We start from the raw sequence: 144,179 nt of genomic DNA, 5'->3' as shown, positions 1-144,179 counted from the left end.
TCTTTGTGAACTTGTTTTATGTATCTGGGTGCTCCTGTTGGGTACATATATATTTAGAATAGTTAGCTCTTCTTGTTGCATTGATCCTTTTACCATTATGTAATGCCCTTCTTTGTCTCTTTTGATCTTTGTTGGCTTAAAGTCCGTTTTATCAGAAAGTAGAATTGCAACCCCTGCTTTTTTCTTTGCTCTGCATTTGCTTTGTAAATCTTCTTCTATCCCTTTATATTGAGTCTGTGTGTGTCTTTGCATGTGAGATGGGTCTCCAGAATACAGCACACCAATGGGTCTTTACGTTTTATCCAATTTGCCATTTTGTGTCTTTTGATTGGGTCGTTTACTCTATTTTTATTAAAGGTTAATGTTATGTGTGAATTTGATCCTGCCATTTTGATACTAGCTGGTTGTTTTGCCTGTTAGTTGATGCAGTTTTTTCATAGTATCGACAGTTTTTACCATTTGGCATATTTTTGTATTGGCTGGTACTTGTTGTCCCTTTTAATGTTTAGTGCTTCCTTCAGGAGCTCTTGCAAGGCAGGCATGGTGGTGACGAAATCTCTCAGCAATTGCTTTTCAGTAAAGTATTTTCTTTCTCCTTCACTTATGAAGCTTAGTTTGCCTGGATATGAAATTCTGGGTTGAAAGTTCTTTTCTTTAAGGGTGTTCAATATTTTCCCACACTCTTCTGGCTTGTAGAGTTTCTGCTGGGAGATCTTCTGTGAGTCTGATGGGCTTCCCTTTATGGGTACCCAACCTTTCTCTCTGGCTGTCCCTAGCATTTTGTTTTTCATTTCAATCCTGGTGAATCTGATGATTATTTGCCTTGGGGTTGCTATTCCTGAGGAATATCTTTGTGGTGCTCTCTGTATTTCCTAAACTTGAATATTGGCCAGACTTGCTAGGTTGGGGACGTTCTCCTGGATAATATCCTGAAGAGTGTTTCCCAAATTGGATTCATTCTCCCCATTACATTCAGGTATACCAGTCAAACCTAGATTAGGTCTTTTCATGTAATCCCATATTTTTTGGCAGCTTTGTTTATTTCTTTTTACTTTTTTCTCTATTTTTGCCTTCTCATTTTATTTCATTGAGTTGATCTTCAATCTCTGATATTCGTTCTTCTGCTTAATTGGTTCAGCTATTGAAACTTGTGTATGCTTCATGAAGTTCTCATGCTGTGTTTTTCAGCTCCATCAAGTCATTTATGTTCTTCTCTAAGCTTGTTATTCTTGTTAGCATTTCATCTATTCAGGGTTCTTAGCTTCTTTGCATTGGGTTTGAACATGTTCCATTAGCTCAGAGAGGTTTTTTATTACCCACCTTCTGAAGCCTGCTTTGTCAATTTGTCAAACTCATTCTCCATCCAGTTTTCTTTCCTTGCTGGTGAGGAGTTGTGATTCCTTGGAGGAGGAGAGGCATTCTGGTTTTTGCTGATCATACTGTTTTTGTGCTGGTATGGATTTGTCTACCTTTTGTCTTTGAAGTTGGTGACTTTTGTATGGGGTCTCTGAGTAGACATCCTTTCTGTTGATGTTGAAGGTATTTCTTTCTGTTTTTTAGTTTTCCTTCTAACAGTCAGGTCCATCTGCTTCAGGACTGCTGGAGGTCCACTCCAGACCCTGCTTGCCTGGAAATCACTTGTGGGGGCTGCAGAACAGCAAGGATTGCTGCCTGGTTTTTCCTCTGGTAGCTTCATCCCAGAAGGGTCCCCACCAGATGTCAGCCAGAGCTTTCCTGTATGAGGTCTGTTTTGGGATATATGAGGGTCAGTGAGCCACTTGAGGAGGGAGTCTGTCCCTTATCAGAGCTCAGGCGCTGAATGCTGTGCTGGGAGCTCTGCTGCTCCCTTCAGAGCTGCTGGGAAGGGACATTTAAATCTGCTGCAGTGGAACTCACAAGCACCCCTTTTCTCAGATGCTCTGCCCTGGGAAACTTGGGCTTTATTTATAAGTCACTGACATAATGCTGCCTTTTTTCAGAGATACCCTGACCAGCAAGGAGGCAGTCTGGTTACAGTCTACCTATAGAGGCACTGCTGAGCTGCTGCAGACACAATTCAGCTGTTGTGTAAACTTCCTTGAGCTTGTGTTTACACAAGTAAGGTTAGAACTGTGTCAGCAATAGTGGATGTCCTTCCCCCCACTGAGCTAGACTGTCCCAGATCGAGCTCAAACTGTTGTGCTTACTGCTGCTAAACTCTCAAGCCAGAGGGTTTTAGTTTGCTGGTCTTTGTGGGGATGGGACATGCTGAGCCAGATCACTTGGCTCTCTACCTTCAGCTCCCCTTATTTCAGGAGAGTGGGAAGCTCTGTCTCACAGGCATTCCAGGTGTCATGCAAATGGCCACCCAGATTTGTGCTGAAAATCCACAGTGCCAGCTGAAATGGCTCTGCAGTTCTGTGCTGGAAACCCATGGCGCTTGTGGGCCTAGCAGAAATCTTCTGGTCTGTGAGCTGCAAAGACCATGGGAGAAGTGAAGGATCTAAACTAGAGTGTTGGAGTGGCTAGAAAAGTTCCTGATAGCCTCCGTTGGGTAGGATGAGGGTCCTCTGGCCAGTTACACTTCCCAGGTGAGGCAGCACCCCACCCTGCCTCTGTTTGCCCTCCTTGGACTACATCCACTGTTCAACCAGTCCCATTGAGATAAACCTGGTACTCAGTTGGAAATGTGAAGGTCACTCACCTTCTGTGTTTCTCTCACTGGGAACTGCACTCTGGAGCTGTTCTTATTAGGCCTTCTTGGCAGACCCCTGAATAAGCAAGTTTTGTTGGAAGATTATGTGAATAGAAACTCTAAACATAGTGTAAGATAGACCTGTAGTGGGTAAGGGTAGGACATTAAGAGGCTGTAGATGTTCTGTGGGCAGTATGAGGAGGAACAGTTACTGAAAATGAAGGCAAGAGTTGGACTGTACAGTGTGCATTGGCAGGGGTCCTCATTTCCCGTTTTCAAATTTCTTTTCCCTTAACACCAGCTTACTTCCTTTTTAACTTCATAGGTGATTGCAAGAACTCCAAGGAAAATACTTGGTCTGGGTAGGGCTTGGGTTCTCCTTTACACGTCCTAAAAGTCATGAATTTCATGGCAGAGAAGGGATCACCTTCTCTGGTTATCACAGGGCTATCAAAGCATAAGTACAATAACATAGGACCTAATCTTCCATCAGGAAAGAAATGGTAAATATGTGAACTAAAACGTGGACATGTAGGTCTTATTTCTCATTTTAACATGAGTAAAAATTTTCAAAAGCAACACAAAACAGGCTTTGTAGGAATAATCAGAAAGTCTAACATCTATAAATTATCTGTGGTGTAGTCAGTGATGATAGTGGTGAAGTGTGTTTTCTCTATAATAAAGACATTCTAGCAGGAAACCTGGGATGCCAAAGAGGAGATGAAGTAATTTGAATCTGAAACTGTAGATACCAGTGACTCCTCAAAGAGTTTGCTGGCCCCAACTAGCCAAGCCAATAAATGCACATGTTTTTGTTTTGTGTGTTTGCAGCAATGGGATTCTATTTTTTGCAGTTTTTTTTAATAGATCTTGTGAATTAACTACTTTTAGTGGTGACAGGTATCATCCACGGGGTTAAGTCTCTAGCTAGGCATGAACACTTTTCACAGTCTGCCTCCAGCTGACCACACATTCCTCATCTGCATTCACTTCTCTCTGGATCTAAAATTTAAGCCACACAAGATACTCATGGTTCCTTTAATATAGGTTTTGGGTATCTTCTATTAATTACTCCAGCTCTAATCTCTACTCTTCTCTGACCTATTTCGTGCCACCAACAGATTGACCTTTATAAAATATAGTGAGGAGTTCCTTTGACCTTAGCTTCCTATTGGCTTTAGCCAGTGGGAAGGACCAGCAAGAGATAAGAGGGAGAAAGAACAGTAAGTTTAGGTCATATATTTTCCCAGATCTCTTTTCATTAGTTAGCTGTTGCTATGTAACAAACTACTCCAAAACTCAGCTTAAAATACAGTTATTTGTTATTGCTCATATAATTGCACATAAATGTGATTCAGCTTATCTGGGCTGAGTAACTGAGTGACTTTGTTTCTGACTGAAAATTTATGAATCATTAACAGAGGAGGTTCAGGTCCATGTTTGTCTCCTTTTCTTGGACCAGCAAACCAGACTTGTCGGGGCATGTTTTTCTCATTCTAATATCAGAAATACAAGAGATGATGTTCAATCATGAAAGTGTTTTTTATAAATTTCTTTTTGTTTTTCTTTATTTTTAATTTTTGTGGATATATAGTAGGTGCATATATTTATGGGGTACATGAGACATTTTGATACAGGCATGCAATGTGAAATAAGCACATCATGGAAAATAGATTGTCCAAGCATTTATTCTTTGTATTGCAAAAAATCCAATTACACTCTTAGTTATTTTAAAATGTACCATTATTACTGACCACAGTCACATTGTTGTGCTTTCAAATAGCAGGTCTTATTCATTCTTTCCAAATATTCTCTTTGTATCTGTTAACCACCCCAACCTCCCTTCTAGCCCCATGTTACCCTTCCCAACCACAAATAACCATCTTTCTAAACCCCATGTTCATGAATTTAATTGTTTTAATTTTTGTATATCACAAACAAATGAGAACACATGATGCTTTTCTTTCTGTACTTGGCTTATTTCACTTAACATGATAATCTCCAGTTCCATTCATGTTATTGCAAATGGCAAGATCTTTTTTATGGATGAATAGTACTCTGTTGTGTATATGCATCACATTTTCTTTATCCATTAATCTGCTGATGGACATTTCAATTGCTTCCAAACCTTAGTGATTGTGAATGGTGCTGCAACAAACATGGGAGTGCAGACATTTATTTCATATTTTGATTTCAATTTTGCAGCAGTGAGATTATTGGGTTGTATAGTAGCTCTATTCTTACTTTTTTGAGAAACCTCTGAACTGTTGTTGATAATAGTTGTATCTAATTTGCATTCCCAGCAAAAGCATAGGAGAGTTCCCTTTTCTCTACATTCTCACCAGCATTTTTTACAGTTTTCTTTTGAATATAAGCCATTTGACCTGGGGTAAGACATCTCATTGTAGTTTTGATTTACATTTCTCTGATGATCAATGATGTTGAGCACCTTTTTATATGCTTGTTTGCCATTTATGCTTCTTCTTTTGAGAAACACCTATTCAAATCTTTTGCCCACTTTTTAATAAGATTATTAGACTTTTTTCCTATAGAGTTGTTTGAGCTCCTCATATATACTGGTTAGTAATCCCATGTCAGATGAATAGTTGGTGAATATTTTCTCGAATTCTGTGAATTGTTTCTTCACTTTGTTGAGTGTTTCTTTTTGCTGTGCAGAGGACTTTCAACTTGACATGATCTACTTTCTCCATTTTTGCTTTGGTTGCCAGTGCTTGTGGGGTATTTTTGCTCAGACCACTGTCTAGGAGATGTTGCCCAATGCTTTCTTGCAGTAGTTTCATAGTTTGAGGACTTAGAGTTAAGTCTTCAATACATTTCCACTTGACTTATTACATGGAGAGAGATACAGGTCTAGTTTCATTCTTCTACATGTGGATATTTAGTTTTTCTAGCACTATTTATTAAAGAGACTGCCTATTTCCCAGCATATGTTCTTGGCACCTGGGATGAAAATGAGTTCACTGTAACTGTGTGGATTTTTCAGTTCTCTGTTCTATTTTATGGGTAAATGCATCTATTTTATGCCAGTACCATGCTGTTTTGTTTACTGTAATTCTGTAGTATAATTTGAAATCAGGTAATGTGATTTCTCCAACTTTCTTCTTTTTACTTAGGATAGCTCTGGCCCTTCTGGGTCTTTTGTGGGTCCACATTAATTGTAGGATTCTTTTTTCTATTTCTGTGAAGAATGTCATTGGTATTTTTATAGGGATTGCATTAAACCTCTTGATTGCTTTTGGTAGTATGGACATTTTAGCAATATTTATTCTTTCAATCTATGAACATGAAATACACTTTCCCTTTTTGGGGTCCTCTTTAATTTCTTTCATCAGTATTTGGTAGTTTCCAATTCTTTGGTGAAATTAGGTTCAATTTATTTATTTTTTGTTGCTATTATAAATAAAATTACTTTTTTATTCAGATTGCTGAATGTTAGCATACAGAAATGTTACTGATTGTTGTATTTTAAGTTTGTAACCTGCAACTTCACTAAATTTGTTTATCCTTTCTAATAGTTTTTTTCACTAAGTCTTTAGGTTTTCCCAAATGTAAAATTATACCAACTACAAACAAGAATAATTTGATTTCTTCCACTCCAGTTTGGATGCCCTTTATTTCTTTCTCTGGTCTGATTGCTCTTACTAGGAATTCCAGAGGTATGTTACATAAAAGTGGTGAAAGTGAGTAACCTTGTCATATTCAAAATCTTAGAAGAAATGCTTTCACTTTTTCCCCATTTGGTAAAATACTGGCTGTTAGTCAGTTGTATTTGGTTTTTGTTATGCTGAGGTATGTTCATTCTATACCAAGTTTTTAAATACTTTTTATTATGAAAATATGTTGAACTTTATTAAAAGATTTTATAGCATCACTTGAAAAGATCATATGATTTTTATTCTTCATTTTCTTAATATGATGCATCACATTGATTGATTAGTGAATATTTAACTATCCTTGCATCCCAGAAATAGATGTCACTTGGTCATGATGACTGATCTTTCTAATGTATTGTAGAATTAGGTTCACTTGTATTTCTTTGGAGACTTTTTGCATCAGTATTTATCAGAGATATTGACCTGGAGTTTTCTTTTTTTTTTTTTAATGTACCTTTGTGTGGTTTGGGAATCAGGATAATACTGTCCTCGTAGAATGCATTTGGGAGTATTCTTCTCTATTTTTCAGAAAAGTATAAGATTAAAATTGGTTGTTTAAATATGTAGTAGAATTCAGCCGTGAAGTCAACAGATTCCTCTTTTTACTGAGAAACATTTTATTATGGCTTCAATATCACTATTTGCTATTGATATGTTCAGGTTTTGAAATTCTCATTAGTTCAATCTGGGTAGGTTGTATATGTCTAGGAATTTGTCCAAATCATCTAGATTTTCCAAAGTATTGGCATACAGTTACTTATAGTAGTCAGTAATGATTCTTTGCATTTCTGCAGTATCAGATTAATAACTTTTTTTTTAACTCTGATTCTCTCTTCTTAGTCTGACTAAAGGTTCATCAATTTTATATAAGATTGTAGAAAAACAACTTTTTGTTTTATTGATTTTGTGTTGTTTTCTTCATTTTGTTTTTTATTTCTGCTCTGATCTCTCTGATTTTCATTATTTTTTTTTCTTATACTAATTTTGGGTTTTGTTTGCTCTTGCATTTCTAGTTCTTTAAGATGCATCATTACATTGTTTGAAGTGTTTCTTCCTTTTTGATGTAGGCAATTATAACTATAATCTTCCCTCTTAGTTCTACTTTTGCTGTATCCTATAGGTTTTGGTATGTTGTGTTCCATTATTATTTGTCTCAATAAATTTTAAATTTTCTTCTTAATTTCTTCATTGCCTCACACTGGGAATTCAGGAGTATATTGTTTAATATTCATTTATTTATATAGTTTAAAAAATTCTCCTTGTTATTGATTTCTAGTTTTATTCCATTGTGGTCAGAGAAGATGCTTGATATTATTGCAATATTTTTGAAGGTTTCAAGACTTCTTTTTGTGATCTAACATACATTCCATTTTTAAGAATGAATCTTGTGCTAAGAAAAATAATGTGCATACTACAACCATTCAATGAGATAGTCTGTAAATAGCTGTTAAATCCATTTGGTCCATAATGTAGATTATGTCTGATTTTTTTGTTGATTTTTGTCTGGATGATCTGTCCAATGCTGAAAGTGGAATATTGAGGTTTTCAGCTATTATTGTATTGAGGTTTCTCTCTCTTAATCTCTAATAATGTTTGTTTTACATATATGAGTGCTCCAGTGTTGGGGACATATGCATTTTAAGTTGTTATAATCTTTTCCTGAATTGACCCCTTTATCATGTTATAGTGTCCTTCTTTGTCTCTTCTTAGAGTTATTGTTGTGAAATCTATTTTGTCTCATATAAATATAGCTACTTCTGATTTTTTTGTTTCCATTGGTATGGAATATATTTTTCCATACTTTTATTTTCAGTCTATGTGCGTCTTTATAGATGAACTGTGTTTCTTATAGACAATAAGCATATAAATGGGTCTTGTTTTTTCATTCATTCAGCCATCTTATGTCTTTTGTTTGGAGAGTTTAGTCTATTTACATTTATCGTTTTTATTGATAAGTAAGGACTTACCTGTGCCATTGTTTTAATTTTTTTCTGGGTGTTTTGTGTTCCGCTACTCCTTCTTTCTTTTATTCCTATCTTCCTTTAGTGAAAGTGAATTTCTTTAGTAATATAATTTAATACTTTGCTTCTTATTTTTTTGTGTATCCATTATCTGCTTTTTTGTTTTGAGTTACCATGAGGCTACTCAGGAGTTTTCAAACTTCTTTATCACGTCTGTTTATACTCTATTGATCAAAATAAGTCACATGTCTGAGCCCAAAGTGAAGGGGCAGGAAAACATTGTGTAGCTTTAGTGCAAGTATTCGAAAAATTAAAAGTAAAGAATTTAAATACATGGTGAGATGAAGCATTGGAGCTGAGAACGCACTTGCTTCACTCTCTCTGAAATTGCTCCTGGACTCTTGCTTCTCTAGTTCTTTTAATTGTGACAATGGGGTGTTGATTTAGATTTTTCCTGCTTACTCCTGTGGGCATTTAGTGCTATAAATTTCCCTCTACACACTGGATTAGCTGCATCCCAGAGACTCTGGTATGTTGTGTCTTTGTTCTCATTGGTTCCAAAGAACTTATTTATTTCTGCCTTAATTTTATTATTTACCCAGAAGTCATTCAGAAGCAGGTTGTTCAGTTTCGATGTAATTGTGCGGTTTTGAGTGAGTTTCTTAATCTTGAGTTCTAATTTAATTGCACTGTGGTCTGAGAGACTGTTTGCTATGACTTCCATTCTTTTGCATTTGCTGAGGAGTCTTTTGCTTCCAATTATGTGGTTAATTTTAGAATAAGGATAGTGCAATGCTGAGAAGAATGTATATTCTATTGATTTGGGTTGAAGAGTTCCGTAGATGTCTATTAGGTTTACTTGGTTGAGAGATGAGTTCAAGTTCCAAATATCCTTGTTAATTTTCTGTCTCATGGATCTGTCTAATATTGACAGTGGGGTGTTAAAGTATCCCATTATTATTGAGTGTGAGTCTAAGACTCTTTGTAGGTTTCTAAGAACTTGCTTTATGAATCTGGGTGCTCCTGTATTGAGTTCATATTTATTTAGGATAGTTAGGTCTTCTTGTTGCATTGAACCCTTTAGCAGAATGGTTTTTTTTTTTTTTGCCTTCCATTTGCTTGGTAAATATTCCTCCATCCCTTAATTTTGAGCCTCTGTGTGTCTTTGCTTGTGAGACAGGTCTTCTGAATACAGCACACCAATTGTTTTTGACTCTTTATCCAATTTCCCAGAGAATTTTTTAATATGTTTGTTGGCCACATATATGTCTTCTTCTGAGAATTATCTGTTCATATTATTCACCCTCTTTTTGACAGCATTGTTTACTTCTTGTGAATTTTTAAATTTCCTTGTAGATTCTGGATATCAGACCTTTGTCAGATGGGCAGAATGCAAAAATTTTCTCTCATTCTGTAGGATGCTTGTTCACTCTGATTCTATTTTCTTTTGCTGTACAGAAGCTCTTTAGTTTAATTAAATCCCATTTCTCAATTGTAGGTTGTGTTGCGTTTTCATCTTTGTCAATGCCTGTGTCTTGAATGGTATTGTCTAGGTTTTCTTCTAGGGTTTTTATGGTTTGGGGTTTTACATTAAAGTCTTTAAACCATTTGAGTTAATTTTTTGTAAGGTGTAAGGAAGGAATCTAGTTTATTTTTCTGAGTATGTCTATAATCTCACTACAGTCAAAATGGTGATTATTAAAAAGTCAGGAAACAGGGCTTGGTGCACTGGATCCCAGTACTTTCAGTGGCCAACCTGGGTGAATTGTTTAAGGTCAGGTGTTTGAGACCAGCATGGTGAAACCCCGTCTTTACTAAAAATGCAAAACATTAGCCAGGAGTGGTGGTGCATGACTGTAATCCCAGCCACTTGAAAGACTGAGGCAGGAGAATTGCTTGAACCCAGGAGGTGGAGGGTACAGTGAGCTAAGATTGCACCACTGCACTTGAGCCTGGGAAACAGAGTGAGACTCCCTTTTTAATAAAAATGAATGCCAGGAAACAATAGGTGTTGGTGAGGCTGTAGATAAATAGGAAAGGTTTTACACTATTGGTGGGAATATAAATTAGTCCAACCATTGTGGAAGACAGTGTGGTAATTCCTCAAGGATCTATAACCAGAACTACAATTTGACCTAGCAATCTCATTACTGGGTATGTACTCAAAGTAATATAAATCACTCTGATATAAAGACACATGCACACGTGTGTTTATTGTAGCACTATTTACAATAGCAAAGACATGGAACAAACCAATGCCCATCAATTATCAAATAGATAAAGAAAATGATTTACATATACACCATGGAATACTATGCAGCCATAAAAAATAATGAGATTATAGCTTTTGCAGAGACATGGATGAAGCTGGAAACCATCATCCTCAGCAAATCAATACAGAAACAGAAAACCAAACAATGCATGTTCTCACTCATAAGTGGGAGTTGAACAATAAGAACAAATGGGCACAGGGAGGGAAACAACATACACGGAGGCCAGTTGCAGGCTGGAGGGCAAGGGGAGGGAGAGCATTAAGACAAATACTTACTGCATGTGGGGCTTAAAACCTAGATGGTGGGTTTACAGGAGCAGCAAACCACCACAGCACATGTATACCTCTGTAACAATCTTGTACATTCTGCACATGCATCCTGGAACTTAAAGTAAAATAATAAAGAAATAAATACATATTTTAAAATCAATCAATCAATCGATAAAATGATGGGAAAAGGCATCCCACAGGAATTATAAAGTGAGCTGCTGTAGCTATACCAATATTAGTAAAAATAGACTAAGTCACAAATAGTTACAAGAAAGAAGAACACTGTATATTAATAAAAGATCAATTTACCAACAGATATAATAATTATAAACAAATATTCACCAAACATAAGAATTCTGAAACATACAAATCAAACTTTGACAAAATTGAGGGGGAAAATAACAAGTTATACAATAGCTGAAGGCTTGAATGTCACACTTTCAATAATGGACATAATATCCAGGCAGAAGATCAATAAGGAAATAAACAATTTGAACAATATTATAAACTCACCATAGCTAACAGATATATACGGAACACTTTACCCCAAAATAGTAGAATACACATTTTTCTGAAGTGAACATAGAACATTCTCCCAGTTTAGAACATACATTAGGCCACAATACAAGGATTAGGATTTAAGAAAAACTACAATACATCAAATATTCTTACTAATTACTGTAGAATTGATGTAGAAATCAATAACATAATATGAAGGCTAGAAAATTCAAAATTATGTGAATCATAATGACTCACATAATGAATCAAAGAATAACATACATAGAAAATTAGAATGTATTTTGGGACAAATGAAAACAAAAACACAATATATCAAAACTTATGGGATTCAGAAAAAACAGTGTTAAGAGCTTTAAATCATACATTATAAAAGAAGAAAGTTATCAACCAACAGTCTTACTGTAGACATTAAGAAAGTAGAAATAGAAGAATAAACCAAATCTCAACCTAGCAGAGAGAATGAAATAATAAAGATCAGAGTAGAGTTAAATCAAAGAGAATAGAAAAACAACAGAGAAAATTTGTGAAACACAGCTGGTTGTTCAAAAAGTTCAACAAAATGAATAAGGCTTTAGGTATATTGACTAACAACAAAAAAAGAGAAAATACAAAAAAGTAAAATCAGAAATTAAAATGGTGATATTGCAACCAATTTTACAGGAATGAAATGGACTATAAGAGATTAGTATGAACAATTATAAATTGACAAGTTTGAAAACCTAGGTAAAAATCCCAACTGTCTAAAAGCACACAACCTACCAAGAATAAATTATGAAGAAATAGATAATCTGAATAGGCCTATAGCTCTTCAGAGATTGAATCTATAATCAAACACCTCACAACAAAAGAAATTCCTGGACCATATAGCTTTACTGATAAATTTTACCATATGTTTAAACAATTTACACAAATTTTTATGAAACCCTTCCAAAAGGTAGAAGAGGGAATATCCCCTAACTCATTATATGAGGCCAGCATTAACTTGATACCAAAGCCAGACAAAGTAACCATAAAACTGAAAACTACTGAAAAATAATTTTTGTGAACATAGATGTAAAATTATGTAACAAAATACTAGCAAAACATAGCAACATATTAAGAAGATTATATGCTATAAAGTAGTAGGATTTATTTTTATACGGCAAGAGCAGTTCAACACACAATGGTCAATCTTTTTAACCAAAATGATCTACAAATTCAATTAAATCCCTATAAAAATTCCAATGGCATTTTCTGCAGAAATGGAAAAATCTGTGCTAAAATTTGTCTGCAATCTGGAGAGATCCAAATAGACACAACAATCTTGATAAAGAAGAACAAATCTGGAAATCTCACACTTTCTGATTTGAAAAAAAAATTACAAAACTACAGTACTCAAAACAGTGTGGTACTGGGATAAAGACAGACAAATAGGCTATATTAGAAAGCTTAGGAATAAACTCTCATGTATATAATCAAATAATTTTAGAAAAAGGTGGAAAGAACACTCAGTGGGGAAAGAACAGCTCTTCAACAAATGGCTTTAGGAAAACTGGATATGTACACACAAAAGGGTGAATTTGGCTCCTGATCTTATATAATATTAATATGTAAGAATTAATCCTAAATTGATTAAAGGCCAAAACATGAAACACAAAACAATAAAACTCTTAGAAGAAAACTTAATAAAGAAGCTTTATGACATTAGATCTGGCAATGATTTCTTGCCATGACATGGAAACTACAGGCAACAAAAACAAAGATGGTCAGATGAGACTGCATCAAAACTAAAAACTTCTCTGCACTGAAAGACACATTTAACAAAGTGAAAAGGCAAGGTATAGAATGATAAAACATTTTTAAATCATGTCTGATAAGGGGTTAGCATACAGAATATATCAAGAATTTCTATAATTCAACAGCAACACAAAACTTGATTTAAAAATGGGCATAAGACTTTAACGCCTGATACACAAATGGCCAAAAAGCATACAAAAATATGCTCAACATTACTAATCATAAGATCATGCAAATCAAAACCATAGTAAGATATTACTTTACATCCCTTAGAATTGCTACTATCAACAAAAGAGAAATAGCAAGTGTTGGTGTGGATGCAAACAAATTGGAACCCTTTTGCACTGTTGGTAAGATTATATAATAGTGCAATTGCTATGAAAAGCAGCATGGAAATTTCTCAAAAACGATTCATAAAAAATTACCCTAATATTAAATAATCCCCTTTTTTTAGTATATATCCATTTAAGTGCATATTGTATATATATGAAAGAGGTTATTTTCACAGCCATATTTATTCACAATACTTAAAAGGTAGAAGCTGCCCAAATGTCCATTGATAGAATGGATAAAGAAAATTTGTTATCACCATATAATTCAGCCTTTTAATGAAAGAAAATCCTGTTACATGCTATGATATAGATGAATTTTGAGGAATTATGCTAAGAAAAAATAAGCCAATTACAAAAATTAATGTCTAAATCCATGTACATGAGGTATCTAAAGTAATTAAATTCAAAGAAACAGAAAGTTGATGGTGGTTACCAAGGACTGGGGGAAGGGAGAAATAGAGTTGTTGTTCAACAGATATAGAGTGTTAGTTCTAGAAAATGAAAATATTCTGAAGATGTGTTACTCAGCAATGTGAATATACTTAACAGTCCTGAATTTTACATTTAAAATTATAAATTTTATGTTTTTACCCATAATTAAATTTGTATAAATATAAATTGTTTTTATTATATACCACATTAACAGAATAAAGGAAAACATCATATGATAATCACAATTGATGCAAAAATATATATTTGGCAAAAGTAACCACACTGTTATTATGAAAACACCCAACTAATTAGTATTGGAAGGAAACTATCTGAAAATAATAACAGCTCTGCATAAAAATACCACAACTAACAACATGCTCAGTGCTGAAAGATTGAAAATCTTTGTTCTAAAATCAGGATTAAGCATGCATGCTTTCACTACTTCTATTCAACATAGTACTAAAAAGCCTAGCTCGAGCAATTGGTCAAATAAATTTTTAAAAAGCATAAAATGTGTAATGAAAGAAGTAAATATCATTGCTCACAGATAGCATCATTTTATACATAAAAACCCTAAGTATTCCACAAACCCCCAAAACTGTTTGAACTAATAAATTGAACCATAGTGGCAAAATCAACACACACAAAAAAGTTTTGCCTCTCTACATTGGCAATAAAACATCCAAAAAGCAAATTAAGAACAATTCTTTTTATAGTAGCATTGAAAATAAACATTACTTAGTAATATATCTAATCAAGGAGGCAAAAGGCTTGCATACTGAAAAAAAGCATTGGTGCAAGAAGTAAAAATTACACAAATAAATGTGTAGATATTTGGCATTCAGTGATTGAAAGACTTAACATTGTTGTCTGTAATACTAGCAAAGTAATCTACTAATTCAATTTGATCCCCATTAAAATTATGTATTTTGTAGAATAAAAAAAATCAAATAGATGAAACGAAGATCTTAATGTAAGAGCTAAAACTATTAGAAGAAAACATGAAGTAAAGAGTCACAGCATTGGACTTGGCATTGATTTCTTGGATCTGACACCAAAAGTCCAGGCAACGAAATAAAAATATGCATACAGTTTATTTTTAAAAAATTTAAAAATTTGTGCATCTAAAGACACTATCAACAAAGTGAAAAGGCCACCCATAGAATGGGAGAAAAATATTTGTATTACATATGTCTGTTAAAACATTAATTTCCACAATATATTAAGAACTTCTACAATTCTGTAGCAACAACAAAAACCCAATTAAAAATGAGGGAGGGCCTTGACTAAACACTTCTCCAAAGAAGATATACAAAGTCTATAAGAACATTGAAAGATGGTGTCAACATCAGTAATCATTAGGGAAATGTCAGTCAAAACCACAATGAGAAGTCCCTTTAAAACCATTAGGATGGGGACGATGAAAAATAATTGGAAAATAACAACAGTTGGAAAGGTTGTGGAGAATTTGGCACCTTTGGGCATTGCTGGTGAAGATGTAAATGGTACAGCCATTTTTAAAAAACTGTACTGTGTTTCCTCAGAAAATTAAAAATGGAATTATTGTACCAAGTCTGTTTCTGAGTATGTACCCAAAATAATTGAAAACGTTGACTCAAACAAATATATATTTATCAATGTTCATAGCAGCATTATTCTCAATGGCCAAAAGATGGAAATATCCCAAATGTCCACTGACAGATGAAGAAATAAACAAATTATGGTATATACATGGAATGGAATATTATTCAGCCTTATAAAGGAGTGAAATTCTGATACATGCTACCATATAGATGAACTTTGGAAATATTGCGCTAAGCCAAACACAAGAGGATAAATATTGTGTGGTTGCACTTACAAGCGGTACCTAAATAGACAAATTCATAGAAGCAGAAAACAGAATTATGATTACCAGTGGCTGACGTAAGGAGGGTATGGAGAATTATTGTTTAATGCATAAAATTTCAGTTTGGAATGATGAAAAAGTTCTGGACCTGTACAGTGGTAGTGATTGCACAACAATATTAATGTACATCATACCATTGAATTGTACACTTTAATATAGTTAAAACAGTAAGATGCATGTTATAAATATTTTATCACAATAAAAAATTTGTTTTTTACTTTTATTATTATTTGTGTTGGCTCACTCCTGTAATCCTAGCACTGTGGAAGTCCAAGGTGGGTGGATTACCTGAGGTCAGGAGTTCAAGAGCAGCCTGAACAATATGGTGAAATTCCCTTTCTGCTAAAAATACAAAAATTAGCTAGGCATGGTGGCAGGTGCCTTGTAGTAGCAGCTACTTGGGTCGCTGAGACAGGAGAATGGCTTGAACCTGGGAGGCAGAGGCTGCAATGAGCCAACATCACGCCACTGCACTCCAGCCTGGGCACCAGAGTGAGACTCAATCTCAATAAATACATACATACATACCGTGACTAGAAATGAATAAAAGTAATAGCAATTTTAGAATAAAATTTATCTTTACCTTAAAATATAAATGCATATATAAATATAAATGTAGTGTTCTCTTGTTATCCATGAAGAACCAGTTCCAGGACTTCTGCACAATGCCAAAAACCAAGGATACTTAAGTGCCCTATATAAAATGGCATAGTATTTTATATAAACTACACACATATTTCCATATATTTTGAATCATCTCCATATACTTGCAGTATCTATTATAATGTAAATACTATGTAAAATAGTTAACTGTATTTTTATTTGTCTTAATTTTTATTGTTATATCATTATTTTTTATTGCTTTTTTCCTCCAATATGTTCAACCCATGGTTGATTGAAACCAAGGATGCAGAAACCACAGATACAGAAGGTCAAATGTATAGTTAAATTTGACTATGTGTGATTTAGATGGTAAGCTCCCAGTACCTAACTAGTACTTGCCATTAACTGATGCTCAAAAAATATTTGTTTATGGATGAATGAAAAATACATGAAATAGTGACAGAAAAAACAGATTAACATGTGCTGAGACGTAAATGCGATGTAAAGAAGCAGAGACAGCCTTACTAAGCAAACGCTGTAGTTATTATCTTCACATCCTGTTGCCTAACACAAAGGATGTTACATGGAACGTACTTAATATTTAACTATTTGAGTAATTAACTAGTAAGAAGAGTGGACATAAACAACTTTTTCTATCCTAGTTAATGTTGAACATAATGTGGTTTATCATAAATATGAAGTCTATTGCTTTGTTTTATATTTAAGTGTCACTTAACAATAGTGATACATTCTGAGAAATGCATCCTTTGGAAATGTCATCTTTGTGAGAACACTGTAGACTGTACTTACACAAACCTAGATGGTATAGCATACTACACATCTAGGTTATATGGTATAACCTATTGTTCTTAGACTATAAATCTGTACAATAGGTGACTGACAATACTGAATATTGTGGGCAATTGTAACACCCCAGTAACTATTTGTGTATCTAAACATATTTAAACTTAGAAAGATGAAGTAAGAATATTATAATCTTATGGTACCACTATTGCCTATGTGGTAGGTCATTGATCAAAACTTTGTTATATCGCACATGACTGCATTTTCATAGCCAGAAAAACAGAAAAAAGCATAACTCTTCAAATGATATACGTTAAGTTTATTATATTACTAGAAATTATTTTTTAAATATTTATATTTCTCTAGCAGTTTTAATGATCCTCACTTTGCCTCTAGTCTCCCAAACATGCATTTCTGTCCCCATCTTTTTCACACACCCATTTTAGAGGAATCTGCTTAGTCATTCTCAGAGGTCTCTCTAACTGAAAATGTAAAATACAGCCAGTGACACAGGTTGTGATGAGGTTAACCAGCAGACAAGAAAACTGAAAAGGGCTTAAGCCTCAGTCTCATCCTATTCTGACTATATTGCTTTCCCACACCTCTCTTTAGGTATGAACTACCTCATCATACGGCTAAGTAAAATTGAAATTATCTTTTCAGAGCTATTACATACAAACTACTGATTTGGGGTAAACTATCTCATTAGATGATTTGTTAGCAAATGATCACCATGTTCAACTCAGAGGCTGAACTGAGCACTGGCAGAGGTAGTGGTGAGAAATTCCCTGTCCCCATCAGGTCAGGTTGAGGCCTCAAACCCTGTAATATGGTAGGTAATATGAGAAAAACTGAAGTATTTTGTAATCACTAAGAAATAAGGCATTAGAATTATAGTTGGTAAAGAAAAAACTAGACTGTTATTTAATTTCTATCCTAAATCCAGCATTGACTGGATTTTTTATTATGATTTTTCCATGCTTCTGGCTAGGCCCCATAAGAATAATAACCAGGCTGGATGGATTGGTAAGGAAGAAATTAATTTCTCTCCTGGGAAATACCTTTGAGAAAGCCAATTCTCTCTTTCTGTTTGTGTTTCTGTATAATAGTGGTAGGTAAATTATGATGATTTTCCTAGGCTGATTCCCCAGATACAATTTTGGCTCAGGCTCAAGCTTTAACGAAATCATGCTAAGATAGTTTTGAAATATAAACACATGTGACAGCTTAAAACCAAGAAAAATGACTAATTTTCATTGAGGGAATAATATGTTTTTAAGGTATACAAAAGTCAAGTATGCTCCTCCTTTGTAAAACTAGCATTTTCATCCGAGCTGTGCCTATTGCAAAAAAAAAAAAAAAAATCAAATTTTGTTTCTTAGACAGCACTGAATCAACTGGTAGAATTTAAACTACTAGTTACTGGTTAAACTATCAGTTTCATCATTTTTGTGTCATCCATTGACTTCAGTAATCTACTGGCAATGACATGATCAAATAAGTTAACTCTTTTAATTTTTGCTTTCTGTGTTAGAAAGACTACTTACCTAAGAAAGAATAAAGAAGTTGATTTATAACAACCTCTCTGCTGGTTTTAACAGACACGTGAATGGGGATGTTCTTGCTATTCTTAAGTCCTTTTTAATTGAGAGTCAAATATATAGTAATATTGAGATTTCCTTGCTGTGACACCAATTCTCTAACAGCAACGGTATGCCCTATAATTCAACTGAATTCTGACACTACCCCAGAGTTAATACAGACTCCACAGGGGCAAGTCCTTCACAAGACCACATTGGATGACATTGGATGGTTTGGATATCCCAATGGGGAAGAAAAGGTGTGGATTTATTAGAGGAAAGTGGTGGTTTGAAAAAATGGAATGAACATACAAAGATCTACTGAAGTTTGTAGTTTAGATGGCATTTTTAAGGCAGATTACATTGCTGGTGCCTTTGATATACCTAGAATGATAGGGACACCGTGTGTCCCCATATTTATTTTTCATTTCTTCCATAATAAAGTAATATCTAATAGCATATGGCCACCTGAATAATGACTATAATTTCTAGCCTCCTTTGCAGCTTGGCGGGGCCACATAGCTAATTTTTAGCCAGTGGCTTACAAGCAGAAATAACATTCACAATTTCTGGTCATCCACTTAAAGGGAAGAGGCATCCCTCTTCTTCCTCATTTGTCAATCATACTAGCTACAGTGTAAATGTGATAAGATATGATTAAAAGAAAACCTTACACAAATTACATTTATCAGAGTTTGAGCAAAGAGCAATCTGTGAATTGGGCAGCACCCATAAACAGAAGAGATTTAGGGAGCTTTACTTCAGTAGTGTGAGTAGTAGGCTTTTATAGGTTGAATGTGAAAGCAAAGTAAATAAATCACTTTGATTGGCTATAGATAGGAATTTGCTTTATTTGGGCTGAAAGTCCCTAAAGGGTTTTGGCAGTTTCTGATTGGTTAAGTTTAAGTTTCATTTTGTTGTTACATTAGGCTTCACTTTGCTTATGTAGGAGCCCAAGGCACTAGAGCCATTTCTACATAAGGACCTCCCATTTATTTATTTATTTATTTATTTATTTTAATTTTTAAAAATATTTGTAGGTGGCCAGGTGCAATGGCTCACACCTGTAATCCCAGCACTTTGGGAGGCCAAGGCAGGGAGATCATGAGATCAAGAGATCGAGATCATCCTGGCCAACAGAGTGAAACCTCGTCTCTACTAACAATACAAAAATTAGCTGGCCATGGTGCTGCACACCTGTAGTCACAGCTACTCGAGAGGCTAAGGGAGGAGAATCGCTTGAACCTGGGAGGCAGAGGTTGCAGTGAGCCGAGATCGTGCCACTGCACTCCAGCCTGGTGACAGAGCAAGACTCTGTCTCAAAAAATATATATCAAATGGCAAACAGTCATATGAAAAGGTCCTCAACATTATTAAACCTTCAGAGAAATGCAAATCAAAACTATGATGAGGTATTATCTCACCCCAGTTAAAATGACTTGTTTTTCTAAAAGACTGGCAATAGCAAATGCTAGCAAGGATGTGGAGAAAAGGGAGCCCGCTACACTGTTTGTGGGAATATTTGTAGGTACATAGTAGGTGTATATTTTTATGTGATACATGTGATGTTTTGATACAGACATGGTATGTGAAACAGGCACATCATGGAGAATGGGGTTTCCACCTCCCTGAGCATTTATCCTTTGAGTTACAAACAATCCAATCATACTACTCAAGTTAATTTAAAATGTACAATTAAGTTATTGTTGACTACAATCAACCTGTTGTGCTATGAAATAGTAGGTCTTATTCATTCTTTCTATTTTTTGTACCCATTAATCATCCCACCTCCCCAAAACTACCCCCATTACACTCCCCTGCCTCTAGTAACCATCCTTCTACTCTCAATGTCTATGCGCTCAATTGTTTTGATTTTTAGATCCCACAAGTGAGAGCATATGATGTTTGACTTTCTGTACCTGGCTTATTTCACTTACTATAATGATCTCTAGTTGCATCCATGTTGTTGCAAATGACAGAATCACATTCTTTTTTATGCTGAATATTACTCTATTGTGTTTATGTAACACATTTTCATTATTCATGTACCTGTTGATGGACACTTAGGTTGTTTCCAAATCTTAGGTATTGTAAACAGTGCTGCAACAAACGTAGGAGTGCAGGTATCTATTTGACAAATTGATTTCCTTTCTTTTGGGTATAAACCTAGCAGTGGGATTGCTGGATTTTATGGTAGCTCAATTTTTACTTTTTTGAGGAACCTCCGAACTCTTCTCCATAGTGGTTGTACTAACTTGTATTCCCACCAACAGTGTACAAGGGTTCCACATCCATTTCTGTACATCCTTGCTAGCATTTGTTATTGTCAGCCTTTTAGAAAAAAAGTCATTTTAACTAGGGTGAGATAATATCTCAACATAGTTTTGATTTGCATTTCTCTGAACATTCAATAATGTTGAGGAACTTTTCATATGACTGTTTGCAAATTGTACGTCTTCTTTTGAGAAATGTCTATTCAAAATTTTTGCCCATTTTTGAATCATATTATTAGATATTTTCCTATAAAGTTGTTTGAGCTTCTTATATATTATGGTTATTAATCTCTTCTCAGATGGGTAGTTTGCAAATATTTTCTTTCATTCTTTGAGTTGTCTGATCACTTTGATGATTGTATGCCTTGCTGTACAGAAGTTTTCTAACTTGATGCCATTAATTTTTTAAACAATACCTTGAAACATTGAGATTAGAGGAACACCCAAGAAATGTTGGTGTTACAATATAGAAGTCTAGGTCCAAAACATATTGCAACGAAAAGCCACCATGCTGGCTAATACTTTTCCATGAAAGAGAAATACATTTGTATGTAGTTTAAGCTACATTTCTGTTAACCACAGTTGAACCCATAGCCTGACTAATCTATTCTTATCAGAAGAAATTGAAAGGCAGAAAATGTGGAATTCTTGAGGAAACTTTACAGAAGTCTACCCACCTAGCTATGAGCAGTATTCACAGGGTTCACATAACTATGACATAAGCTTCATAAACATTTAGAATGCATATTTACATAGATGCATTCTAATACTACTCTATGAATATGGTTTAGTGGACCATTTTGTCTACAATGTAGAAGTGTAGTCTGTTAGCATTGGTATTTTTATATTCAGTGGAGCTAATTGTACTGGATTCCTTCTCATGGGAGCCATAATTTGGACCAATGAGCCCCTGAAATGAATTCAACATTAGTCTTCATTACATTTCTGAGACAGAAGAAACACCTACCTAAAGAAAACAGACTCAGGTTAATTAATATTATTATCTGAGTTGAAACTTGTTCAGATTAATCAAAGGGAAATTCTTCTACTTTTTGGAATTTAGTGTTCGATGTCATTACTGAAAACATCTATAATCAGTTTTTATTCCTTAGCACCTTTTGATCATACATTAATCAGTTCATTTAAATGATATTGTGACTTACTACAGTATTCATAGATTAAATTATATAATGGAAATACACTTTAATATAATCTGGAGTAGGGGATTGGATGCAGACATACAAGAAAAAAAAACTGGGCCATGCGTTGATATTGGTTGAAGTTAAATAATGGGCATTCATTATATTGATTGCTTGGCTTTTGAGTATGTTTTAGGTTTTTCATAGTAAAAAAGTTTACCAAGTCACTTTTTCCATGGTATCATCTCCTTATATGCATTTTAGTAAAAAAGTAAAGCTTGTTTAATGGCAGAGGGCAGTAATGTGATTTTAGGACATTTTTAAACTGTTATTATGTGATTTACGTTATGCAAAGATGGTATGGGTAATTTATAGTGTGACTACTTCCTCAATGCTTCCATGCCAGTGCCATAACTTGAACCATCATTTCTTCAAACTCTTTTTGTTTTTTTTTGTCCTCTTATTGGAGTAGCATTTTAAAAGATAATGAATGTTACCAGTCTTCTTATGAGTTGTCGATACTCAGCATTGTTTAGAAAGTATGAAAAATCTCACTACTATAGGCCAGAATCAAACTTGAAGAGCTCCTGCAATAAAAATAGATGCTGGGTTCAGAAGGGCAGGCCTAATGACAGCCTTCCCTGTGGAGCAATTGTTCTATTATTCTTTGAAGAAATACAAGAAGGAAATGGAAGGCTTTGGATAGGGCTATGCCTATAGCTGAATCAAAAGGTATGCATTACAGTAAGAAGTAGAATGAAGATAATTATTCAACAAACAATAGAAACAAATATGGTATTGGCATATTTCTATTACTTGAATTATTTGCCTGAATTAGTGGTTAAGGCTGAAGAAGTTCTGAAGAAGAGGAAACGGCCTATGAAATTTAGTAAAATTGCAGTTCACTCTCCCCCTCCCCATACCACATCCTTTAATAACTGATAAATAAGCAAGTGAAAATAGCCACATTTGCTTGAGAGTTTATCTCTTACTCCCTCCTCTCCTACCTCCATCACTCCATCAAAATATGTTGCTAAAGATGGTGAAGTTGTTTTTGGATGGTCTTCAGGAGGGAACAAAAAATGTCTCTATGAGATTTGAGGGCATCTAAAGCATGGGGCATGTCGTATTTATATCCCATTATTTTATTCCGGTTTACCAAAGCATCAACAATGTTTCCTTTGGAAACCCTTGACCACTTTCTAGGAAAATATTTTTGCAACAGCCAAAATATGTAATTCCTAAAAATTTGGTTATGATAGAAGATATCTGGGGTCCTGAATGTACTGGGGATATGGGTGACATGAGGAGGGAGTTACTGAAATAGAAGAAAGAGAGCCAGGCTGAAAGAAGAGTCAGAGACGATTTTTCTGACTTCACACTTTTTTTGTTGTTGTTGTTGAAGTAGATTCTTTTTGAGAAGAGTAGAGAGGGATAGTAGAGGATGAATTCCTCCCCAACAATCTAGAGAAAAAATCAAACTGCCACATCTTAACAACCCTTAAGACTAAGAAAACATTCTCTCTGTCCCATCATTACAAATATAGAGCTTTAAGTAGTTCCAATAAACTTGGTACACAGTGAGGATTGGGAATAATTTTTAGCAGAATATAAATAATAAAATATCTATAGATGAAGTGGGTGGCAAGAGTGGGGTAAAGCTGGGGGTGTGGCTTATCTTTCCTTTTGAGAATAGAGTGAACCTAAGAGAGAAAAAGGGAGAATAGACTCTTAGAGGACTCCTATTCATGCATGTGAGGTCACACAAAAATGCTCAAGTCTATCAGTGTGTTGAAAGAAGTGACTAAGTACACATTAACTTCTGAAGGCAGAAAATTTCTATGTAATTACAAGGACAATCTTTATTACTAAAATGAATGTTATAAGTTATAGCCATAAATAAATTCCAAGTGCAACATTTTCACAGTATCTTGGGAGCAAAACCACAAGGTGACATAAAATGCAAGTTGCGCAAGAGTTCCACAGATGCACCCTCTCAGACCAAGGCGGCTTGGTCTGTTGTTCCTAGGGCAGATGGCTTCTCTTTGTGGAATTACCAGTTAATAGAATTGGCTGATTAACTGAGTGACAATGAAAAGATATAAACCATTTGCATAATAATAACAACAATAATAGTGACAATATTATCACACAGAAATCACTACAACTTCAAAATTTTTCTTATTGGAATAATTATGTATGGATTTGGGAATCAAAATTCAACAACTTTATATATAGGAAATGTGGCATTATTTATCTTGAAGTATACATAAGTATGGTTAAGGGTGTTTACTTCTTGCACCACAATTTCATGGAACCTAGAGAGTGATAAATGAGAAGTCTGGAGAAAAGATTCTCCATAAAATGAGAAGCTCAGAGAGGAGGCTGCTGTCTGGATAGTAGCTGCAACAGTACTCCTAAATTAGGAAGCTACTAATTTAGACTTCCACTGAGAATCGGGCCCAAAGTAGGAAAGGAGAGAGGCAAAATGAAAAGAAGACTAGCAGACATCTGAGGAACTGATAGCCATGTTCATGGATACATTTCTTAATTTCTTAAAAGTTAACATTTTCATTATGGTAAGCAAAGTAGTTGTTTGCTTACTATGTGCAATATGAAAGGCAGTGTTGTGGGACCCACTTTCTTCAAAATATCTTTCCCTCCGTCTGTCTGCTTCAATATGTATTAGCCTTCCATTGAAAGTCACCACTTTGGTTTAATGCCTAGTCTTAAGGCCTGGAATTCAGATATTCCTGGGTAAATTAATATTAACCTAACATTAGCTATTAGCACCATGGTGTGAATGAATTGATCAGGTTGCTGTCTGGGAGAGCAAGGGAATAACGCAGAAGACAAAATTTATCCATGGGGTGGTGGTGAATAAAGTAAATCAGAGCACTGAATGCAAACTTAGATGGGCCGACCTGGGGCAAAAGTGTGCCCTTATCTAAGCAGCATAAGAACACTTAATACTTGTCCTTTTTTGGAATGGTGTAAATGGGCTGCCTAAGAAATGGGCCCTACCCTCAACCATTCTTTTAAGAAGGTCAATCGTCTCCTGAAAATATTTCCCTTCCTCTTTAAAAAAAAAAATGTAGTCAAAGTGAAAGCAATATGTTAATAAAATCAAATCATCCTCCAAAATGACCTTAAGAAGCGTAATTCATGCTAATCTAGAAAATAGTAAGCACACATAGTACAGATAAGACTCTCACATTACAAGTACCCACGGTTATTTCAAAATTCCACAAAATTATTACTTGCAATCCCATTACCACATTAAATTCTAGTCAAACAAAAGACACTTTAAAGCAAAGAGACAAGACACAGTTATAATAACCCTTTTTAAAATACAATTTAACACCTATTGAAAACATATTTAACACATCAAAACATATACCTTACAATGAATAGTTAGGAGACACATAGATACACTATTGCTAGCAGCACAAAGTCAGTTTTCTAATAGGGCATTATCTTAATAACAACGTATGTGTAAAATCAATACTTGTCCAAGGAAAACTTTAGAAAACTTTCCATCAGTCTTACATGTTAGAATTCATGTTTATGTCACCAGTGTTCCCCCTAATGTATTAGTATCATAACTGTATGCCTAAAACAACCCCTTTTCTCTAAATATGATAAAGTCTTTGATAGGGTTCCACATTCCTTCTGTGAGACATAGAAGGTATCTTTATTATATAGCACACAAATTTTAAGTAGAACTTTCTTAAAGTTAGAGCTTTTTGCTAAAACATGTTTCAAAATATTCTAATACTTACAACCTAAGGTTTAATTATGAGTAATATCCTGGGTCTGTTTCCCACACAGTAGTACCAAACAGGAAGCAGGCAAGTCATTGGCCATTGGTTGCCCAAGTCTGACCAAATTAATCTTCTATACATTTTTCATATGGTGAAATAATTGCCTTTCCCAGCTGCTAAGGGATAGGATTTGGAGGCTTTAGAATGGTATGGCTCTGGCAAAGCTAGACCAAAGCAATCAACGTGGATTTTAAGGTCCATGTGACTGACTATAATATGTGTGCAATGATGAGTCACAGAGACTTACTCTGCCTTGTGTAGATGACTTGGCAGTCTAAGCTAAGTGTCCTTACCTTAGAGTAGGAGATACAATGTGATGAGAATTTTAAAAGAATTACTCAGCTTCGTTTCATCTTTTCACTCTGGCCTAAGTTTAGTGATTTGTTAGTGCACTACTTCTTCCATAGGCTCAGAAAGTGCAGGAACCTGTCAACATTAACTGAATGTCACTCTAGAAGCATGATAAAAACTTCCTCTACTAGGCAGGTCCATACATCTACAGAAGTGTTCTTTAGAAAAATTATAAAGGAGCTAGAACAGTGACTGTCACCTTTCTGTTTTCTGCTTTCTCCAAGGCCTAGAGGCCATTTGAGTCACCTTGAATGGACTTTGACAAACTACCTTCCCCAGGTAGATCTTTTACAGTCACAGAGGGTTATGATATGTAAATATGTGTATTGTTCTTAGTTTAAATATAACAGAGGCCTGAGTTTGGATTTTCATTCTATGAACAGGTGTAACAAATGATGTTTCATGTTGACACAGAAATGAAGAAAATAGTTATTTTGGTCTTCAAACGTTGAAGTGTAATCACACTTGAGAGATAAAAATATTATGTTTATAACATTTTCTTTAAACAGGGTAATATATCATCTGTCCTACTAAAATATGACCAAACATATGAAAATGGCATGTATACTGTGATTGTTAATATAAAAAACACCTACATTTCCTCTGCATATAAGTACTCAGTATCTGTTGAAACAAAACTAAATGCTTATGGTAGCTCCAAGCTAATATTTTTTTGTGTGTCTAAGGTTTATAGGTAGAACTACTGACTACAGTTAAGAGCATATGTGTTTAGGATGTCACAGAAATTTAATATTTTAAGATTTACAAACTTGATGAAAAATTACTGCATGCACATGTCAACATCAATAATGGTGGCTCATAATGTTCCAGATAGGTCCTGCTTTGAAGATGTGGATTCCCCATAGCAGTAAGATAGAGAACTGAAAAGCTGTGTTTTTTTTTCATGTGTGAGTTCTTCCCTGTGGCTTGGGTATTGCGGATATGTTCTGATGTATTTGCATGTCAGGTCACATTCGGTTTGTTTTTTCTTTCTTTTTTTTAGCATAATTCAGTTGTCACAATAGAATTTGTATGGTTACTCACAAAGGATTTTGCATGGAGTTGGATACTGTCATGCAAATCTTGTCTTGAAAGCCGTCTTCGGAACTCATTAGTGGAAAAGTAGTATATGACTGGGTCAAGACAGGAATTCAGACTAGCAAGACACAATGCCACAGAATGAAATATTACAATCACCCTTCTGGCTAGGCAGCTTTTAATTTCATTGGACTTCACCAGGAAATCTAAAGGAAAACTAAAATGATAAGGTGCAAAGCAAATTAAGAATACCCCTGCACAGGTTAGAATCATCTTCAAGGCTTTCTGCTTCTCTCCAAGATCTTGGGCCATGGGATATTTATCTTGCAGTGATAAAACAGTCTTCCAGGTACAATATAGGACAATCAGGAGCGGAGTTATAAACCCAGTCAGCTCACCAATGGTCATGATAGCAATGGACTGGGCTAGGTTGACATTTCTGGTAGGAAGATCCACAAAGCATTTGGTCCTATTGCCAGGGGTGTCATCACTGGTTCTGAGGAGGGGGAAGAGTATACAGGCAAGGCAGATGATCAGCCAGCCAGCAATGCTGATGTACAGGTCATATTTCTGTTTGCAGTCATGGAAGCGAAACGGATACATGAGAAACCAAAATCGTCGCACACTGATGCAGACCAAGAAGTAGATGCTTGCATACATGTTGACATACTTCAGGTAGAAACAGAACATGCAGAGACCAGGCCCAAATGGCCAGTCATGATTCAAGTAGTAAAAGATCCTCAGTGGCAAGGAAAGAACTTGTAGTAGGTCAGCAATGGCTAAGTTTATCATAAATATCACAGCTCGTTTAGTTTCTTTCATATAACCATAGAATACCCACAAGGCCAATATATTCCCTATAAGACCTGGCACAAGAATGACAGTGTATGTCACTGCATAAATAAAGTACCGAAAATCTGTATTATCTCCATCTGTCCCGGTACACGTGTAATTAGCAGGCATGATTCTCCCTAGAGAAACTATCTTTGCCTAATGGTGGTTCAAAATCTAAATTCACAATCAACTGCTGCTCCTTCTAAATGATTGATTGCCAGAGGGTTGAAGATACAAAGTATAAAATAACCTTCCTTCTTTTACCACATCTGTCTGAGTCTCTACATATGATTTGGGGAGTTTTCAAAGAACTATCTGCATATTTGCTTTGGATTTGTCTATAGTAACTATATGGAACTCTAGTGTACAAGCACAGACGACAAGCTGCTACAATTTCCCATCTTGTATATTATAAGGTTCCCTCGGACATCATGAGAGCTGATTCTCTCCCATTTGGATCAAGAATGTTTCATATAGCAGTACCTCAAATTCCTATATGTTGATAGCCTTCTTTTACTGGTGTCTGGCAGGCCGTTTCTCTTTTTTGGCTCACATAGAAGAAATGTTTGCTTTAGTGCACAATGAGTCTGCCACTCCTCAGGGATGACAGATCAGCTTTCTGGGACTTTTTCAGCTATATGTCAAAAGCTAAAAAGTAGGAAACAAAGGCAGACCTGCAAGCAAAAGAAAATAAGTCAATTATTTCCTGGCTCAGCTTTGAAAAAGAAAAGAAACCTATATGCAGAAAAATATTCTAGTTTGAATGAAAAATTCTTATGTAAGGGAAGGGTATATGCTGCAATTTCTACAAGGCACTTTATAATCACAGAAAAACATAGCTTGAAAGAACATGAGAAGTAATCTAGCCCCTTGTTACTCAAAATCCATGAATGAACCACACTTGGGAGCTTGTTACAAATTCAAAATCTCAGGCATCACCCTGGACCTGATGCATCAAGATCTATGTTTTAAAAATGAACTCAGATGATTCTTCTGCATATTTTTTTTTATTTTTTTATTTTTATTTATTTATTTTTATTTTTTAGGGAAAAAGAGAAAAAGAAGGGGAAAAAAAGAAAAAGAGGGAAAAAGGAATATTACTTCATTCCTAAAATGGGTTTCAATAATGGCCGATCAATATTTTGAGTGTTTAAAGTGGTTAATGCATATTTTATGTGTTTAAAATGGAGACCTCTGTTGTGTTTATTTGTTCTGGTTCTGAGTTCAAGTCCTGGATATCTTATCAATTTGTTGTCTCGTTGAATCTAAATCTCATTATGTGTCTTATGTATCTGGGTGTTAAGATCTCTTATTGTTGTATTAATCCTTTTACCCTTGCATCCTTGTAGCTTTGAAATCTATTTTATTAAGTGTGAGAATTGCAACTCCTGCTTTTTATTTATTTATTTTTGCTCTCCATTTGGTTGGTGAGCTTTTTTTCCATCCCCTTGTTTTGAGTCTTTGTATATCTTTAGATATATCGTTAGATTTTGTGGATAATGAATATTTTGTGTGTTTAAAATGGAGAGCCCTATTGAGTTTATTTGTTCTGGATCTTAGTTCCAGTCCCGGATATCGTTATCAATTTTCTGTCTCGTTGAATCTAAATCTCATTATGGGTCTTATGTATCTGGGTGTTAAGATCTCTTATTATTACATTAATCCTTTTATCCTTGTATCCTTGTAGCTTTGAAATCTATTTTGTCAAATGTGAAAATTGCAACTCCTGCTTATTTATTTATTTTTGCTCTCCATTTGGTTGGTACGTTTTTTTTTTTCCAACCCTTTATTTTGAGTCTATGTATATCTTTGGATATACCGTTAGATTTTGTCTGTATCTTTTGATTGGGAGGTTTGGTCGATTTAAATTTAGGGTTGCTGCCGTTTGATATTAACTGGCTATTTTGTCCTTTCATTGATAAAAATTCTTCTTTATGTTAATGCTCTTTACTTTTTGGTGTATTTTTAGAAAGGGTCATACTGGTTGTTCCTTTCTGTGTATAGTGCTTCTTTTAGAAGTTCTTGTAAAGCAGGCCTGGTGGTAATAAAATCTCTGAGTACTTGCTTGTTCCTAAAAAATTTTATTTTTCCTTCAAATGTAAAGCTTAAATTGGCAGGATATGAAATTCTGGGCTGAAAGTTCTGTTGATTAAGTATATTGAATATTGGCCCCCACTCTCTTCTAGCTTCTAGGGTTTCTGTTGAGAGATCTGCTGTAAGCCTAATAGGCTTACCTTTATGGGTAACTTGATCTTTCTCTCTGGCTGCCCTTAATATTTTCTCCTTCGTTTCGATCTTGGTGAATCTGACGATTATGTGCCTTGGGGTTGGTCTTCTTGAGGAATATCTTTGTGGTGTTCTCTGTATTGCCTGGGGTTGAATAGTGTCCTGCTTTGCTAAATTAGGAAAATTTTCCTGGATAATGTCCTGGAGAGTATTTTCCAGCTTGAATTCATTCTCTCCGTCACATTCAGGTACACCAATCAAGCATATATTAGGTCTTTTCACATAGTCCCATATTGCTTGGAGACTTTGCTCATTCCTTTTTATCCTTTTTTCTCTATTCTTGTCTTGTTGTGTTGTTTCATTAAGTTGATCTTCGACCTCTGATACCCTTTCTTCTGCTTGATCCATTCGGCTGTTTAAGCTTGTACATGTTTCACTAAGTTCTCGTGTTGTATTTTTCAACTCCATAAGTTCATTTGTATTCCTCTCTATATTGTCTATTCTTTTCAACATTTCATCTAATCTTTTTTCCAAGTTCTTAGTTTCTTTACATTGGGTTAGAACAAGTTCCTTTAACTCCCAGAAGTTTCTTATCATCCACCTTTTAAAGCCTACTTCAGATAATGGAACACAGTCCTTTTCCATCAGGGCTTGTTCTGTTACTGATGAGTCCTTTTCCATCAGGGCTTGTTCCGTTACTGATGAGTCCTTTTCCATCAGGGCTTGTTCTGCTGCTGATGAGTCCTTTTCCATCAGGGCTTGTTCTGTTGCTGATGGGTTCTGATTTTGAGTATACTTGGCCTTCTTAGGCTGTTTTTTTCCCTTCATTGTAGATGAACCGCCTTTCTAATTAGTTTTCTGAGTCGACGTCCGACTTATTGATTCCCAGTGTTGGGATCCGAGCAACCCACTGTGGCAGCCTAAATAGCAGTGGTAAGACTGATGGTGCTCTTCTGCCCGGGAATCTCTGGTCTGGCTTCCCTCTTGAGTCCGCAACAAGCGGCTCTGACTTCCCGGAGCTCCAAACTCCGGTCAGTAGGGGAAGCAGTCCCGTTGGCTCTGCATGAAGAGCTGCTGCGCCGAGACGCCGGCAAAACCACTGCGGCGGCCACAAGAGTCGTGCTGGCGACCCGTGGGGCTCCTCCACTGGGAATCGGCTGATCGGTGAGTGACGAAAATTCGTCTAAAAGTGTGGCGTCGTCTCGTTCTCTGGGCTTTCACTGGGAGCTACAATCCTGAGCTGTTAGTGGTCGGCCATCTTGGATCGATCGATTCTTCTGCATATTAACATTTGAGAGGCTCTGATTTGGACTACTGCTTTACTAACTTTACTGACTGTCAGAATCATCTGGGGAAGGTTAAAGAATAAAATAAAAGCTTCTGGGTGTTTCCTCCAGAGATTTTGATTCATTACTTGTGGGGTACAGTATGCAATTTGTATCTTTTCAAAGCTCTCCATTTGGTTTTGATATAGCAAGCCCGGCATTTGTCCTTGAACCAATATTTGAGGGCCACTGATTTGATCCAAATCATTTCTATGTATCTAAAAATAAGCAACAACCAGATTATCTTTAAATAATCCCATTTACACGAGTCATTTGGTCACCTCTTAATTATCTGAGAAAAGAGACTGTAGCAACAGAGCAGGGAATCAAAATCCATAGAAAGTTGACTCAGCTGGGTCTATGACCTTTGTTCTGAGGTAAATAAATTTTAGCTTAAGGACCTGGATAGTTGCCTCAAGGCTGCTGCAATCTAGGAGGACTTAACTAACTTTAAAGATGTGTGTGGGAAGAACAAAAATGAAATGGGAATTATGAAACATCCTGCTTTGAATGATCAAATCCATGTGGTTTGAAGTGTGCTTCATGGAGCCCCTGAACACATTATTATTATTATTTTACCTCAATTTCATGATAAATAAAACAGCATGTTTTATTCAAAGTTACGATGTTTACTTTACTTAATAGCCTTGATGAGTGATATGCATTATGCCTTTGGATTGAAGAAATTAATACTTGAGATTTCTCAGATAAGGAAGATGTAGAAAGATGGTGTTGTAAAACACAGTGAAGCACAACTGTAAACAATATCACTTTCTTTGAGATTGTCCTTTCACAAGAAAGAATCCATATTTTAACAGGGAATAAAACAGATTCCAATTTTAAGTGAGATACTTATTAGAAGGACATGCCAGACTCCTTAGGCAGATTTTTTTTTTTTTGCTTCAGTACACTATACTTCCTCAATTGTATTTACATTCTTGTACAAGGAAAAAGGAAGAGAGAAAGGGAATTGATTGCCTGAATTCAGCATGCTAATGTTTTAGCCATATATAAGTGAAAAACTATTTCATATGGAGTTATTATGGGAAATTATTATTTTTTATTTATTAATATGTATATGTTCATTCAATTCTGAAGCTTTACTGAGTTTTACTTATGTTTCAAGAGTATTTTCCAGCAACATTAGGTCTCTGGTTGCTTGTCCAGGTGAAGTCTGATTCAAATGAATATTAGAAATAGCTTTTTGTGTCATTTTGCTGAGACATACTATACACAAGCTGCTTTTATCTATGAAGATATTAGTTGATAGCACCTTAAAACTCCCCCACGAAAATATGCATCTGAGTTCTAATTAAATAAAGTGAATGATCAAAAATACTAGATTATCAGATTACTTAATTCCTTTTTTTGGTGTTGTTCTTAAGAGACAGAGTCTTGCTCTGTCTCCTAGGCTGGAGTGCAGTAACATGATCCTAACTCACTACAGCCTTTAACTGTTGGGCTTAAGCAATCCTCTCACCTCAGCCTCCCAAGTAGCTGAGATGACAGGCACACACTACTGTGTGAGCTAATTAAAAAAAAAATTGTAGAGATGGGAGTCTTGCTTTGTTGCCCAAAATGCTCTCCAACTCCTGGCTTTAAAAGATCCTTCTGCCTCAGCATACCAAAGTTTTGGTATTGTGCCCAGCTTAAATTGCCTATTTCTAATGGTGGTCTTTGAGACATACTAGAAACCATACCATCACAGGTAATAAGCTACCACTTGCTAAAATTTCAACTTTATATTAGTATTTCAGTTAGGTGCACACGTTAGTAAGCCCAGAAAAAGCAGAGCTCATGTTGCAATGACTGCAAATGATGTCAAACTGAAAAGCTGTGTACATGTATATCAGAGGCAATTGTACCATTATGACACATGTGTAATCACCTGTTCTGGATAGAAGAGAACAGAACAATTTCTTTCTGATTCTGATCAGCACTCCAAATCTCAGGGCTTTGTTTTTATTTTTGAAAAATTTTAAAGTAATAAAATGCTTTGAAAAATATTGACCTGGTTAATTCTCCTAGGAAATTCACCAGTTTTGCCCTACTGAGTATTCTATCACTTTAAAAAAATAATTTTAAAAAGAGGTGCTCGTGGATGTCACTTCCAATGAGCCTCCAAATTTATCTTAGCTTCAACATCTTCTATGAGTTCCCTCATATATCAATTTCACAAAGAGAGGAAACACATATGTGCAGACAGACAATGCAGTTATTGTGAACATTGCCTTTCTGCCAGGAAGTTATTTTACTTAGCTAAGTCTAAACTTCTCTACTGAGATCTGAAAGCCATTTCCTCTTCATCAGACTGTGTTCTGTCTCTGCTCTGAGAAGTATTCTTTTAATTACTTGGAGACTGCAAAAAGTTGTCACTCAGCCTCACATCACCAGTCACGTTGCCTTTTCTCAGATATCTTAATTTGCGATCATTTTATATTCTGGAGAATAAGGCAGACCAATTGTTATTGAAGACCCCACAGGCTATTCAACCTGTACTGAAATTAACAAGACTTTTAGCTACTATTTGCTTCCCTGCCCCTACCATCCATTTGAAGAAAAAAAGACTATTTTTACACTGCTTTTACCTTTTAGGATCTATTTGTATTCTTCTCCTTTTACTTAGTCTGGGTTTCTCAAAATTTGGTACCTTGGCTAACTGGAGTGCTTATTAAAAATGCATGTTTCTAGATGGACACCTGAATCTTATTTGTCAGAGTGGAGTCAAAAGATCGACATTTTAATAAGCTTCGCAGATAACCAAATCGGAGAGCCTTAAAATATGAAAATCTTAAGTGAGTGATAAATTAAAGGGCAATACCAAAACCAATTCAGTCCTTTTGTTAAGCTGCATAACCAAACTGAAGTTTCTGTAGGAATTCACTGTGTTTTCCTATCTTCATTGCCTGTGTTTTTGACTTTATGTCTGCTTATATTGTTCTGTCCAATCTTTACCTGTTGAAATCCTGCCTGTCCTCCAAGGCCTTATCTTAAAATGCTGCTTTCTTCATGAGGCTTTTTTATTTCTTGCCTAGTTGTGATCATACCTACCTGTGAATTCCCAAAGCAGTTTATTTGTTTCAGAAATATGTTTCTTTCTTATTCATTCCACAAAATTATGAGCAACTTGCCAGCAAAGACAGTGTTTTTTTTTTTAATTTTTTATTGCATTTTAGGTTTTGGGTTACATGAGCAGAGCATGCAAGACAGTTGCGTAGGTACACACATGGCAGTGTGTTTTGCTTCCTTTCTCCCCTTCACCCACATTTGGCATTTCTCCCCAGGCTATCCCTCCCCACTTCCCCCTGCCGCTGGCCCTCCCCTTTTCCCCCCAATAGACCCCAGTGTTTAGTACTCCCCTCCCTGTGTCCATGTGTTCTCATTTTTCATCACCCGCCTATGAGTGAGAATATGCGGTGTTTCATTTTCTGTTCTTGTGTCAGTTTGCTGAGGATGATGTTCTCCAGATTCATCCATGTCCCTACAAACGACACAAACTCATCATTTCTGATTGCTGCATAATATTCCATGGTGTATATGTGCCACATTTTTCCAATCCAGTCTATTATCAATGGGCATTTGGGTTGATTCCAGGTCTTTGCTATTGTAAACAGTGCTGCAATGAACATTCGTGTTTTAATGACCATTATAATCTTCCATCTCCAAAGTACACAGTTACTTTGCATGTAGAAGAAACTCAATTAGATGCAATTAAGTTTAGGTCTAAGTTTAGATTAAAATCAGACCCTAATGTAATGAGAGTATCCCTTTAGGCCAGGCACGGGGGTTCACGCCTGTAATCCCAGCACTTTGAGAGGCCAAGGTGGGCAAGTCACGAGGTCAGGAGATCGAGCCCATCCTGGCCAACATGGAGAAATCCCATCTCTACTAAAAATACAAAAATTAGCTAGGTGTGGTGGCAAGTGCCTGTAATCCCAGCTACTCCGGAGGCTGAGGCAGGAGAATCACTTAAACCCAGGAGGCAGAGGTTGCAGTGGGCTGAGATCACACCACTGCACTCCAGCCTGGTGACAGAGCAAGACTCTGTCTCAAAAGAAAAAAAAAGATCCTTTTAAGTCTATAAATACTATTAACTTTTGCAATTTGTATACAGCTCCATTTTGTTGGCTACTGTTTAACTTGTAATTCATAGTAGTTCTCAAGCCTTGTTTATCTATACATGGTTAAAAGACTAGTGAAAATATTAAATGACTTTGGATGGATACTATACAACACTGAGCAGACAGTTTAGGATTACATGTAGTCAAAGTTCTAGGTGTGTGTACTCCAACTCTTAAAAGACAAGTCACAATTTTACAAAGTTCCATTTCACACATTAAATTTCAAATATTTCCACTTAGTAGAAGTGATGAGAAGATCACAAGTTAGTATCTTACAGTGAGAAAGCTTTATGTTTCCTGTTCTCAATGCTGACAGGGCTGTGGGGATTTTCCTCAGCTTTTCTGAATGTTCACCTTGTGCTTGGGAGAAAACATGAACATTTGGACAAGGAACAAGATTTTTAGAGGAAAGTTATGGGCTTCCAAGCTTACATAAAATAAACTGAAGTCCAAGATAATTGGATCCTTCTGGCCCTTTTCACTTTTTTGCAGTCCTCCTCTGGCAGTGTCCTCCTTGAGAGTGTGCCCTATCCACTACTCCACACGATTAATAGCCTGTGAAAGGGGAGGAGTAAACCAATCTTATGGGGTCTGGTAGAGAGAAAGACCAAGTGTGGAATGGAAAATAAAACCAGTTTTCAAAGCCTCACTCCAGGTTATGCCAGAATTTTTGGTATAGGTGGCTGCCCTATATGGCGTGATTTTAAGGGCCCAAAAATCCTTGTTTTAAGAAGAAGGAAGGAAAATATTCTTTCCCACTTGGCTTGGGCCCAATTTCCTTTTTCTTGAGGTTAAGACTTTTGCCCTATAGAGTTTAGGCTGCAAATGCCAGACTCCCACCTTTAAAGATGGAGCCCGGAAACTTAAACCTGGCAAGCTTTCCCTGGAAATGTCAGTAATTTACACAAACTCAGAATTTCTGGAGCATGTATAATAGATCCCAGAATTTTGCATCCTTGGCCTTTAAACTCAGTTATTATATCAGATTTTCCTTCTTCCTTTTTTTTCTTTTTTTTTTGGTCTTAGTGCTTAGTTTTATTCCTCTACGGTTACTTGTGCTTTGCTTATATTTGGGAGCCATTTTCTTCACAATACATTGTCCAAAATGTATAGCATTTTTATTTTAAAGAACAACAAAAATGCAGAAGCATCTCAGCAGACATTAGGGTTTTCAGTAACATTAGAAAGAATCATAATGAAAAATGATTTAAAATGCAAAAATGTAAATATTAAAATACAAGGGACAAAAATCAATTTTTTGCCTTTCAGTAGCTACTCTCAAAAATGCACATGGAGCTTTCAGTAATTACACAAAAAATGCCCATAGAACATTTTATGTCTCAATAACTACACAATTAATTTACTATATGGGTATCTCCTTCTTATATTTTAAATGACAGACCTAGATTCTGTCCTTAGATTAAGTTCTGAGGGAGGTATGGGTGAGAGGTGCAAAACATTGAACACTATTATTCCAGATGATTGAACATAAGTCTCCCCTAGTGGCACAGTTTTACCTTTTGCTAGACTTTTATTAATTTTCTGGATCTTGGTAGACTGTTTCCTTTGTTACTCCTACTAAACGGGATTCTAGTTCACTATTTCTCAATTTTCTACCACTTTTCCTATGCTTTTAGAGTGGATATCATCAATTAGGCAAGACTTCAGAAGAATTTAATTTATCCCTCTATTCAGAAAATAAGCCTCAGTAGTCACTGAACAGTGACAACATGCAAATAACCAGTATGATGGTCCTATATTTCTCCTTACAGTGGCATAACCCTCCTAATTAGTAGAAGCAAACCAAGCATTTTGGCAACGTGTGGCTCTCAGAAACATCCTTCGGGTTAGTGACACTGGAGTGACATTAAAAATAAAGATGGCTGGACTCTTTAAATAATCTTCTGCCAGTGATGACAACTCTGTGTCTGGCACAAGCCACTTGGCTTTGGTGGAAGAAGAGGATGACACATAAATTCTAATGCATCTCCTACATGATCTTTTTATTTTTTATTTTTTGTAAGCTTCTACATTTGAGAACAGAGCTATAATTGTAAAATGTTAGAGTGGTAGGTGGTACCCTGAAACTATCTCCCAAGGAAGGTAAAGGGGTATGGTTGGGGGGATTCCTAGATTAACCTTAAAGACTTGTGGCAAATCTATTGTACCCATGATCCAAGTACCCAGGTAATGACATATTCATTTGGAGCTCACTCTAAGTCTATAATAAGGATGCTCCAAGTATGAAATATCAAACATCAAATAAAAATGTAGGTCCTCATCAGAACTGTTGTTACATTTTTCTCAGATGGCATCATATATATTGATTGAAAGGAAGTGGTGAAAATTTAGTGGGACCGTATCATATGGCTCCCTCTCTTCTTCTCAGAGTAATCTTTTAGGTACTAGATTCACAAAGACCCACCCATTTTGCTCTCCAGTATCACATGTATAAATTGTCCTGAAGGATAGCAGACTTCATCCAAGTCTTGCGTGAGATCATATAAGGCCTGAAATCATATGAGAGCTTAATGCATGAATAATATTTGAATGGAATGTTACATATTTGTGTTCACTGTATAATATTCTGTTACTAAATAATTTTCAGTAATTTACATTATTTGCAATATTTGGTTCACTTTTGGTGACTCCTTATTTCATAGGGTAAAAAGTAATACAATTTGATATTGGAGTCTAATGAAGGAAAACTGGCAGGTCAATGTGGTCTGCTTTTGTTTTTTGACTTTAAAAACAGAAATATATTATCCCTTCTTTTCTTGTAGTCTACAGTTTGAGGTACAAGCATCTAAGAAACTGAGAAAAATTCCTGCTTCTCAATCTTTTCCAGATGTTCCTGCAGAAAGAATATGGGCTTCTGTTCTGGGTTAACTCACATCACACAGTGTTGTCTCCTACCTAAAATTAATAGACAAGTAAGTATCCGGCTGACAAAAGTAAACTTTCTGTATCTTTCAGCATAATATCAGTAATACTCAGCAGTATTTCAGAAAGTAAGAACAAATTCATGTTTTATCCATGTTTTTAAAATTTTGACATGAGCAATTACGCTACTTCCTTTTTGAATATGTTAAATAGCAAGACTTTCTTATTTTAGACTGACATATTTCCACAGTTGCCTTTATCAGATAAAGGCAACTTAATCTCATTAAATTGCGTAAAACTGTTCAAGTGTCCACACTGCAATGGCCTACAAAGCCTAACATTCTAAGCCTTGTTCTGCCTTCCAGCCTGATTTACGATTATACCCTTTCAAATGCCCTAAGCTTCCACCATGCCACACTGCTCTAGCATACAACATGTTACTTGGATGTCCCTGTCTTTGACTTAAACTTGAATATTCTTATTTTCCAGGCTCCCAGCCTCACTTTCTCACCTTGATGGGTGGGAAATTTCCTAACAGGAAATTTTTTTGATTATCTAATTTTCTCCCATTAATCTTTCTTGAATCATTCACATTGGAATTGGCTCTTCTTCCTTTAAATTCCCATAGCATGCTGCATGTACCTGTACCATAGTCTGATATGGTTCAACCTGTCTAATGATAGATTGTTGTCTACACAAACACTAGATTGTAATCTCTTTGAGGGTAGGGACACTGTCCTATTAATTTGTGCATTCCTCACAATAGTTAGAATAGACCTTTACTAAATGTCCATTAGTAGATCTTTAAGAAACACATCTTAAACAGATACTATAACTTCCTTGTATGTTTACAGAACCATTATTTTACATTGTCCAATTCTATATAACTTTTGCAGTATAGCATTTGAAGACCATTCAAGTTATAAAATCTAAAGGCATATTTAGTAATTTTTAGCTAATGTTTTATTTATTGTCATTGGCTACAGAAAAACATTTGAAAATTCCAAAGCCACTTTTTAAAATCTTTTGTTTTAACTGGTAATTACATGCAGATTTTTTTTCTATATACGCTGTCTCTCTTCTCCCCTCAAGCCTATCTGCCGGAAAATTTGTTCTTCCTTATTGGTCACCTGCCAATAGATAAAAATAAGTGCTTTGAACACTGTTCCACTTAACTGATTAGGATTTCCTACATGGTTTCTCCCAAATAATCACAATGTGCTCACTTATGTGTTTGTGAAACAAACCAACATAAGTTTAGTAAAAAGCAAAATAAACCACTTCCTTTGCAGGAACAATGACCCCTCTAGCTTCATGTCCTAACCTTTAAAAAAATCATCCAACTAGAAAATTACCGTCTTTATCTGTAATCCATGAGCTAAAATGCACAACTCAAAACACAGTCACTGCCTCATTTTAAAAAATAGGGACACTTTTACAGTGTTGGTGGGAGTGTAAACTAGTTCAGCTATTATGGAAGACAGTGTAACACTCCCTCAAGGACCTAGAGATAGAAATTCCATTTGACCCAGCAATCTCATTACTGGGTATATACCCAAAGGATTATAAATCATTCTGTTATAAAGACACATGCACACGTATGTTCATAGCGGCACTGTTTACAATAGCAAAGACCTGAAACCAACCCAAATGCCCATCGATGATAGACTGGACAAGGAAAATGTGACACATATATACCATGGAATACTATGCAGCCATAAAAATGATGAGTTTGTGTCCTTTGTAGGGGCATGGATGAATCTGGAAACCATCATTCTCAGCAAACTGACACAAGAACAGAAAATCAAACACCACATGTTCTCACTCATAGGTGGGTGTTGAACAATGAGAACACATAGACACAGGGAGGGGAGCATCACACACTGAGGTCTGTTGGAAGGGGCCACGGGAGGGACAGTGAGGGGAGGGGTTACATGGGGAGAAATGCCAGATGTAGGTGATGGGGGTATGGAGGCAGCAAACCACATTGCTATGTGCGTACCTATGCAACAATCCTGCATGATCTGCACATGTACCCCAGAACCTAAAGTACAATAAGAAAAAAATCTCAACTCTTGTGGAGATACATTTATGTAGCCACATTGTATTACCATCAAAGAAAGTAAAAACAAAAGCAAGTCAGGTTAAACAAAGCATCACCTCCTCTCCACACACGTGCACCAAAATGGAGTAGAGCACACTTCTTTGTGGCAATGTGGTGCTATTTTTACTTTCCCTACCACAGCCTGCTGCCTTCATATGGCAGGAAATGACAAGCCCCTGCTCACCATAGGAAAGAGACTTGGCAAGTACCTAAAAATATGTTGAACAGGTGCTGGCCGCCAAAACCTTCTGTTGAGAAAAGATAATTTTTTATTAAATTTACCTGCTGGTTTGCTCACTTTTATTTTTTCCACAGGCTAATTGCTTAACCCCTAAGTCATTATTCACTCAGAGAGTAAGACTAGACTCCTCAACATCAGTGGCCCTATGGAATTAATTAGGGCTAGAGTGAGGTTATATATAAGTTAAGCATTAGCTTGCTATTTACTTATTTCTAACTTCCTTCCCTTAAATGTATGGTGTGAAAATCTAAAATAGAGAAAGTATTTCTAAGCCATAACTGATAAGTATAAATAAAATATTTTTAATAATATTATTTATAATATTTGGTTGGTTTTGATGATTTTATTTCATTAGAGTGAAAACTAAGCAACTAGCCACTTCTTGAGATAGATTTAAATCAAGTTCAATGCATTTTTTGCATGCTTCCTTTGTAAAATTTAAACAAGTGTTAGGGTAATGATGTTTACCTCTAAGTCATGGCTAACAGCTTGAGTTCAGATGCCCCTTCACTGTACCTACCAACATAAGTATATATCAGGTGCAAAGAGATTAGAACATAACATAAGCCAGTTGTTTGTGTCAGTGACTGTGTCAGTGACAGTTTAATTACAAACTTGCAATTTCTGGTTATTTTTATTTTAAGATGACCATCAGGTGGTTATGTACTTTCATCATTTGTTCTGTGATAGGCCTCTAGTCTACTTATCTACTTAACTTTCTATTTATCTGTCCTTTTGACAAGCTTTTCCAGATGGGATCAAGGAAGGTTAAAACAAATAGCTAGCAATCTTAGGTGGAAATTTATCTAAGACTGAGACATTTTTATTTCCCTGCCCTTCCTAATATTGGGAACATCACTGATGCCACAAATAGTGCCATGTTTCAACACTGAAGTATTCTTTAATTCCTCCCTTCTCTCTCCTTGGTCTTCTATTTAGTCTTCTACTGAGTTTGTCTGACTTTCTCTATAATATTATTCTGATTTAACTTGTGTTTTGCCTATTTTCTTGCTCTATTTACCTGAATTATTTAACTCTCAAAAGCTCTGTAGGTACGCTATCATCATATTCTATATATCACACTAAGGTATACATCTTTATGAAATCTCTTTTGCTTGAAAGGATGAGTGGTAATCTTCATTTGGAGCCTCTAAATCTGAGAAAAGTTATGCAAGAAACACATTCTACACACCACACACACATAGTACTTTCTATACTTCATCAGTGAGTAGAACCCTTCAGGTCATGAGATTCCCCATAGTGATAAAGTTTCTTTTTAAAATAATAAATTTATCAAAAAGCAGAAATCCAAATGAATTTGTCTCTCCTAAGTTGTCACTTTGAAGGGCTAAATGCATATTTCAATTTTTGGAATTCTGTTTTAGAATTACACTCGGAACATGCATCATGTTCTTTAGAATAATTTTACTGGTAACAAATCTTGTTTTTTTTTCTGGCAGGTAAATTATTGGAAACAATCAAAAGCCATCCATAGGCAGACTGAACAGTGAAGTTAAAGATTAACTAGAAAAATGTCATTTTTACTCACAAGCATGGTATATTCACACTGCTTAAAGACTCATTTTTCTTGATCAGCTCAAACCAATTCCAAAGACAGTTTCAAAATGTATGAGAATATTTGGTGAAAAACAGTGTCATTAAGATAAATATATAGCCTTGTGAGTTCACCTTCAAAATGATGACATTTATTTGAAAATATAAGTTGTAGTCTTTACTTAAATTAGTCATAGACAGAGTGAGGGGTCTTGAATTCTTTTTCTGCCTTTGCAATTGAATGCCTGTGTGACCCTGAGAGAATCACTTCATTTCTCTGGGTCCCCATTTCTTCTCTAAAATAAGCATGTTAAGCCACATAACTTTTAAAGGGAATTTTATATTTTGTTGTTTTACTTCTGGGTTTTAAATGGCCTTTGTTTTCCACACCATATACATTTATTCATACGTATGGATATATAATATTACATAATATCCAAATATTTGATAAATAATAAGGCATCACTTATAGTAAGCAAGAAGAGCAGGGACTCTGGAGCCATTCTTACTGGGTTCAAACACTGTCTGCCATTTCTTGGCTGTGAGGCTTTGGGCATGTTATTTAAACATTTCTGTGCCTCAGTTGCCTCATCTGTTAAGTGAGATGATAATAGTACCTACCTCTATGAATATTTAAGAAGTTAATATGTATAAAGATCTACAGTATGTACTATATAAATATATAAAAAAATAAACAAATTCTTAGCATTTTATGCAGTGGAAATAACTGTATGCATACACAAATGTTGTGGCCAAAGACTGAATGCTAACTAATGTACCTAGGAAAAAAATCATTCAATAAAATTTCATGGATATCTTTATGCATCTATGAATAAAAGTTTTGCTATTTTTGTATTTTTTGTTTATTGGTAGTAGTAGTGGTTGGGTCTCTCTTTTACTCTCTCTCTGTCACTAGAAATCATACCTTGATAATGGATTTTCATGTCTATTAACAAATTAAAATGCACTTGAATTCCCCCCCCAGTGAATTTGAATTTTGTATCATAACAGTATTGCAAAGATGAACCAGCAATTTCACCTGTTAATATCTCCAACAGAGATATAATACTTCATTTTAGACAATAAATGATTACTTTTTTATATTTCTAGTCGTTTTAATTTTTTGTGGGTACACAGTAGGCATATGAATTTGTGGGATGCATGAGATATTTTGATACAGGCATGCAATGTGAAATAAGCACATCATGGAGAATGTAGTTTCCATCCCACTGAGCATTTATCCTTCAAGTTGTAAACAATCCGGTTGCAGTTTTTACATTATTTTATAATGTATAATTAAATTATTGACCATAATCACCCTGATGTGCTATAAAATAGTAGGTCTTATTCATTCTTTTTAAGTGGTTTTTTTTTTGTATTCATTAACTATTGACAATAGAAATGTGCCACTGTCTGTGTAGGCTACATTACTTAACATGAATCACTAAAATATGAATGTCACAAACAGTATACCTCAGCAGGTGCCTAATTCTTTATCCTTGTCTCACTGAGCTTTCGACTGTACTCGTCCTGATTACATCAGGCGGAAAGGCTCAAGTGGTCTTGAACAGAGGTTCATTTCCCTTTTACGAGAAAGTCTCACTAGAAAGAAAGAATGGGGTGGCCTAAAACTTATAACAAAAAAAGAAAAAATATGGGGTGGCTTTAATTTGACTTCCAGATAACCATAAACCCATATATTAGTTTGGTGCAAAAGCAATTGTGGGTTTTGCCATTAATTATATTAATTACAAAGACAACTATTCTTTTTGCATCAAACTGATATTAAATACTTGTGTTAAACATGAAGGGGATATGTGCACTACAGGAGTTGTATTAGTTGTTAGAACTCTGACCTCTTGGTCAGAAGTACAACATAATGCTACAATGGTTGGGGCGTTTTTCCCCCATATTTAAGTGAACTGTGCGTTTTGTTCATGATTTTTCAAACTAGGCTTAAGCACTAGACATGTTCCCTTACAATGATTAGAGATCAAGATTTGTGCTCGGGCAACACATTTCTTCTAAGAACAGGCATCCAGACAAAGAACCAAAAAGCAAACAGAATAAACATTCCCTGCTCTGAAATCTGCATCTTTCAAATCTGCCCCAACCTGATTCTTACCAATCAATAAATAGAAATTTGCCAAACATTCAAGTGATTCACCTACACCTACTGTAATTTTTTCTTTGCCACAAACAGCATCTCCTTTCTCAATATATGCATGTATTACCCTATTGTATGCATTTAGAGTAGTCAGTGAGATCATATTGTATAAAAGTTTAACATTGAAAGCATTTATTTAATCTGTGCATAGACTTACTTTCAAAATGGGAATAAAGGCTGGGTACCCTAGTTTCCCACATCCCCTTTTGAAGCCTAAAATGTAGGTCAAACAGCCCATAAAAATCAGAGCCAGGGCTAGAGTTAGATGAGTGAGGTACTTTCCTTGGACAAAATTTAAGGAGTTGAAAAACAACTCAGTAATGAAGAGAAATAATATTTCAATGCAGTATTTTTAAAATTGAAATGAAATATTCACAGTAAACAAAATGTCAAGATAGTAAATAAAGACAGGATCAGCATGACTGATTTTTTCTTTGTCTCAGGCAAAAAGGACTCAGCAGAGCACTATAGAAAACAATGTTACATTTTATAAAATACTTCAGAAAATACAGCTTTTCCTGTTCTGTAATATTGTGCATCTTGATTGCTAGAATCAGGCTATTGCTTGGTAATTTATCAAGCAGACCAGCAAATGTGCAACAAGTGGCTAGCAAAGACTTTCATTATCTGTCCAGGACCCACAGGATTAAACGGTATTGCTTTTTGGAAAGAGGCCCAAATAGAAGTCAAGACCATGTTTGACTACCTGCTGTTTTCTTCAGTGCTGTTGAAACTTCTTAATCAGAGCAATAGGGTCTCCAGAGGAAGGAGTGGAAAATCTGGCTTGATTAATTCATTCATGCCTTAAAAAAACATAGAAAAGCAGTGGTCAGGTGCAGCATGGAGAAGATGTCAGAGAGGACTGGAAAAGTTCAAGAAGTGGATACTGAGATCCCAAAACCAATTACCACAGGATAAGGAGAGTATAGACAGTTACACTTAGCCATTAGTGGTAGCAAAGTAGAGTGTGTGAGAATCCCTTTACCATCTGACAACTCTTTTTGACATGGCAGCTTTTGGAAAGAGTGAGAGAAGGTAGGAATGTCGTTGGAAGGGTTTATGTGTCACTCTGGTCACAAGGAGCCCTTAACTAGGGTTAACTATATTAGAAAAATCCCATAGCCTCTAGTAAAACTCACAATACAGTTGAAGGGTAAAAACTGTGCTTTTCAGTTAGTATCTTTTCTAAATAGTTGCCATGACCACAACTGTTTCATTGATTATTAAATAGCTATAGAGGGAGGGCAGGGAATGAAATACAAAGAATACATTTTTTACTTGGTAGAATGAATTAAAGGAACTTAGAGGGGGACAGCCTTAGGTGGGTAACATGGTAGGATTACCTGAGATGCCAGATCATAAGTGTTTGCAAAGGATTCCACAAAGGGAAGGAGAAGGCAGGAAAGATAGAGGGAAGGCAACCAATGCAATATCTTCCACCTACACAAATTTGCTTCAAGCTAATCCTCTTAACACAATGATTTTTAACTAGAATGATAGCTTTTGAGGGAATCCTTTGAAAGAGACTTGTGTTCTAGTGCCAGCTTCAGTTGAGTAATCTTGGACTACTTGTTTTTCTTCTCTCTCTCTTTTTATTTCTTCCTCATGTAAAATGAATAAAATTATGCCTACTCCTGGGGAACATGGTTCAGATTACATGAGATATCATAAGTAAAAACCAATAAGACAGGGCTTGGCTCATAACAAGTGCTCAGTAAATACTATTTATCTTTTTCTTGTTTCCTCTAGCACCTAGAAAATAGGGTTCTAGACATATTAAAACTCCATAATTAATCCTTTCAGAAAGAACTGATGAGGAAAATATAATGATCAGGATTAAATACACATTAACATTCTTTTAAAATTATTTTTGTCTTTGAGAGAGGATAACACAGTGGGAGAAACAGACTAAGCAGAAGAGTAACCAAAAGGCATGTCCAGAAGCCCAAGAATTCAAAGCAGTTTGTCATGGGGGCTAGGAGAGAAAATCTAGGTAGTAAGTTACAAAGTGACAGTTATATTCCTGGCTGGTATGTTGTTTGCGAAGACAGAACCAGAACAGCCCAAGCACCACTATAGTGTGTCAGATACATGAGGACAAACTAGAGTAATAGTCTGCAGGGACAGAGTTTAGTGACTGAGCAGGGTTACAGATTAATCATAAACACTAGCCAAAGTTAGCTGACTAGAAGCAGGTTCTATTGAAATAGTGAACATTCTTAGGCACTTTTAAATTTTTAACCATTTAATTTATTACGCTTTATGGACAGGAGTCACATGAGATATCAAAGAATGGATTTTGGTTTAAAGAGTCACTTCATCTTTTTTTTTCCAGAATAGACATATACTTTAAAACTATTCTGCTTTACTTACAAGCTTTCTCAACTCCCAAGACAGGTCATTTAGTCTGAGAGAAACAGAGTGTATGGAAAAAAGCACTAGTCAGAGACATATGAAACCTACTTTATAGTCTTGGCCTTATCACTAACTAATGGTGTGACCTTGGGTATGTCCCTTCTATCTCTTAACCTCCGTATTTCATCTGTGGAATGAGGGAGTAACTAGATTATCTCTAAGGTTACTTTTAGCACTGACAAGTCTAGTAGAAAGTTTGATTAGGCAGATAGGCCCAATTCTTGATAAATATTGGAGGAGATGTGAAGAAACCCTGTGTTCTTCCTCCCCAGCATATTATCCTTCAGGCCTGACTGAATCCTCATACCACAACTTTAATTGCCTGGGCCCCATATCCAATCCAAGACCCATAGTCTTAACCAGACTTTTCTAGTTAGCACTGATTTGTTCCTCTCACAAACTTATCAAAATGTCCCATATAGCCATGTTTCTACTTTTATGCTTAGAACCATTGAGATGTGATAAGTGGATTTAAGCTAATGCATTAATGAGCGAGAACTAGAAGATAGTATCCAGGACCTTCACAGGTAGTGTGCAGGATTTTCCTAGCAGCCTTTCTTAAATAAAAACATGGGGACTATTGCAGATCTAGACCAAAAGGAGCACAGTAGTGTGAAAGATGAGTAGGGGAGAGGTTATAGTCAGCTCGAATCCCTCATATCATACACTGGAGCCCTCTCAGCAGCCAATGTACGGAATAACTCAACAAGTTCAATCAGCAGATATTTACTGAGCACCTTGGTTAGCATGCCATATACATTGATAAGTTCAATGGTGATGTAGATAATGATTAATGAGCCTCATAATAATTTATCATTTTCTGGAAGACCTGATTCAGCATTTTAAATAAAAATTAGACTTTATTAATCTTGATTAAACCTTTGCTAATTTTGTATTAATCTCTTTGAATGCTTTGCTTTTTACAAACAAGGTAACTGAGGCCCAAAGAAAGTAAATAAGACTCATCCTGAGTTATATAACAAGTTAATGGCACAATCAGAACTAGAACCTAAGTATTAGTTTAAACGGCTTTTGTTCTTTTTATCACATCACACTTCCTCCCTTCTATACATTGTATATTATGTGTGTAGCTATTTCTCTTTCCATCATGTGGTCAGACCATCTAAATGTAAGATTTATGTTGTTAAGAACTGTCAATTTTTTACATCAAACACCAGTGTGCAAATCACCAGAAACAAGTTGTCGCTTGGTTTTTTTTTTACAATGCTGTAGAAACCCATACTCTTAACTATATGCAGAAAAAAACACAACCTATTCCTGTCCGTTCCCCATATCTCTCTCTTACTCTACCTTACTCCAGACAGAAACACAGATATTCTTTTTACATTGAGTTCATTCATTTCTGCTGGCATCCAAGACTGGAAAAAAAGTGCCTAAAATGAGAGAAATGTTATTTTTCCTCTTTGGCCCATTTCCTGCTTCTCCAGTTTGCTAAACTATCAAACTAGGATGAAAGAATGAAGTGATGAGACATGCAGTACCTTGCTGTAAATCACATCATCATGCTAGATATCACAGAACATTAAAAGAAATGAGACATGGCCCCTTCCCTGGAAAACCTGGCAGAAGTGAAACAAGAGAAAAAAAGAGAGAATTGTAAAATCAATTATTCAATTGGGCAGGTCAAATGCTAAGCTCTATAGAAGGCTGCTATATATTTAGGGTAGAAACCCACAACAGACTTTAAAGTGTTTGGACTACAACATACGGCATTTCTAAAAACAGTGATTCACTGATCCATAAAAGTTATACCTCTCTTTCTCATTTATTCAGCTGCAAGCCTTAGAACTATTTTGCTCCTCATAAGCATTTCAAGCTGCAAGCTTAACCAAGCATAATGCTGACATGTGCCACGGGAAATTTGTCAGGTGAAAGACAAATGCAACTCAGTATTCCGTGTGATTTCAATCCAGTAGCACAGGGTATTTTGCCAATTTTATGGAGGAGCTCTGGCAAAAGAAATACAAATTACCTGTTCAATATCTGCATGGTGATCCATACCCTTATGAGAGAAGTGTCCTCAATTATACCATTTTCAGAGATAGAGAAACTGAAAAATGAAAGAGCTTAGTATCTTGTTCAGGTTTATATATCTAGTCAGCCCCAAAGTAGCATGACTTCAAGCTTGTGATTGGTGCCTGCTGAAAGTATAATTTAGAACAGAGTTTAGGAATTGATGTCCCAAGTTTCTTCCTCTATTTCCTCTTGGATAGGGAGCACAGACAGAGGAGGTGAGTCTGTAGAGAGCAGGAGAATGTGGTGGGAAAATAATTAGCATTATCAGCAGACAGACTGGCCTAAGACTTTGTTACTGTGTTTTTGTTCTTTTAACTCAAGATTCGATAACTGACTGGATCAGATGGTTACCACACTGAGCTCCTAAACTTAAGTATGTGATTAGATTCCAGTTAATTCTCTCTGTATTGTAGCCATAGAGTATTCTCTGAACCAAGAACAGATATCCTATAACGCCAAGTCCTTGATCATAAGGAAAAAGCTTACTCACAAATATAAAAATAGCTCTATCCTCTTTTCTGATGGTTGATGTGTAAACTTGATTTTGTGCATGAAGGATCCCATGTTTCCCCCAAATTCTAATGCCTTATAGCCAATATAGAATGCACTAGGAAGCCAGCAAAAAAGTTAACACATAAATTAATGTATGCTCCAGACCTGTTTAGGAGAGCCTCTGTGTACAATTTTCTGAGACCTTTCCTTTTGTTGATTTTTAACTTGCACCCAAAACCACAAGTTTTGTTCTAATCTCTAACAGAGCCTTATATCTGGAGTTCAGAACCTTTGCTCGTAAACCTTAGCATGTCATAGATTAGATTATGTGTAAGAAAGCAAAAGTTCTAATATGATTTTCTTTTTACGTTATGTCAGCTTAAGTGTAGATGGATGGTGATTCTGTTTAAGGCAAAAAGTTCCTTGAAGTAACATACCTTCTTCCTAAATCTCTTTTGCATAATCAGATTTAATATGTGCTAGCTTATTCTCCTCAAGTAAATAAGCTCTAAGAGGGCAGAGGTTATATTTTGTAAAAATAGTAAACACATCATAAAGACTGGTTGAAGATAACTAAAGCATTTAATTTTTGCTTTTTATAATTCTGTTTTATTAATTTTATTCCCTATTCCCCACTTCCTTTTCCTTGTTCACCTACCCTAAATCCAATTGAAGGACATTCTGTTTTGAAATGGGTACATCTTGATTTATTCTATTACCAACTCTCTTGATTCTCAGGTGGAAAGGGACAAGATAGTCAATTATAGCTTTATGTTATAGAGACAGTATAATATATAGAAAGAGCTTTGACAATCAACAGAACTGGGTTTGAAATTCAACCAAGAAAGATATGTTTATTGAATAGATTGTGGTGGTGGTTTCCCAGGTATATATTTATCTCCAAACTTGCTAAGTTATATACATTAAATATACCCATCTTTTTGTATATTAATCATACGTCAATAAAGTGGTGTTGAAAAAACAGTTGTATATCATTGGGAAAGTTATGTAATTTCTTGAACATTAGTTTCTTAATCTGTAAAATGGCTAAAATAAATTTACATTTATTTGTTGCTTAAATAAATAATGTACTTTTATTGTTGTCAAAATGATGTAAGGTGTCTTGCCCCATCCGTAGTATATTTTAAGCATACAATTTAAAAATATATATTATTTTTTATGATAGAACACTAAAAATAAAAGAGCCAGTGGTAGATAAGCTCGAAAAACTTGCTAAATCTTAGATTCTGAGTAGCTGCTTAGATGTTTTATAGCTTTTTCTAGAGTTATTACTACAAATATACTTGATTTAGAATAGAATATAAGCTCCACAGGGAGATAGTTAACATATCAAGATGGTCTGAATCTAATGTTGACCCCTTAGTTCATGGTGCAACTTTAGACCTGCTTTGCAACTCATGTATGGAGCTGTGAGAAGGCTCTGAGAGCTAAAAGTAAGTCCAAAATCCAAAATCGTATTAGAAAACTATTATTTTTCCTTTACCAAAGAAACTAGACTGAACTCCCAGTGATGTGGGAATAGAACAAAGCCAAAGGCTCAGTATTATCCAGGAAGAAAATAAAATCAGTATGCTTATGAGTGAGACTGAGCAAATAGAACCTAATTTTCATTCTAAAATAAATTATTACAATCCAAAAATCATTTGTCACCCAAGAAAAGGTTATATGAAATCAAATCTTTGTTTTGAAAACAAACTTTTACATATGAAACCAAATCAATTCTATATTTTCAACTAATGTGCTGAAATTTTGCAAAAAAATATAAAGAACTGATCACCACTTCTTAGAAGTATTTCATGTTATTTTACTCAATATGACAAGTGGGTTAATGCATGCAAATGTTAAATAGGTTAAATTTAAAATTTTCAAAGCAACATCATACAGTCTTTAGAGGGGAATATATTAGGGTGATTTACTATCAATTTTCATTTCTATTTTGTGTCCAAAATTTTTCCAATAAGTATCCAGGTGTGTCACTAAATGAAAATTATGGATAGAAGACTGCATCTGGATGTATTGTATTCAAGCAGCCCACATGCAGAGTTTCCATAGCATTTGAGGATGGCCCATCATGATTAACCATCATGCCCATATTCTTCAGATATTGATTTAGCCTGTTGTTTTATTCTGGCCATTTATGTTTGGCCCATGTCCCAGTCACGGAATAATTTATAACCTGGGATGATCAACTTTAATATTTTTTCTCTATTGGACTATGTCACAGAGATTTTCAAATGTAATTATGTCCAGAGGTCAGCTAGTTTTAAATTTTCTGAGTAATTTTTCCCCTGGAAGAGACACAAACACACACAAATATAATATTTCATAATGTAAAACTCTTAAAGCTGTAACTTAGAACTAAAGCAGTCATTAACAAATAATTATACATCAAATATAATCCAGGTTATAGTTTCTATTCTGAAAAGCAGCCCTTTTCTCTCTGCAAATTGCAGAATGTACTCAGTGTTTGCTTAACCAAATTTCATGCCAAAAAAACTGAGGGAGGTTTAATCTGATCTCCATGGTCAAAAGAGCCCTTCAGCAAGATATCAGAGACAAACTGGGTATCCCTAAATCCAATATATGATCACTTACTCAGAATAAATTGGGCCTCAAATCTGCCTTCCCTAAATAATCCAGATAGATTATTTAGACCAGCCACTTTACAGTCTAGTCTGTTTTATTCATAGTCTGCTTCAGCTAGGTAAAATTTTCTTTTTAACCCTAATAAGCTTTTAGAAATCATAGCATTTCAGAGAGAAAGACATTGCCATACTAGATTCCTTGAAATACACTATGACTCTTTTGGATACAAAACTCTTCTCTACGGTCAGTCGTTCTTCCTCAGAGACACTAATGCTAGGCCAAATTACTGAACTTCCCTTTGTTAAATTGAGTTAGTTTTAGGAAGTATTGCAACATTAGTACTACCTAATTTTAACCCTAACTTTTTTAGAAGAGAGAGCAATCAACAGGTACATTTATAAGTAGAAGGTGTAAAAATAAAGGGAAAACAAGGTAAAAATAAAAACAGATCCCAATCAAAACTGGACCAAAGAATACAGAGGCAGAATGCTATTGCCATAAGGATGTGGGGGAACAAGTTAAAGAAATATGTCTTTAGAAAATTAAATGAGTAAGTCTTTCTGTATCTAAATTACTAGGGACCAGGAAACTATAGATTAAAATAAAATGTAAATTTAAAAAAATAGACTTCTCATAATATACTTTGCTGATAGTATTTAATTGTAAAAGCATATCTGAGAAATAATAAATCAGTCTATATTCTACATGTTATTCATTTTTCAGCACACCATTTGGTCTGACACTTCAAATGGAGTAGATACCAAAAATAACACATTTTTAGTTTTAAATAAATAACTTATAAGTCATCAGTATTGCCTAATAAAGATTAAATACTTTGAACAGTAAATTATTTCATCACTGTTATCCTATGCTTATATTGTAAGAATCACTTTATCATATAGAAATACGTCATTGGGTCAAGTTCAGGGTCTCATGGCTGTAGTCCCAGCACTTTGAGAGGCCAAGGTCAGGAGATTGCTTAAGGCCAGGAGTTCCAGGCGAGCCTGGGCAACATGGAGAAACCCTGTCTCCACAAAAAAAGTACAAAAATTAGCCTTGTGTGGTGGTATGTGACTATAGTCCCAGCCCCTTGGGAGGCTAAGGTAGGAGAGTCATCTGAGCCTGAGGAGATCAAGTCTGCAGTGAGCTATACTCATGCCACTACATTTCAGTCTAGGTAACAGGGTGAGACCCTGTCTCAAAAAAAAAAAGTCATCGATGTATAAGAAATATCTGGTAACATGTGATTAGCTTATAAGAAATACTTAAATCTGTTCTGCCAAGTAAAGCTGAAAAAACATTTAGCTAAATAATAATAACAATGTTAAAGCCTTTCATGTGTTTCTAAGATGCAGAGAAAACCTTATTTTCTTCCCTAAGTAGTGTGATATTTTGCAAAAGCTTTTTGAAGAAGCAAATATATGTCAGGAAGTAGGAAAGGAGTTGATGGGTTTTTTTGACTTGGTGACAGATATTTACATTTATTTTAGGTTTCCAGTGACATAAAATTATGCTATCCAAGATGCAACTGAGTCTGAATTGGCAGCCCTGCCTCCCATAGTGGGCACAAGTTATGCTTCTGCATTACCCTCATAACTGATCCTGGTAATGGTTCAAATTGTAGTTTCCTCACTAGATAACTAAATTTAGTGAACTTCTTGACACATAACCAAGTTTCCAGAGTCTACACAGATTTGATTTGAGCTAATATCTTGCATATCTGATTATTTGTTAGGAACTCTGTCTGCATCTTGTTCCCTAGCTGCTGCTAATGCAGTTGTTGCTGCAAAGAAAAGTGATGCCTCTGGAGCATACTCTTTGTTTATCTTCCAAAGACTATACCAGAAGAACCCACTTTAATTTTCAAATATCAGCTAGCACTTAGTTATATGACAAACAGTAATAGCCAATCCACTAATTACTGTATCCTTTTCAGGATTCACATACTACCAGTAACCGTACATATTTATCTTCCACACACTCTAACCTTAGTTGATTGACCACATATGCCTGTTTATGTCAGACAGAAACCCTAAAATCTTGACTCCTTTCTCAAATCTGGAATCTTCTAGACCTCAGGACCTACTAAATACTCCCTCTTGTCTAATGAATTGGCCATAATGTTGCTCTGATATTCAATACAGCACATAAGCATCCAATATATGTCCTGGTCTGTGTTAATCTTGTATTACAGCATGTAGTATCAATTTGCATTTGGGGTTTTTTTTTTATAAGCACAGTAGGAAAAACTCTTTCCTATTCTTGGAAGGAACCAGTGGTAAAGCTCAGAAACTCAAGGCTTGTTACAGTATTAGGGCCCTTAGGAGAAGCCTGAAGTGTGCCCTGCTATTGAGAGATTCTTGAATGCTCTCAACATGAAATCTTTTAGTGTTTCCCAATGAATAATGCATGTCTTTTAATCCACAAACCTTGATAGTCAGCAAGGAAAAATGAACAGAGCACTGGACAAGGTATGAAAAAGCCTGAATTCTACCTTTGTCTCTGTCACACACAGAGGTACTTGACCCAGTCACTTCACTGCTGTGAGTCTCAATTTTTCCAACTGCACGATGTATGCTATGAAACTACTTTATTTCCCGAAGTATAAAAATCTTAGATGTTTGCCATTGCTCTGAAGTGACAAGAGTTGAAACTGTTTCTGATAATTTCTTATTCTCGGACTTGGGATCTAGAGACTGATCCTTGAGACCTATAGCATAGAAAGAAGACTTTAGGGGGATCAATGTAATGGGCAGTGGAAGGGGAACCTTCTGTGCCCCCCTTTTATCAGGATTGGAGAGAGATCAGGAAAAGGAGTTTACTTCCCTTTCTGATTCTGTGTAGCTGATTGGTGCCAAAAGTATCTATGAGTGGAATGCAGAAGGTATGCTTTTTTGTCTTCTTCATTTCGGTTACCTAGCACAAAGGGGGATCATGAAATGCATTCATTCCTAGGGCTCTTCAGGTGAAATTCAGTGAGATATTTGGAGCAATTTATTACCCACTTTGTGTTTATTAATCTTTACATTATTCAGCATAATATTAAACTGGCCCCAACAAAATAGATACACTAGGTGGTTCCTGTCTCATAAAAATATTATTACAAACATATAGCAAAGCAGAGCAGTACATGTATTCACAAGTGCAAAGCACATTATCTGTAACTAAAAGTATATCTTCCTTGGATACAAACTTTTTGGCATATTCAAATGTTTGCCAGTGTGACTGGTATAATCTTGCCCTGAGTGGAAGAACTTTAATCCTCTCTAAAAGTTCAATATTTTTTTGTTTTTATACCTGATATATACAGAAGCTAAAAGAAAAATAAAATACTCCTTGCTGAATGACCCAAAGCTCTCTAAAGCATATACTTCTGCTTATTGAATAAAATTATCACTTTTTCTTTTATGGAAAATTTAGAACAGTATAAAATGAAGTTTGTATATATTACTGTTGACAGGAGGAAGGAGCAGGAAAGTTATTTGAGATTTAATATTGGGTCATGTTGTACCACATCCCTCCTCATTTCCATCTCTCTTTCAAGCAGGAATTCATGACTTTGTTTCTTTTAGTCTCTGAATGCAGCTCCTAGCAGTTACACATGATTGATAGTGTCATTATATGATTTAAAGTCAAAAGGCACCATCCTAAACATTTTCTCTTGGAGCACAAAAAAGAAACGACAGGCAAACAAGGAAATAATTGCACTTACATTTTGTCAAAATAAGTCCATTTTGAGTATCAAGAAATGCAAATTAAATTCAAAATCATTTTAACCATTGTTGATTTTTTAATATGCTGATTACTTACTATAGTAGGTAGAGCTTATCTATGAAAAACAGACCAACTATGACTGTTATATTTCTTATTTTCCCTTTCTCTCATTATAAACAAGTTTTCTTAAATGTGTTTGAAAACAGAATGTTTACATCTATCATTAATTACAACAATTAACTTTTAACTTTTACAGTGAAAATAAGTAGCTTACATAAGCTTATAGGAACATGCATATATGTTAGGTCCTGAAATATTATTGCTTTCATTTTTTAAATAATAGCTCATTTTGAAAAGCACACAAAGTTAACCAGTTTAGTTATGCAGAAGATAAACATAGCACTCCCGAAGAGTAATAGCAACAAGTAGATAAAAATTATCCTGCATCTTTATGTAAGCAACTCTACTTAATATAAAACAGGTTAAATTGCAAATGTTCACAGGAATGTTTTATTGAGTATCAATTGAGCTAATCACATTACTAAAAATCTCTCCATGTCAAACATATTTTCCCAAGTTTAAAGTTGCCTCCCTCCTCTGGCAGCCCACCACACAATTATTTTTGTTTGTGCAAATACCAGAAAAAAAATAACATTTAAGGATGGTACAAGTTCATTATATCCATAAATGTCCTTCGACTTGACAAGCTGTACAGATATTGCGTGAAGAGTCCAGTTCTAGATATTAAGGGAAAAATGCACAGATGAGAGCTAATGGTGCATAAATATTTAGAACCTACCATTTCAGTTTCTTTCTGTTTTCTTCAGAGATCTCCAAAGAATTCATGTGACAGCCACTCCAACAAGGATGCTGCTGATCTGTGCATCAATGTAGGCTCCCTGTTCTGAAAATGACCAATCCAATTCTTCTTCACTAGCAAAAGAGAAAAAAAAGAAGGAGGAAGAAAAAGAGAAAGAAAAAGAAAAGAGGAAAGGAGAGAAAAAGAAAGGGAAAGGGAAAGGGAAAGGGAAAGGAAAGGGGAAAGGGGAAAGGGGAAAGGAAAAAAGGAAAGAAAGAAAGAAAGAAAGAAAAGAAAGAAAGAAAGAAAGAAAGAAAGAAAGAAAGAAAGAAAGAAAGAAAGAGAAAGAAAGAAAGAAAGAAAGAAAGAAAGAAAGGAAAGGAAAGGAAAGGAAAGGAAAGGAAAGGAAAGGAAAGGAAAGGAAAGGAAAGGAAAGGAAAGGAAAGGAAAGGAAAGGAAAGGAAAGGAAAGGAAAGGAAAGGAAAGGAAAGGAAAGGAAAGGAAAGGAAAGGAGGGAGGCAGGAGAGATGGAGGGAAGGAAGAAAATAAATAAAAGTAAAAATAATACAAAATAATAGAAAGCCAAAAGGAAAATTATGAAAATAAAAGGAAAAAAATTATTAGGAATATCTAACCACTATCATGTTGAAAAACATAGTAGTAAGATGTCAGAGTGAATTATCCAAGCCCTCTCTATTTACACTGAACCTTTCCGTTATCTAGGGGGCAGCCAGCATGCTCTTTTGCTTTCATTCTCTCCTCCCCCCGCCCACCCCTGTTGATGCAGGGCTACATTACAGGCTGTATGTAGAGCCTGCAAAGCTTCACACTTAGGAAAATAAATTCTCCTTTCTATTTCTAGGGCCACAGTGCATTGTCTTCTGTGGTTGCACTAAGCTTTGAGTTCGTGATAACACACAGCCTATTTGTCTATGGAGTCGTTCGCTGAAGCTAGGATCCCTGGAGTTACTTCCATAGACAGTGGACCACTACAACCTTAGGGTGATCCTTTCTCACAGCCTCTCACTTGTGTTCACTTACCAAAGTGAACATTCTTAAGAATGTTCCCTAGAAAGCACCCAGTAGAAGAAGTCAAGGTGACCATGATCTTTGCCTAGGGCATTCTTGAATACACAAACCTCTACAATTCTGACATTGAATTAAATACCCCACTCCTTAAGAGGAATTTCGAGCTATAATCCACTTTCCACTTCCAGTCTACACATTTCCCATTGCTCTCAGGGTCCCTGTTACCAAGAAGTGCAGGTAAAGCCCCCATTTCCTCTCAAGTGGTTAGGCAGGATCCCATGAAAAGAAGTTGGTTTTCTGTAGCCCAGACCCCACTGCCACAGGCTCTTGAAGATTGTGTTCCAAGGAGTCTCAGAGTTATAGACACTTGAGACCAGTGCCACACTGTATTAGGCACCTAATATCCCCCTCCCCCACTCTCCCAAAGATAGATGAACAGGAAGCAGCTGGATGACTTGGGTAATACCTCTAGATCAAAGTAAAGGGACTTTTCACATAGGCCATGGAAGAAAAAATTATGTTATTACAGGTTCAGCCTTGTGTCAAGACATACCTGTGTGGTATGTTATAGGGAATACCTGGAGGGCTCTTCACCTCAAAATATCACCTCTACAATGCCTGAAACACAAGTCCTGTAGGGGCAAGAATTCCTTTCTTCCTGAAGTCTTGATTTAGAAATTCTCATTCTCCTAGAAAAATACTTATTTGAAAACCTTGATGTGAATGAGTTTAGAACTGTAAAAGTAGGAGTACAGGTTGAGAACAGAATATAAAGGAAAATTGAAGAGATCCAAGGATAGGAAAACTGAACTGCTAAAAGCAAAATAACGATTTTGTCATAAGCTAACTTTAGTGAGAATTGCCTTAAGGAACTGGAGAAAAATATAAGGGAAAAAAGAGGTTTTGGTGTTTTTGTTTTGTTTTGTTTTGTTTTGTTTTGTTTTTAGAGACAAATTCTTGCTCTGTCGCCCAAGCTGAAGTGCAATAGCCCAATCTTGTCTCACTGCAACCTCTGCCTCCTGGGTTCAAGCAATTCTCATGCCTCAGCCATCTGAGTAGCTTGGGGTTACAGGCATACATCATCACATCCAGCTAATTTTTGTATTTCTGGTAGAGATGAGTTTTTACCATGTTGATGAGGCTGGTATTGAACTCCTGGCCTCAAGTGATCCACCCGCCTTAGCCTCCCAAAGGGCTGAGATTACAAGCATGAGCCACTGAGCCCAACCAAAGAGTAAACTAATCTAAATGTGTATTAGACCAGACGTACTGACAACAGACAGAAATATATTGCACTGGCATTTTCTTTTGATTCTGTGTTTTGGGGTCTGGCAGATGATGTGGATAATATTATGTTTGTTTGTTTAGAGGAATATTTTTTCTACTTGCTTGAGTGTGTCTAGAGTTCATTGTGATGCCCTCTTTTCTCACACAGTCTCAGCTTCATTCAGCAAACATATACTGAATAACTCCTAAGGGTAGAGCAGTGGATCAAATTCAACTGAGGAGGTAAGAATAAAGGACTGAGTGGCAGAGGCCTGATGGCAAACGAAAGGATGCCATGTCCCAGCAACTCTTTAAAATCCAATTAAGCATATAAGACATATATATGTATGTGTATATATATATGTATATATACTGCAATAATATATATTGTGCAATAATACATATAATGCAAATATGTATAATGCAATTGCCCCAAATATAAGGCAACATGAATGTAATAAGGGCCCAAGAACGTCATATCTAGTGCTATAAGATTTCGGAGAAGGCAAAGATCTCAGAGAGCTAGAGTAATAGGTACAATACTATTATAGAAGTCAGGCAAGTCTTCCAGGAGGAGAACGGTTTGGGCTGGGCCTATTAGGAATCACAAGATTTTAGTAAGTAAAGAATAGAAATATTATTTGGATTTCTGAAAACCCATAGCTCTTGCCACTTTTTGCTGGCTCAACTCTTGATATCCTCACTTTTCACCTGCTTGCTTCCACCAAATAAGCTTTGGGTGTAGGCATATCTTTCTCCTTTTGTAGAACAAACATCTTTTGAATTTTCAGCCTCAGATAGAACTCTTATGAGCCAAACTTCCTGTGTTTTGAAATAAAACACCCAGTGGTGAAATTCCCTGAGTGATACTGCTCTTATCTTTTCTATTTAGGTCAAGAAACTTGAGGCTGACTAGAACCAAAGAAAACAATCCTATAGGAACTTCTGAACTTTCACTCCCAATTGGTCCAATAATAGCATATCAGAGCTGAGGGGGATATGAGTGATGGTATAGTCTAAGCTCTCATTTTAAAGATGAAGAAAGTAAGAAAGAAGGAACCTGGCTCAAGACTCACAGTTAATAAATGATAAAGTTTGAATCCGAAACATGGTTTTTTGACTCTCAAGATTTTTACCAAAATAATTTCCATATGTCCAATGTCTCATGGCACCTATGAAATAGGTGATTTATTTGTAGTTACATTATCTGTAGCAAGAGTTTCTCTTGTTTAGTTACAGAGGCAAGGTCAAATATTAAACCAACTTAAAAACTACAATTCATCGCTCTGCCTACATATACATACATTCATACATATATATATATATATATATATATATATATATATGTATGTATATGTATATGTATATGTATATGTATATGTATAAAATCTAGAAGAAGAAAAAAGAAAAAGGTCAAGCCTTCTTAAATTAAGAATAGAGACCCAGATCATTCTTTTATTCTTTCCCTATAGAGCAACTCTGAAATATAAAATATATTAAAGTGGAAGCAAAGTAAAAGTTTCAGCTCTTAATATAGGTTTGAGGAGATAATTTCCTTTATAATGAATGTTTCATTATTATTTAATGTTTACCTTGTGATTCTAAAACTACTAGGTCTCAAGTTGGCTTCTTTGTCATACTGTAAATAAAAGATTACATGGAACAGTATAGATTATGATTAATGTAGTTTTTCTAAATGTATTAATACCATCAGGCCTACGGTTTTAAATACAAGGGATCCTCCCATTCCAATGATTTTTAATATTTTTAATAGTTAATGATTTAATCGTGACTAAAATTTGTTTAGTATTCTATAATATGTAAAGGGCATTATGTCTGGCCATGCACTTGCATAGAATTAACTCATCAAAATCAATAAAATATAAAGTGCTAAAATTAAAAGATTAAAAGACATTTTAAAAATCAGTTACTCAAATTATTTTGGGGTGGGAGCTATGAGTTAGAGTACTAATCATATTAATTCCTTGTTTAAGTAAAATATTTTTTGTGGATGACAAAGGTATTTTATGGCCTGAGAGTTGGCATTGTGCCGGGCATTGCGTTTTATATGAATGTGTTTTACAATCAATATTTTATTTATTCATCAAGACAACTCTATATTTTAGGTATAATGTTGATCTCATTTTATAGTCGAAAAAACAGGCTCAGAGATGTTAAGTAACTTTCCCCAAGTTACACTGCTTCGATAGTCAATAAAATGCTCAGTATGGATTTGGTGTTTTGAAATTAAGGTGTTTTCAAGCCAAAGAATGTTAGTGCCAATTCTCAGGTTATAATGGTACCTTTGGTAAAGTATAATACTGCAACTGAATTTTATTGATTATTATTTTTTTTAAATCAGAAAATAAAAGAAGAACTTATTAATATAAATTCAGGGAATGTACAGCACTAACGGAAAAATCCCCAGTCTTGGGGTGATGGTGTTATGGCAGCATTAGGGAGATCCTGTATTTTTCAGTACCACAATTTCAAGCAGTTATAGGGTCAACCACTTGCTAAACTCCTTCCTACCTTGCCAAAGTTTTCAGTTCTATCTGCTACCAGTATGTTTTCTTTGTCCTCAGGAGATAGTCTCTGAACTGATTATGGAAAATGGTGGGAAACAGAATTCATTTTGCAGAAATACACTGAGTCTAGGAACAAAGTGAAGCGGAATGGGTGGAAAGTTGTTCCTATACAAGATAAGTGCTCCAGTGTCAAATGCAAAATGCCACTTTACTCAAGATCATGATTCTTTGCAAAACCGATGTAGTAAATTTTAACTTGCTAATTGAATTTCTATTCTTTAGGCATAAGATAAAGAAAGAAATAAATGGTTCACAACGTAGTGCCCAAAATAAAAATTAATGATGTGACCGTATGTTAGGGCAAGTCTGCGGCCTGAAAGGAACCTAATTTGTTATTGGAAAATGTCCAGAATACAATGTACTAAAAATTATAGTTTAGATGTGAAGGAACACTGGATTTTCCAATCAGACGTAGTACTCAGGGGAATTGAGCAAAGGAGTGTTGTTTGGATTTACATACTAAGACAAGAATCCAAACCAGGAGTGGTTTTAATTTTGTTGTTTTTTTTAAGTCCTTATAATTAGCAGCAAGCAGAACTTGGTGATAGGAGATTCAGCTAGGGTCCACAAAAGTCACTTTATACAGCCTGCATTCATGTATGCACATGTGGGCAAAGCCCTATAGAGAAAGAAACACTCTTATGAATTGACAGAGTGGAAGATCACCTATCACACACAATAAAATACTCAATGAAAGTGTTATAATTCACAAAAACCCACTCACATACCTGCCCCTTGTTTGAAAGACTAATATTTCAAGTGTGTTCTTATTGGCTATTCCCCTTCTGTGCCCTTTTTGCAGAAGCAAACTCTATGGGAAAGGGTAAATGTGTAGCCTCAAATTCCTCATTAGGGTTTTATTTTATTAAGAATTAGTGTAACCTTATCAGGTAAATCTACTCTCAGCAGACACCCTGGCAATTTCAGTACAATTAACAAGAAAGGAATACTAAAGAGCAATGAGAAGAGTATGGGGAAGTATTTACCACACAACTTTGCCTTAAGCCAAACCTGCTGACCACATTAGAGACTTGTGGAATATTGGAAATGAAAGGATACTTAGACATCTTACTGGGCATAGGTTTTCACTGGTGAGTCATGCACAGACTTCAGACGGTGCTTGAATCCCTGAAAGCATTTATGAAATCTGTTTGCATTCTTATGTGCATTTTCCTTAAGAGAAAGTTCATAGTTTTAATCAGATTCTTAAAGGAGTCTGGGACCAAAAACATGCTAAGAATCACTGGACTAATGAACATTGCTACCTCAGACTCTCTGCTATCAGGAAGTGCAATCTGGCAGGAAGGGCCCAGCATAAGGGTTTTCAGATAGTAATCCCCAAATGGTTACACACCACTGATCTGTCCACCTTCCTCATTTTATAGGTGATGAAATCAAAGCCCGGAGAGTTACAAACCTTGTCCAAATATGGTATAATCAGAGTTAGTTCAGTGTTAATTATTTTGAGAGATGATCTCTCATATGTACATCTTTCTATTTTCCTTGATATTTCTTCTCAGTCACTGTAGGTGCTAAAGTGAGTACTACTTGTTTTGGATACAGGTTATACTGGTACTTTCAGATCCAAGTAAAGGCAGGAGAGGAAGGGTGATAAAAAAAGAAAGAAAATATTGATTACATGGGTTGCATCCATGATATTTAATGTAATTTTAAAGCATAGGGTTTTTTTTAAGCTTAAAAAAAATCAAATTGTACAAAAATGTTTGAGGGTGTGTGTATGAGTGTGTGAGAGAAAAATTTTGTGTATGTATTTTATTAAAAAAGATTCTATTGCTATCATAACCTTCTTAATAGCCCATGACCTCAAAAAAGTCAGAAATTATTGACCTTATTTTAAGATAACTAAGGCCCAGAGAGAAGAGATCTGTTTGTGTTTGTAGAGCTTGGAAGTGGAAAGGCCAAGACTAGAACCCAATCTCTCAAATTTGCTTTGATGCTATTTACATTGTCCCAAACAGTCTCTTTCTTCACTACCATATCTCCCTAAATAATATACATTTTGGTTTTTCCTCTGATCAGATGTCCTCCAGACTACAAACACCGTAGACAAAATACAGAAAGGAGTTTTTAAATGATGAAGGAATATTTAAAAAGGGCTTATTTGAAAAGCCCTTTCTAAATTAGCTGGACGTGGTGGTGTGCTCCTGTAACCCCAGCAACTCAGGAGGCTAAGGCTAGAGAATTTCTTGAACTCAGGAGGCTAAGGCTAAAGAGGCAGAGGTTGCAGTAAGCTGAGAATGCACCATTGCACTTCAGCCTGTGTGGCTGAATGAGACTCCATCTCAAAAATAATAATAATAATGGCAGATCAAAGATGGCCAAATAGGAACAGCTCTGAAGTGCAGCTCCCAGAGGGAACAGTGCAGAGGATGAGTGATCACTGCATTTCCAAATTAGTTTTTACTGCCCACAGACCAGGAGATTTCCTGGCAGAAAAGCGCCATGAGTTTCCAGCATGGCTGTTTCAACCAGCACCATATATTTACACAGAAAAACCCACACAAATCTGGGCAGCCATTTCAACTGGTACCTGGAATGCCTGGGAGACAGAGCTGCCCATTCAACTGAAAAAGTGGGGGTGGAAACAGGGAGCCCAGTGATCTGGTATGGCGGGTCCCAACCAGCAATCTGAAATGCTCTGGACTGAGAGTTTCACAGCAAGTGCAACTGGACCCAAGACAGTCAAGCCTGGTGGGGGAAAGGTGTCTGCCATTACTGAGGCAGTCCGCCATTACCAAGGCAGTTCAGAAATGGCAACTTGATGGAGCTGAAAAACACAGCATGAGAATTTTGCAAAGCATGTATATGTCTCAATAGCTAAATCGACCAAGCAGAAGGAAGAATATCAGAGATTGAAGATCAATTCAATGAAATAAAATAAGAAGGCAAGATTAGAGAAAAAAAGAGTGAAAAAAAATTAACAAAGCCTCCAAGAAGTATGGGATTATGTGAAAAGACCTAATCTACATTTGATAAGTGTAACCCGATTGTAATGGAAAGAATGAATCCAAGCTGGAAAACATTCTTCAGGATGTTATCCAGAAGAACTACCCCAACCTAGCAAGGCAGGCCAACATTCAAGTCCAGGAATACAGAGAACACCACGAAGATATTCCTCAAGAAGAGCAACCACAAGGCACATAATGGTCAGATTCACCAGGGTTGAAATGAGGAAAAAATGCTAAGGGCAGCCAGAAAGAAAGGTCAAATTACCCCCAAAAGGAAGCCCATCAGAATCACAGCAGATCTCTCCTCAGAAACCCTACAAGCCAGAAGAGAGTGGGGGCCAATATTCAACATCCTTAAAGAAAAGAACTTACAACCTGGAATTTTGTATCCAGCCAAACTAAGCTTCATAAGAGAATGAGAAATAAAATCCTTTATGGACAAGCAACTGCTGAGAGATTTCATCACCACCAGGCATGCCTTACAAGAGCTCCTGAAAGAAGCACTAAACATGGAAAGGAACAACCAGTACCAGCCACTCCAAAAACATACCAAATGGTAAACAGCATGGACACAATGAAGAGACTGCATCAACTAATGGGTAAAAAAACCAGCTAGCATCAAAATGGCAGTATCAAATTCAAACTTAAAAACAAATTGGCTAAATGCCTCAATCAAAAGATACAGTCTGGCAAATTGGATAAAAAGTCACAACCCATCAGTGTGGTATATTCAGGAAACCCATGTCACATGCAAGGACACACATAGATTCAAAATAAAGGGAGGGAGGAAGATTTACAAGTATATGGAGAGAAAAAAAAAAGCAGGAGTTGCAATCCTAGTCTTTGATAAAATGTACTTTAAACCAACAAAGATCAAAAGAGACAAAGAAGGGCATTACATAATGGTAAAAGGATCAATACAACAAGAAGAGGTAACGATCCTAAATATATATACACCCAATACAGGAGCACCCAGATACATAAAGCAAGTTCTTAATGACCTACAAAGAGACTTAGACTCCAACACGATAATAGTGGGAGACTTTAACACTCCACTGTCAATATTAGACAGATCAACAAGACAGAAAATTAACAAGGATATCCAGGAAGTGAACTCATATCTAGACCAAGTGGATCTAATAGACAGCTACAAAACTCTTTACCCCAAATCCACAGAATATTCATTCTTCTCAGCACCACATCACACCTACTCTAAAATTGACCACATAATTGGAAGTAAATCACTCCTCAGCAAACGCAAAAGAAGGGAAATCGTAACAAACACTCTCTCAGACCGTAGTGCAATCAAATTAGAACTCAGGATTAAGAAACTAACTCAGAACTGCATAACTTCATGGAAACTGAACAACTGGCTCCTGAATGTCAACTGGAAAAACAATGAAATGAAGATAGAAGTAAATATGTTCTTCAAAACCAACGAGAATGAAGACACAACATACCAGAATCTCTGGGACACATTTAAAGCAGTGTCTAGAGGGAAATTTATAGCAATAAATGTTCACATGAGAAGTGAGGAAAGATCTAAAATTGACACCCTATCATCAAAATTGAAAGAGCTAGAGGAGCAAGATAAAAACAATTCAAAATCTAGCAGAAGACAAGAAATAACTAAGATCAGAGCAGAAGTGAAGGAGATAAAGAGGAAAAAAAAAACCTTCAAAAAATCAATAAATACAGGAGCTGATTTTTTTAAAAAGATCAGCAAAATAGACCACTAGCCAGAATAATAAAAAAACAAAATAGACAATACTGAAATAGATGCAATAAAAAACTATAAAGGGGATATCACCACTGATTCCACAGAAATACACACTACCATCAGAGATTACTACAAACAATGCTATGCATATAAACCAGTAAACCTGGAAGAAATGGACAAATTCCTGGACACTTGCACCCTCTCAAGCCTAAACCAGGAATAAGTTGAAACTTGAACAGACCAATAACAAGGGCCGAAGATGAGGCAGAAATTAGCAGTCTACCAACCAATAAAGCCCAGGTCCAGATGGGTTCAAAGCAGAATTCTACCAGACATACAAAGAGGAGCTGGTATCAATCCTTCTGAAACTGTTCAAAACTATACAAAAAGAGGGAATCCTTTCCAAATCATGTTATGAGACCAACATTATCCTGATACCAAAACCTGGCAGAGACTCAATGAAAAAGGAAACCTTTAGGCCAATACCCATGATGAACATAGACACAAAAATCTTAAATAAAATACTGGTAAACCGATTGCAGCACGTCAAAAAGTTTATCCATCACGATCAAGTAGGCTTCATCCTGGAGATGCAAGGCTGGTCCAACATATGCAAGTCTATAAATGTAATCCACCACATAAACAGAACCAAAGACAAAACCACATGATTATCTCAATAGATAAAGAGAAGGCCTTCACAAAATTCAACAGTCCTTCATTCCAAAAACTCTCAATAAACTAGGTATGGATGGAATGTATCTCAAAATTATAAAGCTATTTATGACAAATCCACAGCCAATAGTATACTGAATAGGCTAAAACTGGAAGCATTACCTTTGAAATCTGGCACTAGACAAGGATGCCCTCTCTCACCACTCCTATTCTATATAGTACTGGAAGTTCTATCCAGAGCAATCAAGCAAGAAAAAGAAATAAAGTGTATTCAATTAGGAAAGGAGGAAGTCAAATTATCTCTATTTGCAGATGACATGGTTGTATATTTAGAAGACCCCATCATCTCAGCCACAAATCTTCTTAAACAGATAACTTCAGCAAAGTGTCAGGATACAAAATCAATGTGCAGAAATCACAATCATTTCTTTATACCAATAACAGACTAACAGAGAGCCAAATCAAGAGTGAACTGCCATTCACAATTGCTGCAAAGAGAATAAAATACCTAGGAATACAATTAACAAAGGATGTAAAGGACCTCTTCAAGAAGAACTACAAACCACTGCTCAGCAAAATAAGAGAGGACACAAACAGATAGAGAAATATTCCATGCCCGTGCTTAGGAAGAATTAATATCCTGAAAATGGCCATACTGCCCAAAGCAATTTATAGATTCAATGCTATCCCCATCAAGCTACCAATGATCCTCTTCACAGAACTGGAAAAATACCACCTTAAACTTCATATGGAACAAAAAGAGAGACCACAGAGACAAGACAATCCTAAGCAAAAACAGCAAAGCTGAAGGCATCATGCTACCCGACTTTAAACCATATTACAAGGCTACAGTACTCAAAACAGCATGGTACTGGTACCAAAACAGAGATATAGACCAACAGAACAGAACAGAGGCCTTGGAGGCAATGCCACACATCTACAACCATCTGATCTTTGACAAACCTGCCAAAAACAAGCATTGGGGAAAGAATTCCCTGTTTAATAAAGGGTGTTGGGAAAACTGGCTAGCCATGTGCAGAAAGCTGAAACTGGACTCCTTCCTGACACCTTATACTAAAAGTAACTCAAGATGGATTAAAGATTTAAACATAAGACCTAACAACATAAAAACCCTATAAGAAAACCTAGGCAAAGCCATTCAGGACGTAGGCATAGGCAAGGACTTCATGACTAAAACACCAAAAGCATTGGCAACATAAGCCAAAATAGACAAATGGGATCTAATTAAACTCCAGAGCTTCTTTATAGCAAAAGAAACAATCATTAGAGTCAACAGGCAACCAACAGAATGTGAAACAATTTTTGCAAGCTACCTGTCTGACAAAGGGTTAATATCCAGAATCTACAAAGAACTGAAACAGATTTACAAGAAAAATAAATAAACCCACTCAAATGTGGGTGAAGGATATGAAAAGACATTTTTCAAAAGAAGTCATATATGAGGCCAACAAACATACAAAAAAATGCTAATCACCACTGGTCATTAGAGAAATGCAAATCAAAACCACATTGAGATACCACCTCACACCAGTTAGAATGGTGATCATTAAAAAATCTGGGGACAACAGATGCTGGAGAGGATGTGGAGAAATAGGAATATTTTTACACTGTTGGTGGGAGTGTAAATTATTTCAACCATGGCGGAAGACAGTGTGGCGATTCCTCAAGAATCTAAATATAGAAATAGCATTTTACCCAGGAATCCCATTACTGGGTATATACCCAAAGAGTATAAATCTTTCTATTATAAAGACACATGCACACATATGTTCATTGCAGCACTATTCACAATAGCAAAGACCTAGAACCAACCCAAATGTTCATCAATGATAGACTGGAAAAGGAAAATGTGGCCCACATACACCATGGAATACTATGCAGCCATAAAAACAATGAGTTTGCATCCATTGTCAGGATGTGGATGAATCTGGAAATCATCATTCTCAGCAGACTGACACAATGTGAACCACATGTAATCATTCATAAACGAGTGTTGAATAGTGAGAACACATGGAGACAGGGAGGGGAACATCACACTGGGTTCTGTTGAGGGGCTAGGGGAGGGACAGTGGGCGTGAGGAGGTTGGGGAGGGATAACATGGGAAGAAATGCCAGATATAAGTGACAGGGGTATGGAGGCAGCAAACCACATTGCCGTGGATGTACCTTTGCAACAATCCTGCATGATCTGCACATGTACCCCAGAACCTAAAGTACAATTAGAAAAAATTCTGGCAAAAAAAAAATAAATAAAATAGCAATAATAATAAAATAAATAAATAATGAAAAAATAAATAAAATAAAAAGCCCTTTCTGTTGTTAGTGATTGGTGTCTCTAGCCCTTTCTGTGCAAGGAAGTCTTCTGAGCTCTAAATCATTCAGCTGATGTAGTTTTAAATGACTCTAACCACCATGGCTCAGGTAAAAGTTTTAAGCTACATAGGTTAGGCTTTTAGTTATAGACACTCTAAAATGAACTGTACTTAATTTAGACAGAAAATAATTAAAGATTATTAGATAAGTCACCAAATCTCTAAGAAAGACAAAGACCTAAGCTTAAATGCCACACAGACAGGCACAGCTGAGCCATGGTCAATGCCTAGTCATACTGTGAGAGTATTCTAGCAACAACACTAGTGTGGCCAACATCCACCACTCAATACTTAGGACATTAGGGAATGGATTTGACAGTTTTCCCAGATTCTCTAAAGGAATGAAATGCCTCAGTCATTTTTCTGCCTTATACCCTAGCTCTGACATAAAGGGGCAGAGGTCAGTAGATTTTGAAGAAACTTTTTTGGGGGGCCATATGAAGGTGATGTCTTTTATAGGTATAGTCTCCATGTATTACTTTAAAATACAGTAGAAAAATCAAGAATGATCGGGAAGGAGCTTGGGTTGAAGAATTGGGCTAAGTTGGTTCTATTGCTCCCTTCTAATCTCAGGGGCTTACTGAAGCTCCTTTTTCTTGGGGAGAAGCAAACTAATCTGAAACTATCTATCAGAGTAAAATAATCACACCCCAAATAGCTATTTATAGTTCAAGTTTTATGTGCCACATTACCAGTCTCCATCTTTGAAATCTGGAATGCACCTACATACTTCAAGCACATTTTCCCAGTGTTTTTGCTTTGGAAATTATACTCAGCAAGAGATTATATCTTTGATGTTTACCTGCCTTCTAATTTTTTGTAGATCAAAGCTACTTGAAACCATTTATCAACATTTATTAGCAATTACCATTTTACCTCTGCTTACCATCACCTATTAAACAAAGGTCACATCTAGAGACCTAGATAGAGCACCAATTCCATTTTTTTCTGTTAGCCCAACAAGATGCTAGTCATACAGTAGTAACTAAGATGCTCCCCTTACCCTATGTAGGAAATAGTTCATGGTTTTCCATCACAAAAGGCCATGCTTTCTGTCAAGTTATTAATCAACTAATCAACAGAGGAGCTCTATCTGCCTCTTTCTGGAGTTTCCTCATATATCCATCTCATTACTATTCTTTTTGTTTTGTTTTCCATGTGTCTTCTGTGAGAGAAAAAAACAGTAGGTACTCTAATTCACAGGGATTATTATTACATTGACCCAGTCATCCTTTGCCCCTCCCCAGATTTCAGTCAGGACTCTTTCATATGCAAGTGAGTGAAATCCTATTCAAATTGCGTTTCTCAAAAAGAAAACAATGTGTTAGCTCATCTACCTAAGAATTCCAGGAGTTGACGCATTGCTGAATTCAGTTGCTCAAACAATAAAAGCAGAAGTATATTTTTTGTCATATCTTGTCTCTTATTTCCTCTGTCAAATAACCCTACGAGAGAGAGAGAGAGAGCAGATTACTATACTCTCTTTACACATGAAGAAAATGAAGCACAAAGCATTGAAATATTTAGAGGATTGTTCAAGGTTGCATAGCTAAGTAAGATATGTATTAGATATCCCATCCTTTTAGACCGACATTTTATTCCAGTTGTTGCTGGAGCAACCAACTGCATGCAGATATAAGCTGAAAGCACTACACCTCAGTTATATCATGTATCTCACATTTTGCCTCTGTATTTCTCTGTGCTACATGAAAGGTCTACCAGCGAAGTTGAAACTGTGATGGAGCTTTAGTAAGTTGTATCATTGCAGATCCAGTAGGATGTTAACAAGGGCTGCCTACAGTAAAATGGACTTTAAATAGGAAAAATGTCTTGCTTGACTCTCATATAAAAAAAAGTAAACTATCATTTAAAGAACAGAATAGATGTTGATAAGCAGTAAGCAATATCACATGTAGAAAATATTGATGATTTAGAGTTGGTTTGCTCAAGCTCAGTGAAAAATGATCAATAGCCACCAAAACCCACAAAAAATAAATATTACCTTAGTGTGTATTAATGAAAGTAAACTGTCTAGAACAATGGAGGTAACAGTATATTCTACTGTGAGATTGTCAGACCACTCCTAAAATAACTTAGGAAGTTCAGGTAACTACACTTTAGGAGAGAATGCGATAAGAAGGCATCAAAAGTGGTTTAAAAAAGTCTTTACAAGATAAAATAGTTAAAAAAAACAGAGGATGTTTAGTGTGTAGAAGAGAAGAATATGGGAGTTTTGAAAGGAGCATATCATAATTACCATTAAATAGTTCAGTGTCTGTTAGACAAAATAATGTCTTATTGAGTAAGTACTATGAACCAGCTATGGAGCCAAGTCCCTTGATGTGGGCAGATTTATCAACACAATCCTAAAGGGAAGAATTAGAAGTGTGGATACAAACTCCCACAAAACATATACTCGCTGAATGTAAGAGTATTCAAATTATTATTTTTGTCAAAAGCTATTAAGAGCAAGGACAGTATAGGCAAGCAAATAATTTTCCTTCTCATGAACATATGAAAACAGAAGTTAGGGTATTCATGACTGAGATTGCTATGGACTGAATTGTGTGTCCCTCCCCTAAATTCATTATGTTTAAATACTAACCCACAATGTGACTGTGTTTGGAGGTGGGGCCTTAGAGGATGTGATAAAAGTTAAATGAGATCATAAGAGCGAGGTCCTAATGTGAGACAGCTGGTGGCCTTATAATAAAAGGAAGAAGCACCAGAGCTTGCTTGCCTGCTCTCTGTCATTTGCTTTCTCTCTCTCTCCTCTCCTCTCTCTCTCTCTCCCTCTCTCGCTCTCTCTCATAATAACATGGTAAGAAGGTAACCATCTGCAAGCCAGGAAGAAAATCCTCATCAGAAAATGAACCCTGCTGGGACCTTGATATTGGACTTTGAGAGAATAAATTCCTGCTGTTTAAGCCACCCAGCCTATGGTATTTTCTTATGGCAGCCTGAGAAGGCTAAAACAGAAATATTGTGGAAGTTATTTAAGTAAAGAAAGAAAATATAGCCTACATCAAATTCTCAAAATGTTTGAAAAACTCTGGGGGTTTCAGAAAGGTGGGACTCCAGGCCATCAACTCAATGGATTTCACATTAAAATGTGTTACACATATTTTTATGTAAAATTTCATTTGAATAATTTTTAAATAATTGACAAAAAATAGTTGAATTTATTAATCTTTTTTATCCTTTTCAAACCTGAAATCATATGATCATGTAGCACAATGGTTAAAATTAAAGTCTCTAGAGTTCTATTTGGATTCCAAAGTTGGTTCTACTGCTCATTAGCTCTTTGCTCTTAGACAAGTAATTAAACACCTCAGTGCCTTATTGTCCTCATTTGTAAAATGTGGATAATATAGAACCTACTTTAAGGGGATGTCATGAATTATAAATGAGTTAATATAAACAAAGCACTTAGCAAACTTTTAATACATGTTAGCAATTATTAATGTTATTATGTCAAAAAACACCGTATTAGTGTGTAGGAAGTTACAAATTCACTCTGACTGTGATTTCACAGTTTCTCATTCTTCGGGCATCCATCACTAGTATAATCTTTTTGCTACCATATACAGGGATCTCATCACCTTCGTTCTAATAAGGACAAGACATGTATTCCAGTAGCATATGACTGTGAAGGAACTAAAATAAGCTAGTGATTCGAATGCTGGATGTATCGTTATTGGAAAAAAGTAAGAAAATCTACTTTGCTTCACTCTCTTTCTATATTTGTGTATATTCAACGGTGTGATATGTCTTAGAAAGGACTAAAGAATTACCTTCTCCAAACCATTGTGCTAGCCCTGCCTATTATTCTTTCCTGTCCCATGAACTGGAATTCTACTAATTAGGTGAAGAACTGGTAAAGTATGATACGCAGGCCAAATCTTTCATTTATATCTCATAAACAATCTGTTTAGAGTATACTATTCAATTAATAATATTTACAATATTTACAGTTATGCAACTATCACGATAATGAAATTTTGGAAAATGCACAGAATGCTAAAAATAAACTGTAAGTAGTCACTCCCTATTCCCCTTACCTCCCCACTCCTGGACAACAACTAATCTCTTCTCTGCCTTTATAGATTTTTTTTCCATTCTGAACATTTCATATAAATAGAATCATACTCTGTTTTACCCTTCTGTGACTGAAGTATTTCACTTTTTAAATATTTTCAAGGTTCATCCACATTGTATCATATATCTGGACTTTGATATTTTTGTTGCCTGTAACATTCCATTATGTGGATAAACCATATTTTGTTAAATCATTTGTCAGTGTATGGACATTTGGATTATTTCTTCTTCTGAATTATTATGAATAAAGCTGCTGTGTTAGGCCATTTTTGCATTGCTGTAAATACCTGCGACTGGGTTATTTATAAAGGAAAGAGATTTCTTGGGATCATGTTTCCTCAGACATTACAAGAAGCATGGTGCCAGCATCTGCTTCTGGTGAGGGCCTCCAAAAGTTTATAATCATGGCAAAAGGTGAAGGAGAAACAGGTTTCTCATATGGAAATAATAAGAGCTAGGCAGGGGGAGGTGCCACAAACTTAAACAAGCAAATCCTGAGGGAACTCAGTTATGACCTAAGAGATGGTGCTAAGCCACTCATGAGGGATACACCCCCAGTATCCAAACACCTCACACCAACCTCCACCTCCAACACTGGGAATTACATTTCAACATGAGATTTGGAGGGGACAAATATCCAAATCATATAATTCCGTCTCTGGCCTCCCAAATCTTATGTCCTTCTCACATTTCAAAATACAACAATCCTTTACCAACAGTGCCCCAAAGTTGTAGCATGTTCTGATGTCAAGTATAAAGATCTAAGTCTCATCTGAGAATCATCCACTTCCACCTATGCGCCTGTAAAATCAAGACGATTTTTTTTTTTTACTTTCAAGACTCAATGGTGATACTGCCATTGGATAAACATTTTCTTACGGAAAGGGTAAAAGCAGCCTAAAGAAAGGGGCAATGATTCTTTGTAGGTTCTAGATATTAGCCCTTTGTCAGATGGGTAGCTTGCAAAAAACTTTTCCCATTCTGTTGGTGGCTGGTTCACTCTAATAATTGTTTCTTTTGCTGTGCAGAAGCTTTTAAGTTTGATTAGATTCCGTTTGTCTATTTTGGCTTTTGTTGCCATTGCTTTTGGTGTTTTAGTAATGAAGTCCTTGCCTATGCCTATGTCCTGAATTGCTTTGCCTAGATTTTCTTCTAGGGTTTTTATGGCGTTAGGTCTTATGTTTAAATCTTTAATTGATCTGGAGTTAATTTTAGTATAAAATGTCAGGAAGGGGTCCAGTTTCAGCATTTTACACATGGCTAGCCAGTTTTCCCAACACCATTTATTAAACAGGGAATTCTTTCCCCATTGCTTGTGTTTGTCAGGTTTGTCAAAGATCAGATGGTTGTAGATGTGTGGCATTACTTCTGGGGCCTCTATTCTGTTCCATTGGTCTATATCACAAACATATGAAAAAAATGCTCATCTTCACTGGTCATTACAGATATGCAAATCAAAACTACATTGAGATACCACCTCATGTCAGTTAGAATGGCAATCATTAAAAAATCTGGAAACAACAGATGCTGGAGAGGATGTGGAGAAATAGGAACTCTTTTACAATGTTGGTGGGAGTGTAAATTAGTTCAACTATTGTGGAAAACATTGTGGTGATTCCTCAAGGATATAGAAATAGAAATAACATTTGACTCAACAATCCCATTAGTGGTTATATACCCAAAGGATTATAAATTATTCTATTGTAAAGACACATGAACACGTATGTTCATTGCGGCACTGTTTACAATAGCAAAGACCTGGAACCAACCCAAATGTCCACCAATGATTGACTGGATAAAGAAAATGTGGCACATATACACCATGGAATACTATGAAGCCATAAAAAAGGATGAGTTCATGTCCTTTACAGGGACATGGATGAATTTGGAAACCATTATTCTTGGCAAATTGATGCAAGAACAGAAAACCAAACACCATATGTTCTCACTCATAGGGTAGTGTTGAACAATGAGAACACATGGACAAAGGGAGGGGAACATCACACAATGGGGTGTGTTGGGGGATGGGGGGGCTAGGGCAGGGATGGTAGGGAATGGGTAGATTGCAGAGGGATAACATTGGGAGAAATACCTAATGTAGGGGCCATGGGGGTGGAGGCAGCAAACCACCATGGCACCCCAGAAATAAAAGTATTATATATAAGAAATACTATTGTAAAAGAGATGGGGCTAAATAGTCACTGGCCATTGCAAGTAAAATTTAGGGATTAAGTATATTGTTAAATTAGTCAATATGGTACACTTTGACTGAAATAATTAGTTTATAACAAAAAAAAAAGAAAGGAGCAATAGACCCCATGCAATTCCTAAACCCAGCAAGACAGTCATTAAATCCTAAAGCTCCAACATAATCCTTGACTCCATGTCCCATATGTAGGGCACACCGGTACAAGTGGTGGGCTCCCAAGGCCTTAGGCAACTTCACTTCTGTAGCTTTGGAGAGTGCATCCCTTGTTAGAGTTGAGTGTCTGTGGCTTTTAGAGGCAGAGAGTGTAGGCTGCTGGTGAGTCTACCATTCCAGGGTCTGCAGGAGAGTTATCCACTTCCCAAAGCTTAACTAGGTAGTGCCCTGGTGGGTACTCTCTGTGGGTGCTCTAGCCTCAGGTTTACTTCCAATCTGTGAGAGCACAAGGGCTGCAGCCTGCAAAGCTACAGAGGTCAAGCTGTCCAAGGCCTTGGGAGCCCAGCCCTTGCATCAGTGTGTCCTAGACGTGGTGGACATGGAGTCAAGGATTATGTTGGAGCTTTAAGATTTAATGACTGTCATGCTTGATTGGGTTTAGTATCTCTTCATTGCTCCACCTCTGTGGCAGGTTTCTGCCTGAGCAACCACGCTTTCTGATACATTCTCTGAAATATAGGGGGAAGACACCAAGCTTCCTTCATACTTGCATTCTGAGCATCTGCAGACTTAACACTACGTGGAAGCCACTAAAGCTTATGGCTTGTGCCCTCCAATGCAGCATGCTAAGCTGTACCTTGGGCAGTTTGAACTGTGGCTGGAGCTGGAACAGCAGGGATACAAAGTGCAGCCTCCTGAGGTGGTGCCCAGGCCTGTTCCACAAAATGATTCCTTTCTCCTAGATCTCTGGGTCTGTGATGGGAGGAGTATGCTCACAGATCTCTGAAATGCATTTGAGGCCCTTATCCCATTGTCTTGGCTCCTCTTTTTGTCATGCTAATCTCTCTAGCAAGTGGTTGCTCCACAGCCTGCTTAGACTCTTCTCCTGAAAACAGGCTTTTTTTTTTTTTCCTACCACATGGCTAAACTGCAAGTGTTCCAAACTTTTATGCTCTGTTTTCCTGTTAAATATAAGCTACTAATTTAGGTCTTTTTTTGCTCCCACCATGAGCTTAGACTGTTACAAGCAGTTAGGTAACATCTTGAAAATTTTGCTGTTTAGAAATTTATTCCACTAGACACCCTAATTCATCAGTCCTAAGTTCAAATTTCCACAGATCGATAGGGTATGGACAACAGTGCAGCCAAAGTCTTTGCTAAGGCATAATAAAGATGATCTTTGCTCCAATTCCTAATAAGTTTGTCATTTCCATCTGAGACCTCATCAGCTTGGACTTCACTATCCATTAACTGTCAGCTTTTTGATTACAACCATTTGACCAATCTCTAAGATGTCCCAAACTTTCCCTCAGCTTTCTGTATTCTTCTGAGCCCTCTTCCAGCTGCAGCCCATGACCCAGTTCCAAAGCCACTTCCACATTTTCAGTTATCTTCATAGCAACATTTCATTCCTGGTACCAATTTTCTGTGTTAGGCCATTTTTGTGTTGCTATAAAGAGATACTATAGACTGGGTAATTTATAAGAAAAAAAAAGAAGAGGTTACATTGGCTCATAGTTCTCCAGTTAATGAGAAGTGTGGTGCCGGCATCTGCTTCTGGTGAGGGCATCAGGAAGCTTACAAGTTTGGGGGAAGCCAAAGGGGGAGCCGGCATCTCTTATAGTGAGAGCAGGAGCAAGAGAGAGAGAGAGTGGGGAGGTACCACACACTTTTAAACAACCAGACCTTGAGTGAACTCATTCATCACCAAGAGGATGACACTAAATCATTTATAAGGGGTACATCCCCATGATCCAAACACCTCCCACAAGGCCCCACCTTCAACACTGGCAACTACATTTTAACATGAGATTTTAAGGGGACAAATATCCAAGCCATGTCATGTTATAAACATTTATTTGTGTATGAGTTTTTACATGACTGTAAGTTTTCAGTCACTAAAATTTTCTCAGAAATATGTCCTTAGGAGATTTCGTCATTGTGCAAAACTCATAATGTGTGTACCTACACAAACCTGGATGGTATATCTTACTACACAACTAACCTATATGGCATAATCTATTTCTCTTAGGCTGCAAACTGTACAGCATGTTACTGTAGGCAATTATAATGCAATGGGGAGTATCTGAAAAGATACAGTAAAAATATAGTATAAAAGATGGCATACTTCTATAGGGCACTTACCACTCGTAGAACTTAAAGGGGTAGAAGTTGCTCTGGGTGAGTCAGTAAGTGGTGAGTGAATGTTAAGGCCTAGGGTGTTATCATACACTACTACAGTTTATAGAAACTGAATATTTAGGCTACACTAAATTTTTTAAAAATATTTTTTCTTCAATAAGTTAACCTTAGCTTACTGTAACTTTTTACTTTACAGACATTTTAATTTTTAAACATTTTGACTATTTTGTAATACCACTTAAAACACAGATACTTTGTAGAGCTATACAAAAGTATTTTCTTTATTTATATCCTTTGTCTATAGGCTTTTTTTCTGTTCTTGTTCTATTTTTTTTTTTTAGTTTTCAAAATTTTATTAAAAACTAAAGTCACAAACATGCACATTAGCCTAGACCTCCAATGGGTCAAGATAGTCAATATCATTGTCTTCCACCTCCACCTCCTGTCCCACTGGAAAGTCTTTAGGGACAATAACATGCATGGAGCTGTCATTTCCTATGATAACAATGCCTTCTTCTGGAATGCTTCCTAAAGTACCTGCCTGAAGCCGTTTTGCAGTTAGTCATTTTTATAAGTAGACATATATGCTAAAATACAGTATATATGTCCTAAAATAAATATCATACATAAATCATAAAGTATACATTTGTTATAATTTAAAATATTATGTACTTTACATCTATATATGTGCTATACTTCTACATGACTGGCAGAGCAGTAGGTTTGTTTACACTATCATCACTGAGAACATATGAGTAATGCATTGCACTATGATGTTATGATGCCTTTAATGTCACCAGGTGATATGATACAAATTTTCAGCTCTATTATAATCTTATGAGAATACATTCATATATGTTGTCTATTGTTGGCTGAAATATTATTATGTGTTTCATGACTGTCTATAAAAAGGTGGAATTGTTGGATACTATGTGTTAAACCTTGTGTTTAACCTCTCGATGAATAGACAGACTGTTTGCCACAGTAGCTGCACCATTAAACAATCCCATCAGTAATATCTAAGGGTTCCAATCACTTCATATCCTTGTTAACACTTGATATTGTCACTCTTTTGCATTATAGTCATCCTAATGAGGGAGAACTGGTATCTTCTTATGTCTACATTTGCATTTTCCCCAGTGGCTAATAATCCTGAGCATCTTTTTATATGAGTATTGTCTATTTGTTTATCTGCATCAGATAAATGTCTATTAATGTTCTTTACCAACTTTTAATTCATTTACTTGTCTTTTTCTATTGAATTATAAGAGCTTTTTATATATTCTGGATATAAGACATGTAGTAAATATATAATTTGTAAATGTGTTCTCTCAATGTATGAATTATCTTTTCATTTTCTTGATTGTGCCCCTTGAGATATAAAGATTTTCCATTCTGATAAGGTCCAACTTTTCAGTGTTCTCTTCTATCATTTATATCTTTTTCGTTGTTGTTGTAACCAAGAAAATATTGTCTAAGCCAAAATCATGATGTATTGCTATGTTTTCTGCTAAGACTTTTATAGTGCTAGCTATTACATTTAGGTCTGCAATCAGACCCATTTTTATTTCATTTCTTTATATCTCATACTTTTACATGTGTACATCCAGTTCTCCCAGCACCATTTGTTTAAAAGGTCTATCTTTCTGCAGTAAATTGTCTTGACCATAGATGTACAGGTTATGTCAAAACTCTCTAACCTGTTTCATTGACTAATATGTCTATTCCTATGCTAGTGACACATTGTCTTGATGACTACTGCTTTCTATTAAGTTTTGAAACCTGGAATTGTGAGTTCTCCAAATTCATTCTTTATTTTCAAGATCATGATAACTTTTTTTTATTTAACTTACCTTTAATTTTTTTCATAGTTTGCAGTTTTCAAAGCATTTCTTTGATAAATTTGTATATCTTTGATAAATTTATTCCTAAATTTCTCATTTTAAACTTTTTATAATTTATTTATATTGTATATATTGTACATAAATTATTAATGAAATTATATTCTTAATTTCATTTCCAGGTTGTTCATTGCTAAGCATAGAAGTATAATTGGCTTTTGTATATTAAACTCATATGAAGCAGTCTTGCTGAATTGGTTTCTTAGTTCAAACTATTAGAAGTACTTTTTTTCATATGTTAGTAAAATGTTTATTTTTTTAATTTATTTATTGTACTTTAGCTTCTGGGGTACATGAGCAGATCATTCAGGATTCTTGCAATAGGTACACACATGGCAATGTGGTTTGCTGCATAGAAGTATTTTTAGCTCTAGTAATTTGTAGTAGTTTCCTTTTCTTTGTATAAGTTTTGTCAATTGTGAATACAATTTTTTAATTTTTTTAACTTTTAGGTTTGGAGGTACATGTGAAGTTTCATTACATAGGTAAACACGTCATGGAGGTTTGTCGTACATATTATTTCACACAGGTATTAAGCTCAGTGCCTAATAGTTATTTTATTGACTCCTCTCCTTCCCCCAACTCTCAAGTAGACCCCAGTGTCTTTTGTTTCCTTCATTGTGTTTATAAGTTCTTATCATTTAGCTCTCAATTATAAGTGAGAACATGCAGTACTTGATTTTCTGTTCCTGCATGATTTTGCTAAGGATAATAGCCTCCAGATCCATCCATGTTCCCACAAAAGACATGGTCTCATTATTTTTTTATGGTTGCATAGTATTTTATGGTGTATAGGTACCACATTTTCTTTCTTCAATTAAAATATATGCAATCATGCTGTTATTTTTTCTTATTCACATAAGTGTCTTTATTTAAGTTCTTTGGTTTTATATGGGGATTTGAATTATAGTCTAATATTACTTTCCTTCAGCCTGAAGAACTTTGCTTAGTATTTTTTGCAACACATATCTGCCAGCAAGAAAATATCTGCTTTAGTTTTTCTGGTAATGTTCTTAATTTCTTCCTTATATTTGAAGGATATTATTGTTGGATACATAATTTCTCACTGATAGTTTTTATCCTATCTCTCAGCATCTTGACTTTATCACCTCATTGCCTCATGGCTTGTATTGTTCCTGATGTGAAGTTCATTTTTAATTTTATTGTGGCTTCTTGAACATGAGTGATTGTTTTTCTCTTACTGCTTTCCTTATTTTCTCTTTACTTTTGGCTTTCAACATTTTGACCATGATGTGACTGGTTAAGGACTGCTTTCTTTTCAACAAACTTGGAATTCACTGAATTTCTTGGATTTGAAGATTAGTTTTTTTTTATCACATTGGTAAAGTTTACAGTTGCATCTTTTTAAAAAATTTTTTCTTCACATGTATTGTTTACTTTCCCTTTATTATTTCCATTATGTATATATTTCTCTGCTTCATTATGTCCTACTTTTCTCTGAGGCTCTGTTTATTTTTCATTATTCTTTTTTCTTCCTCTTCTTCATATTGCATAATTACTATTGATCTATCTTAAAGTTCACAGATTCTTTGAGAACTAAATGCATTCTTGAGCCCCTCTAGTAAATTTTGTTCTCTGTTAATGTTAGTTTTCATGCTCGGATGTTTCGTTTTTATAATTTTTTTATTATTTGTTTATTAATACATTTTCATGTCTTCATTTAATGCATTCAACATAGTTTCTTTAAGTTCTTTGCACATATTTATAATAGCTGCTTTGATGTCTTTGCTAAGTCAAAAATCTAAGTGCTCTCCAAGACTCTTTCTAATACTTCTTTATTTCCTGTGTATAGGTCACATTTTCCCATTTCTCTACATGTTTTGAATTTTCTGTGGAAAACTAGAAAAAATAATAATTTGTAGAGACTCTGGATACTGAGGCCCTTTTATTTCTGGGATAGGCTGCTTTTTCTATTTGCTTGACCATGCATTATTTTGTTTAGTGACTTGGTTGCACTGTTTCTGTGATGTCTATTTTTCCTGCAGTGTCTGGTGTCCCTCCTCAGATTCCTCCCCCCTTGTTTTACATAATTTAGACTGGGTTCCCTAGTTCAGAATAAACCACTTATCTTTGTTCTTAAACCTGTTGAGCCAGTTAGATTTTCACTCCATACCAATGTGTATGCATGGCTCGGAGATTGCTTCTATAATTCAGGGAATTTGCATTTGTTTTCATTTTACTTTCATTCTGCAGTAAAACGTTTAGAAAATCCTTCCATGACCACCCCTGAGAGAAATTCCCTCTCTTGTTAGAATCGTGGGCACGACCACCAGAGTTGATTGTGATCCTATTTTTATGTCTATATTCTTAGTAGTCACCATGAAGTGACACAGTAGTAACCACAGAATAGTTTATTATTCAGTTAGTGTTTGGCTAGAGGTTGTGCTTAAGCACCTTGAGTCAGTAAACTTTCACTTTCTACTGATTGTTTTGTGTGTAGCTTGAGGAATGTTTTCAAGTTTGCCTATATCCTGCTCTGATGTTGATATGGTTTGGCTCTGTGTTCCCACCAAAATCTCATCTCAAATCATATTCCCAATGTGTCAAGGAAGGCAGATAATTGAATAATGGGGGCAGTTTCCCCCATGGTGTTTTCCAGATGTTGAGTTAATTCTCATGAGATCTGATGGTTTTATAAGGAACTCTTTCTTTGCTCTCTCTTCTCTCTCTCCCGCTGCCTTGTGAAGAAGGTGCCTCCTTCTGTTTTCCCTTACACCATGATTTTAAGTTTCCTGAGGCCTCCCCAGGCATGTGGAACTATGAGTCAATTAAACCTCTTTTCTTTATAAATTATCCAGTCTCAGGGAGTTCTTTATAGCAGTGTGAAAATGGATTAATACAGTAAAGTGAAAATGTATTAATAAAGTACATTGGAACCCTGGAGATTGAGATAGTGCTATAAAGACAACCTGGAAATGTGAAAGCAACTTTGGAACTGGGTAAGAGGTGGAGGTTGGAACAGTTTGGAGGGCTCAGAAGAAGACAGAAAGATATGGTGAAGTTTGGATCTTCCTGGAGACTTCTTGGTTTGGACCAAAATGCTTATAATTATGTGGACAATGAAGTCCAGGCTGAGGCAGTCTCATATGGGGATGAGGAACTTCTTGGGAATTTAAGTAAAATTCACTATTGTTAAGCTTTAGCAAAGGGACTGGTGGCATTTTACCCCTGACCTAGAGATCTGTGTAACTTTGAACTTCAGAGAGATGAACTGAAATAGGAGCTTATTTTTAAAAGGGAAGCCACGCATAAAAGTTTGGAAAATTTGCAGCCTGACTATGCAATAGAAAAGAAGATAAAACATTTTAGGGCGGAAGACATTCAAGCGTGCTGCAGAAATTTTCAGAAGTAATGAAGAGTCAAACGATAATCTTCAAGACAAGGAGGAAAGGGTCTCCAGGGCATGTCAGAGATCTTGGCAGCAGCCCTTCCCATTACAGGCCTGAGGCAGAAAATGGTTTCATGGGCCAGACCAGGGCCTGTTACTTTGTGCAATCTCGGGACTTGGTGCCCTGCATCCCAGCCACGGCTAAAAGGGGTTAATATACATCTCAGGCCATTGTTTCAGAGGTGCAGCCTCAAGACTTGGTACCCTCTGTCTTAGCTGCTCCAGCTCCAGCCACGGCTAAAAGGGACTAGAGTACAGCTGAAACTGTTATTTCAGAGAGTGCTAGACTTGGTGGCTTCCACATGGGTGCACATCAGTCAAAACCTGAGGTTTCGTAACCTCCACTGAGATTTCAGATGGTGTATGGAAATGCCTGGATGTCCAGGCAGAAGTCTGCTTTAAGGGTAAAGTCCTCATGGAGAACCTTGCTAGGGCAGTGTGGAAGGGAAATGTGAACCTCCACACAGAGTCTCTACTGGGGAAATACCTAGTGGAGCTGTGAGATGAGGACCAACATCCTCCAGACACCAGAATGGTAGATCCACAAAGAGCTTACACTGTGTACCGGTGAAAGCTGCTTGGAACAGGGGGCTATACCCAGCAAAACCAGGGGCCGAGCTGCCCAAGACCATGGGAGCCCAATGCTTTCAACAGCATGACCTGGATATGAAACATGGACTCAAAGAAAACAATTTCAGAGCTTTAAGATTTAATGACTGCCTACGGGGTTTTGGAATTGCTTTCAGCCTGTACTGTGGCCCCTTTGTTTTTGCCAATTTCTCCCATTTGGAATGGAAATATTTATCCAATATCTGTACCTCCATTGTATCTTGTAAATAATTAACCTGCTTTTGATTTTACAGGCTCATAGGGAGACAGGACTTGATGGTCTCAGAGAAGATTTTGGACTGAGGACTTTTGAGTTAACGCTAAATGAGTTAATAATTTGGGGAACTGTTGAGAAGGCATGATTGGTTTAGAAATGTTAGAATATGAGATTTGGGAGGGGACAGGGTCAGAATGACCTGGTTTGTCTCTGGATCACCACCCAAATCTCATCTTTTTTTTTTTTTTTTTTTTTTTTTTAAATTTTTTATTGGATTTTAGCTTTTGGGGTACATGAGCAGAGCATGCAAGACAGTTGCGTAGGTACACACATGGCAGTGTGCTTTCTTTTCTTCTCCCCTTCACCCACATTTGGCTTTTCTCCCCAGGCTATCCCTCCCCACCGCCCCCTCCCACTGGCCCTCCCCTTTTCCCCCCAATAGACCCCAGTGTTTAGTACTCCCCTTTCTGTGTCCATGTGTTCTCATTTTTCATCACCCACCTATGAGTGAGAATATGCGGTGTTTCATTTTCTGTTCTTGTGTCAGTTTGCTGAGGATGATGTTTTCCAGATTCATCCATGTCCCTACAAACGACACGAACTCATCATTTCTGATTGCTGCATAATATTCCATGGTGTATATGTGCCACATTTTTCCAATCCAGTCTATTATCAATGGGCATTTGGGTTGATTCCAGGTCATTGCTATTGTAAACAGTGCTGCAATGAACATTTGTGTACATGTGTCCTTATAGTAGAACGATTTATAGTCCTTTGGATATATACCCAGTAATGGGATTGCTGGGTCAAATGGAATTTCTATTTCTAAGGCCTTGAGGAATCGCCACACTGTCTTCCACAATGGTTGAACTAATTTACACTCCCACCAACAGTGTAAAAGTGTTCCTTTTTCTCCACATCCTCTCCAGCATCTGTTGTCTCCAGATTTTTTAATGATCACCATTCTAACTGGCGTGAGATGGTATCTCAATGTGGTTTTGATTTGCATCTCTCTGATGACCAGTGACGATGAGCATTGTTTCATATGATTGTTGGCCTCATATATGTCTTCTTTCGTAAAGTATCTGTTCATATCCTTTGCCCACTTTTGAATGGGCTTGTTTGTTTTTTTCCTGTAAATCTGCTTGAGTTCTTTGTAAATTCTGGATATCAGCCCTTTGTCAGATGGGTAAACTGCAAAAATTATTTCCCATTCTGTTGGTTGCCGATCCACTCTAGTGACTGTTTCTTTTGCCGTGCAGAAGCTGTGGAGTTTCATTAGGTCCCATTTGTCTATTTTGGCTTTTGTTGCCAATGCTTTTGGTGTTTTGTTCATGAAGTCCTTGCCTACTCCTATGTCCTGGATAGTTTTGCCTAGATTTTCTTCTAGGGTTTTTATGGTGCCAGGTCTTATGTTTAAGTCTTTAATCCATCTGGAGTTAATTTTAGTGTAAGGTGTCAGGAAGGGGTCCAGTTTCTGCTTTCTGCACATGGCTAGCCAGTTTTCCCAACACCATTTGTTAAACAGGGAATCCTTTCCCCATTGCTTGTTTTTGTCAGGTTTATCAAAGATTGTATAGTTGTATGTATGTTGTGTTGCCTCCGGTGCCTCTGTTTTGTTCCATTGGTCTATATCTCTGTTTTGGTACCAGTACCATGCTGTTTTGATTACTGTAGCCTTGTAGTATAGTTTGAAATCCGGTAGTGTGATGCCCCCCGCTGTGTTCTTTTTGCTTAGAATTGACTTGGCTATGCGGGCTCTCTTTTGGTTCCATATGAAGTTCATGGTGGTTTTTTCCAGTTCTGTGAAGAAAGTCAATGGTAGCTTGATGGGAATAGCGTTGATTCTGTAAATTACTTTGGGCAGTATAGCCATTTTCACGATATTAATTCTTCCTAACCATGAACATGGAATGTTTCTCCATCTGTTTGTGTCCCCTCTGATTTCGTTGAGCAGTGGTTTGTAGTTCTCCTTGAAGAGGTCTCTTACGTTCCTTGTGAGTTGTATTCCAAGGTATTTTATTCTTTTTGTAGCAATTGCGAATGGCAGTTCGCTCTTGATTTGGCTTTCTTTAAGTCTGTTATTGGTGTAGACGAATGCTTGTGATTTTTGCACATTGATTTTATATCCTGAGACTTTGCTGAAGTTGCTTATCAGTTTCAGGAGTTTTTGGGCTGAGGCAATGGGGTCTTCTAGGTATACTATCACGTCGTCTGCAAATAGAGACAATTTGGCTTCCACCTTTCCTATTTGAATACCCTTTATTTCTTTTTCTTGCCTGATTGCTCTGGCTAGAACTTCCAGTACTATATTGAATAGGAGTGGTGAAAGAGGGCATCCTTGTCTAGTGCCAGATTTCAAAGGGAATGCTTCCAGTTTTTGCCCATTCAGTATGATATTGGCTGTTGGTTTGTCATAAATAGCTTTTATTACTTTGAGATACATTCCATCGATACCGAGGTTATTGAGGGTTTTTAGCATAAAGGGCTGTTGAATTTTGTCAAATGCCTTCTCTGCATCAATTGAGATAATCATGTGGTTTTTGTTTTTGGTTCTGTTTATGTGGTGAATTACATTGATAGACTTGCATATGTTGAACCAGCCTTGCATCCCCGGGATGAATCCTACTTGATCATGATGAATAAGTTTTTTGATTTGCTGTTGCAATCGGCTTGCCAATATTTTATTGAAGATTTTTGCATCTATGTTCATCATGGATATTGGCCTGAAGTTTTCTTTTCTTGTTGGGTCTCTGCCAGGTTTTGGTATCAGAATGATGTTGGTCTCATAAAATGATTTGGGAAGGATTCCCTCTTTTTGGATTGTTTGAAATAGTTTTAGAAGAAAGGGTGCCAGCTCTTCCTTGTGTGTCTGGTAGAATTCGGCTGTGAACCCATCTGGACCTGGGCTTTTTTTGTGTGGTAGGCTCTTAATTGCTGCCTCAACTTCAGACCTTGTTATTGGTCTATTCATAGTTTCAGCTTCCTCCTGGTTTAGGCTTGAAAGGACACAGGAATCCAGGAATTTGTCCATTTCTTCCAGGTTTACTAGTTTATGTGCATAGAGTTGTTTGTAATATTCTCTGATGATGGCTTGAATTTCTGTGGAATCTGTGGTGATTTCCCCTTTATCATATTTTATTGCATCTATTTGGTTGTTCTCTCTTTTCTTTTTAATCAATCTGGCTAGTGGTCTGTCTATTTTGTTGATCTTTTCAAAAAACCAGCTCTTGGATTTATTGATTTTTTGAAGGGTTTTTCGTGTCTCAATCTCCTTCAGCTCAGCTCTGATCTTAGTTATTTCTTGTCTTCTGCTGGGTTTTGAGTTTTTTTGGTCTTGGTCCTCTAGCTCTTTCAATTTTGATGATAGGGTGTCAATTTTGGATCTCTCCATTCTCCTCATATGGGCACTTATTGCTATATACTTTCCTCTAGAGACTGCTTTAAATGTGTCCCAGAGGTTCTGGCATGTTGTGTCTTCGTTCTCATTGGTTTCGAAGAACTTCTTTATTTCTGCCTTCATTTCGTTGTTTACCCAGTCAACATTCAAGAGCCAGTTGTTCAGTTTCCATGAAGCTGTGCGGTTCTGGGTCGGTTTCTGAATTCTGAGTTCTAACTTGATTGCACTATGGTCTGAGAGGCTGTTTGTTATGATTTCAGTTGTTTTGCATTTGTTGAGCAGTGCTTTACTTCCAATTATGTGGTCAATTTTAGAGTAGGTGTGATGTGGTGCTGAGAAGAATGTGTATTCTGTGGATTTGGGGTGGAGAGTTCTGTAAATGTCTATCAGGTTTGCTTGCTCCAGGTCTGAGTTCAAGCCCTGGATATCCTTGTTGATTTTTTGTCTAGTAGATCTGTCTAGTATTGACAGTGGAGTGTTAAAGTCTCCCACTATTATTGTGTGAGAGTCTAAGTCCTTTTGTAAGTCCTTAAGAACTTGCCTTATGTATCTGGGTGCTCCTGCATTGGGTCCATATATGTTTAGGATCGTTAGCTCTTCGTGTTGTATCGATCCTTTTACCATTATGTAATGGCCTTCTTTGTCTCTTTTGATCTTTGTTGCTTTAAAGTCTATTTTATCGGAGATAAGAATTGCAACTCCTGCTTTTTTTTGCTTTCCATTTGCTTGGTAAATCTTCCTCCATCCCTTTATTTTGAGCCTTTGTGTATCCTTGCATGTGAGATGGGTTTCCTGGATACAGCACACTGATGGATTTTGGCTTTTTATCCAATTTGCCAGTCTGTGTCTTTTGATTGGTGCATTTAGTCCATTTACATTTAGGGTTAATATTGTTATGTGTGAATTTGATACTGCCATTTTGATGCTAAGTGGCTGTTTTGCCTGTTAGTTGTTGTAGATTCTTCATTATGTTGATGCTCTTTAGCATTCAGTGTGATTTTGGAATGGCTGGTACTGGTTTATCCTTTCTATGTGTAGTGCCTCTTTTAGGAGCTCTTGTAAAGCAGGCCTGGTGGTGACAAAATCTCTGAGTACTTGCTTGTTCGCAAAGGATTTTATTTTTCCTTCACTTCTGAAGCTCAGTTTGGCTGGATATGAAATTCTGGGTTGAAAGTTCTTTTCTTTAAGGATGTTGAATATTGGCCCCCACTCTCTTCTGGCTTGTAGTGTTTCTGCCGAGAGATCTGCTGTGAGTCTGATGGGCTTCCCTTTGTGGGTGACCTGACCTTTCTCTCTGGCTGCCCTTAGTATTCTCTCCTTTATTTCAACCCTATTGAATCTGACGATTATGTGCCTTGGGGTTGCTCTTCTTGCGGAATATCTTTGTGGTGTTCTCTGAATTTCCTGCAATTGAGTGTTGGCCTGTCTTGCTAGGTGGGGGAAGTTTTCCTGGATGATGTCCTGAAGAGTATTTTCCAGCTTGGATTCATTCTCTTCGTCCCCTTCTGGTACACCTATCAAACGTAGGTTAGGTCTTTTTACATAGTCCCACAATCCTTGGAGACTTTGTTCATTCCTTTTTGCGCTTTTTTCTCTAATCTTGGTTTCTCGTTTTATTTCATTGAGTTGGTCTTCGACTTCAGATATTCTTTCTTCTGCTTGGTCAATTCGGCTATTGAAACTTGTGCATGCTTCGCGAAGTTCTCGTATTGTGTTTCTCAGCTCCTTTAATTCATTCATATTCCTCTCTAAGTTATCCGTTCTTGTTATCATTTCCTCAAATCTTTTTTCAAATCTTTTCTCAAGGTTCTTAGTTTCTTTGCATTGATTTAATACATGATCTTTTAGCTCACCAAAGTTTCTCATTATCCATCTTCTGAAGTCTAATTCCGTCATTTCGTCACAGTCATTCTTCGTCCAGCTTTGTTCCCTTGCTGGTGAGGAGTTTTGGTCCTTTCTAGGAGGCGAGGTGTTCTGGTTTCGGGGGGTGTTTTCCTCCTTTTTGCGCTGGTTTCTTCCCATCTTTGCGGATTTGTCCGCTGGTCGTCTGCATAGTTGCTGACTTTTCGATTGGGTCTCTGAGTGGACACCCTGAATGTTGATGATGAAGTATTTCTGTTGCTTGGTTTTCCTTCTACCAGTCTAGCCCCTTCGCTGTACGAGTGCTGAGGTCCGCTCCAGACCCTGCTTGTCTGGGGTGCACCTCTAGCAGCTGTGGCACAGCGAGGGATGCTACCAGTTTCTTTTTCTGCTATCTTTGTCCCAGGATGGTGCCTGCCTAATGTCAGTCTTTTGGATATAGAGGGGTCAGGGAGCTGCTTGAGGAGACAGTTTGTACTTTATAGGGGTTTAATTGCTGAGCTGTGAGCTGTGTTGTTCATTCAGGGCTGTTAGGCTGCTATGTTTGATTCTGCTGCAACAGAGCTCATTAAAAAAACCCTTTTTTTTCTCAAATGCTGTGTTGAGGGGTTTGGGCTTTATTTTTAGATGTCCGTTGAGGTCCTGCCCAGCTAGGATGCAGACTAGCCACTGTTTGCCTGCCGAGGCTCCGCCCTGCTGTTGTGAGGCTCGCCCCGGCTCCGCTGTTCTGCTGTTCTCCGCCACGCCCTGCGGCGGATTCTCTCTGTTGTAGCGGGTTGCCTCGGCGATGGCAGGCTGCATCAGCAGTGGGCGTGTATCTCAGTAGGGACGGGTTGCCTCGGCAACGGCTGGCTGCGTCAGCAGTAGGCGTGTATCTCAGTAGGGACGGGTTGCCTCGGCAACAGCTGGCTGCGTCAGCAATGGGCGTGTATCTCAGTTGGGGCGGGTTAACTCGGTAATGGTGGCCGCCCCTCCCCCTCAGAGCGTCTCGGGCCGTCTGCAGGGGCTTGTTTGAAATCGCGGTTTTGTTCATCCCACTGGGCCAATCCTAACGCTCTGTTCCTGCAATCCCCTTGTCTGGCCCACTGTTCAAGTCTAGCTCAGTCTCAAGTCCAGCCCTCTCACGTCTCCAGTTGCCGGTTCAACGGGGCACCCGGACAAGTGCGCCCTGTGGGGAGCGCTGGGTAGGGCCGGCCGCTGCCACCCCGGCTGCCGGCTTCGCCAGGCGTAATATCTGCCTGGCGTCCCGCGTCTCCTCTTCACTTGGGAATTTCCCCGTTCCTTGAGCAACAAAGATCAGTCTGGAAATGCAGCTCAGACTCACCTCTCCGCAGACACAACGAGAACTCCAATCCTGGGTTGTTCTCACAGCGCCATCTTGAGTCCTCCCCCATCTCATCTTTTTTTTAAATTGTACTTTAAGTTCTGAGGTACATGTGCTGATCTTGCAGGATTGTTGAATAGATACACACGTGCCATGGTGGTTTGCTGTCTGCATCCTCTCGTCATCTACATCAAGCATTTATCCCAATGTTGTCCCTCCCCAACCCCCCGCTGTTCCTCTCCTAACCCCCCAACCCCCAACAAAACCCAGTGTGTGACGTTCCCCTCCCTTTGCTCATGTGTTCTCATTGTTCAACACTTGCCTATGAGTGAGAACATGCAGTGTTTGGCTTTCTGTTCTTGTGTCAGTTTTCTAAGAATGATGGTTTCCAGATTCATCCATGTTTCTACAAAGGACAGTGACTCATCCTGCTTTATGGCTGCATAGTATTCCATGGTGTGTATGGGCCAAATATTTTTTTTGTCCATTCTATCATTGATGGGCATTTAGGTTGGTTCCAGGTCTTTGCTATTGAAAACAGTGCTGCAATGAACATACATGTGCATGTGTCTTTATAATAGAAATATTTATAATCCCTTGGGTATATACCCAGTAATGGGATTGCTGGGTCAAATGGTATTTCTATTTCTAGATCCTTGAAGAATTCGTCACACTGTCTTCCACAATGATTGAACTAATTTACACTTCTACCAACAGTGTAAACGAGTTCCTATTTCTCCAGATTCTCTCCAGCATCTGTTGTCTCCAGATTTTTTGATGATTGCCATTCTAACTGATGTGACATGGTATTTCAATGTGGTTTGATTTGCATTTCTCTAATGACCAGTGATGATGAGCATTTTTTCATATGTTTGCTGGCCTCATAAATGTCTTCTTTTGAAAAGTGTCTGTTCATATCTTTCACCCACTTTTGAATTAGTCTGTTTGTCTTTTTCTTGTAGATCCATTTTAGTTCTTTGTAGATTCTGGATATTAGCCCTTTGTCAGATGGGCAGATTGCAAAAAAATTTTCCCCTTCCATTGGTTGCCTGTTCACTCTGATGATTGTTTCTTTTGCTGTGCAGAAACTTAAATCTCATCTTAAATTGTAATCCCACTTGTTGCGGGAGGGACATGTGATCTCCATGTGTTGAGGGATGGAGGTGATTGAATCATAGGGGTCATTTTCCCCATGCTGTTATTGTGATAATGAGTTAGTTTTCATGAAATCTGATCATTTTATAAGAGGATCTTCCCCATTAACTTTCTCTTCTCTCTCTCTAGCCACCTTGTGCCTGCTTCTGCTTCCATTTCCTCTTCTGCCATGTGGAACTGTAAGTTAATTAATCCTTTTTCCTTTATAAATTACCCAGCCTCAAGGAAGTTCTTTATATCACTGTGAAAACAGACTAATACAGATGTTTCGTGAGTCGTACATGCACACAGTCTTTCCAACTCCCATAGTTTACTGTGATCCCAGAGGGCTCTCCTTGGATGTCTCTTTCCCTAGTTATTTCTATTAAACCCCTGGCTGCTTTGTTGTTTTGCTTATACCAGAGCTACGAGCTGCTTCGTAATTTGTACTTGCCAAATCTCATTTTTGACAGAGCGATTAGGCCTGGAGTTCTTCACTCTCTGATCCAAAAATGTAGGTTCCCTTAGGCAGAGCTGTTTTAACAGCCTGCCTTTTTCAATGGGCAGATCTTCTGTGCCATTGCACAGAAGCTGAGTGTGGAGAGAACAGTCCATTTATTGTGAAGTGACACTACTGTTCTACCAGTAGGTGCTGGGGTGGAGAACTATGGTAGCTCTGGATTTTCTCAGTTTTCCTCTTCCAGCATGGAACCTTTGTCCCATGAGAAAACTGGGGTAGGACTAATAAGGCTACAGTATCATTTGTCATTACTGGGGCAAAGTCCTAGCTCTATGAGTGAGAGTTGGGTGAAAGGAAAAACTCACAGCCCTCTCAGTCACATAAGGCCTAAGCGACATGGCTCTATGTCCTAAAATAAGCCTATCTCCTGCACCCCTCATGGTAGAGCTGGGGAAAAAAAGGGAGTTGTTATTTTCTTGGCCACGCTTGCCCAAGCAGAAAACCTGGAGTTAATTTTCTAAGACATGAAGCTGAGGAAGGCAAGGATTGGGAGCAATGCATACCTCAAATGCCTCTGACCCTTATTGCCAAGATTCAGTAGATATTTTTGGAATAATTGTGTCACTGATTGCTGTGTAGTACTTAGATCAATTTTCAGAATATTTAAATGGTTGTTTTCTATAATTTTCATCAGTTAAATGATTTTTACTCTGGGAAAGAGGGTTTTCTGAGCTCCTCACACTGCTTGCCTGTTTTTATAAATACAATTTTATTGTAATACAGCTATACTTATTTATGTATGTATTGTCTATGTTATTTGTGCTCAATGACAGAGTCAAGTAGCTGCAGAAGTGATCATATCGCCTTCAAAACTTAAAATATTTACTCTTGGACCCTTTACACACACAGTTTGTCAGCCCCTGCCTTAAATAGACATTCCTTTGTTTTAATAAGCTTTATTGAGCACTTATTTCATGTCATTTTAATAATTTTAAAACAAAAATAATATGAATATTGTTTAAAGATGCAAAAATATCTCAGAGGGCTATGTGAGTATAGTAGGGTTGATCAGTGCTCCAAACTATGTTATAAATTAGTATAATCAGCTGATCTAACAGAATAGAAATTTCATTTGGATGCTGATAGCTATTACCTGAGAAGTGAATAGGGATTCTTGGGGTTTTTAAAGGAAGACAGGCTTTAGTAGAAGACTGATGAAGGAAATCATGACTATGGAGAAGGTAAGATGAAAATATAAAGTGTCAAAGAACTGATGGAAGATAGGATTCACTGGAGTGTTAAAGGATATTGGGAGGTACCTGTACCTAGGATCCCTTGATAAATTTTAAATCACTGTTTCTTGTGGACCTTCATATTGTCAACCTTGTGTTTCCTGCCTTGAGGCAATTTACAAGAAAAATAAATGCTTTTAAGAATCTGACTGGTAAAATAGCAAACACTGCAGAAGCAGATGTTTATTAGATTTTGGAAAGGTATTCCCCAACCAAGACCTAGTCCTCTCTGCCTTGAAGCTCTAGACCCACAGTTGTGTATGTTTCCCATGCTCAGCCCACTGTTCCCAGGATGAATACAGCTTTTGAAAATTTTGCCCCAAAGCCGTGAAATGACAAGCATGTTTTGTAACTGTTCTGTTATTTCTCAGCTATGCCCTGCGGTTTCACTTGTTATCCCAAGCCCTCTTACCCTCCTCTTAGACAGTTGTACTGTAACCATAGTTAAATCTCCTGTGCACTCAAGCATACCTATGTCATTCTCTTTTCAGGCTTTCTGGGAAACTATAGAAGCATATTTTTTGGATAGCTGAAATTACAGTAACATCTTCCACTGCACTTTCCCTTTAACTGTGGAATGCCTCTACTCAGACTGCTATTTTCTTGCTACAAAGATGTAGCTATCTTTAAAGCGGGGTGAAATAGAAATAATTACAGACAAGAAGTGCTGACTTGGGACAACAGCTCTCTCACTAACTTATTGTGTAACCTATTTATGCCTCCCTCCATCCATTTAGGCCTGTTTCTTCCTCCATAAAAAGATGTCAGATTAGATGACCTCTGAGGTCACTTCCAACTCCACACATTTCTGAAGTCTACTAAATCTTTCAATTTTTTTTTCCAGCAGCATCCTCTGGGTTGGTTTTGTTTAGAAGAGCTTTCCACCTAGGGACAATTTTTTGCAGTGGCATATAGAGAGCCTAAAGCATACATTTCCCATGCTCCACTCCTGTCATCCACATGGGGCCACAACCTAAGCAAATTTGGTCTCAGTGATGCAAAATTCCAGTGTTGATGCATAACCCTACATTTCTCCCACAGCTGTAAACTTCTCCCTTTCTCTACTTTTTCAAGTCTTCATAAACCCTCCCATTACACTTCAAGATTTACATTCTGGGCCATAAACACCTAATATACAGTTTCAGATCAGCACTTTCCTAGTTAAACTGTACAGTCAGAATTACTTTAAAGCGAAGCATGTAATTTAGAGTCTTGCCTCTCCAGCTCCTGTAGAAATGCTAGATACAATTAGTTCTAATGCAAATCTCTTTTAAGATAGTATGTAAAAGGCTAAGCCTAATGGTTAATTGTCTCATATATGCCACTTATTTAATTTCTTAAGTTGAATAAATATATGAGATTCTCTGGATATTTTTGTTCATCTGTCAAATAGAGATAAGACCTGCTTCACTCAGCCCATAGAATTGTTGTGGGCGCTCACGTTAGTTAATGATATAAATGCAATTTGCAAAGTATTCATACTATATTCTGCATATAGTAAATGTGTTCAACATGATTATCAATAGTGATAAAATGAACTGTTGTCGTTGTTTAAAATATTTTAAAGGGACTATCGTAATGCCTATTGGCTGTGCTAACCTACACACAAATTGGGAAGAGAGAAGAAGGAATTGTTTTCATCTGGAGAAGCCGACCAATTTATCAATACAAACAAAGGGTTTATCTTGGGATTGCAACATACCCTCACATTGAAAAGTGAGAGGAAACTTTGACCCTCAGAAACATAAATTTCGAATTATCAGTCTCTCTAATATAGAGCACTTTCAGAACTACCAAGGTCTGTGGCCAAGGTTACCAAAAGGGCCCCACAACAAATTTCTCTTCAATCTCCATTAAGTATTGGAAATATCTGTATGAAGACTTTCTGTGTGTGTGTGTGTGTGTGTGTGTGTGTGTGTGTGTATTTATGCATACACACATATATGCACACACCCAAGCACTCATTTGTGCTTTTCTTTTAAGCCTTGATCCTAAGTCAAATAAAACAGGAGACCTTACACATAATACATATTAAACAGAGATTTGTTAAGTATGTTAGAATTATAGTTCTTTACAGTGGGCAAGCTGTTTTCATTCATTAGTATCTTAGGGAAGAGATGTAGCTGAGGTCAGGGAAGTAGTGGAATAATAGTTTAACTGGGAGAGGAAAAAAGGGATAATAATATAAAAATTTGGGGATAATTTTGCGTGGTTTTTCTCTAGGACTGAATCAGAGCAGACACCTAGCTATAGCTTTCTGAAATCAGGCTTCTAGTTATTGAGAATACACCTTACCCAAAATGCTAGGTTTTCTGAAACCTGGAGAAAGTACAATTGATATACAACCTTATGTTCTGGTTTGTTGCCTTTTGTTTGGGGGCGTAGGGTGGGAGAGTGGAGCTCAGAGAAAAGACCTTGTATTTATTTCACTAAACTTTCTGTCGAGTCTTATGATGGCTCATTGAGGGAAATGGAATTTCTATCAGGGTAACTGTAACCATTAGGATAATTTTTCTTGGATTTATAAAATCAAATTAGTTGAGGGAAGTGCATTTTCATGGAATTTACTTGGTTTCTCTTTGTTATGTAGACATAAAATTTCTCTTTGAGACACTACACTTAATATATCAAGGTTTAAAACTTATATTTAAGGCACTTAGTGGATTTTAAACTCTGGCCTAACCTCTCATATTCTCTCTTGGAGAGCTCAGCTGATTGATTGTTCAGAGTTATCTAATTGCAGGATTGAATGTCTGGGAAATAGAATTTGAAACATTGCGACTTCTCAAATGGCAATCAGGTCTCTCTGAGTGCTGTCTATTGCTAATTTTAAAATGAAAGAGGTGATTGTTTCTGCATTTAAATCTGTCTGTTAGGGTTGAAGATTGTTTAGTGGAGTGCTTTGGCTGTGATTGAGGAAGAGAGTGATATAAATACGGGTGGTGATGAGTGCTGTTAATAATATTTTCAAGGAGTTCCACATCTAGGATTAAAGTATATAAAGTTGAATTCATTGCTTTGAAGAAAATGGTAAATTTTGTTCAGTTTTGTGTGTGTTTGTGACTATATTTCAACCTAAGTTGAGCCTGGTTCAACAGACATTTTGGCTTAGAAGATAGCATTTTAAATTATTTATTTATTTATTTATTTGTTAAGATTATTTCTTTAGATTCATAGGGTGTATACAAGGTAAAGCAAGAGCTGTGGGTAGAAAACAGTTCCAGAGAGGGTATGCTCAACACACCAGCCAACTAGTTCTAATAGGAATACAGAAATAGTCTATGAAATGGAGAAAGATATGCTCTTTCTGCCCATCCAAACATAACTGTCCTTTATCCTTCAGTGTTCCTTTCAAATTTTCACTGAGGCAACATATATCAATCCCCTGGGTCTTGGGACTATCTATCTTCATTTGGAGTGTTTGTAGTAAGTAAGCTTCCAAAGAAGCCACAGTCCTGCATGAAGTCATTTAGAGATTTTTGGTCAACTAAATGGATGAGCAAAGTAATGCGGCCTTAGAAATGCATGAAAAGCAAGGAGAAGGCCCTTGTGGGGTGACAGGCCCTAAAGAGCATGAAACATGTTTATCCCAAGGGTCTGCATGTTTTAAGTTTTGATGTATATTGCGGGGATTTGTTTTGCCCTTACTGTTCTCTTTATCCACTCTATCAAAAGTAGTGTCAAAGTCTCACTTTGAATAGGGCAGTTTGGCCTATTAGGATAGTCTTGAGTGATCTGGATTATTTTTTCATCATGCTATGGCTCTTTGGTAAATTAATTACCCAGTAAATTCCAAAACCAAAATTTTTCTCTGTTAACAGCTAAATACTAATGAGTTTTCAGTGACTGATCTCACATACGTGCTTTGATTGTGCTAGTTATTTTTGTGGGGGATTTTTGCTTTAAACCTAGAGTAGGGGATTTTTTCTTTAAACCTAGGGAAGTGATGTTATATCCTGTTTTTGCAGTGGTTTGTTAATAGTAACCAAAGTTAACTGCTCAGCTGAGTAATTATTTTGTAATGTGAAACAAGTAAAGTAGTTGATTCGAAACTTCTTCCATATGTTGCCACTAACTTAATTATGAGGGTTGAATAACACAAGCCATCCTGAAGACAAGAGCCTTGGAATAATGCAAAAGAAAATATTTCTGTGCTTGCCACTATTCAGGAAGTGGCTATCTTACAACTGCACTAACAATAACGCAATGGCAATAATTATTTAATGACCACACTGATCTGAGTGCCAGAAGGAAATTTCTGCCTGAAAATAATTATGAGGCTATTCTAAATATCTTAGAGTATTATTAGATTAATCAATTATGTTTTTATCAATAACTGAAGTGTATACTAACACCAGTAATAGCTCCATTTTTTGACCATTTACTTTCTATGTATTGGTTACTATGCTTGATACTTCGTATGCATGTCATTCAATCTGTAAGGTGGATATTATGCTATCATCATCTTTTTTAAATCAAGAAGACAAACTCAATAATGTTATTTGCCTAAGATCACAAAGTGAATAAAGATATTAACAGCTCCCTTGCTCTTAAAAATTATGTTATACTCCCAGTCCTACATGTAAAATTAAGCATAGAACAAGTGTCCTGCTCCCCAGTACTTTTCAAGCTAGTGAGAAATGACTCCCAGTCGGAAACCTTTCAGAGAGAATATAATAAGTACTCAATTGTGGGGCTCTATCTTTGAGCATCTAGCACCTGGACATTCAAATAATCAAACTCAGACCAAGACACATCTCAAAATCATGTGAATGGAATTTGAGCTGCTTTAAATGCACTGAAAAGTTGCCTCGGTGTAGCAGAGGCAAGGAGGAAAGCCACTAACATTTATTTCAAATTTCATTTCAAACTAAATTTCATTTCAAACTAAAGTGACCTGTTTTAGGAAGTATTTCACAATAGAATAAATTTAAATTTAGTTTAGTTAATTTGCCCGGAAATCCTAGCATAAAGTGATGAATCTAAAATTTGGGACCTCATGTATCTGGTTCCAAAACCCAGACAAAAGATATTTTATAGCAAAAGAGCATACACATGGAGCCCCAGTCTTCCCATAAGTAAAAGTGACATGATAATAATACCAACCACCTTACAGTTTTTAAAAATTTGAATCTCAGAATTGGAATATTATTGCCTATTCAACATTTTTTAATGGTTACACACCATTATGAATGCATTCAAAACCACTAAATTATACACTTAAAATTTGTAAGATAGTAAATTTTGTTATGTGTATTTTACCACACAAAAAAATAATAAACTAGAAGAAAACACAATTAACAAATAAATTTTGTTAATGAAGAGGTGGTATTATTGGGAACTTGGAAACATTTACATCAGAAAAATCACAACGTACACATCTCAAATTTTTGGTATTCTCCCAAAAATTTTACTAGAGAAACACACATAGTGAATATATATTTTCTAGGGAAAGAGAGGTTTTGAAATAGTAGTACAGCATTCAACTCAAATATTTGGAAAATAGCAATTAAATCCATAATGAAAAAGCAATAAAAGAGCAAAAGCTAATACTATAGTTAAAATGAAAAAGAAAACATAAAAATAAATTCAATTTGACTGTGGTTAAAAAAAAGAAGGACTGAATATTTAAAAATATTTATAAGCTGAAATTCATGTTGAGCACATTCATGGAAAAGAGAAAAGCTGGAAATAAACAAATAACAGAACCAAAATGGGTCATTAATGATAGACTAGAGACTGGATATAATATTTAATAATATGACTAATTAATCATAAGCTCAAAATACACAAAACTCAGATCCAGAGGATATAGTCCAGTTTGTGGAAGGAATAGACTCGATGAGGAATTATAGATTTTTTTGAATACTTTATAGTTTATTTAGCTTGGATTTTTTAAACCATATCCCTCCAACATGAAAAGCATGTGTAGTGGACGCTTTGTTGTTCTTTTTAATTTTACTTTATGTTCTAGGATACATGTGCAGAGCGTGCAGTTTTGTTACATGTATATACATGTGCCATGGTGGTTTGCTGCACCTATTAACCAATCATCAAGGTTTTAAGCCCAGCATGCATTAGATATTTGTCCTAATGCTCTCCCTCCTCATGACCCCCACCCCCTGACAGGACCTAATATGTGATGCTCCCCTCCCTGTGTCCATGTGTACTTATTGTTCAACTCCCACTTAAAAGTGAGAAAGAACATGTGGTGTTTGGTTTTCTGTTCCTGTGTTAGTTTGCTGAGAATAATGGCTTCCAGCTTCATCCATGTCCTGGCAAAGAACATGAACTCATTCTTTTTTTATGGCTGCATAGCATTCCATGGTGTATACATGCCACATTTTCTTTAGCCAGTCTATGATTGGTGGACATTTGGGTTGGTTCCAAGTCTTTACTATTGTAAATAGTGCTGAAATAAACATATGAGTGCATGTGTGTTTAGAGTAGAATGATTTATAGTCCTTTGGATATATACCCACTAATGGTATTGCTGGGTCAAATGGAATTTCTGGTTTCAGATCCTTGAGGAATCACCACGCTGTCTTCCACGATGGTTGAACTAACTTATACTCCCACCAACAATGTAAAAGCACTTCGGTTTCTCCACAGCCTCACCAGCTCAACAATTTTTCTACCCTTTATTCAAAAGTGTTACATGAAGTAAATTAAATGATGGATGAAAAATGTCTGAAATATATTAGACAATTGATAAATGAAAGCTTTTGTCCTTTTATTAATGCAATGTGTTGGGAAGAAAATTTACAATGATGCATTTATTTTGAAGCATTTGAATCTTGATACCTTTTAAAACACTGAAGCTGAAAGAGCTCAAATAAATCTTAGGAGTATTCTTGGTTACATATATTCAGAGATGCAAATAATTTTTTTCCAGATAAAATTTCTAACAGAAAAATGAACCAATCAAGCCTTAATTTAACAAAAGTAAACTCCCTTGCAAACTGGCACTTTCAATAGTGCTTATTTTCATTACATTGCATTAGTTATTTATAATAGTACTTACTGTCTTATAACCTAAGTGTTTTACAATAGACAACATACCAAGCCTGACACTTAAACCATAGGTAGGATGGGACTTGCATAATCCTGTTCATGAGTTCTTGGTAACAGTGAGACACAGTACTCCCCACCCCCAACTGTAGTGTGCGTTGGTTCCAGAGAACAAAAGGAATTATCTACAAATCCTCTTAACTGGCACTGTTTCATAAGACATAGAGATGCACCACTGGTGCTAGACACAAGATATAAAACAAATCATATGAGTAGTGCCTAAAATGTAAAATAGGTGTGACATAACCTCAGAAAAAAGTAAATTGAATCACAAAATCAGGAAAGTATATCCTTATCAATTTTCTTTTACATTTTTCTGATTACGTCGAAGGTAAGTCTCTCCTATACTATTGAAATCAAGCTAGTATTATTTTAAAATTCTGTGTTACAAGATTAAAATGTTATTGATAATCCCCAGAGTAAGTATTACAAAAATAAAAATAAAATAAAAATACAAAAAAAAATGGAAGGGGAAAATAAGAAGGCAGTCAAATAGCCCACTAGAAAAATACAATCATAGAAATACAATTTTTAGAGAAAAAACTGATTTAAGAGAACACTATACTATGAGTACTTGGATACCAATGAATTTGATAACCTAGAAACACACAAGCTACCAAAACTAATCCAAGAAGAAATAGAAAATAACAAACCTGTAACGAGTAAAGAAGTAAAATCATTAATCAAAAATTCTGGAAAGGAAAGCAGAGGAGAAGAGAGGAGAGGAGAGGGAAGGAAGAGGGAAAAGAGAAGGAAAGGAGATAGTTTTACTTGTGAATTCTAACAAGCTTTTCGGGTTTTTTTTTTTTTTTTTTTTTTTTTGAGATGGAGTCTTGCACTGTCAACCCAGGCTGGAGTGCAGTGGCGCAATCCTGGCTCACTGCAACCTCCACCTCCTGGGTTCAAGTGATTCTCCTGCCTCAGCCTCCTGAGTAGCTGGGATTACAGGCACCTACCATCACACCCAGCTAATGTTTTGTATTTTTAGTACAGATGGAGTCTCTCCATGTTGGTCAGGCTGGTCTTGAACTCCCAATCTCAGGTGATCCACCCTCCTCGGCCTCCCAATGTGCTGGGATTACAGGCATGAGCCACTGTGCCCAGCCCTAACAAGTTTTTAAAAAAGAATGAACACCAATGCTTCTCAACCTCTTCCAAAAAATAAAAGTGCAAAAACAAAATACTTCCTAACTCATTCTATGAGGTCATCACTATGTGGATTAGAAAACCAGATAGAGAAGTCACAAGAAAATTATAGACAAATATCTTTTTGTTTCATTTTCAATAAGTGCAAAAATCTTCAACCCAATTCTAATGAATTGAATCTACTAACATTTTCAAATAATTATATGTCCTGACAAGTCAAATTTATTCCAGGAATGCAAGATTTGTTCAACATACGAAAATCAATTGATGTAATATACCATATTAACAGCATGAAGGGGAAAAACAATGCATGATTGTAACAGAGTGAGAAAAAGCATTTGGGAAAACCCAGCACTCTTTCATGACAAAAACACTCAACAAATTAGCACTAGAATGGTAGTTCTTCAACGTGAAAAAGGATGTTTATAAACAAAAAAGCTAACATTATATTAAATGGTTAAAAACTGAAAGTTTTCCTACCAAGATAGGAAACAAGACCAGTATGCCTGCTTTCACCATTTCTGTGCAGCATTGTATTTGAAGCTTTAGTGAGAGAAATTAGGCAAGAAAAAGAAACAAAATACACCCAAATTAGAAAGGAGTATATAAAATTATATTTATTCTCACATGACTTGATCTTACATATAAAAACCCTTGAAGACTCTACAAGGAAACTGATTAGAGCTAACAAACAAGCAATGTTTCAGGATACAAGGTCAACTTGACAAACTGACATGACAAAGTCAGTTGAAATTCTACACAACAGCAATGAACAATCTAAAAATGAAATTTAAAATAAATTCATTTACATGATCATTAAAAAATACCTAGTATAAAGCAAGATTAAACTTTAAACATAACAACCAATTTGTCACCACATTAAGTAATAAATTAATTTGGATTAATAACAGGACCTTAGCAGCATGAGAGACAGTTTCCAAGCAACCCTCCCCATCTACCCTGCCCTGTAATTCATTCCTCAAATGACAACCTGTTTATAACTCTGAGAGTGCTGACCTATATAAAAATGGAAGTCTCTCAATTACGAGAACAGAAGGGAGTGTTATGAAAGAAAAACATTACCTACTAGGGTATTTTGCAGACACAAATCCTGCCTTTACTTTTGAAAAAGCCTTTCTTGTTTGGAAAACTTCCAAAAAAAGGAATTGCTTCTGTTCTTTTTTAAGAAAAGTTTTCGTATACATTTATAGGGTACAAGTGTAATTTTGTTTCATAAATAGATTGCATAGTGGTGAAGTCTGGTCTTTTAGGATATCCACCACCCAGATAATGCACATTGAATCTATTGAGTAATTTCCCATCATCCATCCCTGTCCCAAACTTCTGAGTCTCCATGTCCTATTATTCCACACTCTATGTCCATGTGTACACATTGTGTAACTTCCACTCATAAGTGAAAACGTGGTATTTTTCTCTGTCTGAGTTGTTGTGCTTAAGGTGATGGCTTTCATTTTCATCCACATTATTGCAAAAAATATGATATCATTCTGTTTTAAGGCTGAATAGTATTACAGTGTGTGTGTGTGTGTGTGTGTGTGTGTGTGTACCACATTTTATCCAATTATCTGTTGATGGACACTTAGGTTGGTCCTACACCTTTGCTATTGTGAATAATGCTGTGATAAGCATGACTGCAGACATAATTTTGGCATAATAATTTTTTTTCCTTTGGGTAGACACCCAGTAGAGGGATTGCTGGATTAAACAGAATTTTTCTTGTTAATTCTTTGAGAAAATTCGACATTGTTTTCATGGAGGTTGTACTAACTTACATTCCCACCAGCAGTGTGTGAGAGTTCCCTTTTTCTCAACATCTTTGCCAATATCGGTTTTCTTTTTTATGATAGCCATTATGACTCATGTAAGATGATATTTAATTATGGTTTTAATTGGCATTTCTCTGATGATTAGTGATGTTAAACACTTTTTCAAATGCTTGCTGGCCATTTTTATGTCGCCTTACCCTTAATAGAGGCAACTGTCCTTTGCAGGAATCAGATTAGGCTGTATATCTTATGGGTCATGATATCTGTGTTTTCCATCGTGACAGTTGACTGTGATTCTTACACTTGTTGGCTCCAGACCTCTCAAATATATATTTCCCACCTCTCAAGTGTGTAACTATTAATAGTTACATTGTCCATCTGAGAGAGGCTTTAATAAGAGACATTTTTAAAACATTTATTTTAAGTTCAGGGGTACATGTGCAGGTTTGTTACATAGGTAAACTTGTGTCATGGGTGTTTGCTGTACAGATTATTTCATCACCCAGGTATTAAGCCTAGTATGCATTAGTTACTTTTTCCTGAGGCCCTGTTTTGTATTATTCCCTTCTATGTGTTCATGTGTTCTCATCATTTAGCTCTCACTTACAAGTGAGAATATGTATTATTTGGTTTTCTATTCCTGCATTAGTGTGCTGAGGATAATGGACTCCAGCTTAATCCAGGACCCTGCAAATGACATGATCTCATTCTTTTTAATGGGTGCATAGTATTCCATGGAGCATATGTACCATATTTTCTTTATCAGCCTATCATTGATAGGCATTAAAGTTGATTCCATGTCTTTTATCACTGTATTCAAGTAATTGCTTTTCTTTCAAGTGTGCCTTTGAGTGTAAAGTGTAAATAAATAGTATGAACTTGTAGTTCTTCTGAAACAACTCACTGGCAGTGCAACCTCTTTACCATTTGTCATGACTGAAAATAATAGATGAGGCTAGGCCACAATGTTTTTAACCTAAGTCCTTCTTAGCTAATTTATTCATTTTGTTAGAAACTTAAAGAAATTTCTGCTTTCTAATGAAAGCTTAGAACACTATTTCTGGGTAAGGAGCTGACCTATGAAGCAGAATAGATATTTGGAATTTATGAATTCATCAGCAAATTTTCAGAGGACCTAGACACTGAGTATGCCCAAAAATATAGCACTTACACTGTTAAGGAATAAAGTGTTCTTTCTAGAACCAGTTCCTTTTTGGAAAAGATCATTCATACCGGGGACACACACCACCAAAGATGCACTGTAGAGGTGGAATTATCACCACAAATGTGCCCTCCATCTTTTCTTCTGTCTTATAAATGTAATACATGTTGACTGATTGAATCATTCATTCAACTAACATTGAGCACCTTATATGTTTCATGAATGGTGTTAAACATTCCCCAGTGCTAAGTGGTGAGCTAGAGGGACATCATCCTTATCCTCAAGGAGCTTACAGATCAGTGTAAAATAGCAAAACAAAATAGTATTTTTGATTGAAATGACAAATTATTCAAATGGCATGTAGGAAGAATACAGTTTTCTGTGAGGGACTAGTGTAAAAAAGGGAATCAAGGAAAGCCTCTGTGTTTATATCACTTTGAAATTGACAATGAGAATAACAATAAACTAATCATGTGAGAACTTGCAGAAAGAACATATCAGGAAGCAGAAGAATAAGTACAAGGGCTTTGAAGTGAAAGTGGGCTTTAGGAATTTAAAGAATTGCTAAAGTAGACTGGGCCAGGAAGAAGGGGTGATAGAAAATAAGTTCCTAGAGGTAGTCTTATGCCAAATAATGATGAAGAGTCTTGACTGCAGTAAAGAGTTTGGCTTGTGTTATAAGTGTGATAGAAATCAACTGGTGGCTTCTAAGCAAGAGATTCACATTACCTCATACATACTTATAGAAAAAGATATTCTAAGATCTCTATGATGAATGTATTTCGAGGGTCAAGAGTGGAATGAGGCGTTCATAAGGGGGTTATTGTGAAAAAAAATGGAAACTATATAAAAGCACAGAAATTATTTTTGTCCTGAGGTAATTACTATTATAATTCTGATGTGTATTCTTCCCATTATTTTTATAAAAAATAAAATTGTAATGTGCACATTGATTTGCAACCTATCTTTTGATTAGTGTTTTGAAACCAGTTTCAATAGAACTTTCTGGAAAGAGAAGAAAGAGAAGACAAGTATTTCTTACTTCTCAGTTTGAAGGAATGTTATTCTGTTCCCTGTTTGTTCCTCCTTAGCACTCTGCCAGCCAGGGTACTGTTTCTTATGGTCTACATGGATCCAGATAAGCAGAGGATGAATGAGAGGGCCTGGCTGCAGTGTTAGTTAGCAGGTTCAAAACAGATCATTCTTTAATCTATGCTTCTTTGAATCTGAACCTTCTGTAGCCCTCACTCCTCTACCCTGAGACTTCAGTACCTTACTGTTTTCCCACCTCACACACTTGCATCAGAGTGCCTGCAGTTTGCTGAGAAAGTCTGCTATTCTGTTTTGAAGCCACTGCATGGCAGAAACATAAAGTCCTGTCTTTGGCAGAAAAGTAAATAGAGGTCAAGAAAGGGCTAATAATTTGTGTCACATTCCAGGAAATGATCAGAAGAGTGTAGTCTAAATCTCGGATATCTTAGCTCCCAGGCTAGTGCTCTTTTTTCCACAGTAGCAGCACTTTCTCTCATAATTATCAGCAAATTCAGTCTCCAGCACATCTACAATAGATTCAGGGCCAGAGCAGAAATAGAAACAAGGCAGAACACAGTCCTGGAACACTGAAAACAATTTGAGTTCTCATTAGAATAATTATGACCATTTTGCTGGTTCAGTAACTTTGAGCTTGGGCTTAAAGTTACTGTGTGGGGAGCTCTGGTAAACTGATTTCTTTCTGTCACTTTATTGCTTACTTTTTCAAGTGACTGTGACTTTCCTTCCTTCTTCTCTTCCTTTCTTCCCCCCTTCCTTTCTTCCTTTCTCTCTTTCTTTCTCTCTTTCTCTCTCTTTTTTTTCCACTCTCTCTCTTTCTTGTTTTTAAAACTGATTCATGCCAGCTTTGGCCACCAAGTTCAACTTGCGTGTTAAATATCACATTTATAAACTGAGTCAAACCAAGAAATGAATAATGAATATGAAGACAAAATGGTAAAAAGTTCGGAAATTTAGATGAGAGAAAGTTCTAATTCTCATGGAAATAGTTGTCTCACCGAGGGCTTATTTATATATGACCAAGATGAAATGTGTCCATGAATCAGCATCTATTATTAGATATTGATAATTCAGTTCATATGCATAGGAATGACGAGCCTGCATGTGGTGGCAGTGAGCTCATATATATTTTTTTAAATGCTTACAGTTTGCTCTTATGTTTCTATTCATTCTGAGCCACAGCTAAACATCCCTTCTGATATGTTTTATTCCATTTCCTTTTTCTCATGTAGCTCTTCAACTTGAATTGGTAGGCTGGTATGGAGATAAGAATATCAAGGGGAGGAAGTTATTCCATGTTCTTTCACCATTTTAATATCCCAAGCTGCAAAATTAACTACAGATGGATGAAACTAAGTATTAGAATCACATGAAAGAGTGCAATATAGGCCTGGCTTGCTGGCTTGTGCCTGTAAACCCAGCAATTTAGGAGGCCTAGGCAGGTAAATCACTTGAGGCTAGGAGTTCGAGACCAGCCTGGCCAACATGGTGAAACCCCGTCTCTACTAAAAATACAAAAAATAGCTGGGTGTGGTAGTGGATGCCTGTAATCCCAGCTACTCAAGAGGCTGAGTCAGGAGAATTGCTTTAACTCTGGAGGCAAAGGTTGCAGTGAGCTGAGATCAAGTCACTTGCACTACAGCCTGGACAACAGAGTGAAACACTGTCTCAAAAAAAAAGAGTAAAATAGAAAAACCTGTTCCTTACTAATACCAATTACAGATGACATAGATTGACATCATTAAGATATCTTGCACACCTAAGTTCCATATGTTGTACTAAGAGTTTTCATGTATATTTTCTCTTCATTATTATGACAATCTCACAAAGTAAGCATATTTAGCTTCAATTCCCAATAAGGAAACAAAAATTTTGAAAGATCAAGTAAATTCAAAGTCAACCAAAGTCAAATAGTTAACGATGAACCTGACATTTAAAATGGGAGTTACCAAACTCTTATGTCTACAGCCTTCTTTGGGACTGCATTGGTAGGAAAATATAGAAATAAATAATTCCTCAGTGTTGGAACATAAAGTTAATAGTGAAAAAGGGAAATCAATTTGTTTGACAGAGTTAGGTTTGATTAATCTCATTCTGTCTTCATATTTGTATCTTGATTTGACTCAGTTTATAAATTCGATGTCTAGCTAACATTCAAAATTGGACTTGGTGGCCAAAAACAGAGTGCTGGTATGAGTCAAGTTGAAGAACAAAAGGAAGGAAAGAGGGAGGAAGGGAGGGAGGGAGGGAGGGAGGGAAGGAAGGAAGGAAGGAAGGAAGGAAGGAAGGAAGGAAGGAAGGAAGGAAGGAAGGAGAGAGAAAGGGGAAAAGGAAAGAAAGAAAGAAAAAAAAGGAAAGAAAGAAAAGAAAGAATGAGAGAGAAAAATAGAGAGAGAGAAGGAGGGAGGCAGGAAGGAAAGGAGGGTGGAAAAGAAAGAGAACTGAACTAGTGTGAACTTTGGGGATTGCATCTTGTTAGCATAGTAATTATTGTGCCATATCTTGCTCCTGTAAAATATTCTAGCGCAAATGATATTTAAAAAAACATTAGAACCCTATAAATTAGTCTCATTAGAATCTTAGAATTAAAAGGAGCTTAGAAATCATGTATTACATCATCATGGTTTTGAAAATAAGTAAACCAAGACCCAGAGAAGGACTGTGACTTACCTAAGGTTTCACAGAGAGTATTTGCCACATTCTGCTTTAGAATGTTGGTATAGATATGCTGGAGATTACCTAATTTTGCTACCTGAAGCATTGTTATGATTTAAACTAATAGAAGTTGAATAATTATCAAGGAAATATATAAACTAGTTAAAGTCCTACAAAATAAATCTACCAATCAATAATTATTTATACACTTCTCCTAAATTATGTTTTGAGAAAAAGAGATGAATATGATTCAGTCCTTACCTCTAGGAAACTCAGTTTAGGTAATAAAATAAAAACAACATATGTAAAAATTAAATATACAACCCCAAAGGCAACACAAGGTAGTGGGAAGAGAAGAAGAATGGGAATCAGGATATCTGCTTCTGAGTCCCTGTTGTAACACAACTTATTGTGGAATCACTAACTATGTCATTCTGGCAATGCTTTGGCTCTGTTTCCTTCCCTGAAATAAGGGGATTTGATTATTGCTATGTCAAGGAATGGTATGGGAGGGTAGTAGCTCTCCTTGTCTTCATCAGGTCCTGCTGCTTAATGAGGATAATGTCAACACATACCTAACATCAACAAATACATAATTATATACAATATATATTTTACATAATATTATATAAAATATATGGTATCACCAAGCAGCATTTTCTTAATATTGCCAATGCAGTATCAAGTCAGATCTTCTAGGGAATTCCTTACACTTCCCCGACTCTTTTAAACTAAATCTCTGCCCTTAACCTTTTGTTATATAGAGACAATTTCTAAAAGTCCTTCCAAATTTAGATTCTAAGCCAGTTACGCTAGGTATGATCAGTGTGGTACTGCCAGTGGTGTTATAGGAGAACAACAACAAAAAATAATCATCACCAAGAGTAATGGGAATAGGGAAACATCTCTAAATTTTATTGGATCTATGGTAAAGATGTTGGGTTTAAAATAGCCTGAGGAGCAGTGAGTACATTCTTGGAAGAAGTGTCAGGGGTCACAGAGATGGAAAAAAAAACATAAGATGCCTAGAGGAGAGTGAAAAATCTAATTTGGCTGAAATAGAAAAATGAATGAAAGTGGTGGCTTGGTAAAGAAATCTGGGGTTAGACAAATTGACAGGCCAAGTACTCTGTTACTCTGTTTTTTTGTTGATTGGTTGGTTGGTTGTTTTGTTTTGTTTTGTTTTGTTTTGTTTTGTTTTTGCCATTTTCATTGGATGCCAAAGGAGGCATACTAAGCTAAGGAAATAAAAGGTGATACTTTTTTTTTTTTTTTAATTTTTTATTGGATTATAGGTTTTGGGGTACATGAGCAGAGCATGCAAGACAGTTGCGTAGGTACACACATGGCAGTGTGCTTTGCTTTTGTTCTCCCCTTCACCCACATTTGGCATTTCTCCCCAGGCTATCCCTCACCACCTCCCCCTCCCACTGGCCCTCCCCTTTTCCCCCCAATAGACCCCAGTGTTTAGTACTCCCCTTTCTGTGTCCATGTGTTCTCATTTTTCATCACCCACCTATGAGTGAGAATATGCGGTGTTTCATTTTCTGTTCTTGTGTCACTTTGCTGAGGATGATGTTTTCCAGATTCATCCATGTCCCTACAAACGACACGAACTCATCATTTCTGATTGCTGCATAATATTCCATGGTGTATATGTGCCACATTTTTCCAATCCAGTCTATTATCAATGGGCATTTGGGTTGATTCCAGGTCTTTGCTATTGTAAACAGTGCTGCAGTGAACATTTGTGTACATGTGTCCTTAGAGTAGAACGATTTATAGTCTTTTGGATATATACCCAGTAATGGGATTGCTGGGTCAAATGGGATTTCTATTTCTAAGGCCTTGAGGAATCGCCACACTGTCTTCCACAATGGTTGAACTAATTTACACTCCCACCAACAGTGTAAAAGTGTTCCTTTTTCTCCACATCCTCTCCAGCATCTGTTGTCTCCAGATTTTTTAATGATCGCCATTCTAACTGGCATGAGATGGTATCTCAATGTGGTTTTGATTTGCATCTCTCTGATGACCAGTGACGATGAGCATTTTTTCATATGATTGTTGGCCTCATATATGTCTTCTTTCGTAAAGTATCTGTTCATATCCTTTGCCCACTTTTGAATGGGCTTGTTTGTTTTTTTCCTGTAAATCTGCTTGAGTTGATACTAAATGCCATTTGAAGCCACATGCAATCAGCCTATAAACTACCAATAAAAATGTTAAGCTTTCATTTCATGCTTATTCCCATTCTGGCCCTAGGCTGTATGTGGTCCTTTTGTGGCCTTCTCTTTTCTCTCATAGTTGTTCTTCTATTAACCCAAATTCACAAACGTTGGGGCCTAGAATGTGATTAGAACAGTTACTTTCTTGTTGTGCCTAGGTGAAACAAACCCACAAAAGTCCAGCGAGGGCCTAACCAGGGAGCTACCACCAACGAAGGGGAAAAATGATCCAGAAGAGAGAGAGTGATTTTACAACGGTGAGCTAGAACCTCTGAATGGCAACCTGGAGTAGATGCAAGAACAGTAACAGGTCATGGCTAATAAAAGAAATACAGAAAGGTGGTACTGTAAACAACTTGGATGGAATTCACAGAAGTCTTGATTTTATCAACACTTTACTGAATTCACTGGAAATAAAAGAAAGAACTGGGAGCATAGATTAAAGAGGGAAAGAATAACTTACACCGTAACATATTGTCTTTATTCTGCACCCACCCCTTAATACACCACTTTCCTATGAAAAAAAGAGTGCATAAATTATTTGGTATTAATAGCAACAACTACAATCAAACCGAAAAACAAACAACCATCCTGAAACATCTTTAAAGCACAGCTTACAAACACATTTTACATAACTACAAAAGTCAGAGTCTACTGTAGTATGGTTACTTAGTAAACTGAGAGCTATTCAGACATTGGTCTTATTTATTCAACAAATTCAATGAATAGGGAAAAATATAGTGACTGTAATGATAGATATTAGTTGTAAGCATCCCTTTTCAGGCCCATATCTGTTAGTGGTTGTCATGTTAATTAAAGAGAGAGGGAATGAGTGCATAAACCTTGTGAAAGTTATTGATGTCAACTCTACAGGGACTGGTCTTTTGGTTATCTAACCAATCACTATGTATTTAATTATAAGTCATTCAACAGATATTCATTGAGCATCTACAATTTGCATGATGCTGAGAAATCTAGACTAATTACATAGTCACTCTGTTTCTTGCGTGGAGAGAGAAATATGCAGGCCCTAATCATTCTACCAAATTCTTATTATCCGTATAAGAAACTAGATTCAAATTCAATATGTCATATAGTACAATAAATTGTGAATACCCTCATGGACTTTAGAGTCTAAGAGAGAAAATGTGGTTTCACAGGAAAATAGATTTAAGCTGAATCATACATGATTTGTAAAACTACATAAACAGAGAGGAGGAAAAAAGGCATGCATGACAAGGAAACAGTATGAACAGAGCCAAAAATGCGATTATTTAATGATTTTTCAAGAGACTTTGAGTTTTTCATATTTTATATTTATGCAGGTTTTGTTATCCAACGTAATTAAACAGACCAGGGATTCTAGGAACTGCATTGAATGAAGAAAGTATTTTGAACCATTTAAGACCCCTCAGCAAATCTAAAATGGCCAAACAATGCCACTAGGTAACCTATTCCTGACCTCAGCAGTTCGCTTTGCAATTTTAAAATTCTTTTTTTTTTAAATTGCATTTTAGGTTTTGGGGTACATGTGCAGAACATGCAAGACAGTTGCATAGGTACACACATGGCAGTGTGTTTTGCTTCCTTTCTCCCCTTCACCCACATTTGGCATTTCTCCCCAGGCTATCCCTCCCCAGCTCCCCCTCCCACTAGCCCTCCCCTTTTCCCCCCAATAGACCCCAGTGTTTAGTACTCCCCTCCCTGTGTCCATGTGTTCTCATTTTTCATCACCCGCTTATGAGTGAGAATATGCGGTATTTCATTTTCTGTTCTTGTGTCAGTTTGCTGAGGATGATGTTCTCCAGATTCATCCATGTCCCTACAAAAGACACAAACTTACATTTGTCTTAAATTAATACCTTCCCAAAGTTCTAAAGACCTGGCTTCCCATCTACAGAATTTATTTGTAGGGGACACTGGCTATGCAATATAGAATCACCATTGTTTCCCTAAGGCTGTGATCAAGCTCTGATATTTGAATTTTTCAGAGATCTTTGGCCCTAAGCATAACTTACTATACTGGAAAACTGGACCTAACTAACAAGTGGTAGGGGCCCAGTTAAATGGTTCCTTTCTGTTACCTTCAAGGGGCCTCAGTTACTGCTGTCCTGACCCTGAGTGCTACTTCAAGCCTTAATTATTTTCTATGGCACAAATAGGGAGTTTAAAATATTTATTAATATTCTCTGTGTTGCTATGAGTTGAGGAAGGCACTTTACCTCCCTTCCCTGATTTCATTCTTAATACTATCTGTTCTTTATGTATCCTCACATTTAAATAGTCATTATGATTTTAAAAGAATCCTCATCTTCATTTCTTACTTGATCTTCACAACAGTCTTGTGAAGAAAAGGCAGATATTATTACATGATATAGCAGATGAGAAAACAGCTTCAGAGCGGTAAATTGTCTTGCTCAAGATCACACAGTTAAGAAAGAGAAGAGATAATACTAGAACCCAACTCTAATCAGTATCAAGTAGTTAAGCTGTAGACCCATGTTGCCATTATTTAAACTCCTGTACTATAGTGTTTCAGGGAACAGGAAGTAGAGAGATGGAGTTGGCATTTGACTGGCCCCAGAAATAATAGATCAGAGTTATTACGTATACTCCATTCTCTAAAACTGAGTATAAATAGGAGATTTCTGGAAAATTCTGATAGCTTAGAGTTGGTAAGCCAGTCTGTTTTCTTTGCGTCTCTAAACTTAATAGATAACGATCATTATTCATATTAATAACAGGCTGATTTCAACAAATGGATTAATGTATCTCAAATAGGATTTCAAATACATTAGGGAATTTTCGCAAAGTGCCCCTAAAGAGGAAGGAAGCAGTGGACAGAATAAGCAGTTGTTTTTTTTAATAGCATTATGACAAATAGAAAATAATCTAACTAAGAGCAATAAAGAAGTAGTTTTGAATATACTAAATTTTTGATGAAACAGGTAATTATTTTGGAAATTTAATTATGTGTGTGTGTGTGTGTGTGTGTGTGTGTGTGTGTGTGTGTGTTGGGAATGCGATACTTATATTCCAATAAATTTTAGGCATCAAAACCAGCTAATACCTCAGTGATTCAGAACTCAAATATCTGGCAACCTCACCTATCTAAACATAGCTGGCAGAGACAGAAAGTAAGCACATTTAGTCCCAAATTGACAGAATAGATGTCATAAAGTTTCTAAATTAAAACCCGCACTCTGTTCTAGAGGAGAGTTTCCCTTTTCTGCATATATTCTTTCCAAATAAAATCGTCAGGATTTCACTCATTTTTATTAAGTTAAAACTCTGTTCTAACTAGCTGGATTAGTGTTTTCAAAGCCACAGAAAATAAGAAAGAACTCATCAAAACAATAGAGACTGCTTCAGACAGGTGCACTGAGTGTAGCAAGAAGTTGGGGAGAGAGAGCATGGGGAGAAATGCCAGATGTGGGTGAACGGGAGGAAGGCAGCAACTCACACTGCCACCTGTGTACCTATGCAACTATCTTGCATGTTCTTCACATGTACCCCAAAACCTAAAATGCAATAAAAAAAAGAACTTTAAAAGGTGGAGATAGAACCACTATATAAATATTAAAAATCAATGGGGCTATTTTAGTGTATGTACAGACAATCCTATAGTTTTCAATGGCCCTGGAAGAAGCAATGCATACAGTACAATAACTAATGTTTATAATGATGACCTTCAGTCACTCTGAAAAGAGTATATTAAATGTTAGGGTTGGTTCCCCTTAAATTAAAACAATACTATTAATAATAACAACAAAATTTCAGCAATTGTAAATGTCTTTAGTGTTTAGAAAGTACTTTCTAAAAAATATGCCTCATATTTATTTCATCTAGTCCAACCCTCTATGTACAGATAATGAAACTGAACCCAATGTTAAATAACTTGCCCAAGGTCACATAGCTTACCAGTGGCAGACTTGAAACTAAGATCCTTGTCCTATGAATCTGGATTAATGTTTCCTTCGTACATCATGGTCCATTGTTTATAAAACTGCTTAAGTGGGTAGGAAATACATATGTTTTAGAAATATCTGCAACTAAAATGATGTTTTAAATGTTCTGGTATTTAAAGAGCTACACAATCATTTCTACAGAATACAATTTTCTAAAATACAGATCTCTAGCAGATTTCAGAACATCTAGGTTTTAGTCTGTTCCCTCCAACCCCATGGTGAATATTATCCGCTTTTGTTTTAATAAACAATTGTTATAACAAAAAAGAAAATATAACAAGCCATTTTGTGAATTTCTAATCTTATAAGTACAAGAAAATAAACCTTTATAATTTTATAAAACTAACCACTGCTTTTTAAAGTATTATTTTAATGAAATTCAATATATAAACATTTTAAGTTTCAAATTTATAAAATGATTTAGTCACAGGGATTTTAAAAATAGAAAGTTTCCATTGGTATTTATAATAAGATTCAGTTCACCCATACTGCCCTTAAATATAACTTTACTTGTGAAAAATGAGGCTTAGCTGGAGTTTAGCACTGAAATAATACAGGCATGTGTGTGATGTTTTTTAAAATTAACTCATTGATTTAAACATATCAAGTGAAGTTGTGACTGAGGTTGTATATACAGCAATCAATTTAGGCAGATGATAGCACAGTTGATTTTAATAAATAAGCAAAATGCCTTAATTGTAAGCCTTGAAACTCAAGTTTGTGAAATAAATAAGGACATAACTTTATTTTTTGTTTAAGGTGTATTCATTGTGTGAATCCCATGATAGTGTTGAGGTTTGAGGTTTATCTGAATTGTTTATTTCTCAGAGGAGAGAAAACAAAAATCTCATCCGTATTCCAAGTTATAGGAATGTTGATTCCCATAACTCATATTGATATTAAAAAGCCGTTTCTCTGTAATTTGTTTGCTTAAGTAGTGAATATTTTCTAAAGAAATCTATGGTCATACTGCTTTTCTGCACACTTTTCAATGTTTGGAAAATTCACCTATGTCTACCTGTTTTCAATGTATATTTTGTTTCTCTCAGAAGAAGAAAAACAGATTGGATCTGTCTCTGAGAAACAGGTGTGCAATTTATTCTGTTACTCATCATCTTCTGTAAGAAAAGATATTTTTGGGCTGGGCGCGGTGGCTCAAGCCTGTAATCCCAGCACTTTGGGAGGCCAAGGCGGGTGGATCACGAGGTCAAGAGATCGAGACCATCCTGGTCAACATGGTGAAACCCCGTCTCTACTAAAAATACAAAAAATTAGCTGGGCGCGGTGGTGCGTGCCTGTAATCCCAGCTACTCAGGAGGCTGAGGCAGGAGAATTGCCTGAACCCAGGAGGCGGAGGTTACGGTGAGCCGAGATCACACCATTGCACTCCAGCCTGGGTAACAAGAGCGAAACTCCTTCTCAAAAAAAAAAAAAAAGAAAAGATTTTTTTCCCACATACTCCATAGAATAATAGGATTCCATTCTGATAGAAAATATATGCATGTATAAGTTCTTCAGAAGGATCATTTTGAGGATAAAGGGAAGGAGCCATGTTTCTTTAAGATACTCAACAACAGCATTTTTTAAGAAAAATCTTCAAAGTAACATAGCTATACTAATAAGGCATATGGATTTCTCTAGTTAATTATTTGATTACGTTGTCTTGGAATTATTCAAACATTAAAGAGAAATAGTTTGAAGATCCTCCTCCCTCTGATGAATTTCCAAAGCACTGTCATTGCATCTCATACATGACTGAAGAACCAAGCTGCCATGATCTGAAAATTGGTCACAGAATTCTGAGGTCATAAAATAATACACAACTGGATCAAAAAAACAATCCGGATTTGCAAGACACAGGGAAATAATCTGGAAATGGAGAGTGCTCTTAATAAAAAAAAGCAGTTCAAAAAGACATGTTCCTTCATCATCATAAAGAATGGGAAGTTGAGGTGCTAAGGAGTGAAACACAATGAACACCACTTCACATGTCAGGACCATCTCCCAAGCCTTTTTCCTCTCTTTGGTACTCCTTGGGGAAACTGGGAATTCCCGTAAAGATTTTCTTGTTTTCCATGTGCAACAAGTAATAATTACAATGGATAATACAAACCCTCCAAGTTCAGCTACAGCTACCATGCAAATGGAGGAAGCCATGCTAATGTGCTGAAGCTCTAAGTCAGCAAAGCAGTATTCAGTGTTGTTGGCTAAGTCAGTGCTTCTCAGAATGGAAAGTGGTAAACAAGCAGTCCCCATGATGACCCAGATGGCAGCAGTGATACCCATGTCTTACCTACACTTCCAGTCTCTAACTCTGAAGCGCTTGAGGAGAAAGAAGCACCTCTGAAGACTGATGCTTGTCAGGAAGCAAATGCTGGTATATATGTTGAGATACCTCAGGTAGAAGCACAGCAGGCTTAGGGCCCCTGGAAAGGCCAATGGTGGCTGATGTAATAATAAATACAGAGGGTAAGGACAACACGTGTGCACGGTCAGCCACGGAGAGGCTGATCATGAAAATGAAGGCTTTATTTTTCTTGCTGATGAACTGACACAGAGCCCACAATGCCACAGTGTTGGCCAGAAGACCAGATATGAATATGAGTATATAGGTAGCTTCATAGAGAGAGCACTGAAATGGAGTTTGAAGTTCAGTGTGTTTTGCTCTTGTGCTGTTTGTGCTGTTACTTCCCACCTTGAAGATTTATGTTCCTTCCTTAATAAAGCATTAGAAAGACAATTTCTGCGACAGTAGAGTAAAAATAGAGTCAAGGGCATGTCAGTTCATGTTTGGGTGTACAAATATATTTGTTTTCTAATAAAAAAGAACTTGTGTAAACTTTTATAAATTCAAGGGTATCTACATAAACTGAAAATAGCATGCCAATCTACAAATGGGTAACAGTATTGACTATGATATTTTCAAGAATCAAGAAGATTAGTATTTTGGCAATCTAACCTCAGTCGTATTTTACCTTAGTATTAACAGATAAGTAATCAAACTTGCAGACCTAACCAACAGACAAGGCCTCTCTGCAAAATAGCCCCCAAACATAAATTTCAACACTGTCAAGGGGTTACACATTTTAGTTTTACTGTCTTGATCTATATTTTCAAACTTTAATTTCTAAATGAATTCCTCATCATCAACTCCGAGAGAGAGAAAATTTAATTCATCGTCAACTGCAACCTTGTAAAGAATTAGGTGACTGCAAGGAGAATCTGTGAAACTTTGTGAATAAGACATAGGATAGGAGCCTGGGGAAGGGTTGGCAGGTTACCAGGCCTCGGAATGATAGGGGCTTGGAAAAGACAGGGCTACTCACATAACCTTTGCCTCCTTCAGAATTTTGCAGAGGGCAAAATTTGTCTTCCTTATATGTCATTGTACTTTTCAGAAGCTCTTATAACTAAAGTTCTGTGTTTATTAATAGAATTATGGTAACCTCATTCACATTTATTGGAACTATTTTTGCAACCACTTTAGGGAACTACCAAAGTATGTAAAGGCCTAGAGTGTATCTGGTAGTAGATACAGCAAAAAGCATCTATCTCTCTTTCAGCTCTCAGGTGAAGTCCTGGGAAAACCATTATTGTAGGAAGTTCAACTTTTAAAAGTCAATTTTCTTCCCTTTGGTGAGTCAAATCTGTTAGATCATTTCAACCTATTTCTGCCTGCTAAGGCCAATAAAATAAAGTCATGTTACACATGAAAGCTCTTCAAATATCTGAAGACAACAATTCTGTTCTCTCTCAAATCTTTCTTATTCAGGTTAAACATGCATTTCTAAATAATATGACACATTCCTTGCGGTTGGTTTCTTTTCTATCGGAACATTAGGGCTTTTGGCAAAAAGCCACTACAATACAGTTTATTTTACCCTTGAAAATGACAGATGAACTACATAATTGTCTGATACTTTTAGCAAATATACAACTTATGCCTCTACTTGCAGAAACAAAAGGATAAGTGGGGTGTTAATACTCCTTTGTACTTTTTGTTGCCTGCAAACACAGTTAGAGTGCTACACAATTTTACAGAATTTAAAAAAATAGAGACAGTCTTAACATTAACTACCCGGTACTCAAGTGCAAAAGTAAATACACATTTTGCAATAATTATTGAAATATGAGTTTGGAAAGCAGCATAGGATTTAAGACCGTGTCTAAATCATAACCAATTAAAAAGTATACAAAAACCATCTACCCACATACAACCTATACAGTGCCAAACAATCTATTTGATATCTTTGCACTGACTAAATGGAGCTTCCGGATAGACTGTATTTACTGAGGGAACAGTTCATTGCAATAAAACAACTAGCACATTTAGGCAAACAGCTACTTTGAATAATTTTTTTTCTGTGAATTAGCTATTTTGTTGATTCAGCCAGTTAGTCTAGTAAACTCTTCAATTCTAGCTAAAGATAAAGGTAGTAAAAGTAGTAAAGCTTATTTCTATCTAAACTGTTTATTATATTCATCTAAAGATAGAGCCAACACTATCTTTTCTTGTGGCTGTTTATTTATCCATTGAATTAACTAAAATAACTGATCTTGTGTTCTCTACATTCTGTCTAAATTTTAAAATGTCATGTAAACTTGAGCCAGAACTAGTCTTAAAATAAAATTAAGAAAAAGTTAATATACATGAAGTTTTTAGTTTTGTTATAAAATGAATAACAATCACTGAGTACCTAATTTGGGCTACATGCTATGCTGAGTACTTTATATATACTGTGTCTCAATCTCTGATAACAATTCTGTGAAACAATAAAATATTATTGCTATTTTTCAGATGGGGAAACTGAGCCTCCAATAAAGGCATGTTTCACTTAATCTAGAAAGCCCTTCTTAACCTCTGCACATCACAAGGCATTCCTCTGGCTGGCCACAGACTATCTATAGTTCTGATTATTTTCTTTAGTGAGAGTGCACTTAACAAATTCAGCATGCTGTAGTTACGTGCCTTTCTATGGAGTCATTTTGTTGCCCTAAAGATACAGCAATCTTCCACATATCAAAGATATTATCTTACTTCTTGCTTTCCTCTATAGTAAAGTGTCCAGTAAAGTGCCTTGAACATATAAAGGGTCCACTAAGTGCTTGTTGAGCAAATAACCGAATGCATGATGAATAAATATATCTGAAAAAATAAAAAGGAGAACCCAATGAAAGGAAGTGAATGAATATGGGGTGGGGGTGGGGAGTTAGAATTTAGCTGTGGTGTTTGATTTGACCACTAGGTGTCATAACTATACCAAGGTTCAAATATCTTTTTTTTTTTTTTTTTTTTTTTTTTGGTTCAAATATCTTTTGCCATTTCACGCGTAATTTGATTTAAAATCCCATCAAAGGAGAAATCATACAGGGAGAGAAGTACCAAGAGCATCCTGTGTAACTTCAGAAGCAGAATCCTTTAAAGAATCTTTTAGAGGGTTTGGGGTTATTTTATTTTTTCAGCCTCCATACTGCCTCACATATTTCTCTAAAGATGGTTTTGCTTCTAAATACATTCTAGATTCCTAGAATATTAGAGTTTTTAAAAGCCATCAAGATGTTCTGATTGAGTTATTTTGATTTGAGAAACCAAGGCCAAAAAACAGAGTACTAAAATTTTCAAATTCACACAGAAAGTTAGTGGCAACAGCTCAACTAGGATCACTTGCTTCATATGGCAGAGCAATTTCTACTTTTCTAAAAGCTTCTATGATGAAAACCATATTTTTGTTAATTATCTAATAATAATGCAAATGTTGAGAAATAAACTGATGCCAGATTTTAGAACACTAATCGCAAGAGTGAATTTTTATATGATGAATTAGTTTCTTCCAGATGTTCTGGGACAGATACAGTGCTTTCTAAAATGAGTATTTCTAGTTACTAATGGTAAGATTGTATAAGAAGACTGCTTAAAAATCTCAGATTAGATTATGTTGTTTTTAAACTTTCATTATTTCTCCACAAAAGAAATAGTTTCACTTTAGAAAACAGAGATAAGCAAAATCAAACAAATTTTATATCTCTCTATATTTGTGTGTATATATATGTGTATGCATATACATATGCATGTGTCGGTATAGAGATATAAAACCAGAATTTTCATTGTTAACATTTTGATGTAGAACCTTCCATACTTGTTTTTTCTATGCAAGTGGAGCTATAAATTAATATATACAGCTATTTTAACCAAATTTGACTAATACAGACATAGAATTTTATAATCTTTTAAAATTTGCTTAATCATAATTATTGTAAATATTCTTTCACATCAACCAATCAATTAATAATCATTTTAATGGATACTTAGAATTCCATCAGAATTATATATCACAATTTATTTAAGTAGTAGACGTGGTAGATTCTCAATTTTAACTATCAGAAACAATGCCTTGATAAACTTTATTTTACACTTATTTTTGTACATTTGAGCAACTATTTCCTTTGGAAAAATACTTAGCGGAGTAATTGCTGGGCCTTCGATGCGTAATACTAAATTATACTTCAGGAGGAAACCTCATAGGAAATTTCAAATTAACTGCTCTTTTTTACGTCACAATGTCACATCTATGGGCTTTTCAAAATATATCAAATTTTGTTTAACTAAAAGAAAAAATATGGCGTAGAGAATTTTGACTCATTCTTAATTGTTTTGAATGACAAATTATATATTCATGGTGTATAATGTGATCTTTTGATATGAATACATTGAGCAATGTTTAAGTCAAGTTAATATATCTATCACCTCTCATACCGTTTTCTGATGAAACATGTAAAATCTACACTCTTAACAATGTTTAAGTATACTATACGTTGTTATTATATTGTCATGCTGTACAATAGATCTCCAGGACTTATGACCCATTCTTTAAGGCCCAGCTCAAAAGTAACTTAATCTACCTTGTCACAAATCATTTTAAACAGAGTTTATCATTCTCTTTTTATAACTGTGCTTTTCAAATTTAAGCATACCTCACAATTATCTGGAGATCTGTCCTACCCACAGAGTTTCTGATTCAATAGTTCTGGAATGGGCCCCAAGAATTTGTATTTCTAAGAAGTTTCCATGTGATCGAGGGGCACACTTTCAAAATCACTGACTTAACATAACGCACTGTTTATACCAACAAGGATTGTGTTTATCTGAGAGGCCGGTATATTATATCCTTATAAATATTGTAAATCATCTAGTTAAATAAATAATTTATGTTTTCTTTTTGACTTTGGACATGAGAAAAGTCACAGAAACGTTTTTAGCTACACTTTTATAAATGTGTAATATAATCTGGCCAGTTTATCCACATTCACTTATTTCTCCTGTCTAGACCATGTGGGAAAAAAGTGATAATAAAACAGAACAAAGATAATGACAAAAATATTGCATTATGTTTGATCCCATTTTTAAAAGAAAAAAAACTTCTGCAGTTGGAAATGTGACAGCTCTTTCAATACCATAGTGAAAAGTTAAGATTTTAATCGATATTTTTTTTACCACAATAGATCTTTAAGAAAGTTTAGTAAACTTACTCCTAAAACATTCTTATCTAACAGACTCAATTTAAAAAAATCTCCCAGAATAACCGCTGTTTTATGGCCTATGCACTAATATAAAAAATGTTTCCAAAAATTCAAAACTACTATAAGACAAAAGATATATCATAGATAAATGAACTATGTCATCTCACAATTCCTATTTTCTTCTGTTTGGTGTCAGAAACTTAAAAATAGTAAGTTCAATCAAGGTAAAAAAATGCATTGGTCTTAAAATTGTTTATTAGCTTTCAAAGTCTAGCTGGTATAAACTTTGTTAATTTATGATTCATTTTTAAGGAAAAAAAACATATATTTCTTGTTTTATTTTTTCCCATAATAGTGGCAGAGGCTTATGAATTTTCTCCCATACCCAACTTAAAATTTATCACGTGATTCTAATATATTTTGAATTCAGTTTTCTGAATTTATTTTTCTTCCTGATAGTCAATACAGTCTAGTGGATCCAACCACAGTCTTTGGAGTCAGACATACCTGAGTTTGAATACAAGTCGCCTTGCTTATGAGTTGTTTCTCCTAATTTGTCTGATCCACAGCTTCTTCTACTGTACAATATATACCATTGCTTTGTACATTCAAAGAAGTAAGCTAATTTATGCAATGCATGTATCTGGTACATAGTAATAACACAATAAGAGTTGTTATTACCATAATTCATGTTGTGCAATTCTTCTGAATTCTTAAAAGATATAATATAAATCCATTTCAAAATCCAGCTTAAGTTGCACAAACCCAAGGAAGCTACTCTCAACTTCTCTAGTTTTTGTTGACATTAACTTTCTTGGATGTTTTGAAGTATCTCACAACTTATACCACGTGACATCAGTCTATAATAACAATTAAATTTTCTGAGAATTTAATATGGACCAATCACCTCATATAAATATATATTATAGCATTTAATCATAATTACAATCATATAAAGATGGAGATACTGTCTTTATATCCATTTCACTATTGAGCAATTGCCAAACTTTTTTCCAATGATTAAACTGCTAGTTTGTGATGGAACAGGGATTTAAAACCAATGAATCTAATTCCACAGTCTACATTAAAATGCCCTATTACCTACCATTAGTAAATTACTTGCTACTGTAATTAGGGTATTGGTCTTGAGTATGAGCCCTCTGACATACATCTTCTCTTAAGCCCTGTGAAACACAGCCTAGACTGGTAGTAGGCAGAGAATCATGCTTTGAAAATCCTGCTCTGAACATTCAAGGCTTGTTCACTGGCCTCTCCAGGATTTTCCCACATTTCCTTCACAGGCGCATACTTCTACTATGTTCTCCAGAGACTCAGACCCTTAAACTTGCTTCATGAGTAGAGAGCTCCATTTAGTTCATAAAAATATTCCAATCCGTTCTGAAATACTAGCCCTGCAAAAAGCTTTCAAATAGATGGTAATCCATTTCGACTGGAGGCAGCATTCTCTTTTCTCCAAATCCAGAATTATTAGTGTTTCTCACCTCTGCCTGGCAATGCTTACTAGATAGGTCTAGAAAGAGCTGATTGTTTCAGATAACAAAAGGCTTGGGAATGAAATATTCTCACTACCATTTTGCTCCTTTGGTTGTTGCTGAATTTCATGTTTCTTACTGGGGACTGAGCCAGCAGAGAGGGTTGCAGAACACTACATCCCCAGAAAGGATACAAGGGCTTAGCCCCGAAGATGAAAGACTCTCCCCACAGAAAATAAAAATGATTATTTTAAATTTCACATTCACGACCTTATTTGGTGAGGCACAAGCACAAAATGGTGAAGTAACTTGACTAGGGATAAAGAAACTTGTTGCAAATTTGGCTTTAAAGTGTGCCTAGAAACCAGCCCTTTCAGTCTAATAACATTTCTACTTCACCTGGCTCCCTGATGAGAGAAGAAAGTGCTAAGTGGACCTCCTCAAAACTAGGTACACTGGTGGTAAGGGAAGGCATGGAACAGACAAGTTTTTCAGTAGAAAGGAGAGATGCGCATCAAAAGGAATTTTTGACTACACTAATTTAGCCTTTTTTTTTGCAGACATGCTGAATTATTATTTAATTGAATTAACTAATTAATTTTAAATTTTATTTTACTTTAAGTTCTGGAATACATGTGCGGAACATGCAGATTTGTTACAAAGCTATACATATGCTGTAGTGGCTTGCTGCACCTATCAACCTGTCACCTAGGTTTTTAGCCTCACAGGCATTAGGTATTTGTCCAAACGCTATCCCTCCCCTTGATCACCTCCCCCAGACAGGCCCAAGTGTGTGATGTTCCCCTCCCTGTGTTCAAGTGTTCTCATTGTTTAATTCCCATTTAGAAGTGAGAACATTTGGTGTTTGGTTTTCTGTTCCTGTGTTAGTTTGCTCAGAATAACGGCTTCCAGCTTCATCCGTGTTCCTGCAAGTGACATTATCTCATTATATTTTATGGCTGCATAACAAATAATGCAAAGACTTGGTTGATTCTAAGTCTTTGCTATTGTAAAAAGTGCTGCAATAAACATATGTGTGCATGTCTCTTTACAGTAGAATGATTTATAATCAGGTGTATACCAAGTAATGTGATTGCTAGGTCAAATGGTATTTCTGGTTCTAGATCCTTGAGGAATTGCCACACTGACGTCCACAGTGGTTGAACTAATTTACACTCCCACCAACAGTGTAAAAGCATTCCTTTTTCTCTGCGTGAACTCTGGCATCTGTTGTTTCCCGACTTTTTAGTGATCACATTCTTACTGGTGTAAGATGGTATCTCATTGTTCTGATTTTCATTTCTCTAATGAACAGTAATGATAAGAATTTTTTATGTTTGTTGGCTGCATAAAGGTCTTCTTTTGAGAAGTGTCTGTTCATAACCTTCACCCACTTTTCAATGAGTTTTTTTTTTTTCTTTTAAATTTGTTGTAGTTTCTTGTAGATTCTGGATATTAGCCCTTTTGTCAAATGGATAGATTGCAAAAATTTTCTCCCATTCTGCAGGTTGCCTATTCACTCTGATGATAGTTTCTTTTACTATGCAGAAGCTCTTTAATTTAACTAGATCCCATTTGTGAATTTTGACTTTTGTTGCCACTGCTTTTGGTGTTTCAGTCATGAAGTCTTTGCCCAGGTCTATGTCCTGAATGGTATTGCCTAGGTTTTCTTCCAGGGTTCTTATGGTTTTAGGTCTTATGTTTAAGTCTTTAATTCATCTTGAGTTAATTTTGTATAAGGTGTAAGGAAAGGGTCTGGTTTCAGTTTTCTACATATGAATAGCAAGCTTTCCAAACACCATTTATTAAACAGTGAAGCTTTTCCCCATTGCCTGCTGCTTGTTTTTGTCAGGGTTGTCAAAGATCAGATGGTTGTAGTTGTGTGGCATTATTTCTGAGACCTCTGTTCTGTTCCATTGGTCTATATAACTATTTTTGTACCAGTAATATACTGTTTTTGTTACTGTAGCCTTGTAGTATAGTTTGAAGTAAGGTAGCATGATGCCTCCAGCTTTGTTATTTTTGCTTAGAATTGTCTTGGCTATATGGGCTCTTTCTGGTTCTATATTAAATTTAAAGCAGTTTTTACTAATTCTGTGAAGAAAGTCACTAGTAGCTTGATGGGGATAGCATTGAATCCATAAGTTTCTTTGGGCAATATGGACATTTTCACGATGTTGATTCTTCCTATCCATGAGCATGGAATGTTTTTCCATTTGTTTCTGTCCTCTCTTATTTCCTTGACCAGTGAATTGTAGTTCTCCTTGATGAGGTCCTTCACATACCTTGTAAGTTACATTCTTAGGTATCTTATTCTCTTTGCAGCAATTGTGAATGGGAGTTTATTCATGACTTGGATCTATGTCTATTATTGGTGTATAGGAATATTTAGGATTTTCGCACATTGATTTTGCATCCTGAGACTGCTGAAGTTGCTTATCAGCTTAAAGATATTTTGTGCTGAGATGATGAGGTTTTCTAAATATACAGTCATGTCATTGGCAAACAGCAACAGTTTGACTTCCTCTCTTCCTATTTGAATACCGTTGATTTCCTTCTCTTGTCTGATCACCCTGGCCAGAACTTCAAATACTATGTTGAACAGGAGTGGTGAGATAGGGCGTCCTTGTCTTGTGCCAATTTTCAAAGGAAATGCTTCCAGCTTTTGCCCATTTAATATGATATTGGCTGTGAGTTTGTCATGAATAGATTTTATTATTTTGAGATATGTGCCATCAATACCTAGTTTATTGAGAGTTTTTAGCATGAAGTGGTGTTGAATTTTTTCAATGCCCCTTTTCTGCATTTATTGAGATAATCATGAGGTTCTTGTCATTGATTCTGTTTATGTGATGGATTACATTTATTGATTTGCATATGTTGCATCACAGGGATGAAGCTGTGATGCACCAGCCTTGCATCACAGGGATGAAGCTGACTTAATCATGGTGGATAACCTTGTTTATTTATTATATTTCAAGTTCTGGGGGACATGTGCAGATCATGCGGGTTTGTTACATAGCTATACAAGTGCCATGGTGGTGGTTTGCTGCATCCATTGCCCTATCATTGACATTAGATAATTCTGTTAATGTGATTCCTTCCCAATTCCCCCACCCCCCTGCTATTTCTCCCTTAGCCCCCACCCTCTAGGCCCTGGTGTGTGATGTTCCCCTCCCTGTATTCATGTGCTCTCATTGTTCAACACCCACTTATGAGTGAGAACATGCAGTATTTGGTTTTCTGTCCCTGTGTCAGTTTGCTGAGAATGATGGTTTCCAGTTTCATCCATGTCCCTGCAAAGGACATGAACTCATCCTTTTTATAGCTACATAGTATTCCATGGTGTATATGTGCCACATTTTCTTTATCCAGTCTATCATTGATGGGCATTTGGGTTGGTTCTATGTCTTTGCTGTTGTGAGCAGTGCCACAATAAACATATGTGTGCTTGTCTCTTTATAATAGAATGATTTATAATCCTCTGGGTATATACCTAGTAATGGGATTGATGGATCAAATGGTATTTCTAATTCTAGATCCTTAAGGAATTGCCACACTGTCTTCCACAATAGTTGAATTAATTTACACTCCCACCAACAGAGTAAAAGCATTCCTATTTCTCCACATCCTCTCCAGCAACTGTTGTCTCCTGGTTTTTTGATGATCACCATTCTAACTGGCATGAGGTGGTATCTCAATGTGGTTTTGATTTGCATTTCTCTAATGACCAGTGATTGTGAGTTTCTTTTTCATATAATGTTGGCTGCATAAATGTCTTCTTTTGAAATGTGTCTGTTCATATCCTTTGCCCACTTTTTGATGGGATTGTTTTTTTCTTGTTAATTTATTTAAGTTCTCCATAGATTCTCTATATTAGCCCTTTGTCAAATGGGTAGATTGCAAAAATTTTTTCCCATTCTGTTGGTTGCCAGTTTACTCTATGATAGTTACTTTTGCTGTTCAGAAGCCCTTTAGTTTAATTAGATCCCATTTGTCTGTTTTGGCTTTTGTTGCCATTGCTTTTAGTGTTTTCGTCATGAAGTCCTTACCCATGACTGTGTCCTGAATGGGATTGCCTTGGTTATCTTCTAGAGTTTTTATGGTCTTAGGCCTCATGTTTAAATCTTTAATCCATCTAGAGTTAATTTTTGTATAAGGTGTAAGAAAGGAGTCCAGTTTCAACTTTCTGCATATGGCTAGCCAGTTTTCCCAACATCATTTGTTAAAAAGGGAATTCTTTCCCCATTGCTTGTTTTTGTCAGGTTTGTCAAAGATCAGATCGTCATAGGTGTGTGGCATTACTTCTGTGGCCTCTGTGCTGTTCCATTGGTCTATATCTCTGTACCAGTACCATTCTGTTTTGATTACTGTAGCCTTGTAGTATAGTTTGAGGTATACTATAGTTGAAGTTGGGTAGCATGATGCTTCCAGCTTTATTTTTTTGCTTAGGATTGTCTTGGCTATGTAGGCTCTTTTTTGGTTCTATATAAAGTTTAAGACTTTTTTTACAATTCTGTGAAGAAAGTCATTGGTAGCTTGATGGGGATACCATTAAATCTATAAATTACTTTTGGAAGTATGACCATTTTCACAATATTGATTCTTCCTAATCATGAACATAGAATGTATTTCCATATGTTTATGTTCTCTCTTATTTCCTTGAGCTGTGGTTTGTAGTTCTTTTTGAAGAGGTCCTTCACATGGCCTTGTTAGTTGTATGGGTATTTTATTCTCTTTTTAGCAGCTGTGAATGGGAGTTCACTCATGATTTGGCTGTTTGTCTGTTACTGGTTTATAGGAATGCTTGTGATTTTAGCACATAGATTTAGTATACTAAGACTTTGCTGAAGTTGCTTATCAGCTTATGGAGATTTTGAGCTTAAACAACGGGATTTTCTAAATATGCAATCATGTCATCTGCAAACAGGGACAATTTGTCATCCTCTCTTCCTATTCAAAGACTCTTTATTTTATTTCCTTGCCTCATTGCTCTGACCAGAACTTCCAATACTATGTTGAATAGGAGTGGTGAGATCCTTGTATTGTGCCTGTTTTCAAAAGGAATGCTTCCAGTTTTCGCCCATTCAGTATGATATTGGCTGTGGGTTTGTTATAAGTAGCTCTTATTATTTTGGGATTCGATCCATCAACACCTAGTTTATTGAAAGTTCTTAGCATAAACTGCTGTTGAATTTTGTCAAACGCTTTCTCTGCATCTATTGAGATGATCATGTGGTTTTTGTCTTTGGTTCTCTCTATGTAATGGATTACATTTATAGATTTGCAGATGTTGAACCAGCCTTGCATCCCTGGGATGAAGCTGTCTTTATCGTGATGGATAACCTTTTTGAGTGCTGTTGAATTCGGTTTACCAGTATTGTATTGAAGATTTTTGCATCAATGTTCCTCATGGATTTTGGCCTGAAATTTTCTTTTTTAGTTGTGTCTTTGCCAGGTTTTGGTATCAGGATGATGTTCATCTCATAAAATGAGTTAGGGAGGATTCCCTCTTTTTGTATTGTCTGAAAGAGTTTCAGAAATAATGGTACCAGCTCCTCTTTGTATGTCTGGTAGAAATTGATTGTGGACCCATCTGGATGTGGACTTGTTTTGGTTGCTAGGCTATTAATTGCTGCCTCTATTTCAGACCTTGTTATCATTCTATTCAGGAATTCAACTTCTTCCTGGTTTGGTCCTGGGAGGGTGTAGATGTCCAGGAATGTATCCACTCTTCTATATTTACTTGTTTATTTGCATAGACATGTTTGTAGTAATCTCTGATGATAATTTGTATTTCTGTGGGATCAATGGTGATGTCCCATTTATCATTTTTTACTGCATCTATTTGAATCTTCTCTCTTTTGTTAGTCTGGGCACGAATCTATCTATTTTGTTGATCTTTTAAAAAAACTACCTCCTGGATTTATTGATTTTTTGAAGGTTTTTTTCGTGTCTCTATCTCCTTCAGTTCTGCTTTGATCTTAGTGATTTCTTGCCTTCTGCTAGCTTTTGAATTTGTTTGATCTTGCTCCTCTAGTCTTTTAATCGTGACGTTAGGGTGTCAATTTTATATCTATCCCTGCTTCTCTGGTGGACATTTAGTGCTATAAATTTCCCTCTAGACACTGCTTTAAATGTGTCCCAGAGCTTCTGGTATGTTGTGTCTTTGTTCTCATCGGTTTCAAAGAACATCTTTATTTCTGCCTTGATTTCATTATTTATCCAGTAGTCATTCAGGAGCAGGTTGTTGAGTTCCCATGTAGTTGTGTGGTTTTGAGTGAGTTTCATAATCCTGAGTTCTAATTTGATTGCATTGTGGTCTGGGAGACTGTTATTATTTCTGTTATGTTGCACTTGCTGAGGAGTGTTTTACTTCCAATTATTTGGCCAGTTTTTTACTAAGTGCGGTATGGTGCTGAGATAATGTGTATTATGTGATTTTGGGGTAGAGAGTTCTGTAGATGTCTATTAGGTCTGCTTGGTACAGATCTGAGTTGAAGTCCTGAATATCCTTTTTAATTTTCTGTCCTGTTGATCTGTCTAGAGTTGACAGTGGGGTGTTAAGATCTCCCACTATGATTGTGTGAGAGTCTAAGCTTTTTGATGTGCTGCTTGATTTGGTTTACCAGTATTTTATTGAGGATTTTCACACTGATGTTCATCAGGGACATTGGCCTGAAATTTTCTTTTCTGTTGTGTCTCGGCCAGATTTTGGTATCAGGATGATGTTGGCCTCAAAAATAGTTAAGGAAGAGTCCTTCTTTTTCTATTGTTTGGAATAGTTTCAGAAGAACTGGTACCAGCTGCTCTTTGTACCTCTGATAGAATTTGGCTGCTAATCCATCAGGTCCTGGGTTTTTTTTTTTGGTTGGTAGGCTACTAATCACTGCCTCAATTTCAGAACTTATAATTGGTCTATTCAAGGATTCATATTCTTCCCAATTTAGTTTGGGGAGGGTGTATATGTCCAGGAATTTGTCCATTTTTTGTAGATTTTCTGGTTTACTTGCATAGAGATATTTATAGTATTCTCTGACAGTAGTTTGTGTATTGGCAGGATCAGTAGTGATAGCCCCTTTATTATTTATTGTATTTATTTGATTCTTCTCTGTTTTCCTCTTTATTAGTCTAGCTAGTAGTCTATATGTTTTACATTTTTTTTTTCAACAAATCAGCTCCTGGATTCTTTGATTTTTAAAGTTTTTTTTTTCATGTATCTCCTTGAGTTCTGCTCTGATCTCAGTTATTTCTCGTCTTCTGCTAGTTTTTTAATTTGTTTGCTCTTACTTCTCTAGTTATTTTAATTGTGATGTTCAGGTGTCAGTTTTAGACCTTTCTGGAACTTTCTAATATGGGCATTTAGTACTTTAAGTTTCCTTCTGAACACTGCTTAGGTGTGTCCCAGAGATTGTGCTACGTTGGGTCTTTGTTCTCACTGGTTTCAAAGAACTTTGTTATTTCTTGCTTAATTTCATTATTTACCCAGGAGTCATTCAGGAGCATGTTGTTAAATTTCTATGCAGTTGTGCAGTTTTGAGTGAGTTTTTTAATACTGAGTTCTAATTTGATAGAACTGTGGACTGACAGATTTTGTTATTATTTCTGTTCTTTTGCATTTGCTGAGGAGCATTTTACTTCCAATTATCTGGTCAATTTTAGAATAAGTGCCGTGTGGCACTGAGAAGAATGTATATTCTGTTGATTTGGGGTGCAGAGTTCTGTAGATGTCTATTAGGTTCATTTGATTTAGAGATGAGTTGAAGTCCTGAATATCCTTGTTAACTTTCTGTCTCATTGATCTGTCTAATATTGACAGTGGGGTGTTAGTCTTCCACTACTATTGTGTATGAGTCTAAGTCTCTTTGGACATGTCTAAGATCTTGTTTTATGAATCTGGGTGCACCTGTATTGGGTGTATATATATTTAGGAGAGTTATCTCTTCTTATTGCATTGAGCTTTTTACTATTATGTAATGTCTTTGTTTGTCTTTGTTGATCAAAGACTGTTTTATCAGAGACTAGGATTATAACCCCTGTTTTTTCTTTCTTTCCATTTGCTTGGTAAATATTTTTCCATTCCTTTATTTTGAGTCTATGCGTGTCTTTGTATGTTAAATGTGTCTCCTGAATACAGCACAGCAATGGGTCTTGACTCTTTATCCAATCCAATTTGCCTTTTGGTGTCTTTTAATTGGTACATTTTACCCATTTACATTTAAGGTTAATATTGTTATGTGTGAATTTGATCTTGTCATCATGGTACTAGCTGGTTATTTTGCACATTAGCTTATGCAGTTTCTTCATAGCGTTATTGGCCTTTATATTTCGGTGTGCTTTTGCAGTGCCTGGTACTGGTTGTTTTCTTTCCATGTTTCATGCTTCCTTCAGAAACTCTTGTAACGCAGGTCTGGTGGTGACAAAATCCCTCAGTGTTTGCTTGTCTGGAAATGATTTTATTTCTCCTTCACTTATGGAACTTAGTTTGACTGGATATAAAATTCTTGGTTGAAAATTCTTGTTTTAAAAAATGTTGAATATTGGACCCTACTATCTTCTGCCTTGTAGGGTTTCTGCAGAGAGATCCACCCTTAGTCCGATGAGATTCCCTTTATAGGTGACCTGAACTCTCTCTCTGTCTGCCCTTAACATTTTTTCTTTCATTGTAACCTTAGAGAATCTGACCATTATGTGTAGTATATTAGTGGTGTTCTCTGTATTTCCTGAATTTGAATGTTAGCCTGTCTTGCTAGGCTGAGGAAGTTCTCCTGGATAATAACCTGAAGTGTGTTTCTGAACTTGGTTCCATTCTCCCTGTGACTTTCAGGTACACCAATTAACCATAGCTTGGTTTTTTCACATAGTACCATAATTCTTGGAGGCTTTGTTCATTCCATTTTATTTTTTTTCTCTAATCTTGGCTTCATGCCTTATTTTAACAAGGTGATCTTCAATCTCTGATATTCTTTCTTCTACTTAATTAATTCAGCTATTGATACTTGTGTATGCTTTACAAATTTCTTGTGCTATGTTATTCAGCTCCATCAGGTTATATGTGTTTGTCTCTAAACTGGTTATTCTAGTTAACAGTTCCTGTAACCTTTTATAAAGATTTTTAGCTTCCCTGCATGAGGTTAGAACATGCACCTTTAGCTCAGAGGAGTTTTTTATTACCTCCCTTCTGAAGCTTACTTCTGTCAATTTGTCAATCTCATTCTCTGTCCAGTTTTTTGCCCTTGTTGGAGAGGAGTTGTGATAATTTGAAGAAGAGGCATCCTGGTTTTTGGAATTTTTGGTGTTTTTGTGCTAGTTTTTCCTCCTATCTGTGGGTTCATCTACCTTTGATCTTTGAGGCTAATGATCTTTCGATGGGTTTTTTGTGTTGTGGTACTTTATGTTGATGTTGTTGCTTTCTGTTTGTTAGTGTTTCTTCTAATAGTCAGGCCCCTCTTCTGGAAGTCTGCTGCAGTTTGCTGGAGGTTCATTCCAGAACGTATTCACCTGGATATCACCAGTGGAGGCTGCAGAACAGCAGAGTGCTTCTCACTCCTTCCTCTGGAAGCTTCATCCCAGAGGGGCACTGGCCTGATGGCAGCCAGAGCACTCCTGTATGAGATGTTTGTCATCCTGTTGGAAGGTCTCTCCCAGTCAGCAGGCACAAGGGTCAGGGACCCACTTGAAGAGGCAGTCTGTCCCTTAGTAGAGCCCCTGTGCTGTGCTGGGAGAGTCCGCATTGTCAGGATCAGCTGCTCTCTTCAGAGGCAGCAGGCAGGAAAGATTAAATCCACTGAAGCTGTGTCCACAGCCCCAGCTTCCCTGAGATGCTCTGCCCTGGAGAGATGAGAGTTTTATCTATAAACCCCCAACTGGGGTTGCTGCCTTTTCCTCAGAGATGCCTTTCCCAGTGAGGAAGTATCTAGAGAAGCAGTCTGACCACAGCTGTTTTGCTGCATTTTGGTGAATTCTGCCTGGTCTAAACCTCCCAGTCTCCTTAGCACTGTCAGTGGAAAACTGCCTATTGTAGCCTCCATAACAGCAGATGCACCTCCCCCCAGCAAACTTGGTTGTCCCTAGTGGACTCCAGACTGCTGTACTGGCAGTGAGAATCTCAAGCCAGTGGTTCTTAGCTTTCAGGGCTCTGTGGGAATGGGACCCCCTGAATGAAACCACTTGGCTCCCTGTCTTCAGCCCCCTTTCCAGGGGAGTAAACTGTTCTCTCTTTCTGAGGTTCCAGGCACCAGAGGGGAAAACAGAAAAAGAAAAAAAAACTCCTGCAGCTAGCTTGGTGCCTCCCCTAACAGCTGCTTAGTTGTGTGCTTGAAACCAATAGCCCTGGTGGTGTAGGAGAAAGAATCTCCTGATATGCAGATTGCAAAAGCCATAGGAAAAGCATAATACCTGAGCCAGGTAGTAGAGTCCCTCATGACTCCCCTTGGCTGGCTGAAGGAGGTACCCCTCTCCATGAACTTCTTAGGTGAAGTGACATCCCACCCTGCTTCTCCTCCCTTTCTGTGGATTGTACCCACTGCCTAACCAGTCTCAATGAGATGAACTGGGTACCTAAGTTGGAAATGCAGAAATCACTCACCTTCTGTATTGGTCTCTCTGGAAGCTGTAGACCGAAGCTGTTTATATTTGGCCATCTTGGCCCCCCCCACTAATTTAGCCTTTCTTATCAACCCCAACTTGTAACAGTGATTATAGGCAGTTTATAGAGGATGTAGGGCTTTTCCCCTAATTATCTCTTTTCATGTACCCCCAAACATAAAACTATCCTTCTTTGGGCCCCAGAATGAAGCTTCTCTTCAAATATAATGGGTATTAATTAATTTAACATTTTGCATGTCTTCAATGTGTTAGGCATTGTTCTAGGTACAGATTGTTCTACAAAAGAATGCATAGGCAGACATATGCCTTTATGAAGTTGGCAATCTCATTATACTACATTTAATCTCTCTCCTCCACCCAAAGAAATCCTACCATTCCAACAAAATTCAATTTATATCGTATATCTTTAATGAAGACTTCTTTGAATGCCATCCTGCCAGCATAATTCTTTCACATTCTACTGTAGTCCTTTTTTATCAATAGAATCAATGATGTAATGAACCAATTCACACTGAAATGTTAGTGACTGGTTATAGTTTAAAATAATATTTCCTGCAAGGATATTTGTACTTAATAGGAAAAGTATTACAAAATACAAAAATAGCTTATTTTAAAGAATGGAATGGTGGAATTTCAAATACGAGAGCTCAAACTAAAGGATACTTTGAAGTTAATGAGCTGTTTGTACCCATCAAATTGCAGCTGTTGGAATTACATGTGTAAATCCAACCCTGATGGAAAGCTTATGGACCACTGCTGATAAGCTTTGGTTACACAAAGGACTATGCTATCTATATTCAGTTATATCATATCTCTGTTCTCATTTGTACTCAGGACTGCTGATCTTGGAGAATAAGTTAAGACCCAGGTAGAGAAAGCAGTGACTAACTTTATAAAACTCCAGTGCCCCATATGGGATCCAATGGCTCTATGATAACTGTAGGTTTTTCATTTGCTTCCTATTACATGACTTCAAGAAAACATAATGATGAATAGCTTAGGACTATCACAATAAAACAAAATGTTCTCTTCGCACTCCAGGCCCACTGCACTGTGTAGCTTAGGCCACAAGAGTTGTCAAATATAGTTTACTAAGAAACTGGAAGGGTAACATTTTATTGGTATTACAGCATAGTGGTAAAAAGCATTGACTTTTTTGTCAAACTAAGTTTGGATACTGGCTCTACCACATATCACTTGTGGGCAAGTGCCTCAAACTTCATGTGTTCAACTTTTCTCATATATTGAAATGAACATAACACAACTGTGATTAACTAGCCTATAGTAAGCACTTAATAAATATTAATTAGCAATTACCTAGCCTGTAGCCTGTCCTTCCAGAAAGTAATGCTGCATTGGACAAAGAGTTATGATAAACCAAAAACGGAAAAATAAAGCATTTGGGGGAAAAATAAAGAGTTTGGGGCAAAAATAAATTGGTCTTTCTAGCAGAAATAATTATTAGTCCTGGGAGATGCAAGGGCTATACAATATTTATGTATTTATTTAACAATATAGCACTATCATGAAATATTTTGCTGTTAAGTTTTTTTTGCTACATTTTGTCTAACATTTCTTTAGGTAAACTCAGCAGTCAGAAAATCATCTCTAAACTCAGAGATTATCTAGTTTATCACTTATTTGCTAAAAGTGAGTATTCTGAAAGCTCACAAAGAACCCTGACCAAATACAGAACATTCAGATAAACCCAAGTCTAGAATCTAGGTGTTATGAATTTCTCTTTATTGTATTCTTTCCACTGTATCACATTATTAAATATTTCATTCTATTTAAATTCAAAATTTTTATTAATTATTTCAGTGGATCTATCATTCTGGAGGATGGTGGCCCTCTTTTCACAGCTTCAGTAAGTGCTGCCCCACTAGGGAATCTGTGTGGGGGCTCCCATTCCACATCTCCTTCTGCACTGTCCTAGTACAGGTTCTCCATGAAGACCTCCCCCCTACAGCAAACTTCTTTCTGGACATCCGGACACTTCCATACATCTTCTGAAACCTAGATGGAGGTTCCTAAATCTCAGTTCTAGACTTCTGGTCACTCGAAGGCTCAACACCATGGAGAAGCTGCCAAAGCTTAGGGCTTGCACCCTGTGAAGCCAGGGCCTGAGCTCTGCATTGGCCCCTTTCAGCCATGGCTAGAGCAGCTGGGATGCAGGGCACCAAGTCTCTGGGCTGCTCACAGTGTGGGGACACTGGGTCCAGCCCATAAAACCACTTTTACCTCCTAGGTCTCCAATCCTGTAATGGGAGGGGCTGCCATGAAGACCTCTAACATGCAATGAAGACATTTTCCCCATTGCTTTGAGGAATAACATTTAGCTCCTCATTAGTTTAAATTTTTCATCAAAAAATTGGGTTTTCTTTTCTATCACATTATCAGGCTGCAAAGTTTTTAAACTTTTATGCTCCATTCTCCTTTTAAAACTGAATGCTTTTAGCAGCATCCAAGTCACTTCTTGAATGCTTTGCTCCTTAGATATTTCTTTTGCCAGATTCCCTAAATCATCTCTCTCAAGTCCAAAGTTCCACAAATCTCTAGGGTAGAGACAAAATGTCACCAGTCTGTTTGCTAAAACATAGCAAGAGTCATCTTTACTTCAGTTTCCAAAAAGTTCCTCATCTCTATCTGAGACCACCTCAGCCGGGGCCTTATTGTTCATATCACTATCAGCATTTTTTCAAATCTATTCCACAAGTCTCTAGAAAATTCCAAACTTTTCCGCCACCTCTTTTCTTTTTCTGAGTCCTCCAAACTGTTTCAACTTCTACCTGCTAACCCATTTTCAAAGTTGCTTCCACATTTTGGGGTATCTTTTCAGCAAAATCCCACTCTTGGTACCAATTTACTATATTAGTCCATTTTTACACTGCTGATAAAGACATACCTGAGACTAGGCAATTTGCAAAAAAAATAGTTTAATGACTTACAGTTTCATATGGCTGGGGAGGATTTACAATCATGGCAAAAGGCAAGGAGGAGCAAGTCACATCTGACATGGAAGGTGGCAGGAAAACAGAGAGCTTTCCCAGAGAAACTCCTATTTTAAAAACCATCAGCTCTTGTGAGACCTATTCACTACCTCAAGAACAGCACAGGAAAGACAAAACCCCATAATTCAATTACCTTCCACTAGGTTGCTCCCATGACACATAGGAATTGTGGGCATTTTAGAATTCAAGATGAGATTTGGGGGTGGGCATAGCCAAATCATATTAATCTGATTTTGAAATATATGTTTAAAAGGGAAGCAGAACATAACTGTTTGAAAAATTTGTAGCCTATGTGGTAGAAACTAAAAACTCATTTTCTGGGGAGAAATTCAAACCAGTTGCAGAAATTTGCATAAGTTAAAAAAAAAGCCAAACTATAATAGCCATTCAGTGGAGAAAATGTCTCCAGGGCATTTCTGAGGTCTTTAGAAAGACCCTCCTATCCCAGGCCTGGAGGCCTAGAAATAAAAAATATTTCCATTGGCCCAGCCCACAGCCCTGCTGCTCTGTGAAGCCTTGGGATATGGTGTGCTGTGTCCCAGCCACTCCAGCTCTAGTCATGACTAAAATGGGACAAGTTACAGCTTGGGCTATTGTTTCAGAAGGTGTAAGCCCCAAGCCTTGGTGGTTTCCATGTAGTTTTGGGCCTGCAGATGTACAGAAGGCAAGAGTTGAGCCTTGGAATCCTCCACCTATATTCTAGAGAATGTATAGAAATGCCTGGATGTCCAGGCTAAAGTCTGCTGCTAGGGTGGAGTGCTCATGGATAACCTTTACTAGGCCACTGCAGAGGGAAAACGTGGTGTAGTAGTCCCCACTGTCGCACTGCCTAGTGAATCTGTGAGAAGAGAGCCACTGTCCTCCAGACTCAGAATGGTAGATCCACTGATAGCTTAAACTTTGCTTCTGGAAAAGCCACAGATACTCCACGCCAGCTTACAAAGTAACCCAAAGGGCTGTAACCTGCAGATCCACAGGGGCAGAGCTGCCCAGGGCCTTGCAAGCCTACATCTTGGATCACCATGGCCTGGTTGTGAGACATGGAGTTAAATAAGATTATTTTGGAGCTTCAAGATTTAATGACTGTCCTGTTGGGTCTTGGACTTGCATGAGGCTTGTAGCCCATTTGTTTTGGCCAATTTCTTCCATTTGGAATGGGATCATTTACTCAATGCCTGTATCACCATTGTATCTTGGAAATAACTAATTTGCTTTTGATTTTATAGACTCATGGGTGGAAGGGACTTCTCTAGTCTCAGATGAGACTTTGTACTATTGGAAAGACATGATTTTGTTTTGCAATGTGAGGAAGTCATGAAGTTTTGGAGGGACCAAGGAAGGATAAATGGCATGACAGGGACCTGATGGGAGAAAATTGAATCATGGGGGAAGCTGTCTGCTTGCTGGTCTCATGAAAGTGAATGAGTTCTCATGAGATATGATGGTTTTAGAAGAGTGGCACCACCCACTTCCTGCCATCATGTAAGACATGCCTTGGTTCTCCTTTACTTTCTAACATGATTTTAAGTTTCCTGAGGCCCCCCAAACCTGAGTAACTTTAAATCAGTTAAGCCTTTTTCAATTATAAATTACTCATTCTTAGATAATACTTTATAGCAGTGTGATAAGGGACTAATATATTTGATTATGTTAACCATTCACTAATTCTTGAAATACTTTCTCTCCTTGGCTTTTGTGATTCCATAGTTTTCTCTTTTTCTTTCTTTTCTGAATGCTTGTTATTTTATTTTGGATTTTCTTCTGTTGACTCCACAAATGGCAGCATTCCCCAAGTTGTATCCTAAGCCTTCTTTTTGTTTCACTATAACTACTTTCTCTAGGCTATCTCTTCTACTTCTATAACTTCAATTACTGTATAGAAGATTATAATTCCAATATTCATAGTTCCAGTCTATATCAGTCTCCTGAGCTCTCATTACACACACACATACATGCACACATGCATACATATATGCATACATGTATATGTACCAATAAATATAGCTATTTAATTACTCGTGTATCCCATAGGCATTTAAGTCTTTAAAATTTTAAACAAAACATAAGATTTATTCAAAAGAACATGTGTCTTTCTTATTAGAATTGCCATATACTAGAGGGACCACAAATCCTGATTTTCCTGGTGGTCTCAGTTTATATCAGTTATTCCAGAGTAATTAATAGTGTCACACCCTCTCGGTCTTAAAAGTATCTGAGTTTGAGTGGTATTATTAGATCACACTTTGATATATCCATTGACACAATGTAAATGATACCTTTAACATATTTACCTACTAATACCCTCACATATAATCACCAAGAGGTGTGGGGTCTGATTTTTATCTTCTTAAATTTTTAAAATTTAGCAGCTTCTCCGTGTCATCTCTATTCTGATTTAAAGAGCCATTACCCCTTTATTTCTTATTATTTTCAGCCTTTACTGATTGCTTCTATTTTTAATTATGCCCATTACAATCAATATATTTTTAATTAAAAGATAGATTTCTAATTGCCAAATCTGTCAAGCCACTCCACTATTTAATTGAATTAAGGATTCTTCTGTATCATTAAAACAAACTTCTTACTATAGCTTATTTAAGTTCTGCCTCTCAATCTAACATCATTTATACAACTCTACTCCTCACCACCATTCTGTGTTCTCACCATGCTGAAGTACTTGCATTTCTATAAGGTATGATACATTCTGTTATATCTGTGATATTGCACAAATATCTGTTTTGGGGATGTTTTTTCCTCATTTTTTATTTGATTAACTGACTTTTCCTCAGTTTCTAACTTAAAATTATTCTTTGTAATGCCTTCCTTGACTTCTCTTTATTCCTGAGGTAGACACTACTCTGTGCCACTATAGAACCCTGTGTTTTCCTTATTGAATATATCACTTACTAGGTATTACACTTTCAGGCAAAGCCTATGTTTTCCTTGATCATATTTGCATCAAGAGAATTGGAAAAGTTTCTAGAGAGTATTAGATACTCAAAACACATCTACTGATGAAATAAATTAAGGATGTGACAGAATTTCAGGTACAAGGTAGAATATAATATTGTTAGAAATTGGCAGTCAGCATCCTCAGTTTTCTCCATTGAAGTTACAACAGACAGGCCTACATATAAGACTCTTCTGTATACTTCCAATGTCAGATAAGATGAAATAAACTCACTCCATCCTATTCCTCTTCTAATTATGGCTAAAATCTCTGAAGAGCACACAAAAAGCCATGTGAAAATACCAAATTGTGAAGAAATAAAAACACTGGCTAGAGACTTCAAGAACATTACATTAAATTTACTCTCTCTGTGCATATATGTGTGTGTGTGTGTGTGTGTGTGTGTGCATTTGAATGTGTGTGTATGTGCACGTGTATGTGCATGTCAGCCTTCTATATTTACATCTGAAAAAGTAAATAGACATAAATATAGATAGAGATGATATATCTATCTATTTATTTCTGTCTTATCAATTTATTCAGTGTCCAAGTTGGGATATCTATCTATAACTTATAAGAAAGAAATACAATTTTTAAGTAATTATAAATAAAAGATTTTCATATTTTGTGTAAGATATAAAGCTATAGATTAAAAAAACAAGTTTTTCCTAAGCAGAATAAATGCAAAGAAATGCACACACAGACAGATCACAATAGACGTTCTGAAAATGAAAGGCTTAAAATGAATCTTGAAAGGATCTAAAAAGAAACAATACATTGCCCACAAAAATAAAGGTTGAAATGACAACAAATTTTTCTCTGAGGTAATACAGGCTGGAAAAATTAACTTTAAGAAATAGACATTACCAGGTGAGAAAAATTTGTTAAAGTTTTTCAAACACAAAGAAAATTCTGATAGAAAAACTATGAATGTTAAGAATGAAGAAAAAGGATACAATGTCATCAAAATGGTGGAGTAGAGGCAATCTAACTTAATTCCCTGCCATAGAAAATGAAAAGTAAATACAGTGCCAAGATAATGATCAGCAAAATCCCAGAACTCAAATATGGGGCTGAGATGATCTACGGAGCCACAGAGAAATAAAAAAGAAACATCAAGCAAATTGTAAGATAAACAAATTTATCTGTCTTTGATGCTGCTTCCCCAACTTGCTAGACATCACACATACAAAATTCCTTTCACACTCATGGATTCTACATTTTAAAGAATGAGATCAAGGAAGAGGGCTTCTGGCTTCTTCACCATCTTGGGTTCCCTTCAGGAGAACCATCTCTGCTTCAACTAATAGGAAGAATTTTTAGTGCCCATTAGAAGAAAAACTCTGAGGGCATCTAGAGACAAAGAGGGGAAGTGGAAATAAAATCACCACCTTGCAAAACTCTTCTCTTTCTTTCAGCCAAATAAAATGCCAAATCAGAGTGCCTGTTTACCAACATTGTACTGTAGAAAATATTGTGGAAGACAGTGTGGCGATTCCTCAAGGCCTTAGAGATAGAAATTCCATTTGACCCAGCAATCCCATTACTGGGTATATGTCCAAAGGACTATAAATCGTTCTACTATAAGGACACATGTACACGAATGTTCATTGCAGCACTGTTTACAATAGCAAAGACCTGGAATCAACCCAAATGCCCATCGATAATAGACTGGATTGGTAAAATGTCGCATATATACACCATGGAATATTATGCAGCAATCAGAAATGATGAGTTTGTGTCGTTTGTAGGGACATGGATGAATCTGGAGAACATCATCCTCAGCAAACTGACACAAAACTGACACAAGAACAGAAATTGAAACACTGCATATTCTCACTCATAGGCGGGTGATGAAAAATGAGAACACATGGACACAGAAAGGGGAGTACTAAACACTGGGGTCTATTGGGGGGAAAAGGGGAGGGCCAGTGGGAGGGGGAGGTGGGGAGGGTTAGCCTGGGGAGAAATGCCAAACGTGGGTGAAGGGGAAAAGGAAAGCAAAGCACAGTGCCATGTGTGTACCTATGCAACTGTCTTGCATGCTCTGCTCATGTACCCCAAAACCTAAAATCCAATAAAAAATTTAAAAAAAAAGAAAATACACTCCATAGATCTTCGAGGTATGAATTCTTAGCCAGTCTTCCAAAGCAGCTGAAGTACCCCTTTTGGGACTAACCCATCTGGAAGAGGAAGTAAGCAAAACTTCCAAGAGGCATACCTGGGCTTAAGGTGTCATCTGGTGCTAAAAAGAAAACAGCAATTTAGGATTTAGAGGATTCACAAACAGCTGTAGAGAACTTCTAAGCAAACGTATTCGAGAGAGACAGAAACAAGTCAGACAGTGAAGACTGGAATAAGTAACTAATACTTAATTGTAAATCCATTAAAATACATTCACACACACACACACACATACACACACACACACACACACACACAAAACACAGCAATCAGTAAATTATATCCTCTTCAAAAAGACAAAGGAAAATGTCAGTGACTGACCATACCAAGATAGAATAGAAAGATGTGCATTCTCACATAATGAGTTCAAAACGTAGTTCTAAAGAAACTCAGCAACTCAAGGATAACACATAAAAGCAATTTAGAAACCTATCAGAGAAATTTAACAAAGAGACTGAAACATTTAAAACATCAAACAGAAATCTTGAAACTAAGAAATAAATTTGCTAAATAGAAAGAGGCTCTTAACAGCAGAATGAATCAAGCAGAAGAATTGGTGAGCATCAATAGAGGATATAAAAAATGCACAGTCAGAAAAGAAAAAGAAAAAAGAATAAATTTAAATAAAAAATATCCACAAGATAGAATAACCTCAAAAGAGCACATTGAAGGACAATGGGTATTCAATAAATCAAGAAAGACCAAGAGGCATAGAGTTTATTCTAAGAAATAATAACATAACAGTTTCTGAACCAAGAGTATAATATAAATATCTAGGTACAGGAAGGCAGAGACTAAAAAAGATTCAAATCAAATAAGACTACCCCATGGCATGCAATTATTAAAATTTAAAGCTCAAGAACAAATAGAAGATTATAAAAGTAGCAAGATAAAAGAAGAAACTAACATATAAAGACACATAGATTCATCTGGCAACAGATTTGTCAGTGAAAACTATACAGACCAGGAGAGAGTATGATGGTATGTCCAAAGTGCTAAAGAAAAAATACTCTGCCCGTCAGTAATTTTGTAACCATCAAAACTATTCTTCAAACAGGAAGGTAATATAGAGTCTTTCCCAGACAAACAAAAGCTGAGGGAATTCATCACCACTATGCCTGTCTTACAAGACATGTTAAAAACAAATTCTGGACTTCCACCAAGGTGGCCAAATAGGAACAGCTCTGGAGCACATTTCCCAGTGAGAGGAATGCAGAAGGTGATTCATCTTTGCACTTCCAACTGAGGTACCAGATTCATCTCAATGGGACTGGTTGGACAGTGGGTGTAGCCCAAGGAGGGAAAAACCAAGACAGGGTGTGGTGCTGCCTCATCCAGGAAGTGCAATTGGCTGGAGTATCCCTGCTCCTACTCAATAAGGGCCATCAGGGACTTTTCTTGCCACTCTGGCACTCTGGTTCAGATACTGTGCTTCTCCCACAGTCTTTAGAGCCCACAGACCAGGAGATTCCCACCAGGCCAACAAGTGCCCTGGGTTTCCAGAACAAATCTGGGTGGCCATTTTAACTGGTGCCTAGAATGCCTGCAAAACAGAG

At 36.4% G+C, this 144,179-nt stretch overlaps 1 protein-coding gene and 1 pseudogene across 1 annotated transcript; both read right to left on the bottom strand.

Annotated features, from left to right (window-relative positions):
- Positions 1-24,432: 24,432 nt before the first annotated feature.
- On the bottom strand, positions 24,433-57,064 carry GPR174 (G protein-coupled receptor 174). Its single transcript, XM_054250908.2, has 3 exons — positions 56,948-57,064; positions 45,590-45,686; positions 24,433-28,936 (listed from the first exon to the last, which is right to left on the bottom strand). Exon 3 carries the CDS (start codon positions 28,389-28,391, stop codon positions 27,390-27,392), a length of 1,002 nt encoding a protein of 333 aa, XP_054106883.1. The 5' UTR covers positions 28,392-28,936; positions 45,590-45,686; positions 56,948-57,064; the 3' UTR covers positions 24,433-27,389.
- On the bottom strand, positions 56,991-133,604 carry LOC144581055 (putative P2Y purinoceptor 10; annotated as a pseudogene).
- Positions 133,605-144,179: the final 10,575 nt, after the last annotated feature.

This window comes from Callithrix jacchus, chromosome X (assembly GCF_049354715.1).
Source record: "Callithrix jacchus isolate 240 chromosome X, calJac240_pri, whole genome shotgun sequence".
Classification (NCBI taxonomy): domain Eukaryota; kingdom Metazoa; phylum Chordata; class Mammalia; order Primates; family Cebidae; genus Callithrix; species Callithrix jacchus.
The sequence above is the reverse complement of the archived record's forward strand: the minus strand, read 5'-3'. Positions and strand labels throughout refer to the sequence as shown.

Excerpts from the sequence above, each read along its gene's own strand:
- GPR174 (XM_054250908.2), bottom strand. The coding sequence starts at position 28,391 with ATGCCTGCTAATTACACGTGTACCGGGACAGATGGAGATAATACAGAT.